The sequence below is a fragment of the Ranitomeya variabilis genome, chromosome 1, assembly GCF_051348905.1.
Source record: "Ranitomeya variabilis isolate aRanVar5 chromosome 1, aRanVar5.hap1, whole genome shotgun sequence".
NCBI classification, from domain to species: Eukaryota; Metazoa; Chordata; class Amphibia; order Anura; family Dendrobatidae; genus Ranitomeya; species Ranitomeya variabilis.
In genome coordinates this window covers 730,531,424-730,675,602 of record NC_135232.1, presented here as the reverse complement: position 1 = coordinate 730,675,602, position 144,179 = coordinate 730,531,424, and the positions used below count along the sequence as shown (strand labels likewise).

The window sequence follows — 144,179 nt, the reverse complement described above, 5'->3', positions numbered from 1 at the left end:
ATACCATTTTTATATGTTGCTTTGATTGCCTGTTATTGCAATGTTGTGACAACCCCAAAAAAACATTATTCTGTTTTGATTTTTATTCTTATTACGTCGTCTACAGATCAGATTAATTCTTTTTATATTTTGATAGCGCTGGCGATTCTGAACATTGCAATAACAAATTGTATATTTTTTGAATGGGGCAAAAGGGGATTGATTTGACCTTTTATTTTTTTAACATTTTTTAAAGCAATCTTTTTTTTTTACTTTGTACTGGCTGGCTACAATAGTCTCCTTAGGAGACTTGAAGCTGCGATATTCTGATCACTTGTGCTACACATGGGAATGCAGTCCTTCTCTGTATAGCAGAAATGATCATCTGCTATGAACGCCGACTTCTGGGCGGCGCTCATAACCATCCGTCAATGACAACCACAGGGGTCTTCTGCAGACCCTGGGTTGTCAGGCCAGCCCACCGGCGCCCCACAATCATGCGACAGGGGCGCCGATGGGATGAGCTAGTGACGCACAAAGATTAACAGGTGGCATTTCACATGATAACAGCCGTGGGTGGATTGCGATTCCAACGGCGGCTGTTAGGGGCACATGAAATCAACTGTCATGTGCCGGAAAAGATGGGGGCTCAGTGCCAGAGCCTGCAGCAAACAAGGGAAGGCGACCTATCAGGGGGTAAAAATGTGTTGAACAAAGTGCTACAGTACAAACACGCCTTCACACCTTTCTATTGTAGCTGCGATGTTCTGCAAGGCCGACCCCTTTCTATCACAGCTGTGATGCTTTGCATGTCCTGAAACCTTTCTATCATAGCTGTGATGCTTTGCGTGTCCTGAAGCCTTTCTATCATAGCTGCGATACTCTTCATGTCCTGATACCTTTCTATCAGAGCTGCAATGCTCTGCATGTCCTGACACTTTTCTATCATAGCTGTGATGTGCTGCATGTCCTGAAACCTTTCTATCATAGCTGCGATACTCTTCATGTCTTGATACATGTCTATCATAGCTGCAATGCCCTGCGTGTCCTGACACATTTCTATCATAGCTGTGATACTCTGCCTGTCCTGATACCTTGCTATCATAGCTGCAATGCTCTGCGTGCCCTGACACTTTTCTATCATAGCTGTGATGCTCTGCATGTCCTGAAACCTTTCTATCATAGCTGCGATGCTCTGCATGTCGATACCTTTCTATCATAGCTGCGATGCTCTGTATGTCCTGATACCTTTCTATCATAGCTGCGATACTCTTCATGTCCTGACACCTATCATAGCTGCAATGCTCTGCGTGTCCTGACACATTTCTATCATAGCTGTGATATTGTGCCTGTTCGGATACATTTCCATCATAGCTGCAATGCTTTTCATGTCCTGAAACCTTTATATCATAGCTGCGATACTCTTCATGTCCTGATACCTTCCTATTATAGCTGCGATGCTCTGAGTGCTCTGACACTTTTCTATCATAGCTGTGATGTTCTGCATGTCCTGAAACCTTTCTATCATAGCTGCGATGCTCTGCATGTCGATACCTTTCTATCATAGCTGCGATGCTCTGTATGTCCTGATACCTTTCTATCATAGCTGCGATACTCTTCATGTCCTGACACCTATCATAGCTGCAATGCTCTGCGTGTCCTGACACATTTCTATCATAGCTGTGATATTGTCCCTGTTCGGATACATTTCCATCATACCTTCCTATTATAGCTGCGATGCTCTGCGTGCCGACACTTTTCTATCATAGCTGTGATGTTCTGCATGTCCTGAAATCTTTCTATCATAGCTGCTATACTGTTCATGCGATGCTCTGTGTGTCCTTACACATTTCTATCATGGCTGTGATACTCTGAATGTCTTGATACCTTTCTATCATAGCTGCAATGATCTGCGTGTCCTGACACTTTTCTATCATAGCTGTGATGATCTGCATGTCCTGAAACATTTCTATCATAGCTGTGATGCTCTGCTTGTCCTGAAACCTTTCTATCATTGCTGAGCAACTTTTTGGAGGTTTCAATAAATTTTAAGGTATCAATACCATATACACATAGGAGGACTGGAGGGACGTCCACACATCTTCTGTAGCCGGATCAATGGGATTTTTCTCTTCTCAGCGCAGGAGGATTTTCTTCTCAAGGACTGACAGTTCTCATCCTTCTCCCCATTATCGAGCTGACGTGATGTCACTGCTGACCATACCCAAATCCATCTTGTTTGCTCTGTTCTGCTGGAATCAACACCAGTTAGTAATAAGACGAGAGCGACTGAACACAGCAATACCATCCTTCCCAGCCTCGTTCATATCATGTCGGAGTTTATAGTTTTTCTTTGTACCAAAAATAAACATTTACTGATGTAAAGTTATTACATACATTACTAATCCTGCAATATTCAATAGAGCTGCACTCACTATTCTGCTGGTGCAGTCATTGTGTACATACATTACATTACTGATCCTGAGTTACATCCTGTATTATACTCCAGAGCTGCACTCACTATTCTGCTGGTGCAGTCACTGTGTACATACATTACTGATCCTGACTTATATCCTGTATTATACTCCAGAGCTGCACTCACTATTTTGCTGGTGCAGTCACTGTGCACATACATTACATTACTGATCCTGACTTATATCCTGTATTATACTGCAGAGCTGCACTCACTATTTTGCTGGTGCAGTCACTGTGCACATACATTACATTACTGATCCTGACTTATATCCTGTATTATACTCCAGAGCTGCACTCACTATTCTGCTGGAGCAGTCACTGTGTACATACATTACATTACAGATCCTGTACTGATCCTGAGTTATATCCTGTATTATACCCCAGAGCTGCACTCACTATTCGGCTGGTGCAGTCACTGTGTACATACATTACTGAACCTGAGTAAAGTCCTGTATTACCCTCCAGAGCTGCACTCACTATTCTGCTGGTGGAGTCACTGTGTACATACATTACATTACTGACCCTGTACTGACCCGGAGTTACATCCTGTATTATTCTCCAGAGCTGCACTCACTATTCTGCTGGGGCAGTAACTGTGCACACACATTACAATACTGATCTTGTACTATTCTGCTGGAGGAGTCTGTCACAATAATGTAAATATGCCATACTCTGAGTATATTTCTAGAAGGTTACATGGCTTTACAGACGCACGCTGTGGGCTTTCTGATCCCCCCTCTTCACACTGCATAAAAAACTCTTCTTCTCACTACACACTCTGTGTAACTTGATACCAGTGTGCAGCAGCCCCCATTGAGTAGTTTATTGCCTTAAGCTGGCTAAAGGCATTTGTGGTAACGTGCTCTTTTGTTCATGTAAAAATGTAATAGTAGGGAATAACTTAACCTCAATTAGCGATAGAGATATAAAAGTAACATATTCCGAATGTCCACCGAGAGATCTATTAGGCTAGTTTCACACTAGCGTCGGGCTTGGCCCGTCGCCGTGCGTCGGGCCGAGGTCCCCGACGCTAGTGTTGTCCCCGCCGCACAACGGGGGCAGCGGATGCATTTTTCCCACGCATCCGCTGCCCCATTGTGAGGTGCGGGGAAGTGCGGGGAGGTGTGGGCGGAGTTCCGTCCGCGCATGCGCGGTCGGAAAAAGCGGACCGTCGGGAGCAAAAAACGTTACATGTAAGGTTTTTTTCTCCCGACGGTCCGCTACCACACGCCCAAGCGTCGCAAAACGGACGCAACGTTTGGCAATGCGTCGCAAATGCGTCGCTAATGTTAGTCTATGACGAAAAAACGCATCCAGCAAGAACTTTTGCTGGATGCGTATTTTCGGCAAAACGACGCATTTGCGACGTATTGCAGTTAATGCTAGTGTGAAACTAGCCTAACCCAGTGAAATCTCTAGGATCCAAACCCAATGAAATCCAAGAAACGGATTTCTCTGTAAGCAGGTCATGTATCCACTTCATGTTTATACTTAAATAACCCCCCATGTCATGCTGAGCATAATGATAATTTTGTCTTTCTTCTATGAGGTTCACCCTAAAAGATATGGGTAATAGCAGGATTTCATATCTTTCAAAAAGGGGAGTATTAAGCCACCCAGTGAGGTCAGCACAGGGGGGAGTGCCTTGGTTTTGGGCACAGGTATAAGGCCGGTTTCACACGTCAGTGGCTCCGGTACGTGAGGTGACAGTTTCCTCACGTACCGGAGACACTGACACACGTAGACCCATAAAAATCAATGCATCTGTGCAGATGTCATTGATTTTTTGCGGACCGTGTCTCCGTGTGCCAAACACGGAGACATGTCAGTGTTCGTGGGAGCGCACGTTTTACACGGACCCAATAGAGTCAATGGGTCCGCGTAAAACACGGACCTCACACGGACATTCTCCGTCTGGGGTCCGTGTGGCGTGCCGGAGACAGCGCTACAGTAAGCGCTGTCCCCCCCACATGGTGCTGAAGCCGGTATTCATATCTTCCCTGTAGCAGCGTTTGCTATAGAGAAAATATGAAGAATAGTGTTAAAAATAAAGATCCATGTGTCCGCCGCCCCCCCACCCCCTGTGCGCCCCCCCGCTGGTCAGAAAATACTTACCAGCTCCTTCCTGGTCTGGCCGCGCCTCCTACTGTATGCGGTCACGTGGGGCCGATCATTTACAATCATGAATAGTCGGCTCCGCCCCTATGGGAGGTGGAGCCACATATTCATGACTGTAAATGATCGGGCCCACGTGACCGCATGCAGGAGAAGCCGCGGCCAGACCAGGAAGGAGCGACAGCCGACGGGGGACCCGGGTAAGTATTTTCTGACCAGCGGGGGGGCGCACAGGGGGTGGGGGGGCGGCGGACACCTAAATCTTTATTTTTAACACTATTCTTCATATTTTCTCTGCAGCAAACGCTACTGCAGAGAGGATATGAATCGCAGCTTCAGCACCATGCAGAGTGGGTACCACACGCTCCGTGTGGTACCCACTCGCCATACGGGCGGCACACGTGTGCCTCACGTATGGCCTCCGTGAGTTCCCAGGCACACGGACACGGATAACTCCGGTACCGATTTATTCCGGTACCGGAATTATCTGGACGTGTGGGACAGCCCTAAGATAGTGGGAGGTCATTTTGCACTAGTCTTTGTCCAGGGAGCTAGCTGAGAGACGCTCTGTGATGCATTTTGATGTATCGCCCCTCCCCCACACCGCATGGTCTGCCATGGAATGAAATGACTTAAGCAAATGTGTTTTTTCTTCTTTTAATCCCTTTTTATTTTGTAATTGTCTGTACATACGATAATTGTCTCCTTTTATAATATCTTTTTATATACTTTTTTAAACACTGCCTAACCTCTTTTGGCTTAAAAGTTATAATATTTACTAGCGTTGTTTTCCTTGCTCTAAAACTTACACTAAAGCCTCTGAACTAAGCCATTGCTACTAATTGGGTTGGCTCCTGACCCGTTATTAAATAAGAAATATGAGCTGGTGGCAGCGTAAGTGTCCTGATCTTTCGGGTAAACTGACAGTGACAGACAGCGTTGATAATTATTGGTCCTGCCTTAGTGGGAGTAGTCATACCGCCCTCGCTGCAGTGTGCCCAATAGCCAGTACATAGCAAAGCAGCCTTTTTTGGCGAATAATTATCCTAGGTGCAGTTCGCTGTCTGACCTGAGGGTAAGGGGGGCACCAGAGAGATGCGAGTTCCAAACCGCAACTGGGATATAAATAAACCCCCTTCAGAAAGTAACTGGGGGCAACCAAACTACCACAGTTCATGACATATTGGTGAGAGCGGTGGGATAATTAAAAATATCTCCCATGTGATTCATGACAGAGTCATTGTGTGCATACATTACATTACTGATCCTGTACTGATCCTGAGTAACACCCTGTATTATACTCCAGAGCTGCACTCACTATTCTGCTGGTGCAGTCACTGTGTACATACATTACATTATTGATCCTGTACTGATCCTGAGTTACATCCTGTATTATACTCCAGAACTGCACTCACTATTCTGCTGGTGCAATCACTGTGTTACATGCATTACATTACTGATTCCGTACTGATCCTGAGATACATCCTGTACTATACTCCAGAGCTGCACTCACTATTCTGCTGGTGTAGTCACTGTGTACATGCATTACATTACTGATCTTGTACTGATCCTGAGTTACATCCTGTATTATACTCCAGAGCTGCACTCACTATTGTGCTGGTGCAGTCAGGGTGTACATACATTACTGATCCTGAGTTACATCCTGTATTATACTCCAGAGCGGCACTCACTATTTTGCTGATGCAGTCACTGTGTATGTACATTACTGATCCTGAGTTACATCCTGTACTATACCCCAGAGCTGCACTCACTATTCTGCTGGTGCAGTCACTGTGTACATACATTCCATTACTGATCCAGAGCTGCACTCACTATTCTGCTGGTGCAGTCACTGTGTACATACATTACATTACTGATCCTGAGTTACATCCTGTATTATACTCCAGAGCTGCACTCACTATTCTGCTTGTGCAGTCACTGTGTACATACATTACTGATCCTGAGTTACATCCTGTTTTACACTCCAGAGCTGCACTCACTATTCTTCTGGTGTTACTGTGTAAGTACATTACATTACTGATCATGAGTTACATCCTGTATTATACTGTAGGCGGTGACATAATAATGTGTGGGAGATGGGATGAGAATTGGGTCATATCCTTTATCTCTATGTAAGGGTTAATTCAAGCCATTGCACTCAGCAGTTCTCAGTGAACCGCAGCCTTACATGGATCTGACCTTACTTATGGCCCCTTGTGTTGCATTTACTGAGTGACTGCTGGCTGGTGGAGCGAGGTAGCATAGGTTCGTGGCATAGTTGGGTCATAATCAGGGAGGGAAGAGACAGAATAAAATCAATACTCAAAGAAAAAATTCAGAAGTAAGCAAAGATCAAAAACTTTAGGATGAAAAAAAAATTATAGCTCTCAAAATGTGGTGATGCAAAAACTATTTTTTGCAATAAAAAGCGTCTTTTAGTGTGTGATGGCTGCCAACCATAAAAATCCGCCCAAAAAACGCTATAAAAGTAAATCAAATCCCCCTTCATCACCCCCTTAGTTAGGGAAAAATAATACAATTTAAAAAAATATATTTATTTCCATTTTCCCATTAGGCTACTTTCACACTAGCGTCGGTACGGGGCCGTCGCGCTGCGTCGGCCCGACATACCGACGCATACTGTGCAAGCGCCGCACAACGGGGGCAGCGGATGCTGTTTTTCCACGCATCTGCTGCCCCATTGTGAGGTGCGGGGAGGTGGGGGCGGAGTTCCAGCCGCGCATGCGCGGTCGGAAATGGTGGACCGTCGGCACAAAAAAAGTTACATGTAACGTTTTTTGCTGCCGGCGGTCCGCCACAACACGACGCAACTGTCGCACGACGCTTGCGACGTGTGTCAATATGTCGCTAATGTTAGTCTATGGGGAAAAAACGCATCCTGCAGATGACTTTGCAGGATGCGTTTTTTCGCCAAAATGACGCATTGCGACGTATGCAAAAAAACGCTAGTGTGAAAGTAGCGCTAGGGTTAGGGCTAGGGTTAGGGTTGGGGTTAGGGCTAGGGTTAGGGCTGGGGTTAGGGTTGGGGTTAGGGTTTCAGTTAGAATTGGGGAGTTTTCACTGTTTAGGCACATCAGGGGCTCTCCAAACGCGACATGGCGTCCGATCTCAACGCGTTTGTTTGCGTTAAAAACGCATGCGTTTTTATAGAAAAAAACCAGAACACACACTGAAAAGTCACCCACCACCATCAAGATGATAAAGCGATCCAAACCCTAACCCTAACCCTACCCCTAAACTCACCCCTAACCGTTTAATGAACATTTTCTGACAGTCATAGTGCCACGTATTTCAGTGCCACGATATTTCAGTGCCACGATATTTCAGTGCCACGATATTTCAGTGCCACGTATTTCAGTGCCACGATATTTCAGTGCCACGATTTTTCAGTGCCACGTATTTCAGTGCCACGTATTTCAGTGCCACGTATTTCAGTGCCACGTATTTCAGTGCCACGATATTTCAGTGCCACGTATTTAAGTGCCACAATATTTCAGTGAAATACGTGGCACTGAAATATAGTGGCATTTAAGTGAAATACGTGGCACTTATATACGTGGCACTTATATACGAGGCACTTATATACGTGGCACTTATATACGTGGCACTTATATACGTGGCCACTGAAATATCGTGGCACTTATATACGTATATACGTATATAAACGTATTTCAGTGCCACGTATTTCAGTGCCACGTATTTCAGGTTAGGGTTAGGGGTAGGGTTAGGGTTTTTTGTTTTTTTCTCGTTTTCTTGTGTTTTTCTATAAAAATGCATGCGTCTAAAAAACGCATGCTTTTTACCGCGTTTACATGCGTTTTTTCACACAAGCGTTTTTTTAAAAACGCATGCAGATAAAAACGCAAGTGTGAAACCAGCCTTACCCTTGGGAAAATAAAAACGTGGGGGCTAAAATATAATTTTCGTGGAAAAAAAAATATTTTTTATTTTCACGGCTCTGCGTTATAAACTGTAGTGAAACACTTGTTGGTTCAAAGTTCTCACAACACATCTAGATAAGTTCCGTGGGGGGTCTAGTTTCCAATATGGGGTCACTTGTGGGGGGTTTCTCCTGTTTAGGTACATCAGGGGCTCTGCAAATGCAACATGACACCTGCAGACCAATCCATCTAAGTCTGCATTTCAAACGGCGCTCCTTCCCTTCCGAGCTCTGCCGTGCGCACAAACAGTGGTTCCCCCCCATATATGGGGTATCAGCGTACTCAGGACAAATTGGACAACAACTTTTATTGTCCAATTTCTCCTGTTACCCTTGGGAAAATAAAAACGTGGGGGCTAAAATATAATTTTCGTGGAAAAAATTTTTTTTTTTTATTTTCACGGCTCTGCGTGATAAACTGTAGTGAAACACTTGTTGGTTCAAAGTTCTCACAACACATCTATATAAGTTCCGTGGGGGGTCTAGTTTCCAATATGGGGTCACTTGTGGGGGGTTTCTACTGTTTAGGTACATCAGGGGCTCTGCAAATGCAACATGACACCTGCAGACCAATCCATCTAAGTCTGCATTTCAAACGGCGCTCCTTCCCTTCCGAGCTCTGCCGTGCGCCCAAACAGTGGTTCCCCCCAATGTATGGGGTATCAGCGTACTCAGGACAAATTGGACAATAACTTTTGTGGTCCAATTTCTCCTGTTACCCTTGGGGAAAAAAATTGCGGGCTAAAACATCATTTAGTGGAAAGAAAAAATGATTTTTTAATTTTCATAGCGCTACATTCTAAACTTTAGTGAAACAATTGGGGGTTAAAAGTGCTCACCACACATCTAGATAAGTTCCTTAGGGGGTCTTCTTTCCAAAATGGTGTCACTTGTGGGGGGTTTCAATGTTTAGGCACGTCAGGGGCTCTCCAAACATGACATGGGTTCCGATCTCAATTCCAGCCAATTTTGCATTGAAAAGTCAAATGGCGCTCCTTCCCTTCCGAGCTCTGCCATGTGCCCAAACAGTGGTTTATCCCCATATATGAAGTATCAGCGTACTCAGGACAAATTGCACAACAACTTTTGGGGTCCAATTTATCCTGCTACCCTTGGGAAAATAAAAAATTTGGGGCAAAAAGATCATTTTTTGTGAAAATTAATATTCTTTTTTTTTTACGGCTCTACATTATAAACTTCTGTGAAGCACTTGGAGGTTCAAAGTGCTCACCACACATCTAGATTAGTTCCTTAGAGGGTCTACTTTCCAAAATGGTGTCACTTGTGGGGGTTTCCACTGTTTAGGCACGTCAGGGGCTCTCCAAACACGACATGGGTTCTGATCTCAATTCCAGCCAATTTTGCATTGGAAAGTCAAATGGCGCTCCTTCCCTTCCGAGCTCTGCCATGTGCCCAATCAATGGTTTACCCCAACATGTGGGGTATCGGCGTACTCAGGACAAATTGTACAATGACTTTTTTGGTCCAATTTCTCCTGTTACCCTTGGTAAAATAAAACAAATTGGATCTGAAGTAAAAATTTTGTGAAAAAAAAGTTAAATGTTCAATTTTTTTTAAACATTCCAAAAATTCCTGTGAAGCACCTGAAGGGTTAATAAACTTTTTGAATGTGGTTTTGAGTACCTTGAGGGGTGCAGTTTTTAGAATGGTGTCACTTTTGGGCATTTTCTGTCATATAGACCCCTCAAAGTCACTTCAAGTGTGAGGTGGTCCGTAAAAAAAATGGTTTTGCAAATTTTGTTGCAAAAATGAGAAATCGCTGGTCAACTTTTAACCCTTATAACTCCCTAACAAAAAAAAGTTATGTTTCCAAAATTGTGCTGATGTAAAGCAGACATGTGGGAAATGTTGTTTATTAACTATATTATGTGATATAACTCTCTAATTTAAGGGCATAAAAACGAAAAATTTGAAAATTTCAAAATTTTCATAATTTTCGACAAATTTTTGTTTTTTTTCACAAATAAATGCAAGTCATATCGAAGAAGTTTTACCACTATCATAAAGTACAATATGTCACGAGAAAACAATCTCAGAATCACCAGGATCCGTTGAAGCGTTTCAGAGTTAGGACCTCATAAAGTGACAGTGGTCAGAATTGTAAAAATTGGCCGTGTCAGTTAGGTGAAAACAGGCTTCGGGGTGAAGGGGTTAATGGAGATGTGTTTGGCACAGGTGAGAGTGTATGGGAATCTGTTAGTGTGGACAGATTTCCGTGTGTCTAGGCTGGACACTACAGACAGGAGTCTGTGTAAAGAGACGGAGAAGCCTTTCTCTGTCTGTGGCTTCAGACAGAGCCTGAGTGCCGTCAGGCCTGAGAAGAGCAGAGATCTTCTATGAACTTTTATGTTATGTTGGCCTGATGTACGGACTGTTATCCTTTTTGTTGCTGCCTTGCTGGTTTATGGAGCAAATAAACCTGTGAACTTTTAAAGGAACGTGTCTCCTGCGTGTCAGCCGTTGCACCTGAGCGAGTGAATCCCTACAATATATATATGTCAGTGAGAGACATATATCCCTTCACTGGCTCCCCATTGCCCAGAGACTCCATTACAAAACCCTTACCGTGACGTACAAAGCCATCCACAACCTGTCTCCTCCTTACATCTGTGACCTCGTCTCCTGGTACTTACCTACACGCAACCTCCGATCCTCACAAGATCTCCTTCTCTACTCCCCTCTTATCTCCTCTTCCCACAATCGTATACAAGATTTCTCTCGCATATCACCCCTACTCTGGAACTCTCTACCACAACACATCAGACTCTCGCCTACAAACGAAATCTTCAAAAAGAACCTGAAGACCCACCTCTTCCGACAAGCCTACAACCTGCAGTAACCACCGATCAACCAAACCGCTGCATGACCAGCTCTATCCTCACCTACTGTATTCTCACCCATCCCTTGTAGATTGTGAGCCCTCGCGGGCAGGGTCCTCACTCCTCCTGTACCAGTTATGACTTGTATTGTTTAAGATTATTGTACTTGGTTTTATTATGTATACCCCTCCTCACATGTAAAGCGCCATGGAATAAATGGCGCCATAACAATAAATAATAATAATAATATATTTATATTTACTACAGAGCTAGATAGCAGAAAAGCCGGTAATTCAATTGCCGGCTTTTGCTTTCTCTTTATCAAACCCAACAGGATATGAGACATGGTTTACATACAGTACACCATTTCATATCACTTATTTTTTACATATTCCTCACTACTGTTAGAAGTGTCTGTGTGCAAAATTTGGAAGCTCTAGGTGTAAAAATAAATGGTTAAATCACAGAAAAAACTGGCGTGGTCTCCCGCGAAATTTTCTCCGCCAGAGTGGTAAAGCCAGTGACTGAGGGCAGATATTAATAGCCTAGAGAGGGACCATGGCTATTGTCCCCCCCCCCTCCCCGGCTAAAAACATCTACCCCCAGCCACCCCAGAAAAGGCACATCTGTAAGATGCGCCTATTCTAGCACTTAGCCTCTCTCTTCCCACTCCCGAGTAGCTATGGGATATGGGGTAATAAAGGGTTAATGTCACCTAGCTAATGTAAGGTGATATTAAGCCAGGTTAATAATGGAGAGATGTCAATAAGACACCTATCCATTATTAATCCAATAGTAATAAAGGGTTAAAAAACCACACAAATTATGAATAAAGTATTTTAATGAAATAAATACACATGGGATTTTAATATCTTTATTGTACGCTCAATCCAACTGATAACCCTCGATCTTCTGAAAAAAATTGAAAAATAAAAAAACACCAATATCCCATACCTGTCCCCCGTACAGTCTTGTCCCAAGCTGTAAATCCATCTGAAGGGGTTAAGTAATTTTACAACCAGGAGCCTGCAAATGCAGCTGCCCCGGCTGTAAAAACTGGGGAATGAATGGAATGCAGCTTCGGTGACTTGCGGTGATGCGCCCCCTGGTGGCATAAACTTATATGAACTCTAGCTTGGGAAATTTTCTGAATATTTTCTCACGCTACAGTTCATATAAGTTTATGCCACCAGGGCGCAGCACCGCAAGTCAACGAAGCTGCATCCCATTCATTCCCCAGTTTTTACGGCCAGGGACGGCTGCATTAGCAGGCTCCTGGTTGTAAAATTATTCAATCCCTTCAGATGGATTTACAGCTTGGGACATGACTGTATGGCGGACAGGTATGGGATATTGGTTTTTTTTATTTTTAAATTTTTTTCAGAAGATCGAGGGTCGTCAGTTGGATTGAGAGTACAATAAATATATTAAAGGGAACCTGTCACCCCAAAAATGGAAGTTGAGCTAAGCCCACCGGCATCAGGGGCTTATCTACAGCATTCTGGAATGCTGTAGATAAGCCCCCGATGTAATCTGAAAGATGAGAAAAAGAGGTTAGATTATACTCACCCAAGGGTGGTCCCGCTGCGGTGGGCGTCGCGGTCTGGTCTGGGGCCTCCCGTCTTCTTACGATCACATCATCTTCTTGTCTTTACGCCGCAGCTCTGGTGCAGGCGTACTTTTGTCTGCCCTGTGGAGGGCAGAGCAAAGTACTGCAGTGCGCAGGTGTTGGGCCTCTCTGACCTTTCCCGATGCCTGCGCACTGCAGTACTTTGCTCTGCCCTCAACAGGACAAAGTACGCCTGCACCGGAGCGTGAAGACAAGAAGAGGACGTCATCCTATGAAGATGGGAGGCCCCAGACCGGTCCGCGAAGCCCATCGGACCGGACCACAGTGGGAACGCCCCTTGGTGAGTATAATATAACCTCTTTTTCTCATCTTTCAGGAACCATCGGGGGCTTATCTACCACATTGCAGAATACTGTAGATAAGCCCCTGATGCTGGTGGGCTTAGCTCACCTTCCATTTCGGGGGGGGGGGGGGGGGGGGTGACAGGTTCCCTTTAAAACTCCATGTGTTTATTTCATTAAAATACTTTATTCATAATGCCTGTGTATTTATTTAACCCTTTATTACTATTGGATTAATAATGGATAGGTGTCTTATTGACTCCTCTCCATTATTAACCTGGCTTAATGCCAGTTTTTTTCCGAGATTTAACCCTTTATTTTAACACCTAGAGCTTCCAAATTTTGCACACAGACACTTCTAACATTAGTAGTGAGGGATACGAAAAATATAAGGGATATGAAATGGTTTACTGTATGTAAACCATGTCTCATGTCCTGTCGGGTTTGAATAGGAGTAATATCAGTGCAGTGCAGTAATATCATTCTCCTCTAGGGGGGAGTGATGTTACGTTTGGAGGCAATAAAGGAGATCTCTTTGCCAGGCATCACAAACATGCAACACACTTCACACTCCAGTCCACTGGGGGAGCTACTATCCTATTATTAGGGCACTCATCACAATTAGATAAAACTGGTGGTCTGGATAGGAAGTTAGGCAGAAGCGAGCTGGGCTTCACCCAGTGAGCTGCTATCTGAGCTCCGCTCAGGTAGTTGGTCCCTGACAGGGGTGGGATCCTGTCAGAGGCCTAGACAGAAGGCCATGGAGCTGCGCCTGCCCCACGTGCGGCAGTTCCCAAGAAAGAGACACGAACAGAGAACTGTATTGTAGAGGGTGAGAAACGGAGTCATAGCAAAAGGAGAGGGAACCAGAAGGAGTTCTGCCCTGCACATACAGGTCCTTCTCAAAAAATTAGCATATAGTGTTAAATTTCATTATTTACCATAATGTAATGATTACAATTAAACTTTCATATATTAGAGATTCATTATCCACCAACTGAAATTTGTCAGGTCTTTTATTGTTTTAATACTGATGATTTTGGCATACAACTCCTGATAACCCAAAAAACCTGTCTCAATAAATTAGCATATTTCACCCGTCCAATCAAATAAAAGTGTTTTTGAATAACAAACAAAAAAACCATCAAATAATAATGTTCAGTTATGCACTCAATACTTGGTCGGGAATCCTTTGGCAGAAATGACTGCTTCAATGCGGCGTGGCATGGAGGCAATCAGCCTGTGACACTGCTGAGATGTTATGGAGGCCCAGGATGCTTCAATAGCGGCCTTAAGCTCATCCAGAGTGTTGGGTCTTGCGTCTCTCAACTTTCTCTTCACAATATCCCACAGATTCTCTATGGGGTTCAGGTCAGGAGAGTTGGCAGGCCAATTGAGCACAGTAAAACCATGGTCAGTAAACCATTTACCAGTGGTTTTGGCACTGTGAGCAGGTGCCAGGTCGTGCTGAAAAATGAAATCTTCATCTCCATAAAGCATTTCAGCCGATGGAAGCATGAAGTGCTCCAAAATCTCCTGATAGCTAGCTGCATTGACCCTGCCCTTGATGAAACACAGTGGACCAACACCAGCAGCTGACATGGCACCCCACACCATCACTGACTGTGGGTACTTGACACTGGACTTCAGGCATTTTGGCATTTCCTTCTCCCCAGTCTTCCTCCAGACTCTGGCACCTTGATTTCCGAATGACATGCAAAATTTGCTTTCATCAGAAAAAAGTACTTGGGACCACTTAGCAACAGTCCAGTGCTGCTTCTCTGTAGCCCAGGTCAGGCGCTTCTGCCGCTGTTTATGGTTCAAAAGTGGCTTTACCTGGGGAATGCGGCACCTGTAGCCCATTTCCTGCACACGCCTGTGCACGGTGGCTCTGGATGTTTCCACACCAGACTCAGTCCACTGCTTCCTCAGGTTCCCCAAGGTCTGGAATCGGTCCTTCTCCACAATCTTCCTCAGGGTCCGGTCACCTCTTCTCGTTGTACAGCGTTTTCTGCCACATTGTTTCCTTCCAACAGACTTACCATTGAGGTGCCTTGATACAGCACTCTGGGAACAGCCTAATTGTTGAGAAATTTCTTTCTGGGTCTTACCCTCTTGCTTGAGGGTGTCAATGATGGCCTTCTTGACATCTGTCAGGTCGCTAGTCTTACCCATGATGGGGGTTTTGAGTAATGAACCAGGCAGGGAGTTTTTAAAAGTCTCAGGTATCTTTTGCATGTGTTTAGAGTTAATTAGTTGATTCAGAAGATTAGGGTAATAGGTCGTTTAGAGAACCTTTTCTTGATATGCTAATTTATTGAGACAGGTTTTTTGGGTTATCAGGAGTTGTATGCCAAAATCATCAGTATTAAAACAATAAAAGACCTGACAAATTTCAGTTGGTGGATAATGAATCTCTAATATATGAAAGTTTAATTGTAATCATTACATTATGGTAAATAATGAAATTTAACACTATATGCTAATTTTTTGAGAAGGACCTGTATAACATCTAGAACATCTACAACAGTTGTGAGGACCTTATGAGAAGCTCAGCAATAAGGTACTTGAACACCCAGGCGCTAGAGGAAGGCTACTGATTTCCACCTGGATAAGGGGACTCCGGATTTGCCTTCAGACCGGTCGGACCCTACCTGCCCTGTGATCTGGTGCTCTGGACTTTGGATGCTGAAGTCTTCAGTAAAGGTAAAGAGACTGCAACCTTGTGTCCTCGGTCTTCCCTGCGCCTCACACCATCCACCATCTACACACTGGGAAGCCCTGGGGTTACACTTCACCTGTGGGAAGGTATACCATCTAGCTGCCATAACATCACCCCAGCGGACCCCTCACAGCAGCGTCGGTCACCCTGACCAAATACCACAGGTGGCGTCACGAACATTATCCCTTTAAAGACCTTTCCCCTTTTTCAACGGACTTCCCGAGGGCCATGGACCGGGTCAGCCACCATGACATCCCCCTCAGAACTGAAGGACCCGGTACCGAGTTCCCCTAGCCCTTGGGGGCGCTCCAATAGCAAAAGCCAGCAATTGAATTACCGGCTTTTTTGCTATCTAGCTCTGTATGAAATATATATATATATATATATATATATATATGTGGGTCACTGATATATACATGTATATGTGTAGACATTTATTCTACCTATTCTATTCTATTCTGTCAGTGTGATTTTACTGTACACCGCACTGAATTACCGGCTTTTCTATAGAACACCGCTGCGTATTTCTCGCAAATCACACTGATGGTCCATGTGTAATCCGTATTTTTCTCGCCCCCATAGACTTGCATTGGCGGATTTTTGGAGGAATACGCTGACAAACGTAGCATGCTGCGAATTTCTACGCCCATAAAATACGGCCGAGAAATATACGGCAGATAGGAGCTGTCCCATAGAGAAACATTGGTCCGTGTACAATGCATTGGTTTTGTGCCTCTCCCTCGTCCATATTTCTCTCTAGTGTGACCCCGGCCTAAGTAGGGTGTGGTGGTTCCCCATTGGCCAGTGCAGGGAGCTGATTTTTCCACATACGCCCATACTACCAGAGTTGATTGCACTACAACTCCCAGCCACACCAGTGCCTCTAACAGGACCGAGTCTGCATCAGCCACAGCTTCTGGTGTTGACGACTCTCCCATCATAGAATGAATACAGCAGGACTTGGTGCCAGAGGAAGACATCGCTCGAGCAGGTCCAGGTGGAGATGTGACAGCCTGGTGGTCTCTGCTCTGCTGACAACGACCATCCCATCTACTGAGCTAATCACTCCCCACAAATTACTGCAGTGAAGCTGAATGTTTCCCGGTGCCCCCCGCATCCCCGAGACCCGCTTTCTGGGGTCATCCTGACAAATAAGCTGCAGACCTGGGGGGATCGGCATCATTTATTTATCTTGCAGGGGATTTGTCTGCAGTGATCTGTCATCTCTGGGAAAGACACGAGTCTGTCAATCATCGGATGCAGAATGACACCGAGCAGCGGTCCGCTCCCTGCAAACTTCTGCTAATTGGGCGGATTAGAGCCTGGGCCTCTGGGGGGACCATGAGCTGGAAATGAGGAGCCTGCGAGCAGGACCACCACTGGAGGCGTCGGGGCAACATTACATCATATTTTCAAGGTGCTCGGTGCACCTTGGTCAGAGGTTAGATGTAGACTGAGATGAGGCAGACCCATGTGGCTGCACAAGGCCCAGATACCCCAAAACAAGGTGATGGTGCCATAACTGGCATGTGAAGGACCCCACGGGGCAGAGTCGGGTGGCATCTCCAGCTGCAGCAGCCTTCTCATAGGAAACATTGTATCAGTCACTGACAGTGACCAGCACCGCTTTGCCAATTGCTGTTTCCTTTGGTTGTTCTTATCATTAATAAACTATTTTTCGTACTATATATTTTCTCTATTGTTTATTCATAATTTCTTGACCCCTCAGTTCGGTGTTTTCTGCTCTTTTGCAATGTATCTGAAACCTTGTCACCAGCTGCTGAGCTGCACCCAGGGTCCTTCACTATAAGGATGGGCTGTCCTGGTTATACAGCGACCATAGCAGACCCTATAGATACAGGGGTCTCTGTCAGTCGTCTATAAAGGGTTAACACCCTTAGGACATAGCCCCCCAAAGTAAATTAGCTGTGTGCTACAAAGAACTAGATATGAATATGCATGCAACCGAACGCCATATAGTAGGGAGGCTGTATGGTGGGCGTACGTATGGTGGGTGCACTTGGTGGTCCCTGTATTAACGCTTATTGACGCGACTGCAGAGCACTGAGCAGGACACTTGCGGTAGGGACTTATTACTTGTTTAGAAGGGGGAAAATGCAGGAGTTCTGCCACAAAAACTTCCACATGGTGCCGAGTAGCTTCTATATCAAATAATACCGCCACGCAGTGCCTGAACGCGCACTGGATCATTAGTCATCACACCCAATTCATAGAGCATAAGAATGAAGAAAGAGTACACATAGTATGGCGCCACCTGGTGTTCAAAGTGTATGTCATCCTGCACATCCCCCTAATGAGCCGAGTCCTGGTGGACACATGTGAACAATGGTCTCAGGACATTAACGTTTTCTTATTGCATCAATAATACCGCGAGAGCAAACAGATTTAAAGCAGAATTTGATGATAGGTCTCATTCTAAACAATGGGATGTATGAGCTCTCACCCAGAGGGAGGAAGAGACTGAATGCACTCATCTGTCCCCAAATCTCATGTAAAACTGAAAAGGGCAAGTGAAGGCGATTGCGACATTTTTTAACTATATATATATATGCTCAAATAGCAGGGACTGTTTCAATAAATGTCTTACCGCCAGATCTTACAGCATCTGATAGCTTTATGTGCGCACAATCTGTTATCAGACTAATAAAGTTATTTGGGCCACAATAAAGAGCCGTCAATAGCGGAGCCCATAACTGAAGACCAACTGTTCATTTACTATGGGACACTGTGGAAGGAGCGATCAGTGCACTATGAGACCACTGACATGGAATGGTAAAAAGTGGACAAAACAAGCAGAGCATCACAGCTATGATAGAAAAGGACCAGAACATGCAGAGCATCACAGCTGATAGAAAGGGGCCAGAACAAGCAGAGCATTGCAGCTACGATAGAAAAGGGCCAGAAACGCAGAGCATTGCAGCTATGATAGAAAGGGGCCAGAACATGCAGAGCATTGCAGCTATGATAGAAAAGGGCCAGAAACGCAGAGCATTGCAGCTATGATAAAAAGGGGCCAGAACACACAGAGGATTGCAGCTATGATAATAAGGGGCCAGAACACGCAGAGCATTGCAGCTATGATAATAAGGGGCCAGAACACACAGAGAATTGCAGCTATGATAATAAAGGGCCAGTACACGCAGAGCATTGCAGCTATGATAGAAAGGGGCCAGAACATGCAGAGCATTGCAGCTATGATAGAAAGGGGCCAGAACATGCAGAGCATTGCAGCTATAATAAGGGGCCAGAACCCACAGAGCACTGCAGCTATGATAGAAAGGGGCCAGAACATGCAGAGCATTGCAGCTATGATAATAAAGGGCCAGTACACGCAGAGCATTGCAGCTATGATAATAAGGGGCCAGAACATGCAGAGCATTGCAGCTATGATAGAAAGGTGCCAAGACACGCAGAGCATCACAGCTATGATAGAAAGATGCCAAGACATGCAGAGCAGCTATGATACAAAGGGGCCAGAAAACACAGAGCATCACATCTACGATAGAAGGGCACCAGAAAACGCAGAGCATCACATCTATGATAGAAGGGCTCCAGAAAACGCAGAGCATCACAGCTATGATAGAAAGGGGACAGAAAACACAGCGCATCACAGCCATGATAGAAAGGGACAGAACACACAGAGCATCACAGTTATTCTTGAAAGGGGTCAAGACACGCAGAGCATCGCAGCCATAATAGAAAGGTGTCAGGACACGCAGAGCATCACAGCTATGATATGAAAGGAGTCAAGACACACACAGCATCACAGCCATGATAGAAAGGGGTCAGAAATGCAGAACATAACAGCCACGATAGAAAGAGGACAGAACATGCAGAGCATCACAGCTACAACATAAAGGGGACAGAACACGAAGAACATCACAGCTACTATAGAAGGGGTCAGGAACGAAGAGAATCACAGCTATGATGGAAAGGGGACATACACACAGAGCATCACAGCTACGATAGAAAGAGGTCAGGACATGCAGAGCATCACAGCTATGACAGAAAGGGGACAGGACATGCAGAGCATCACAGCTATCCTTAAAAGGGTTCAGGACATGCAGAGCATTGCAGTCATAATAGAAAGGTGTCAGGACATGCAGAGCATTATAGCTACGATAGAATGGAGCCAGAACATGCATAGCATCACAGCTATGATAGAAAGCAGCCAAAATACGCAGAGCATCGCAACTACGATAAAAAGGTGACAGGACAAGCAGAGTATCGTAGCTAAGACTGTAAGGTGTCAGGACATGCATCATTCCCAACTTTCTTCAAAATTGTGGGCAATCTCCAGCCACCTCTCCTGTGATGGCTCTGGAATGTATTCCGCTTGTAAGCAATCCCACAATGCCCGGCAGGTCTCTCTGATGATCCCTGAGATTGTGGATATCCCAAGCCTGAACTGGAAATGTAGGGATGAAAACGATTCTCCAGTTTCAAGGAATCTGCTAACAAAAGGAACAGACAATAATTAATAAAAACTTCAAAAAACAACATTACAGTTATAAGTCTGATGAATGAGAATCATAAAAAAAAAAGAATAGCTTACCGAATAGTCACCATCAGACGCTCCGCTGGTGATATGGAGAAGCGCATCTGGGTGTCTCGTCTCCGTATTGATTCTTCAACATGGCCCAACAAAATTTCAAAATTTTCCGCTTTCATGCGCACATAGCTGAAGAATTTTTCAGGATTTTCCCTCAATTCAATATACAGTGTGAAATAAACGCCACGGGTCATGCGTTGGGCTGTGATATAATGGATCCACAGCCTTCTCTTCCGCCGCTGCCGCAGGATGCGCAGTCTTTCTCCCTCGTCTCGAACGATGACTGCCAACCTATTAGCCTCAAAAGTGAAATCCGCACATATCTTCACAATATTCGCCAGCACCCCTTCCATCTTTGCCACTTTCTCTACAACCTTTCAAAGATGTGGTGTAAATACACTGTATATATAGTTTTCCAGTAGTTTCCAGTAGCCAGTCACATTAAGATCCTCCTTTTTAAAAAAACTGATCCGTCAAAAAACGGTTACAACGGATGTAAAAACGGTCGCAACGGTCCTAACGGATCCGTTTTTTGACGTATCAGTGTAACTGATCCAGTGTAACTGACCAGCTAGGCCCCTGCTACACATAGAGACCAAACACAGCTATGCTACCTGACTCCTACTAGTCATTTTACATAACGCCACACCCTTCGGGTGCTATAACGAATTGAGACCCGGGAAGGCATTTGGCCAGTTCAAGAGATGTTGAAAATGTAACCGGTGTGTGGCTAGGACGTAGGATAAGTCCATATGTCCTTAAGAAATCCTAGCTATCTGAACAAAGCAGTTATACTACCTGGTTGGACACTAGCTAAGCTGGTGGAGGTGTGACTTTCTTTTTGGAAGTAGAGAAAGCTGCACCACCTACTGAGCCAGATGTCCTGTTACAGCTGCACATTTTGAGAGGATTGTAAGGTGCCATTAAATCCCCCCATCCTTCACAGAGGGGTTATTTTAGACTTGGCACTGTAAAGCACGGCAGTATCTTGGTCACGTAGACAGCACCGTTGTAAATACACTATATACAGTAGTGTTCAAAATACTATCAGTCCAATAGGACTAACCAGATTGATCAGTTTTTGGTACAAATTATATTCCCACATGTCACATAATTTACTAGTTGGTGCAGTAGATTCTAAGAAAACCACCAGACTCCGCATTCACAATCTGCAGGTTTCCGAGTCTGTGTATTAGGCATCTTTCACACTTCCGTCTTCCAAATCTGCACAGGATCCGTCAAGACGTTGAAATGACGGATCCTGTGCAGATTGTAGAAAACGTGTGCACTAGGCCCGTCTTTCTGATGGACAAGTCAAGGCTATGTGCACCTGTTGTGTATGCGTCTTCGCAGCGGTTTTCCGCTGAAAAAACGCATACACAACACAAACCAGGTTAAAAAAAAATCAAAAAAATCAAAAAAAAAAATCGCAGTATTCTCACCTACCGGCGTTCCCGCGCAAGATTTTGCAATGTATTACTTGGAACGCTAGCTGCCGGGAGCATCGGTGACGCTGCGCGGGACATCGGTAGGTGAGAATATTGCGATTTTTTTTATTTTGCACATTATATCTTGTTACTATTGATAAATAATAACAGTAAAAAGAGAAAGAGCGAGTGAGAGAGAGAGAATTTCCCTGATGGGAAATTCTTCCACGCATGCTCAGTTTGAAAAGGCGGGACCGGTCGCTGGATTCCTGCTTTTCAGTCAGCGATGCATCCTGCGCTGCCCGTCACTGGCTACAATGGAAGCCTATGGGCGCAGGATGCATCGCTGACAGATTTTCCGACATGCAGAAAAAACGTTGCTCTGAACATTTTCTCTGCCCGACGGACCATTTTTTTTTTTTTTATATACAGGATCCAGTGCACGACGGACGAAACGTGTGGCCATCCATCACAATCCGTCGCTAATACAAGTCTATGGGAAAATGCAGGATCCTACATTCTCAAAAATCGACGGATTGTGACGGGAGCTGAAAGACGGAAGTGTGAAAAAGGCCTTAGAATAATTAATTGAATGTCGGTGTGTTCACAATAATAGCAGTGAGGAGATCAATTAGTGCGGTCAATCATTCTGTGAAGATACAGGTGTGAATCAGGTGGCCCTTATCATAGGGTTAAGCCAGGACATGTTGTACTTGCATTTCTCCTGAAAGCCTGAGAAATGGGTCATTCCAGACATTGTACAGAAGAACAGCGTACTTTGGTTAAAAACTTGGAAAGGGTAAAACTTGTAAAGAAGTGCAGACAATGATCGGCTGTTCAGCTAAAGTCATCTCCAATGCTTTACAATGGAAAGCCAAACCAGAGAGACGTAGAAGAAAATGGAGACGACCATTCTAATGGATGGAAGAATAGCCAGAATGGCTAAGGCTCAGCCAATGATCGGCTCCAGGATGATCACAGACCGTCTCATGTAACCTGTGAGGCCTGGGACAGTTAGAAGATGCCTGTGTGACGCTAATCTCTTAGTAAAAAGTCCCTGCAAAGTCCCACTGTTATAAAAAAGACGTGTACTGAAGCAGATACAATCTGCCAAGGAACACATCAACTGGCCTGAAGAGAAATGGAGAAATATTTTATGGACTGATGGAAGTAAAATTGTTCTTTTTGGGTCCAAGGGCCGCAGACAGTTCATCAGACGACCCCCAGACTCTGCATTCAGCCACTGTACACTGCAGACAGTGAAGCATGGTGGTGCCAGCATCATCATATGGACATGTTTCTCTTACTATGGTGCCGGACCTATTTACCGCACACCAGGGACCATGGACCAGTTTGGATATATTACAATACTGGAAGAGGTCATGTTGCCTTATGCTGAGGAGTATATGCCCTCTAAATGGGGGTTTCATCAAAACTATGACCCTAAACACAGCAGTAAACAAGCAAAATCTGGGGTCCAGTCCAACAAAATTGGGGTTATGGAGCGGCCAGCCCAATCCCCGGACCTTAATCCGATGGGACACTTGTGGGGTGGCAGAAAAAATGCCATTTCTGAGGCAAAGCCAACAAATGCCAAAAAATTGTGGGATGTCGTCCAAGCGTCCTGGGCTGGAATAACAGGTGACGGGCCAGAAGTTGGTGACTCTGTGCAACATACATGTGACGTAGATCTAAAAAACTAACAACTAAATATTAGGTTAGTGATTCACAGGAATGAGAAATCCTCATAAAAAATACATATTGTGAGTTTGTGAAGACAAATGCAGACTCTGCGGGTTTTTTAGAACAGACAATGTTCATTTTTTATTTTCTGTAAATTACCAGTAGTTAAAAATTATCTACATTTCTCTTCATGTTTTGAATTGGCAAAGTGTGACAAGTCATGTTTTTGAATACACTTATTATATTGAACCCTTCTGTACTTACAACTGAGGTGTCTTCATTATTTGTATGTGTAATAACACAATAATACAATGCATATAAATTGTCAGAAAGGACACAACGAATCGCCCCTGCAACCGATGTATCACAGGCGGAAACAGAGCGGAGTCGTTGAGTTTGTGACGCTCCTGTTAATCTGGAGGATCTGTGTGACAGCGAATACAAATATTTCCGAGTAAATTAGTAAATCCTGTGAGCTGGGATGACTGGTGGCAGCAGCCGGGTGGATACTGTCAGCTCCAGGCTGCGTCCTGCCACTCATCCGTCATTTCACTTCTGCTTATTCCCATCAGTCAGACCATATCCTGCAGATCTGCCCGTCCGGCCCAGCCTTTTTGTACATCACTTGACGTTTTGTGCTTTGATTTTTTACTTTAAGATCTCTGCTTACTGTCAGTGAATGACAAGATTTAAGAAACACCGTTCTGCTAGTGTTAGCAGAGGGTTTGTTACAATGGCGTCCAATCTCGCCAACACACTTCAGCAGCACAAATCTTCCTTCACTCCTCATTGTCTGTTACCGTGTATCAGTGTAGGGAAATTACATCCACTTGTAGTTTAGGCTCTCTCAGAGGACTGTCCAGACATTGATACATTTGTAACAAACACTCAGCTGTGAAAAAATGCAGACAGACTAATGCTATTAATGTATTATAAGTCCGCAATAAGACAAAATTAATGGTCAGCAGTGAAGAGGTTAAGTCAGTCACTCTTCAGAGAACGTACTGTCACTTTAAATATTTAAATTCAGATTTTCCCAAATCCATTCTATGGATTCAGTAGATCCTGCGAGACTCGGGATCAATTCACCTATTGATCAGAGACCAGTTCTGGTAATCAGCATCTTAAGTAAATCCCTGCGAGAGGCACAAATAAGAAACTGGGCTAGTGCAGCTATACTGGAGGTCAGTGCTCGGTTTAGCGATATCGCATGGGGGGAAGATTTCATTAGATTTAATTAAAATGCAAAGCCGTCACCTGGGATAATGCCGCTACTGTGATACTATAACTTCCAGCATTCATGAGGAGAGTCGTAGTTTTTAAAATCTGAAGAGCCACAAATTTAGAGATTGCAATTTTCATCAGCTGCTATACCACTTCTTACCACAGGTGGCAGCAAATACTTTCCACATAGTTATGCAGCCACAGCGCCATCTGCTGGGAGAGCAATGAAGAGCAGATATGGTTGACACAAAAAAAAAAAAAAAAAGGCAAATAATGAAAGAATATTGCCAAAATGTCTACATTTGTTTAACGGAATATGCCAGCGCCAACACTAATGGAATATGGAGAGTATAAGAATAGCCTAAGGGTTATACACTGGGAATCACCGATTCTCAGGTTTGGGTGTATCCCACTTGTAGATCAGCGCCGCTCTCGGCAGCTTCCTCCGAGCTGTATAACCGACAGCCGTCACCATTATCTCCGCAGTGAATCGCTATCTCCAGTGAGCAGCGAGGGCGTGTAGGACGAGCGACAAGTGTGCAGGGAACAGATTAAAGATTTCCTGAGATGAGAAGGAGGAATGAGACCAAGAAACCAAATGCAAAACTCTGTCCGTAAGTCAATCGCCTCTGTCCAGTTGTTAAAAATTTCTACAAGATGGGAAAGGTTTTTTCCCTCAAAAAGACAAATGAAGACAATTCCCTTTAACTCACCAAAATGTTTAGAATTGAGAGTCCTCAGTGGTTGATACTTTTTAATGACTAAGGGTACTGTCACACAGTACCATTTTGATCGCTACGACGGTACGATTCGTGACGTTCTAGCGATATCCATACGATATCGCAGTGTCTGACACGCAGCAGCGATCAGGGACCCTGCTGAGAATCGTACGTCGTAGCAGATCGTATGGAACTTTCTTTCGTCGCTTGATCACCCGCTGACATCGCTGGATCGTTGTGTGTGACAGCGATCCAGCGATGTGTTCGCTTGTAACCAGGGTAAACATCGGGTAACTAAGCGCAGGGCCGCGCTTAGTAACCCGATGTTTACCCTGGTTACCAGCATAAACGTTAAAAAAACAAACAGTACATACTTACATTCCGGTGTCTGTCCTCCGGCGTCTCAGCTTCTCTGCACTGTGTGAGCGCCGGCCAGCCAGAAAGCGAGCACAGCGGTGACGTCACCGCTCTGCTTTCCGGCTATGGTGCTTACACAGTGGAGAGAAGCAGAACGCCGGGGGACAGACACCGGAATGTGAGTATGTACTGTTTGTTTTTTTAACGTTTACACTGGTAACCAGGGTAAACATCGGGTTACTAAGCACGGCCCTGCGCTTAGTTACCCGATGTTTACCCTGGTTACCCGGGGACTTCGGCATCGCTCCAGCGCCGTGATTGCAAAGTGTGACCGCAGTCTACGATGCTGGAGCGATAATCATACGACGCTGCAACGTCACGGATCGTGCCGTCGTAGCGACGAAAATTGCACTGTGTGACAGTACCCTAACTAAAAAGATGGTAACAAATTGCAAGCTTTCGAGACTACACAGGTCTCTTCATCAGGCATAGACTAAAAGAAATTCTGAAGAATCACATATTTATGCACAACATAGCACAGAAAAAAATCTCCCACAGTTACATTACGGAAGGCGAGCTGCCCAATCCTTCTCTCCCCTGACCTCAGCCATCCGGGTAAGTGGTAGAATCCCGCCGTACACCGATCTGATCCTCCCTCTCCCCTCCACTTTCCTCGTGCTGCTCCAGTTCCCTGGAATGCGCTAATCTGTATAATCTGATTCCCACCATCCTCCATTTTAAGAGCAGCCATCCATCACGCCCCCTAATCAGACTTTTCTCACACGTTTCCTGGAAACCTGTTTATTCCACATTCATCAGGATCCCCCGCTGTGGAATGTGGAATATGTTGGCGCTATATGAAGATTATACTGGTTGCGATACATTGGAGACGACCACAATGGGGATAAACTCTCAGGATGCCACAGCCCTATTCTTCATTACAAATTTACATCCCAACTAGGCCTGGGGACAATCCCTTTAATTAACCCTTTCCCACTGAGCCCATATCCTCAGCAGCTAGGTCAGCTGTAAATCGCATTTTACCCCTTACATAACAAAACCAGTAAAGACTATGGCATCCAACACTGTTCGAAGTATGGGGCCCCTGTGTCAGCCCATCAACCTGACTTAAGACTATAAGTAAGGTGTACTGGCAGCCGGGGCCCCAATAGTGGCTCTCAGGTTTGCAGTGTTCATCATGTAGTTGTATAGACTAATACAGGAGCCTCACATGGGAGCAGAGAAGAAACCAAAGGGCCACAAGGTCAAGTCACAAAGTGAGAGGTGGAGGGAAAAAAATCTTGCTTCTCGGGGAACCATAATCACTCTCCGGAGTTGGTCTTTTCTGTCACCGAGTGGCCCCTCGTTCCCTCTCGCCGCTCTTCCGGAAGTCAATCACAGCGAGACCCCACCTTACACCCCTGACCGTAGAGGATTAAATCTTTCTGTAAAATGTGGAATAAAATGATGGGAGGAATAGCTGAATAGTGACTTCAGTGTGGGAGGAAGTAGCTAACTTCTCTTCCAAAAGAAATCAATGACACGACGATGTCTGTAGACACGAGACAGGACGGCTGCGGATAATTCTAGATAATTATACTTTAATTGCCTCTAGTGCGATCATTACATCCCTCTGGTCAGTATCCGGACAATCATACAATCCTTCTCTACAGATATAGGATGGACCTGCCCTGTAAGAACGTGAGCTTTGTCTCCTGCCGGCTCCACGGCTGTACAGTTCATAAAACATAAGGCTTCTCCGGTGCGGACGGGACAGGTCGCCTCCTCAGGGGAGGGTCCATATAAATAGTTCACAGCGCAGGCGGAGCTCCCCCGTTACTTCTTTTCTTGGCTCGGCTCTGCGTCTAATAGTGCGGAGCGGATCCCCAGCTTCTTCAGCTCCTCCACCAGGTCTCCGCTCTGGTGCATCTGTAGGAGGATGTCGCAGCCCCCCACAAATTCTCCGTTCAGGAACACCTGCGGGATGGTGGGCCAGTTGGAGTAATTCTTCACCCCTGTGATAGAAAGAAGAGGTTCTTCTTACAAATTCCGTATTAAAAAGATCTGTAAATCCAAAATTCGTTGGCAATCTATTGTTCTCTGCCATCAACCACAGCTGGCAATGCCTCCCCGACCCCACAGCTCTACAATCTTACATCTCATAGCTCATATCCCCCTTTCCAGGAAGCAATGCACTCGATCCACGGTGGGCACAATAGCAACATGTGCGCCCCACCCGGATGGTCACTGGGGCAGCGTTATAGTACCAGCACCACACCTCTGCGAGATCAGCAGCACAAGAAGAGCTAAGGCTATGTGCACATGTTGTGGAATGGTGTGTGGATTTTCCAAAAAAATCCGCAGGTAAACCGCACTGCGGATTACCCGTGGTTTTTCCGTGGTTTTTGTGCGGATTCCACCTGCGGTTTTACACCTGCGGATTCTTATTGAGGAGCAGGTGTAAACCGCTGCGGAATCCGCACAAAGAATTGACCTGCTGCGGAATAAACAACGCTGCGATTCCGCGCTTTCTTTTTCCGCAGCATGTGCACTGCGGATTTCGTTTTCCATACGTTTACATGGTACTGTACAACGCATGGAAAACAGCTGCAGATCTGCAGAATCAAATCCGCAACGTGTGCACAGAGCCTAAAGGTACCGTCACATTAAGCGACGCTGCAGCGATATAGACAACGATGCCGATCGCTGCAGCGTCGCCGTTTCGTCGTTGTGTGGTCGCTGAAGAGCTGTCACACAGACAGCTCTCCAGCGACCAACGATGCCGAAGTCCCCGGGTAACCAGGGTAAACATCAGGCTACTAAGCGCAGGGCCGCGCTTAGTAACCCGATGTTTACCCTGGTTACCAGTGTAAATGTAAAGAAAAAAAAAAAAACACTACATACTTACATTCCGGTGTCTGTCGCGTCCCCCGGCGTCCGCTTCCCTGCACTGTGTAAGCGCCGGCCGTAAAGCAGAGCGGTGACGTTACCGCTGTGCTCTGCTTTACGGCCGGCCGGCGCTGACACAGCGCAGGGAAGCGGACGCCGGGGGACCCGACAGACACCGGAATGTAAGTATGTAGTGTTTGGGTTTTTTTTACATTTACAATGGTAACCAGGGTAAATATCGGGTTACTAAGCGCGGCCCTGCGCTTAGTAACACGATGTTTACCCTGGTTACCAGTGAAGACATCGCTGAATCCGCGTCACACACACCGATTCAGCGATGTCAGCGGGTGATCCAGCGACGAAATAAGGTGCTGGCCTTCTAGCTCCGACCAACGATGTCACAGCAGGATCCTGATCGCTGCTGCGTGTCAAACACAACGATATCGCTATCCAGGACGCTGCAACATCACGGATCGCTATCGTTATCGTTGTTAAGTTGTTCAGTGTGAAGGTACCTTAGCCAAGACCTGGAAGCAATGATTGATCCCATTCACTGACAGCAATCAGAGATCTGGAAAATCAGTCACTGAAACACTCAGTATAGAAACTTAATCATTTCATTGCATCTCAGCTGCTGAACCTAGAAGAACGCCAAGTCCGCTGGTGGTGGGAAAGGAGTGCTAAAATCTAAGGGAAACTCATTCTCAGCTACATGTATCAGCAGCGTCACAGGAAGCCCACCCTTAGAAACATTGGTGGTATGATTATCAGCTAGTACAAACCATTGAACACCTGTTTTTCTATAGGGAGATTTATAGGTTATGTCCCCTTTAAGGACAATCTGTGTTGTCACACTGTATCATGTAAACCCATTTAGTGTTACATGGAGACAAGTAGGAGAAGGTCAAGGGCAGAGACAAGGGGACACCTCCCAAAAAGAGGATCAGAGTCATGGAAATGTTACCACATATTAGCCATTCAGCAAGCACCTAATTAGTAACAGGATAGTTATAGCAATGAGCGCAAAACATGAAACAAATGAAAAACAACCCCTCCAAATACAGGCAAAAAGAGATGACTCTGCTCAGGACCCCCGTAAGGGAAAACACCTACAAATACGGGCACTGGAGAGGAGGACTCTGCTCAGGACCCCCGTATACAAGCCAGAAAATGGAAACAACCCCTAGAAATACACTATGCCGGGGCCCCACATACAGGCCAGAAAAGAGTAAAACAACCCCTACAAATATGGGCACCAGAGAGGAGGACTCTACTCAGGACCCCCGTATACAGGTCAGAAAATGCAAACAACCCCTAGAAATACGGGCAAAAGAGAGGAGGACTCTGCCGGGGCCCCATATACGGGCCAGAAAAGAGTAAAACCACCCCTACAAATATGGGCACAGGAGAGGAGGACTCTACTCAGGACCCCCGTATACAGGTCAGAAAATGCAAACAACCCCTAGAAATACGGGCAAAAGAGAGGAGGAGGACTCTGCCGGGGCCCCATATACGGGCCAGAAAAGAGTAAAACCACCCCTACAAATATGGGCACAGGAGAGGAGGACTCTACTCAGGACCCCCGTATACAGGTCAGAAAATGCAAACAACCCCTAGAAATACGGGCAAAAGAGAGGAGGAGGACTCTGCCGGGGCCCCATATACGGGCCAGAAAAGAGTAAAACCACCCCTACAAATATGGGCACAGGAGAGGAGGACTCTACTCAGGACCCCCGTATACAGGTCAGAAAATGCAAACAACCCCTAGAAATACGGGCAGAAGAATGGAGGACCTAGAAATACGGACACCAGAGAGAACTTTCCAGCGCTGACCACACGGGGATGACGTTTTAGCTTGGTCAGTGATTAAGTTGCACAATCACCATTATATGCAGATCTGGGAGATTAGGAGCCCTCAGCGCTGCACAGTCACGGACAACACTACATCTCATGGCTACTGCTCCCTGTTATACACAGACTAATGTGGGCAGACCCCGCTTATGTTGATGGGTCTGATGTGTATGGGGGGCTGGCCAATGGATATTAGCCCCACTTCTAATACTTCTGGACTGCTAACTCCAGGGATTCCTGTACATTAGCGAGTTGCTTTTCTGGAGATATGATTTTGACAACAATAAAGAAGGGAAATACCTGCAGGACGGACACAACAATCCTCATTATGGGCAGACCTGGGCTATAGGTGACCAGCAGGCCACGTGACCCGGCTACGGTCAGCCACAGAGGTGGAAACAGTGGCATCCTGCCCAAGTGGCCGCCCCCTGCACGACATCTTTATTTCATGGGTGGCTGCATCCTGGGGATAGAGAGGAAAGCAGTGATCGGGAGGCTGAGGGCTCCTCCATCACTGAGCCAGTGTCAGAGCTCAGCAGGCTCAATGTCACTAAACTGTGTGGGGTTCAGCGTACTGCAAAGAACAGAAGCAGCAGGGACCAGGGTTAGGGGAAGAGCTGGTTTGTGGGGGGACACGCGATGTTGTGTTGGGAGCCATTTCTGACTCTACAAGGGCTGAACAGGAGTGATACAATTTATAAGAAGTTAAATAACACAAGAGCATCAGCCCCTGGGAAGAACTGCACATAATGCGGGGGCCACAACGCATAACACAGGAGCCATACACATACAGGCCTCCTCCCACACACACACACACACACACACGCAGCACCCTTCAGCATCCCCTCCCCCCCCCCCCCACACATAGCACCCTTCAGCATCCCCTCCCCCCACACATAGCACCCCCCAGCATCCCCTCCCCCCACACACAGCACCCCCCAGCATCCCCTCCCCCCACACATAGCACCCCCCAGCATCCCCTCCTCCACACATAGCACCCCCCAGCATCCCCTCCCCCCACACATAGCACCCCCCAGCATCCCCTCCTCCACACATAGCACCCCCCAGCATCCCCTCCCCCCACACATAGCACCCCCCAGCATCCCCTCCTCCACACATAGCACCCCCCAGCATCCCCTCCCCCACACATAGTACCAACATCCCCTCCCCCACACATAGTACCCCCAACATCCCCTCCCCCACCACTCCCCTACACACAGCACCCCTCACCATCCCCTCCCCCCCCCACACACATAGCTCCCATCCCCTCCCCTCATACACACAGAGTCCCTCACACACCCTCCAGCTCTCACCCTGCCTCAGGTCCTGGTCCTCCAGCACGTTATAGGCCGCGTACTTGTCCACCCCGTGCATCCGCAGGATCTGCACCACCGCGTTACTGAAGCCGCACAGGGGCTGAGCCGGGGAGCCCTTCATGAACACCACCACCTTGTCCTTCTTCACCAGCCCCTCCAGGTGCTCCCGGGAGACGCTGCTGTCGCTGAGCAGGCGGCGGACCCCGGAGCTCCGGAGCGCAGCGGACACTCGGGACACGGACCAGCTCATGACTGACACCCCTACGTCACTCACACGCGACAACCTCTCACAGAAGCTTTCGGACCCAGTGAGGCTTCCATTACCACATTACCACGCCCACCGTATGAGTTTCAGTGAGCTAAACAATCTCGAGCGTTTATTGGACACAGCATGTGTCTGTTACCATAAGGAACCAATAAGTAACCGTGACGTCATGTGCAGGGCGGGTTCACAGAAGACGTCTTGTACGCGCGTCCTGCTGCCTGAATCAGTAGCAGTCTGGGTGCCATGATGGTGAGGTAGTACGGTGAGTGCATGTGTGCCGCCATCTTGGTGGAGGCCGTGTGATTTCTGGGTATTGCAGCCTCCTCTCCGGCCTCGCGTTCATTGTACTCGAGGCCTCGGGAGCTGCATAGAGCAACCTGTGAGGAGGCCGAGACACCCCCGCGGGAGAGGCCGGCGGTGCGCTATGCTCCTCACACAGCAGCGTCTGTGGCCACGGAGGTAATGACGAGCCGTGTTATTATCTATCCGCCGACAGACAGAGCAACGCAGCCAGATGTTATTTACAGGGCGAGGAGGCCTGATAAACACTGACCCTGCGACACCGTCACACGTGTGTGACCCCGCGGTGCTGAATGTGTGACCCTGACCCACCATCAAATGTGTGTGTGACCCTGCATCACCGAATACCCGTGTGACCCCGCGGTGCTGAATGTGTGTGTGACCCTGACCCGCCATCAAATGTGTGTGACCCTGCATCACCAAACACCCGTGTGACCCCGCGGTGCTGACTGTGTGTGTGTGACCCTGCATCACTGAATACCTGTGTGACCCCTGCGGTGCTGACTGTGTGTGACCCTGACCCACCATCAAATGTGTGTGACCCTGCATCACCGAATACCCGTGTGACCCTGCATCACCCGTGTGACCCCCGCGGTGCTGAATGTGTGTGTGACCCTGACCCACCATCAAATGTGTGTGTGTGTGTGACCCTGCGGTGCTGAATGTGTGTGACCCTGACCCACCATCAAATGTGTGTGACCCTGACCCTGCATCACCAAATACCCGTGTGACCCTGCGGTGCTAAATGTGTGACCCTGACCCACCATCAAATGTGTGTGTGTGTGTGTGTGTGACCCTGACCCTGCGGCACTGAATGTGTTACCCTGACCCTGTGGCACATGTCCTGTCTATACCACCAGTGTGTATAGAATACTGACCCTGTAATGCGTACTGCCCTGTACACTTCCACATGTGTATGTAATGCTGCAGCAGCCAGTCTATTACTGATGCCTGTATTACTGATGGGTTAAAATGAACCTGTCACCAGTTTACCATCCCAGCTAATGTCGCCCCCTTTCTGTGGTTTTTCATTTCACAAATGATTACATTGCCTCCTGCATCCCCTGTACAGGCCGCTCAGGTGGGCGTCCTCCTTGTGGTGTCTGTTCCTCCTCCTGCCCTGACTGATGTGGATGATGTGTGGTGCCAGCGCGTTAACTGTTCCCTACTGCGGAAAAGCAAAAACAGAGCAAAGGACATCAATGCGCATGTCTGCAGTAAGGTCGAGCAAAGTGCGGCCTGCGATGCTACTGCGCTGGCGCCTCACATCATCCACATCAGTCAGGGCCGGAGGATGGCTTTTACTGGCAGAGAGGAGGAAAAGGCACCACAAGGAGGACGCGGAGCGGAGCAGCCTGTACTGGGGACTCTGGAGGCAATGTAATTTGTGAAATGAAAAAGGGGGTGACGTTTATTGGGATGGAAAACTGGTGACAGGTTCCTTTTTTAAATACAGATGTACAATAACACTAACTGTAATGCTGATGTGTAATGTTAGATGTGATTACTGTGTTTGACTGCTGTCATTTTCTATTATAGGAATCCAGGGTGCCACTAATGCAAGAAAAAGAATAGTGAGCACAGCTCTGAAGGATAATGCACGATATAACTCGGGATCAGTAATGTGAACATTGACTGCACCAGTAGAACAGTGAGCGCAGCTCTGGGGTATAATACAGGATGTAACTCAGAACCAGTAATGTATGTACACAGTGACTGCACCAGCAGAATAGTGAGTGCAGCTCTGGAGTATAAGGGTGTTTGACGCTGCATAGAGCTGCAACGTCAAACACTCAGCGTCCAGATGTTATAGTGGAGGGGATTTCATGAAATCCCGTCTCCACTATGCACTAAAAGACGCATGCGGCACACCCACAGAGACAGACATGCGGCGCATCTTTTCAGAACGCAGTATGTCCTTACAATGCTGAAACAACGCAAGAACAACGAAGGTTACCTCAGGTGCAGATTTGGTCAGGATTTTACCTGCATCAAATCCTGATGCAATCCTGAACATGGACACATACCCTAATACAGGATGTAATTCAGGATCAGTAATGTATGTACCCAGTGACTGCACCAGCAGAATAGTGAGTGCAGCTCTGGAGGATAATACAGGATGTAACTCAGGATCAGTAATGTATGTATACAGTGAGTGCAGCTCTGGGGTAATCTTTTGTATGCAGCCTAAAATAAAGCAACTTTACATTTCCCATCTTGTTTCCTGTGACTGGGGGTTTGTTGTCTCTTGTGGTTGATCTTTCATGGTTTGGGAACAGATTGACTTTACAGCAGTGCCGCCCTCTGACTGCTCAGTGATAACTATTGGGCTGGTGTCACACGACTACTTGGATTACATTCAGTTGGGTGCTTCTCCTCTGGTTAACATTGGTGCCGTTTCTCCAGTGAATCTGTTGAGGGAGGATCTGAAGTGACCCTTCACGGTTGACTCAGTGGTTTTCAAATTGATCCACAGGGCTTTGCCGGCAACTGAAAATGACCAGATGGAGACGTGCCTCTGTTTGTGGGGCATCAAGCAGATCTCTAAGCCCTGTTTATTGTGTTGCACTTTTCATAATCTTAACTTCAACCAATCAACATAAGAACACGCTCACAGTTCTTAACCTATAAGAATGCAGGAACAGCTCGTACGTCAAGGTCTCGTAGAACAATACACCCCCAGTGTCATATCTTGTTGGGCTGGAATAATCAAGGTCTCCTAACAACTATGAACTTTAGCTTAGTTACAAAAATGTATCTCAAAACAGCAAGATGGAGTCGAAAAGCACAAAATGAAGCCTGCTTTAATTTTTTTCTTAGTTTAACCCTTCACAAAACTTGCCCTACTCATACTGCTGCACAGCTATATACCTGTCATGGTGGTGCTGCATGTTCCTACTACAGTAGAGGGCAGCTATAGCTTTACCCTCTTAGGCTGCGGTACAATGTTTCTGTGGCATCTTGAGGTGCAGGACAGAGGAGGCCCTAGTGGGGGTAGGTGGGATATGACTTTACAAGTCAGTGAGGAAATTGAGTGATTTGTCCACCCATTTCTTGCCATTATTTGATGGTAGGATGCTGCACCCATATGAAATGCTAGCTAATTGTTCAGCCTTGTAGTGTGACACTGCTGTGCTGTCACAGATCTGCAGTGCTAACAGCCTTTACTAACATTTATCCTCATGTGTGGATATATCCTTGCCCTGGTTATACTCCACAACTGGCCTGTGTGATATTTCCTGACCATTGATTTAGTTTTTTTTTTTTTTCTTCTGCCCCCTGCTGGCTGTAACCTGGATATTCAGCTGTTGTCTGTGCAGTTTTATGCATTGATCACCAGGTGGTGCTGTATGACTGCTATGCATGCATTATTGAAAAGGTCACTGACCTGATACACTATGATAGGTCAGGAGCGGGTACAGTGGGGGAGGTTGGAGCTGAGCCCACTGGGTACCTTTTTTTGGGTGAGCTGGAATACAGGTTGAGGCTAACAGTTTGCCACAATGTATCAGGATATAGATTTGTGATATTTGTACCATGCACAGGATTATAACAAAGCCTCAGCTGAGAGCATGACTAACGTAATATGCCTCATTCATTGACAGCAAGCAGTTGTCTTGAAATGCGAACATAATAGGAAAAAAAACTGGGAAATCTTCAGTGATGAGTCTCGTTAGACATATGGATGTGTCTGCATTATTCATGTGCCAGGATCCTGAGGGGAGGAAATCTGTCTGCCACACTCGTCACTTCATCCTCTAATCGTTTGGAGCTGGAGCGTATGGTCTTGTTCCTGTGTTTATATGGCAGCTGGCATCCTGCTCCATCAGCTTAAGTATCAGCAGTCACCCAGCTTTCCAAGAGTCCTGAATGGTAGACTGATGAGCTACAGCTCCTGCATCTTACTCCATCCGTGCTCTGTGTGCTGCTGCTCTCTGCCATTAATCTGAGTAACTTTAAAGAAATTTCCCCTAATCGGCGTATGCCAAAAAAAAAGCAATGTTCCTGGGCTCCAGCTTGGATGCATTGTCTGTTGGAGACAGGTGTAGTCTGAAATATATTTCTGATCTCTTTAGAGATTGCTTTACTCTGCAGCCTTTCATCTTCTGTCTGGCTGTGGTGAAGACGCACAAGCTTTGTAGGAATTCGCCACAGGAAGAGAGGGTCAAGAACTGCGAACAGCAGAAGCATCAGTGCAAAAGTAATGTCCAGTAAGTGCTGCATTAGTCTGAGGCTATGTGCACACGTTGCACATTTGCCTAAGGAATTTTTGGTGCAGATACTGCATCTCTTAGCAGAAAACACAGGTGCGGATTTGATACGTTTTTTGAGCGTATTTTGTGCAGATTTACTGCGTTTTCTTTTTACCCCTGCGGTTTTCTATAATGGAATGGGTACAAAAACGCTGCAGATCTGCAAAATAAGAAGTGACATGCTACTTCTTTTAATCTGCAGCGTTTCCGCACGGAATTATCTGCATTAGCACAGCATTTTTTTTTTCTCATTGATTTACATTGTACTGTAAACCACTTGCGGATCTGCGGCGTTTCTGCATGACAAAAAATGCTGCGGATCCGCAGGAAATCTGCAACGTGTGCACATACCCTGAGAGGGCCACAGTAAGGAGGCGGGCATCAATGACGAGGAGAAGGCCACAACAACGAGGAGGAGGCCCATCAACAATGAGAAGGCCACAACGATGAGGAGGGGCATCAGCAAGGGGGGGCCACAACAATGAGGAGGGGCATCAAAAAGGCCACAACAGTGTTGTCTGAGCATGCTTAAGTGCTAATAGCGCATTTTTGGTTCGAGTCCCCACGGCTGCATGTCTCGTGGCTATTCTACATCCGCGACACATGCGTGGAGTGCCTACCAAACCGGAAATCCCTGCATGTGTTGCAGCTGTCAGCCGCAGGGACTCAAACACGCCGAAGCCCCCCGGTCAGCACCCGCGCATGCTTGCTCATCACTAATAGTGGATATATTGGAATATAAAGGAAAGGAATTTGATACATACTGACTAAGTCAATATCTAACCCCAGTAAATAGAGATATATTTGTGTACAGATCGGATGCTGTTCGGTCTTACTTGGAGCGCCTCTTGGGTCGGTTTCAATGTGGAGCTTTCAATAAATTAGTATAGCGCCACTCCAGCAGATACTTTTATTTCACCACTGGAATCGGATGCCCTTTCCCTGCCCGTAGTAATATACTTACCGGCCGCCGTCTTCTGCTCTTCCCAGTGCCGCTCCCCCAGACGTCAGAGGGAACAATCACAGGCTCCTAGTATAAGGCTGAGGGTATGCTTCTGCCTCATAGACTTATATTGTGAAGTCACTTGCGGCTCCCCCAGCAAACACTGGAATGGTCCGGCACAAGGCGACGGAGGGGGCCGAGAACAGAAGAAGACAAGAGAATATTACTACGGGCACGTACGTACGTAGTGGTAGTGATACCACTCTGGGGGTGAAATACACAATCACAGAACGCCCGAGTGCTGCAGTACCGTATCGTCAGCGTGATGGGAAGGGATGGCTTACACCAGAAGACGTCTCCAGGATCTCTGCCATGGTTGTGTCCAGGGGCCATTGCAGGGCTATTACCACCACACTAGACACTGTGACACCAGACACATCATACAATTGTTATTTATAGAGAGCAACAGCTTAAAGGGCAGGAGACGCTCTAGAAGAAGCCAGGGGTGATGCAGTCCGTGCCATCCATAGGCTGCTCCGCGCTGTGCCCCTGGCCTCCAGCCCACCAGGGCACTGGACGTGGCAGCTCCCCTCCTGGCCATATGCCTTCTGGACCGTTCACCCAATGCAAACGCTCTGCCTCAATCACACATCGCTTTTAAAGGGGTGGTCCTTCTGTGGATAGATCACACAGAGATGACTATAGTGGGAAAATAAAAGGGACGTGGTAGAGTTCTAGGATGGCTGATTAAAGGGGTTGCCTTGTGTTATTAGGATCCTGGCACCTTCAGAGCGAAGCGTACAGGCTCTAAATCGAGAGTTCTCCAGTGTGTGCTCCTCCCTAGGTGACCGTACACGAAAACTCCCTCTGTTATTGAGACTGGAAGTATATTGAGGTGTTATTGCCAGGTTCCTTGTCTTTACAAACATTTTTCTATTTCATCCATATATGAAGATGAAAAAAATCCTTTAGGCTATGTGCACACGTCAGGAATCTTTGCAGAAATTTCCTGACAAAAAACTGACTTTTTCCGCAGGAAATCAGCACGCGGTTTTATCGCATTTTTATAGCAAAAAAAAAAACGCAAAAAATCCGGAACATGTGCACATAGCCTTAATGGGGGCTGCCAACCGATCCAAGCTGTCCTGCCTAGACTAGTCTGATGGTGCCCCAGGCTGGCTCTCCAGCGCTGCTGCAGGTGATTGACAGGGCTCTCACTCATCACTATTGGCACCAGACAGTGACCTGTCAGTCACCGGCAGCAGCGCTGAGAAGTGCCAGTCTGGGGGAGGGGGGCAGAAGAGTGTGGGGGGGACAGAGGGGTCTGGGGGGGACAGAGGGGTCTGGGGGGCAGAACAGTCTGGGGGGGACAGAGGGGTCTGGGGGGAGCAGAAGAGTCTGGGGAAGACGGGTCTGGGAGGGAGCAGAAGAGTCTGGGGGGGCAGAAGAGTCTGGGGGGGGACAGAGGGGTCTGGGGGGAGCAGAAGGGTCTGGGGGGGACAGAGGGGTCTGGGAGGGAGAAGAGTCTGGGGGGCAGAGGGGTCTGGGGGGGGCAGAAGAGTCTGGGGGGGACAGAGGGGTCTGGGGGGGGAGCAGAAGGGTCTGGGGAGGACAGAGGGGTCTGGGAGGGAGAAGAGTCTGGGGGGGGAGCAGAAGGGTCTGGGGAGGACAGAGGGGTCTGGGAGGGAGAAGAGTCTGGGGGGGCAGAGGGGTCTGGAAGGAGCAGAAGAGTCTGGGGGGACAGAAGAGTGTGGGGGGACAGAGGGGTCTGGGGGGCAGAGGAGTCTGGGGGGACAGAGGGGTCTGGGGGGCAGAGGGGTCTGGGGGGCAGAAGAGTCTGGGGGGGACAGAGGGGTCTGGGGGGCAGAGGGGTCTGGGGGGCAGAAGAGTCTGGGGGGGACAGAGGGGTCGGGGGGGAGCAGAGAAGTCTGGGAGGGAGCAGAGGAGTCTGGGGGGGCAGAGGGGTCTGGGGGGGAGCACAAGAGTCTGCGGAGTGAGAGGGGTCTGGGGGGCAGATGGGTCTGGAGGGGGGCAGAAGAGTCTGAGGGAGACAGAGGGGTCTGGGGGCAGAAGAGTCTGGGGGGACAGAGGGGTCTGGGGGGGACAGAGGGGTCTGGGGGGGAGCACAAGAGTCTGGGGGGGAGCACAAGAGTGCGGAGTGAGAGGGGTCTGGGGGGCAGAGGGGTCTGGAGGGGGGCAGAAGAGTCTGAGGGAGACAGAGGGGTCTGGGAGGGAGCAGAAGAGTCTGGGGGGGCAGAGGGGTCTGGGGGACAGGAGAGTCTGGGGGGGACAGAGGGGTCAAGGGGGGAGGAGAAGAGTCTCGGGGGGGACAGAGGGGTCTAGGGGGGAGCAGAGGAGTCTGGGGGGGAGCAGAGGAGTCTGGGGGGGGACAGAGGGGTCTGGGGGGGGACAGAGGGGTCTGGGAGGGAGCAGAAGAGTCTGGGGGGGCAGAGGGGTCTGGAAGGAGCAGAAGAGTCTGGGGGGACAGAGGGGTCGGGGGGACAGAAGAGTGTGGGGGGACAGAGGGGTCTGGGGGCAGAAGAGTCTGGAGGGACAGAGGGGTCTGGGGGGGAGCAGAGGAGTCGGGGGGGAGCAGAGGGGTCTGGGGGGGAGCAGAGGAGTCGGGGGGGGGAGCAGAGGAGTCGGGGGGGACAGAGGGGTCTGGAGGGGAGCAGAGGAGTCGGGGGGGACAGAGGGGTCTGGGGGGGAGCAGAAGAGTCTGGGGGGACAGAGGGGTCTGGGGGGGGAGCACAAGAGTCTGGGGGGAGCACAAGAGTCTGCGGAGTGAGAGGGGTCTGGGGGGCAGAGGGGTCTGGAGGGGGGCAGAAGAGTTTGCGGAGTGAGAGGGGTCTGGGGGGAGCAGAAGAGTGGGCGACAGGGGTCTGGGGAGGGGGGTCTGGGGGGCAGAGGCGTATGGAGGGGGACACGGGTGTGGAGGGGAGCAGAAGAGTCTGGGGGGACAGAGGAGTGTGGGGGAGGACAGAGGCGTATGGAGGGGAGCAGAATAGTCTGGGGGACAGAGGGGTCTGGCAGCAGCTTTCTTCCCTCTGATAACACGCCCAGCCTGCCTGCACAGAGGAGCCAGGAGATAACGCTCGGTGTGCACAGGGTACACGGCAGCAGATCCCCCATAAGCGGAGTCCAGCCGGCCCTGTAGGAGAGCAGCGGCACCAGTGATGTGCAGGACTGTGCCGGCAGCCGGTGCCCTCTGATCACGTGCCGCCCCTGCCCTCCGCCGCCGGCGCCGCTGTGCCTAATATAGCCGCCGCGCAGTCACCGCCTCCAGTCCGCGCTCAGTGTCAGGAGGACGGGAGGTTCCTGTCTGCGCCGCCGCTCAAATCCGGTCCCGCTGCCCCGAGCCCGGAGCCTCAAGGTATGTGACTCCAGCAGCTAGCGGCCAGAGACCCCCGGGGTGATCTAGGGGGTGCAGGGCTGGGGGCCGCTGTGTGCTGGGGTGCATTGGATACACGGAGCTGTTTGCTGGCTGCACTGTGTATGGGGCATTCCCATCTATTGCTGTAAGGGCTGCACTGTAGTACCGGGGCATTACTACTGGCTGTGGGGGGCTATATAGAGCAGACGTGCGGTACAGTGGGTGTATGGATGGTGGGGTGACACAATGGATGCAGTATGGAGCGTATACCCTGTATACATTACGTTGGCTATATGGGGTGATACTTGGGGCATGCTGGCTTTAATACTATGCATACACTTAAGTCCAAAAATATTTAGACCGTGACATGCGTTTTGGCATTTTAGCTGTTTATCAAAACATATTCCACACCCAGTCCTATAATCCATACGGGCTTAAAGTGCCGACTCTCCGCTTTAATTTGCTGGGATCCACATCCTAACTGAAAGGTTTAGGAATTCCAGCTCTTGTAGCTGCCTCTTTTTAAAGGGAATCTGTCACCAGTTTTATGGCATAGCAGCTACAAATATCGCCGACACGTACTTCTGGCTCATGTACCGGAACTACGTTTGCCAGCGCATGCGCACTTATGTTTTTTGGCTTTGCCCACAGTTGGGCTAAGCATACTGCGCAAGCGCACAAGGCTATGTTTCTGAGCAGGCGCGAGTTGGAACAAGAGGCGTTATCTATGAAGTATGACAGCGACCAACAGCCAATGGGCGTGATGTAGAGACCCAAAACCACGCCCATCGGACCGGACTGAGAAATTATCATACAGCACGGGACACATTAAAAAACATTTTTTTGAGTATACAAGAGGAGTCAGGGGGTTCTATAAAGATGTAGTGAATGCATAGCAGACGCTTAGTAAGGCGATATTTTTAGCTGCTATGCCATAAAACTGGTGACAGATTACCTTTAAAGGGAACAAAAGTAATTGGACAAGTATCTTAGAAGCTCTTCAATGGGCTGCATGGACTATCTCCTCATTAATCATCAAAAAGGTATGGAATTTGCATTTGGAAGCTGTTGCTATGAACCCACAACATGCAGTCAAAGGAGCTCTTAATGGAAGAGAAACAAACCAAAACAGACCATCATCATTCGGCTGGAAAAAAAAGACGAAATCCTTTGGAGACATAGCGAAAATGTTAGGAGCGGCCAAATCAACAGTTTGATACAGTCTCCAAAAAAAAATGCACTGGTGAGCTCGGGAACGTAAAAAGATCTGGACGATTATGGAAGACAACAGTGGTGGATGATCGCAGAATTCTTCCCATGGTGAAGAAAAATCCATTCATAAAATCCACCCATGTGAAGACTCCCCAGGAAGTTGGTGTCTCAGTATCTAAGTCTGCAATAAAGAGAAGATATCATGAGAGCAAACACAGGGGGTCACCACAAGGTGACATATTAGACATTACCAAAAAACATACAAAGAAGACACACAGTTCTGGAAAAGCAAAACTAAGATCAACCCGTCCTAGGATGATGGGAAGAAGGAAGGATGGAGAAGGCTTGGAACGCTCCTGATCCTTGGCACATCCTCTAACGCATGGTGGAGATGGTGTGATGGCGTGGGCATGCATGGCTTCCAGTGGCTCCAGGTCACTAGTGGTTATTGATGATGTGACTGAAGACAGAAGCCGGTGGATGAATCGTGTGTACGGGGCGATACATTCTGCTCAGATTCACTCAAATGCAGCAGGGTTGATGAACGACGCTTCACAGGACAGATGGACAATGACCCAAAATGTCACCTCACAAGGTTTCGGCCCATCAAGCCTCATTTCACAGGCTGAAGGCAGAAAGAGACAGAAACAAACAAGAATTGAAGTCACTGCAGTAAAGGTGACAAAGCCTCACACCGGTGGAGACCAGCGATGGTGACGACCACGGCCTTCAGACTTGATTCCGTCATTGCTGCAAAGCCTCACACGGGAGGAGACCAGCGATGGTGACGGCCATGGCCTTCAGACTTCAGACCATCATTGCTGCAAAGCCTCACACAGGAGGAGACCAGCGATGGTGACGGCCATGGCCTTCAGACTTCAGACCATAATTGTTTCAAAGCCTCCCACAGGAGGAGACCAGCGATGATGACCTACATTGTTTTCGGACTTCATACCATCATTGCTGCAAAGCCTCACACAGGAGGAAACCAGCGATAGTGACGGCCATGGCCTTCAGACTTCAGACCATCATTGCTGCAAAGCCTCACACGGGAGGAGACCGGCAATGGAGACGGCCATGGCCTTCAGACTTCAGGCCGTCATTGCTGCAAAGCCTCACACAGGAGGAGACCAGCGATGGTGACGGACATTGCCTTCAGACTTCAGGTCGTCATTGCTGCAAAGCCTCCCACCGGAGGAGACCAACGATGGTGCCGGCCATGGCCTCCAGACTTCAGGCCGTCATTGCTGCAAAGGATTCTCTGCAAAGTATTAAACATGGACATTTTAGTTAAGGAAAGTTAATTTGCCCAATTTCTTTTGAACCCCTGAAATGAGGCAGCTTTGTAAAAAATGGCTTTGTTCAACCCCTTTAATTAAACATGGAAGCCTCCACTTCAATTGTATCTCAGTTGTTTCGGTATCTGGCTAAATATTTTTGGACCGAAGTGTACATGTGGTGAGCAGTGCTGGGACGATAGCATGGGGTCTATAGTGTGGCTTCTATAGCGTGGGGTCTATAGCGTGGGGTATACAGTGTGGGGCACACAGTGCGGAGTACACAGTGTGGAGTATTGTATGGGATGTACAGGGGCCAATGTACTGAATACAGCAGTGCTGGGATGATAGCATGGGGTCTATAGTGTGGCTTCTATAGTGTGGGGTCTATAGCGTGGGGTATACAGTGTGGGGCACACAGTGCGGAGTACACAGTGTGGAGTATTGTATGGGATGTACGGGGGCCAATGTACTGAATACAGCAGTGCTGGGACGATAGCATGGGGTCTATAGTGTGGCTTCTATAGTGTGGGGTCTATAGCGTGGGGTATACAGTGTGGGGCACACAGTGCGGAGTACACAGTGTGGAGTATTGTATGGGATGTACAGGGGCCAATGTACTGAATACAGCAGTGCTGGGATGATAGCATGGGGTCTATAGTGTGGCTTCTATAGTGTGGGGTCTATAGCGTGGGGTATACAGTGTGGGGCACACAGTGCGGAGTACACAGTGTGGAGTACACAGTGTGGAGTATTGTATGGGATGTACGGGGGCCAATGTACTGAATACAGCAGTGCTGGGACGATAGCATGGGGTCTATAGTGTGGCTTCTATAGTGTGGGGTCTATAGCGTGGGGTATACAGTGTGGGGCATACAGTGCGGAGTACACAGTGTGGAGTATTGTATGGGATGTACAGGGGCCAATGTACTGAATACAGCAGTGGTCTATGGAGGTGTAATATAGGTGGGTGTGGGGTGCTGGGCTGTGGTGCAGGTGTATATAGGGTGTATGTGACATGGGGGGGCTGTATTTTAGGTATATGTAGGCTGGTCCTGAGCTGTATTACAGGTGTATTGGGCTGTTGTACACCTATATGTAGATTACTATTAGGGGGATATTCGGGGGGCCTTCGGGACTGTAGACTTGATATTTTCACCCTTATTGGACCTGTTGTCTTTATTGATAATGGAATGAGATGAAACTTTTATTTTTGTTCTATACGATGTTACAATTTGAAGTTGCTGCAGAACATCTTCATCCTGCTTTACATCTGTGTCTGTGACGCTCCCTGGTGTCAGCACCTGAGTCTCTGTGTGAATATTTCAGTACATTTTAATAATTAATTGTGTTGTGTCTGGTGTCACTTTGCAGAGGGTGAAGGGTCCCTGCTGTGTCTGTGCAGTATGGGGGCTCAGTAACTGTACAGAGGTTCCTTGCAGTGTCCATGCAGTTTGGGGGCTCACTATTTCTACAGAGAATCCCTGCCGTGTCCGTGCAGTATGGGGGCTCACTATTTGTACAGAGGGTCCCTGCCGTGTCTGTGGGGTGTAGGGGCTCAGTAATTGTACAGAGGGTCCCTGCCGTGTCTGTGGGGTGTAGGGGCTCAGTAATTGTACAGAGGGTCCCTGCTGTGTCTGTGGGGTGTAGGGGCTCAGTAATTGTACAGAGGGTCCCTGCCGTGTCTGTGGGGTGTAGGGGCTCAGTAACTGTACCGAGGGTCCCTGCCGTGTCTGTGGGGTGTAGGGGCTCAGTAATTGTACAGAGGGTCCCTGCTGTGTCTGTGGGGTGTAGGGGCTCAGTAACTGTACAGAGGGTGCCTGCTGTGTCTGTGGGGTGTAGGGGCTCACTATTTCTACAGAGGGTCCCTGCCGTGTCTGTGGGGTGTAGGGGCTCAGTAACTGTACAGAAGGTCCCTGCTGTGTCTGTGGGGTGTAGGGGTTCAGTAATTGTACAGAGGGTCCCTGCCGTGTCTGTGGGGTGTAGGGGCTCAGTAACTGTACAGATGGTCCCTGCCGTGTCTGTGGGGTGTAGGGGCTCAGTAACTGTATAGAGGGTCCCTGCTGTGTCTGTGGGGTGTAGGGGCTCACTAATTGTACAGAGGGTCCCTGCCGTGTCTGTGGGGTGTAGGGGCTCAGTAATTGTACAGAGGGTCCCTGCCGTGTCTGTGGGGTGTAGGGGCTCAGTAACTGTACAGAGGGTCCCTGCCATGTTTGTGGGGTATGAGGCCTCAGTAACTGTACAGAGGGTCCCTGCCATGTTTGTGGGGTATGGGGCCTCAGTAACTGTACAAGGGGGTCCCTGCCATGTTTGTGGAGTATGGGTGCTCACTATTTGTACAGAGGGTCTCAGGCGCCCAATGTTTGTGCAGTTGTATTGGGCCGTGTGTAATTATAGCCTGCTGCAGCGACTTTGTGGCCTCCTGATGATGTGCAGGAATCCAGGGGTCTCCTCACCCCCCTCCACTATACAGAGAGGGATGTCTATTTTGCCCAGAGCATGGTAGACAGCATTCCTGCAGTCCTGTCAGCTGGGAGTTGTGCTCCTGTTGTTTTATGAGTTGTAGGCGGAGTGTATCTGCAGATCAAAATTCATACAGTATCTGCGAAAACAGGAGCAAGACAGAACCTGGTCCCTGCAGCCTAGAACCTTAGATAAATCAGTATCTTCAGCATTCTGCAAAGCCATGCTGAGACTTGTAGTACCACCGGATATATCGGTGATAATGCTGCCAGTGCCAGCTTTTGCACAACACCCAATGAGACACAATTCGGGTGACTCAGTGCGATGGTGTGACGTGGTGGCTGTACTGAGTCACGTAAGCCGCCATGATTAGATGTTCATCCCTGGGAGACCCCGGGGCATTTATAATTGGTATATGCTGAATGGAGCCATCAATGTGCAGACAGTTTGGCGGAGCTTCGCCTTTGGAGCGTTGCCCCTTGTGTTCTATGGGGAAGCGGATTGATCTGAACTCATTAATTTATCTCCAGAGAACTGGATGAGACCAGGGGACAGTGTACCCAGAAAGCTGCTACTTTGTAGGAACGTTCTGACCTTGATGTCTCAAGTTATCTGAAGACGTCTGTAGAGTGTTGTGGGTATCTACCCCTGTGACAGATACTTCAGCGGCATCCTTGGTATATCCGGATCCCTCACACTAGCGCTTGTACTGCTACAGTCCTGACCCTGCTGTGACTGTTGATAACCCCTCCTGTGACATATAAATCTGCTGTAATAATCAGTACCCCCATGTGACCATCCATAATATGTTGTGACAGTCCAAACCCACCAGACAGCTACATGGTTGGAGCTCATCTGTTAGGTCACGTGCTTGACAGCAGAATTTTGAAGGCAGCTCTGGAGGACAATGGAATGAAGGTTTTTTTTATTATTTCTAAATGACTTTCCGTAATGCTACATTACTGCAGAATATTCTGATATGAAGCAATGATGAGCGTTTATGTAATTAATCAACATCTCAAAATTCCCCGGTTTGGATGATTTTGCACCCACCGCCCCTCCTCCGGGGGTCCTGCTATTGGGATAAGATGCTCCTTTCATCCATTCTGCATATTAATTGCCACAGAAACCGAAATTACTAACAAGAAACACGAGTTCTGAGAAACAAAGATCTTTTCATCTGTGTCAGCGACTGACGCCGGGGATTGGACCGCTGGTAATACTGGGGGGGTGTTGGGGGGACGAACTCTCTCCTTGCCAAATTGTATCCACCGCATGGAAATGTTAATGATCTGTAAATAAGTGAGATTAGAGGAATGTGACTTATGTAAGAAAGTCCGTGAATGGTTAATGTTTAACCCTTTACATGTCTAGTGGTAAATGTAACATGGATCCATCATGGTGGTCAGGCGATGGATACAGGGTATATGCTGTAGATGAGGAATGTCCTCCTCCGGGGGTGAATGTGTCCTTATAATGAGAAAATGTGACTGAAAGACAAGTCTGATAGATTTACATCCGAAGTGATGAAGAATGAGGGTGAGACACTGAGCAAACTGGTTCAGCAAAGCCGAGACAGACAAGTGAGGATCACAGATAATAATGTATCCAATGCCAAATATACAGTAATAATAAATGGCAATGCATCACCCCCGGGGACGGTGGCCATGCTGTTATAGGGCCATACACACCAGAAAGCTGAGTTCTCTCCTGACTGCATGGGTGTACTCCTCTTGGCCTGTATGGGGAGAGGTCTTCTGGGCTCCTCTGTCCCCCCCACTCCATTCCTCCAGACTCCCCCCCACACACACACACACACTCCTCCAGTCTCCTTTGTCCTCCTTCTTCCACATTCTCTTCCCCCTCTGTTACTCCAGTCTCCTCTAACTTCTGGGCTCCTATGCACCCCATCCACCGTCACTCCTCCAAACTCTGCCCCCCCTCACCTTGCTCCTCTATAGTCTTCTCTGCCCCCCCCCCCACCTTGCTCCTCTAGTCTTCTCTGTCCCCCTCACCCTTTCCCGCTCCTCTGGACTCCTGTTCCCCCCCGCCCCCGCTCTTCTCCGGACTCCTGTCCACTCGTGCTCCTCCGGACTACTGACCCCCCCCCCTCCCACTCACCTCCAGACTCCCATTCCCCGTGCTCTTCCAGACTCCTGCCCCCCCCCCTCCCCCGCGCTCCTCCAAACTCATGTCCTCCCCTTGCTCTTCCAGCCTCCTGTCCCTCCTGCTCCTCCGGACTCCTGTCTCCCCCCCCCCCCCCCCCTCCTCCTCGAGACTCCTATTCCCCCCCTGCTTCTCTGGACTCCTATCCTCCCCGCTTCTCTGGACTCTTGTCCCCCCCTGCCCCTCTGGACTTCTGTCCCCCCCCCCCCTGCTGCTCCGGACTCCTGTCACCCCTGCTCCTCCAGACTCCTGTGCCCCCCCCCCTTCCCCTGCTCCTCACTCCTGTCTCCCCTCTGTGTCTGTTCCCAACTTGTCCTGCAGGAAGCCTCCATACACATAAATCAGCAGGATTAGCCAACTTTATTGCAAACGGGGTCCTAAAAATTCCATCGTATCAGCATTTGCTGAACAGCTGAATATTACTTTATTGCTCCCTGTTATCAGCTATTTGACTCTGGAGAAGCCGCGATTATTGTCACCTGTCCTACAATCTACTGCTCCTGTTCATCAGCCATCACCTATGCACACACTATGTATGCCATCACTCTCCGTCCATAAAGGAGCGAAAAGTTGCATTTACCTCCAAATAACATCCAATCTCTTGCCGCAGTAAATGGTGAGCCCCCTTTGGCTGTATATTATGTAGGTTCCCTGTATTTTTGTGTTTTCTCCATATGTGTGACCTAAGATCCTGGTCCATTATTCTGGAAGCACTGCGTGTTTTACCTGTTTCCGCCTGTCACCCCAATCATCATGTAAAGGCACAGCGGCGAGAGCTGCGCACCGGCACCATCTGCATTCCGCCTCTTGCATCTGTCCTGATTGCAGGTGTATTAATAATTTATTGTGCATTTAATTAGTCATGTAAGGAGCAGCTGTCACCGCTTAGATCCGTCACAGCAGAGCGCGCCGCGTCCACGAGTCCCATCATTTCTCAGCCATTGTTTGCACGCTATAATTATCATCTATTCGGCTTCAATTGGCCGTAAACTCTGAGGTCCTTTATGAAGCTGATGACTCGTGGCCGTGTGATAAGCCCAGAGCAATCCGTCCTCACACTGCTGTATGTGCGGCATCTGGAGGCTGCAGGAGCCCGGCCCCGATGATGCATGCGGAATACTGGTGTATGTGACCCGCCACCGGAATCGGTGCAGGTGTTACCTCTGCACTCGCATTCCTCCCGTAGCTGCATCCACAAGCTTCCGTTGTTTTTGTGGCCCCATTGATTTTCAATGGGGGCTGTGTCCGTAAGCTGTGAAAAATATCGAACAGGCTCGATATTTTTTCACGGCCATAAATACGACCCTCACGGCCTTACAGCATATGGCGCTCCGTGTAATTATTGCGGCCCCATAGAAATCTATTGGGGCCGCAAAAACAGGACGCAAAACCACGGCAAGTGTAAAAGAAGCCTTACTGTAAAAGTTGCCAGACTAATAAAAATCCCAAACTGTCTCCCTTATCTGTCTATGCTACTTCACCCCCACGGTTCCAGCTACGAGGATATGCCTCCTCCTCAAAATCTCAAAACGTGGAGTTTCTGCTCTGAAAAGTCTGCGAGACAACTCCGTGCACATAAAAACTTTGGGAAGTTTTTGAGTTTTTCTTTTTCTGAATTAGTTTTCAAGACTGCTGGAAACTCCTTCCTTTTGCCTGTTGATTGGACAGTGCGTAGTTTAGAGAGGTCTCTGATCAGGATTCTCTTTACGACCTCATTCACATATCAAAATAATTTGGTTCGTTGTTCTTGTATGTGAGAAAATTGGATAAGACCATGATCAAACTGTGGTCCGAGTGTCATGTCATGCTGCTGCAATGCAGGTAGGTGCAGGCTTCACTAGATTGCAGTAGAGAGAAAGCAGGTCTGCACCTAAACAGCTGACCTGCAGTGCAGCACTGAGGCTACCACAGGTGGCAGCAGAATAGTCAAACAAGCTGGGTCAAATCCTAGACTGCAACGCAGTGCCAAAGGAATAAGCAAACTCACGGTCAGAGACAAGCCAGGGGGCCATAACGGTCAGGAGCGGATAAGCCAGAAGACAAAGGACAGAAACAGGTCAGGATACAAGCCAAGTCAAAACCAGGGAGTCTGCACACTAAAGGGAAACACTGAGTCAAGACGGGAACAGGGGGAAACGGAGACACGGGCCCAGACAGCAAACACAGCAGGACCAACCAGAGCCAGCTACAGCAGCACCAGGCAAAAACCACAACTGACATCCCCTGCAGGAAGCAGTGGTGACAAACAGCCATCCCGAACCCAGACAGAGGCCGAGAAAGGCCAACTCCCGACACGACCAGACCGGGAAAAAGGGAAAACAGGACACAAAACCTGGTCCGGATCATGACATCATCCGTTTTCATGTACGTGGAAAACAAAGAATGTTTCTTCACCGTCTCCTATGTGAAAATCAGTCAGCAGTCGGATGTCATCCAGGTGTGGTCTGATTTTTCTCGGACCCATAGATTACCAATTTTGATTCGACCCTCGGATACAAATCTTACATCGTCAAGCTTTTCTGCGGACCACTCAGTCAGTGAAAAATCTTGGCCACGAGAATGGCCCCATAGACTATCACAGGTACAAGTCCCAACACTGAAAACCGCAGATAGCGCTCGTACGTGAAAGTCGGACATCATAATGGGGTCTACAGAAGTGAGAACATTTTTACCAAAACGGAAGAATGCTCAAAAGTGTATTTTTATTCAAGCAATTTGGAGAAAGTTCACTCCAAAGATGTCCATGTCAACACAGCCTTAGGCCAGTCTCACACGTTCAGATAATTCCTGGTACCGGAGTTATCCGTGTGCTCACGTGGCACATCAGTGTGGCACACGTGCGGCAGCCTTGTGCCGCCCGTGTGCCGACTGAGGACAACACGGACCGTGCAGGAGACAGCGCTAGAGTTAAGCGCTGTCATCTGCTTTTGGTGCTGAAGCCGGCATTCATTCCTTCTCCCCAGCAGCGTTCGCTGGAGAGAAGGAATGAAAAATCAAGGTTGTTTTTTTTTTTTGTTAAGAATAAAGTTCGGGGTCACCTCCCACCCCCTGTGCCCCCCCCCCCCCCCCCGTTTGCATTAAAATACTCACCCAGCTCCCGCGATGTCTCCTCTCAGCGCCGGCAGCTTGTCCTGCGTGAGCGGTCACGTGGTACCACTCATTACAGGGATGAATATGCGGCTCCACCCCTAAAACCTGAAGTGAAAAAACTGCACTTAAAAAAAAAAAAATATAGAATAGAACATGATGAACAGGAAAGTGATTTTTCAATAGAAATGGACAGGGAGAGTCTTCCCAGGGCTTTTTCAAACCCACTAATAAAAAAAAACAAAAAAACACAGTGTCCATTTTGAGATTAAAAGTTTTCAGTGTGACCTGTGCACAATTATTTTTGACAGCTGCGGTATCAATATGTTGTACTGTCCCTTTAAATCCAGCACGGAGCGTGCTGGCAGCCGGGGATGTTTTTGTCTGGGGCTGTGACGTTCCGCCTTTTACTGTGGCTGTTAGTAGGCGGTTTGGTATTTCATCCGCTGCTATTATCTTCGATGCCCAAAATGCCACAGGAACGCCCTGCTCCCGGGGGGTTTATTGGCCGCAGCTATTGTTCAGCGCTGCAACAAAAGAAAAATTGTTTATAAAATATTTCTGCTTTGACTGTTTATTTATTTTTTGCAATGAATTTTAGTTATTTTACGAGGGACTGAAATACTCACAGCGGTCACGTGTCGCGTGTCTTCATTCAGGAGTTAATGAAATTCTCCGTCTTGTTTTTCAAGATTTTTTGTCCCCCCTCCTCCCCCGCCCCGGCCCCTCCTTCTCTATATTCTCATTTTTCGAACACATTATATAGGGGATGAGCGCACATGAGGCGTAATCCGGGTGTACAGGATGGCCGTGTACACAGGGTGTGGGCACAGGGCCACGTTGCTGTGTTTGCAGGTGTCAGCCGCAGATGCAAATTGTGCAGATGATTTGTATTTTGCACGTTGGGGGAGGGGAGCGGCAGATCTGTAACGCTCATTATTTAGGATTTCTTTTTATTAATCCTTAATTAAACATTTATGCCGTTGTGTTGCTGTAACATCTTCAGATTTTTGCCTCTGTTTCTGTGATAAAACGTTTCTCCGCTTCGCTCTGATGAAATAACACAGGAAGTGGTCGGCTCATAGGAAGACGCGGAGTCGGCAGCACATGCTCTGCAGCGCACGCTCTACAGCGCAGCACGTGATATCTGTGGCTTGTAGGGGAAAGGTAAAGCATCTCTGCTCGAAAACAACAGTAATGTCCTCTGTACATGGGCCAATGTCAGTAATAGGAAACTGTCACTAAGTCTTAAAGATTTATTTCATGTCTTTGGTGGCTGCGACCCCGGAGTTATGGGATGTCTGTCTGAGATCGCCAACATTACACTGATGGGACCGAGAGTCATGTGACATCAGTACAGCACCATAATAATAATACAGAGCCGTCAGTGTCTACTGTGCAATGGGCGGTTATATCGTCTGCAGATCCCTGCTCATCCTCATGCTGCGAGGAAAGACAGCACTGGTATGTAGTCACACTCAGCGGTGCAAAGCTCTCCACACCTTCACATAAAGTACATAACTGATGCTGAGTTACCTCCTGTATTATACCTTAGAGCTGCAATCACTATTCTGCTGGTGCAGTCACTGTGTACATACATTACTGATCCTGAGTTACATCCTGTATTATACTCCAGAGCTGCACTCACTATTCTGCTGGTGCAGTCACTATGTACATACATTACTGATCCTGTACTGATCCTGAGTTACATCCTGTATTCTACTCCAGAGCTGCAATCACAATTCTGCTGGTGCAGTCACTGTGTACATACATTACTGATCCTGAGTAAGGCCGGTTTCACACGTCAGTGGCTCCGGTACGTGAGGTGGCAGTTTCCTCACATACCGGAGCCACTGACACACGTAGACACATTGAAATCAATGCATCTGTGCAGATGTCATTGATTTTTTGCGGACCGTGTCTCCGTGTGCCAAACACGGAGACATGTCAGTGTTCATGGGAGCGCACGTATTACACGGACCCATTAAAGTCAGTGGGTCCGTGTAAAACACGTACCACACACGGACGTTGTCCGTGTGCAGTCCATGTGCCGTGCAGGAGACAGCGCTACAGTAAGCGCTGTCCCCCCCACATGGTGCTGAAGCCGCCATTCATATCTTCTCTGCAACAGCGTTTGCTGTAGAGAAGATATGAATAATCCTATTTTTTTGTTGTTTCTCGTGTTTAACATAAAGATCCATGTCCCCACCCCCCTCCCACCCCCTGTGCGGCCACCCGCTGTTATTAAAATACTTACCCGGCTCCCTGTCAGTGTCCTGTCCTGGCCGCAGCTTCTACTGTATGCAGTCACGTGGGGCCGTCCATTACAGAAATGAATATGCGGCTCCACCCCTATGGGAGGTGGAGCCGCATATTCATGACTGTAATCGGCGGCCCCACGTGACCGCTCATACAGTAGAAGCTGCGGCCAGGACAGGACACTGCGAGGGAGCCGGGTAAGTATTTTAATAACAGCGGGCGTCCGCACAGGGGGTGGGAGGGGGGTGGGGACATGGATCTTTATGTTAAACACGAGAAACAAAAAAAAAAAAAAGGATTATACATATCTTCTTTACAGCAAACGCTGCTGCAGAGAAGATATGAATGGCGGCTTCAGCACCACGTGGGGGGGACAGCGCTTATCTCTAGTGCTGTCTCCTGCACGGTGCGTGTGGTACCCAGGCGGCACACGTGTGCCACACTGATGTGCCGCAGAAACGCACAGACACGGATAATTCCGGTACCAATTTTTCCGGTACCGGAATTATCTGGACGTGTGGGACAGGCCTAAAGATTATTTTATGAGAACAGATCGGCAGCGTTAGGCTATGTCTCCACATTAAGGCTACGCGGCGTTATCGCCGGAGCGGCGAAGCCGCTCGGCGCTAAGCCCCGCCCCCTTAATGGGACGCGATGGTGCCGGATGTGTACAGTACACATCCGGGATCATCGCACCCCTCGCCATAGGGCCCTGTGATATGCCTTGCGGGGACGCTGCGTCCCCGCAAGGTGTACGGACATGCTGCGTTCTGAAAAGACGCGCAGCATGTCCGGAGTCGCAGGGCCTCCGCGTGCGGGTTTCCACGCATAGTGGAGACGGGATTTCATAAAATCCCCTCCACTATGCTGGAACATCTGGACGCTGCTTGTTTGACGCTGCAGCGTCAAACAAGCAGCGTTTACGTACCGTGGAAACATACCCTAAAACAACCAGTGATTGGCTTTTCAACGACAAACCGATAGGTAAATATTTCCCTCTCTGCTCACTGTGTGATTCCTGCTTGCTCAGAACAATGTGCTCCCGAGAACAATGATCTTTTGTGTTGCACTCAAGTTCATCCAATGGACTAGTAAAATGCTTGTTCATCGGGTAAAATGATCGGCAGCCTGTTTACACTGCAAGATTATTGTAAAATGAATGATCCTAGAAGTGTTCATTCACAATGGTCTTTCTGTGGATGTAATATCCCAGAGCTGCACTCACTGTTCTGCTCCTATAAAGCTGACCGGTAATTAGTCTTTCCTATGACTGATGACTTATGACATTATCTGATGTACAGAAGATCCTTAAGGCCGGCGTCACACTCAGCGTAGGGAAATACGGTCTGTATTTTACAGGCGTAATACGCAGAAATGATCCCAAAACAGTGATCCGTATGTCATCCGTAGGCAGGGTGTGGCAGCGTATTTTGCGCATGTAAACCTCCGTATGTAATCCGTATGGCATCCGTACGGCGAGATTTTCTCGCCGGCTTGCAAAATGGACATAAAATGGATCCATGGGCTCAAATATTCGTGAAAATATATATACAGTCTATATACTGTGTGTGTGTATATATACACTCACCGGCCACTTTATTAGGTACACCTGTCCAACTTCTTGTTAACACTTAATTTCTAATCAGCCAATCACATGGCGGCAACTCAGTGCATTTAGGCATGTAGACATGGTCAAGACAATCTCCTGCAGTTCAAACCGAGCATCAGTATGGGGAAGAAAGGTGATTTGAGTGCCTTTGAACGTGGCATGGTTGTTGGTGCCAGAAGGGCTGGTCTGAGTATTTCAGAAACTGCTGATCTACTGGGATTTTCACGCACAACCATCTCTAGGGTTTACAGAGAATGGTCCGAAAAAGAAAAAAAATCCAGTGAGCGGCAGTTCTGTGGGCGGAAATGCCTTGTTGATGCCAGAGGTCAGAGGAGAATGGGCAGACTGGTTCGAGCTGATAGAAAGGCAACAGTGACTCAAATCGCCACCCGTTACAACCAAGGTAGGCCTAAGAGCATATCTGAACGCACAGTGCATCGAACTTTGAGGCAGATGGGCTACAGCAGCAGAAGACCACACCGGGTACCACTCCTTTCAGCTAAGAACAGGAAACTGAGGCTACAATTTGTACAAGCTCATCGAAATTGGACAGTAGAAGATTGGAAAAACGTTGCTTGGTCTGATGAGTCTCGATTTCTGCTGCGACATTCGGATGGTAGGGTCAGAATTTGGCGTAAACAACATGAAAGCATGGATCCATCCTGCCTTGTATGGAGCATCTTTGGGATGTGCAGCCGACAAATCTGCGGCAACTGTGTGATGCCATCATGTCAATATGGACCAAAATCTCTGAGGAATGCTTCCAGCACCTTGTTGAATCTATGCCACGAAGAATTGAGGCAGTTCTGAAGGCAAAAGGGGGTCCAACCCGTTACTAGCATGGTGTACCTAATAAAGTGGCCGGTGAGTGTATATACATATATATATATATATATATATATATATATATATATATTTATATTTCATACAGCGCAAGATAGCAGAAAAGCCGGTAATTCAATTGCCGGCTTTTGCGATCTCCTTCCCAAACCCGACAGGATATGAGACATGGTTTACACACAGTAAACCATTTCATATCCCTTTTTTTTTTTTTTTTTTGCATATTCCTCACTACTAATGTTAGTAGAGTCTGTGTGCAAAATTTGGGGGCTCTAGGTGTTAAAATAAACGGTTAAATCGTGGAAAAAACTGGCGTGGGCTCCGGCACAATTTTTTCCGCCAGAGTGGGAAAGCCAGTGACTGAGGGCAGATACTAATAGCCTAGAGAGGGACCATGGTTATTGCCCACCTCCCCCCGGCTAAAAACATCTGCCCCCAGCCACCCCAGAAAAGGCACATCTGTAAGATGCGCCTATTCTGGCACTTAGCCTCTCTCTTCCCACTCCCGAGTAGCTGTGGGATATGGGGTAATAAAGGGTTAATGTCACCTTGCTATTGTAAGGTGACATTAACCCCTTCGCGCCATGCGCCGTACTAGTACTGCGCTGCCGGCACTGCATTTGTGCCAGCCGCAGTACTAGTACGGCGCACCGATCACCGCGGTCTCGCGCTGAGCGCCGCGGTGATCGGGTGCGGGTGTCAGCTGTATATGACAGCTGACACCCCGCAGCAATGCCCACGATCGGCGCTAGCGCCGATCGCGGGCATTTAACCCCTCTGATGCCGCTGTCAGTAGTGACAGCGGCATAGAGGGGGATCGCGCACGGACAGGGGCTCCCTGCGCTCTCCCACCGGAGCAACGCGATGAGATCGCGTTGCTCCGGTGATCCGGTAGGAGTCCCCGGATCCAAGATGGCCGCGGGACTCCTTCCGGGTCATAAAATGCCCTGGCTTGCCGGCGCCTGCAAGAGCTGCTGAGAGCAAGCGCCGGAAAGCCTCCTGAACTTGCCTGTCAGATCGCTGATCTGACAGAGTGCTATGCACACTGTCAGATCAACGATCTGATGTAATACAGTGATGTCCCACCCTGGGACAATAGTAGAAAGTTAAAAAAAATATATAGAATGTATAAAAAAAAAAATAAAAAAAAAATCCCCAAATAAGGGAAAAAAAAAAACATTTCCCAGTAAATCCACTTATTTATGTAAATTTTAAAAAACAATAAAAGTAGACATATTTGGTATCGCCGCGTCCGTAACGACCCGCTCTATAAAACTATCCCACTAGTTAACCCCTTCAGTGAACACCGCAAAAAAAAAAAAAAAAAAACAAGGCAAAAAACGCTTTATTATCATACAGGCGAACAAAAAGTGGAATAACACGCGATCAAAAAGACGCATATAAATAACCATGGTACCGCTGAAAACGTCATCTTGTCCCGCAAAAAAAAAGCCGCCAATCAGCAGAAAAATAAAAAAGTTATAGCTCTCAGAATAAAGCGATGCAAAAACAATTCTTTTTTTATATAAAATAGTTTTTATTGTGTAAAAGCGCCAAAACATAAAAAAATTATATAAATGAGGTATCGCTGTAATCGTACTGACCTGAAGAATAAAGCTGCTTTATCAATTTTACCACACGTGGAACGCTATAAACGCCCCCCCCTAAAAGTATTTCAGGAATTGCTGGTTTTTGTTCATTCCGCCTCCCAAAAATCGGAATAAAAAGCGATCAAAAAATGTCATGTGCCCGAAAATGTTACCAATAAAAACGTCAACTTGTCCCACAAAAAACAAGATCTCACATGACTCTGTGGGCAAAAATATGGATAAACTATAGCTCTCAAAATGTGATGATGCAAAAACTATTTTTTCCAATAAAAAGGATCTTTTAGTGTGTGACGGCTGCCAATCATAAAAATCCACCAAAAAAACCGCTATAAAAGTAAATCAAACCCCCCTTCATCACCCCCTTAGTTAGGGAAAAATAATAAAATTTAAAAAAATGTATTTATTTCCATTTTCCCGTTGGGGTTAGGGTTGGGGCTAGGGTTAGGGTTGGGGTTAGGGCTAGGGTTAGGGCTGGGGTTAGGGCTAGGGTTAGGGTTGGGGTTAGGGTTTCAGTTAGAATTGGGGGGTTTCCACTGTTTAGGCACATCAGGGGCTCTCCAAACGCAACATGGCGTCCGATCTCAATTCCAGCCAATTCTGCTTTGAACAAGTAAAACAGTGCTCCTTCCCTTCTGAGCTCTGCCGTGTGCCAAACAGTGGTTCCCCCCCATATACGGGGTATCAGCGTACTCAGCACAAATTGGACAACAACTTTTGTGGTCCAATTTCTCCTGTTACCCTTGGGAAAAAAAAATGTGGGGGCTAAAATATCATTTTCGTGGAAAAAGTTTTTTTTTTATTTTCACGGCTCTGCGTTATAAACTGTAGTGAAACACTTGTTGGTTCAAAGTTCTCACAACACATCTAGATAAGTTCCTTGGGGGGTCTAGTTTCCAATATGGGGTCATTTGTGGGGGGTTTCTACTGTTTAGGTACATCAGGGACTCTGCAAATGCAACATGACGCCTGCAGACCAATCCATCTAAGTCTGCATTTCAAACGGCGCTCCTTCCCTTCCGAGCTCTGCCGTGTGCCCATATACGGGGTATCAGCGTACTCAGCACAAATTGGACAACAACTTTTGTGGTCCAATTTCTCCTGTTACCCTTGGGAAAAAAAATTGCGGGCTAAAACATCATTTTGTGGTAAGAAAAAATGATTTTTTAATTTTCACGGCGCTACATTCTAAACTTTAGTGAAACAATTGGGGGTTAAAAGTGCTCACCACACATCTAGATAAGTTCCTTAGGGGGTCTTCTTTCCAAAATGGGGTCACTTGCGTTGGGTTTCTACTGTTTAGGCATGTCAGGGGCTCTCCAAACGCGACATGGGTTCCGATCTCAATTCCAGCCAATTTTGCATTGAAAAGTCAAACGGCGCTCCTTCCCTTCCGAGCTCTGCCATGCGCTCAAACAGTGGTTTATCTCCATATATGAAGTATCAACGTACTCAGGACAAATTGCACAACAACTTTTGGGGTCCAATTTATCCTGTTACCCTTGGGAAAATAAAAAATTTGGGGCGAAAAGATCATTTTTTGTGAAAATTAATATGAAATTTTTTTTACGGCTCTACATTGTAAACTTCTGTGAAGCACTTGAAGGTTCAAAGTGCTCACCACACATCTAGATAAGTTCCTTAGGGGGTCTACTTTCCAAAATGGTGTCACTTGTGGGGGTTTCCACTGTTTAGGCACGTCAGGGGCTCTCCAGTCGGGACATGGGTTCCGATCTCAATTCCAGCAAATCTTGCATTGAAAAGTCAAATGGCGCTCCTTCCCTTCCGAGCTCTGCCATGTGCCCAAACATTGGCTTACCCCAACATGTGGGGTATCGGCGTACTCCGGACAAATTGTACAACGACTTTTGTGGTCCAGTTTCTCCTGTTACCCTTGGTAAGATAAAACAAATTGGAACTGAAGTAAACATTTTGTAAAAAAAAAAGTTAAATGTTCAATTTTTTTTAAACATTCCAAAAATTCCTGTGAAGCACCTGAAGGGTTAATAACATTTTTGAATGTGGTTTTAAGTACCTTGAGGGGTGCAGTTTTTAGAATGGTGTCACTTTTGGGTATTTTCTGTCATATAGACCCCTCAAAGTCACTTCAAGTGTGAGGTGGTCCGTAAAAAAAAAATAGTTTTGCAAATTTTGTTGCAAAAATGAGAAATCGCTGGTCAACTTTTAACCCTTATAACTCCCTAACAAAAAAAATTATGTTTCCAAAATTGTGCTGATGTAAAGCAGAAGTGTGGGAAATGTTGTTTATTAACTATATTATATGATATAACTCTCTAATTTAAGGGCATAAAAACGAAAAATTTGAAAATTGTTAAATTTTCATAATTTTCGACAAATTTGTTTTTTCACAAATAAATGCAAGTCATATCGAAGAAGTTTTACCACTATCATGAAGTACAATATGTCACGAGAAAACAATGTCAGAATCACCAGGATCCGTTGAAGCGTTTCAGAGTTATGACCTCATAAAGTGACAGTGGTCAGAATTGTAAAAATTGGCCCTGTCACTTAGGTGAAAACAGGCTTCGGGGTGAAGGGGTTAAGCCAGGTTAATAATGGAGAGGTGTCAATAAGATACCTATCCATTACTAATCCAATAGTAGTAAGTGGTTAATAAAACACACACACATTAGGAAAAATTTATTTTATTGAAATAAAGACACATGGTGTTGTAATAGTTTATAATACTCTCAATCCCAATGACGACCCTCGTTCTGTATAAAAGGAAAAATAAAAAAGCAACAATATCCCATACCTTTCTGGCGCTCAGTCACGTCCCATGCTGTAAATCCATCTGAAGGGGTTAAATTTTTTTTACATTTTTTTTGCTGGTATAAACTCATATGAACTCTAGCGTGAGAAAATATTCAGAAAAATTCCCACGCTAGAGTTCATATGAGTTTATACCAGCAGAGGGCGCAGCACCGCAAGTCTACGATGCTAGTTCCCCTGCTTTCAATTCATTCCCCAGATTTTACAGCCAGGGGCACAGCTGCATTAGCAGAGCTCCTGGCAGTAAAATTTTTTAACCCCTTCAGATGGATTTACAGCGTGGGACGTGACTGAGTGCCGGAAAGGTATGGGATATTGTTGCTTTTTTATTTTTCCTTTTTTACAGAAAGAGGGTCGTCATTTGGATTAAGAGTATAATAAACTATTACAACACCCTGTGTCTTTATTTCAGTGAAATACATTTTTTCTAATGTGTGTGTGTGTTTTATTAAACATTTACTACTATTGGATTAATAATGGATAGGTGTCTTATTGATACCTCTCCATTATTAACCAGGCTTAATGTCTCCTTACAATAGCAAGGTGACATTAATCCTTTATTACCCCATATCCCACCGCTACACGGGAATGGGAAGAGAGTGGCTAAGTGCCAGAATAGGCGCATCTTCCAGATGTGCCTTTTCTGGGGTGGCAGGGGGCAGATGTTTTTAGCCAGGGGGGCCCACCTGACCGGACATGAACTCATTAGCTTGGGAAAGTTTCTGAACATTTTCCCACGCTGTCAAGTTCACCTCAAGTCAGTGGAGAATATGTGCAAGTAAATAAAACCATGGATCATGAAGAGCAAGATACCATAAGGATTCAGCTCCCAATGTGCTTAATGAAATAGGTGAAAAAAATGTGATTACAAAGTACAAGGGCATGAGTAAAAAAGCAATGTACCTTTAGGGGTTAACAGGTCCTGTACCCATGTGCACCCCTATTTCTCTATCATGTATCTAGTTTGTATTTGTAGCTTTTTGTATGTCTGATGTGTATGGAATTGTGTTTACGTCTTGTATCCACCGTGTATCTGTTATGTGTCTTGTTAGTTTCTTCTGCATTATGTATCTGTTTCTCACCGGTTTCTCTTGTGTTTTTTGTTTGTGCACCTTGTGTATTTTTCATCCATTTGTGTCTTGTGTATGGGTCTCTGTAGAAGGGCCGACCGCAACCAATAAGCGACCAGCAGTTACATACATGCAAGGTGCCAGGTAGACCTCCCTGCTGTGTGCATAGAATAACATTGCTCTCGGCAGCACGTGCTGGTTACACTAATCGACGCGTTGTCAAGAAGATTATTTTAAAGCAATCCATCGGCTGATAATCAAGAAACGATGTTGATTATTTTCGGCCTGTTTACATTGGATTAACACGTATCTATTTTGCGTCTGTTCTGTATTGTATATGTGTTGTGTGTGTTTGGTGTCTGCATTGTGTGTTGTCTGTCTGCGATGTGTGTGTTGTGTCTGCAGTGTGTGTTGTCTGTCTGCGATGTGTGTGTTCTGTGTCTGGTGTTTGTGTTGTGTGTCTGCGATGTGTGTGTTGTGTGTCTGCAGTGTGTGTTGTGGGTCTGCCGTGTGTGTTGTGTGTCTCTGTCTGCGATGTGTGTGTTGTCTGTCTGCAATGTGTGTGTTGTGTCTGCAGTGTGTGTTGTCTGTGTGTTGTGTGTCTGTGGTGTTTGTGTTCTGTGTCTGCGATTTGTGTGTTGTCTGTCTGCGATGTGTGTGTTGTGTGTCTGTGGTGTTTGTGTTGTGTGTCTGCGATGTGTGTGTTGTGTGTCTGCGATGTGTGTCTGCGGTGTGTGTTGTGTGTCTGATGTGTTGTGTTTCTGCAGTGTGTGTCTGTCTGATGTGTGTGTTGTTTGTCTGTGGTGTGTGTTTTCTCTGTCTGCAATGTGTGTGTTGTGTGTCTTCGGTGTGTGTGTGTGTCTGTGTTGTGTGTCTGCGGTGTGTGTTTGCGGTGTGTGTTGTGTGTTTGCGGTGTATGTTGTGTTTGCGGTGTGTGTTGTGTGTGTTGTGTGCTTGCGGTGTGTGTTGTCTGTCTGCGGTGTGTGTGTGTTGTCTGTCTGAGATGTGTATGTGTTGTGTGCCTGCAATGTGTGTTCTTTATCTTCAGGGTGTGTTGTGTGTATATTTTTTGTCTTTTGTGCTTGTGTTTCTATCTTTGTTGTGTTGCCCAGATGTTGCCCAGCATCGTTCCCCCCCCCAGGGACGGCGTTAACCAGTCTCACAAGCCCTAGTTGTCTGGTCTTGCCCACATCATAGAAAAAGCCGCTGTAATCCCCCTGATTATGATAAAGCCCTAATTGATTCTGTCATAAGAAATGGCGCAAATCCTGGGAGGAAGAGGAGGAGGACATGTGCGATAAATGGAGGAAGTGTCTCCGGGCTGATGACACAATGTAACAATCTCTGAGGTACATTGTTACATGCACGGTAATGATATTGAGCTCGCCGCCCGCCCCCCGGTCACCCATGGATTTTAGCATTTGGCTTATGCTAGAAACAGATGGGGACCAGGTTATGCTGGGGGTCTGTGGAGGTAGGGGAAGTATATGTGCAGACTGCTGGAGTGAGGGGCTCCCCAGACTGTTGGGGGGAGGTCCTGGTTGTGGAGTGGCTGGGGGGGGGGAGTCCAGACTGTCAGGGGTCCTGATTGTGGAGGGTCCCAGGTTTAGGATTATATTGTAATTGTATTGGAGCTTCTCCTATAGACAATGAGCTTGTGTTCAAATTTAAAGGGCCGGCTCCCCCTTTGTACTTTGGGTTCTCACTGTGGTCAATGCTTGGGGTCAGTGCATGGGACCCTGTATCTCCGATAGAGCTCATACTTCAGAAATCAATGATACGTCTGCAGCGAGGGGCACGATGGGGGCTACTCCGCGGCTCTGTTTTTCCACTGACTCTGCCTGTAGCCACCATCTGGGGCCTGCTGAGAATTTGGCCTCAGTGCTTGTCGCACTATCTGGTGGCACATGTGACAGGCTGCTCCGGGTGTGACGACACATGTCCTCTGATAGCCTGCAGCTGCTGCGGAACATCATGACAACCAGGCCGGATCCTGCTGAGCGAGTTTGATAGTGTGATCCTGCATGGCTGTGATTGACAGGTGATCCCCTGACAGCTGAGATTACTCCTCCTGGCAGCTGTCCGGCCACGTGCCTCTGTTGGACTCATTGTCCTTTATGGCTATGGGCACACAGGATTTTTTTTTTTTGAGTTGGTCAAAAACGAGAAATGTTCTAGTAGAAGCCTCATTCGGGGCTTTTTTGCTTTCTGGAGAAGTTCTTTGTTTCCTGCCTGGTTTGGAGAGGAGTCACTATAAAGAAGTGAGGACATGGACTTTTATTCCCAGCAGGCATTTTTCAAAAGCAAAAGTGTAAAAAAAAAAAAACGATTAAAAGACTGAAAAGACTCATGTAGCCTGAAATGAGGAGGCCGTGCTGCCATTCAGGGTACTGGGAAAGATGGGTCATGAAAGTGTTTCCCAGGACTTTAATATCTTTAAGCGACACTCATTAGAATAGGTGATCAATATCAGATTGGTGGGTGTACTATGCACACCCACTACACAAGGTCTGGACCCCATCGATCCCAGGACCCTCGTCGCTCTGGTATTAACCACAATCTGGATCTTAGAAAATTCTTTTAAATTTTTTTTCCTGGTTTAAAGATATTTATACAAAAAATAACCTACTGGGGAATCCTGGGAAAAGGAAGTGAGAGGGGGTCTCCGTTCAGAAGACAACAAGATCGTCCCTCGCTTGGGAGGACCCCACACATCCCATACATGACATGGCCCATTGCATTAAATAAGGGCTGTGTAATGCTTCACTTTAACTGCGGGGGCGCTGCAGAGGAAACGTACTACTGAGTTCAGGTCCCCTAAAGACTTGATTGCTGGGGGTCCCAACTTGAGATCTTACAATGATAGGTGGGCATCCCCTGTAAGTGGGCAGATTTCCTATTTTTTATGACATTTTATACCTTTTCATGCTTTTTTTTGCCCTTTTCACTGTTCTTATGGGCATTTGCTTTCTGGATATAATAAGATTTCCTCCTCTGCGGCTAATGAAGCCCAGATGTATTTATAACGGCCTGTGACCAACGAGAGGAAACCGCTGCTGCGCGGCACGACTGAGTCACAGGAAGCTGCGCTGGCAGGGAGGGATTCCCTCTATCTCCGAGCACAGGGTGTTGGGTGACGTGTGGGCCTGAGGATGAGGGGTCACTATAGGACATGCAGTTGGTGCAGCTGCAGAGGGGCCCAAGAAAGTCAGGGGCCACACCCTGCTCCAAAGCAGGGGGAATTGTGCATTGTGATGAATTATTGGACTACAAGGGGCCCATATACTTGGTCTTGCACAGGGGCCCTCGTCTGTCTGTGTCTTCCAGTGGGTCATGTCATATATGTCTGTATGCTGACATGCTAACCAATGCAAAACGTGGGGGGATGCGAAGGCGTCTACCCGAAATGTGACGCACTAGTCACGTACCAGCCCCATAAAAGGAGTGTAGACATTTACAATTATTTTCATTGCTCCGTTGTATTTAAAAAAACAAAACGATTTTTGTAAAAAGTACACATCTCCTGTTTTGTGTTTGCAGTTCCAGTGAAGACCTTTATGTTTCCTTGGTTACAGACTACAGTTCCAAAGTAGTCAGATCCTGGGGTTCCACGCTTCTTGCTTTGCTCCTCTCTAGACACATGGGGGTATACGTCTACATGGGGATATTAATAGTCTGTAACCATGAAGACAAATTAATCTGCACAAGAGCTGCGGACACATTACCTTAATAAAGGGTTGAGATCTTCCCCTTTAGCGCCTCGTTGTATGAGCGAAAGCTGCATTTGTTTTAGCTTAGATGCATCAAAACAATAGTACATTGGTTGCAAAAGTATTCACACCCCACGGAAGGGAACCTGTCCACAACCTTTTCTGCTAATCAATATGCAACAATTGCAGAGTCTCTTCTTATTGATGTCACCTCTGCTCCCAGCTGAAATCTTGTGACCGCTGCGTGCGTCCTCGTCTTTTGGCCAGTGCCTGCGTGTGACTGGGTGTACGGCAGAGCAAGAAGGGACAACAGGCCAAGGGATGATTCCACAGATTTATTATCAAGAACGCTGGAACAACACATGCAGGTAGATCTACAGAGTCCACAATTAGTCCAACGGAACAGGTTCAGGGGCACCTCCCGATAATCCTTGTGCCAGCTAACAAAACAATAGTCCACACGAGTCCAAGGGATCCCAAAACAATCCCACGAACGACGAGATATGTCCTCAGCTCAAGTCTCGCCCCGTTCGCTTCCGCAGTCACAGATGGACATGGGGTCTTGCCTCAGCTAAGAATCCCCACTCCTTCTCCTTCCAGCATCAACTCACATCTGATCTCAAAAATAAGAATGGATTGTCTGAGCTCCTGGGATCCGCCCATGAAGGGGGTAGGGGTCACACCTTCTATTCAATGGTTGGGTCCATCAGAAGATTCTAGACTAGTGGGCTCCACTTAGTCTAAGTAGTATGTACATTTGACTAGCCACCTGCTGTGAGGAAGAATGGCTATTCTGCACTAGTGGTGTTTACAAAGCTAAATTACATTATAGCTTAGGGCTGCAAGTATTGGGGGAAGGAGACATTGTTACAGGTGACTCCCAGCACAAGAAAATACATAAACTACAGCTAATAGAAACCAGAGAACAGTTACATACATCAAATGGCATATTATTCAAATACAGGACAGGGCAAAAGTACATATCATGACAATCCCTTCCCCTCCCAATTTGTGTACATACTAGGGACCTCTACAGGTCGCTGGTTAAGTACACACAGGCAGAGCGTAACTTACATGTGGCTTCATGCAGCCACGAATTGGCATCGTAGCTCTCCCACATCATTGCCCAGGAGAACATCTGCAGGCAGACCACCCATCACCCCAACCACACATCGCCTGACCCCCAAACCAAAGTTCAGATCCACAGTGGCTGTGGGAATAGTCCTCCATTGTCCACCAGCCAGTTTAATGACAATCCCAAGTCCTCTATGAATTGCCTCAGGCCGAACCACTCGGGGATCAGCCACTGTGAGGAAAGCCCCTGAGTCACAAAATCCAATAAGTCTCTGTCCATCCAGCACAACCTCCTGCAAGTGCTTACCTCGATGAGCAGAAGTCGTCATAGCTGCAGGTCGCACACCATAAACTCCTAGTGGTGCAGCATGGGTGGGTGAGGCACTAGGCCAGTCCTCACGTAGTGGTGACACGTCTTCCTCCATGGCACTTGGCTGTACGTAATTAATAATACGACTGGGTACAGGATCAATCCTCATTTGAACAGCTGGGCAGGAGGCTTGCAGATGCCCCGGCTGCCCACATCGATAGCATCTGTGCTGGGTCTCACTCCATCCAAGGCGTCCTCTTGGGCGAGGGGTAAGGGAACCTGGAGGCCGGCTCCCACCTGAAGGTGCTGTAGGGGTTTGAGGACGACTCCTCCATGGTCTGGCTGGGCATGAGGCCTGCAGATGCCCCGGATGCCCACAACCATAACACCTGCACTCTGCTGCTTCCTCTCCTCGTCGTATTCCAGAAAATGCAGTAGAAGCAACTGGAGGCACATTTACACGGGTATCAGCATGAGGTGGTGGCTTAGAGGAATGGGGAACAATGGGGACAGAAGAACTGGGGGCCACCCATGTTGTGGAGCTGGTAGGCCTCTCTCCATCCTCCAACAGAACCCTCCACTGAGGCTTGATGGTGAGAGCCTCATCAGCGAGAGATGCAGCTTCTTCCACTGTCGCTGGTCTCCTCTCACGCACCCATTCCCGGATCTCAGCAGGGCACTTGAAGTAAAACTGCTCTTTTAGGATAACCTGGAGGAAGGTCTCCCAGGTTAAGGCCTCCTCTGCCTCCAGCCAGCGATGACATATTTGTTTGAGTCTATGAGCATATATCTTAAAAGACACTTCCCCATCACAAGCTAAAGTACGGAACGGAGTCCTGTAAGTGTCTGGCGTCACAGCATAATGTTCTAGAATAGTCTGTTTAATCTCCGCATACTCACGGTTCCCCCGAGGGTCCATAGCTCTATAGGCTTCGGCAGCTCCACCCTCTAAGAGCCCCACAAGATGTCGGACTCGCTCCCTGTCCGGGACTTCCATTAATCGACACTGATGCTCAAAGTCCTGGAAGAAGCCCTCAATGTCGCCTGCAGCCTCATTAAACGGCTTGAAGTCTTTGCGGGACACTCTGGGGAGTTCCCTCATAGTGGGTGCTGGGGTTACAGTCTGTCTGGAGCTTCTAGCTGCTTCCAAAGCGATCTGCCTCTCCAGCAATGCCATCTCCTGAGCTCTCTGAATGGCCTCCCTCTCCCTCTCCTGAGCTCTGTGAATGGCCTCTCTCTTATCGTCTATGGTGGCCTCCTCTCCCAGCAATGCCAACTCCTCCTCGTACCACACAACCCACTGACTTTTTTGGGTATTTACCTCCGGCTGCAGTCTTTCCTCCATTTGCTGTGGGGATCCTTCCTCAGCGTAATCTTGCAGGCGAACTCCTTCCAAAGCCTCAATTAGCTGCTCCTTGGAGAGTCCTTTAAAACGGACTCCTACTTCACGGGCCTTTGATTGTAGGCTCCCCAAAGTCCAGTACTCTGCGGTGCTGGTTCCCGATGTTGGCCCATTGTCCTCCATTCCTTCTGCTCTGATCCCGCTGCTTGCCACCAGTTTGTGACGGGGTGTACGGCAGAGCAAGAAGGGACAACAGGCCAAGGGATGATTCCACAGATTTATTATCAAGAACGCTGGAACAACACATGCAGGTAGATCTACAGAGTCCACAATTAGTCCAACGGAACAGGTTCGGGGGCACCTCCCGATAATCCTTGTGCCAGCTAACAAAACAATAGTCCACACGAGTCCAAGGGATCCCAAAACAATCCCACGAACGACGAGATATGTCCTCAGCTCAAGTCTCGCCCCGTTCGCTTCCGCAGTCTCAGATGGACATGGGGTCTTGCCTCAGCTAAGAATCCCCACTCCTTCTCCTTCCAGCATCAACTCACATCTGATCTCAAAAATAAGAATGGATTGTCTGAGCTCCTGGGATCCGCCCATGAAGGGGGGTAGGGGTCACACCTTCTATTCAATGGTTGGGTCCATCAGAAGATTCTAGACTAGTGGGCTCCACTTAGTCTTAAGGTACCTTCACACGAAGCGACGCTGCAGCGATAGCGACAACGATGCCGATCGCTGCAGCGTCGCTGTTTGATCGCTGGGGAGCTGTCACACAGACCGCTCTCCAGCGACCAACGATGCCGAGGTCCCCGGGTAACCAGGGTAAACATCGGGTTGCTAAGCGCAGGGCCGCGCTTAGTAACCCGATGTTTACCCTGGTTACCAGCGTAAAAGTAAAAAAAACAAACAGTACATACTCACCTGCGCGTCCCCCAGCGTCTGCTTCGTGACACTGACTGAGCTCCGGCCCTAACAGCACAGCGGTGACGTCACCGCTGTGCTTTCACTTTCACTTTAGGGTCGGCGCTCAGTAAGTGTCAGGTAGCAGACGCTGGGGGACGCGCAGGTGAGTATGTACTGTTTGTTTTTTTTACTTTTACGCTGGTAACCAGGGTAAACATCGGGTTACTAAGCACGGCCCTGCGCTTGGTAACCCGATGTTTACCCTGGTTACCAGTGTAAAACATCGCTGGTATCGTTGCTTTTGCTTTCAAACACAACGATACACGGCGATCGGACGACCAAATAAAGTTCTGGACTTTATTCGGCGACCAGCGACATCACAGCAGGATCCTGATCGCTGCTGCGTGTCAAACTAAACGATATCGCTAGCGAGGACGCTGCAACGTCACGGATCGCTAGCGATATCGTTACAAAGTCGTTTCGTGTGAAGGTACCTTAAGTAGTACGTACATTTGACTAGCCACCTGCTGTGAGGAAGAATGGCTATTCTGCACTAGTGGTGTTTACATTCTAGCTTAGGGCTGCAAGTATTGGGGGAAGGAGACATTGTTACAGGTAAACTCCCAGCAAAAGAAAATACATAAACTACAGCTAATAGAAACCAGAGAACAGTTACATACATCAAATGGCATATTATTCAAATACAGGACAGGGCAAAAGTACATATCATGACACTGCGCCCTTGTCTTTTGGCCTGTGCGTGCGCCCTTGTCTTTTGGCCTGTGCGTGCGCCCTTGTCTTTTGGCCTGTGCGTGCGCCCTCGTCTTTTGGCCAGTGCATGCGCCCTCATCTTTTGGCCTGTGCGTGCGCCCTCGTCTTTTGGCCGGTGCGTGCGCTCTCCTCTTTTGGCCTGTGCGTGCGCCCTCGTCTTTTGGCCAGTGCATGCGCCCTCATCTTTTGGCCTGTGCGTGCGCCCTCGTCTTTTGGCCGGTGCGTGCGCTCTCCTCTTTTGGCCGGTGCGTGCGCCCTCGTCTTTTGGCCGGTGCATGCGCTCTCGTCTTTTGGCTGGTGCGTGCGCCCTCGCCTTTTGCCCGGTGCATGCGCTCTCGTCTTTTGGCCGGTGCATGCACCCTCGCCTTTTGGCCGGGGCGTGCGCTCTCGTCTTTTGGCCTGTGCGTGCGCCCTCGTCTTTTGGCCGGTGCATGCGCTCTCGTCTTTTGGCCGGTGTGTGCACCCTCGCCTTTTGGCCAGTGCGTGCGCTCTCCTCTTTTGGCCGGTTTGTGAGCCCTCATCTTTTGGCCGGTGCGTGCGCTCTCCTCTTTTGGCCGGTGTGTGCGCCCTCGTCTTTTGGCCGGTGGGTGCGCCCTCGTCTTTTGGCCGGTGGGTGCGCCCTCGTCTTTTGGCCGGTGGGTGTGCTCTCATCTTTAGGCCGATGCGTGCGCCCTCGTCTTTAGGCCAATGCGTGCGCCCTCGTCTTTGGGCCGCTTCGTGCGCCCTCGTCTTTAAGCCAATGCGTGCTCTCTCCTCTTTTGGCCGGTGCGTGCGCTCTCTTTTGGCCGGTGCGTGCGCTCTCCTCTTTTGGCCGATTCGGGCGCCCTCGCCTTTTGGCCAGTGCGTGCGCTCTTGTCTTGGTCGTCTTTGGCCGGTACTTGCACAGTGCGCTGACATGCTGCCCAGGTCTACGTTCTCGTTCTGTCATTACTGGGTCATTGTTGCACTGCAGATTGTTGCTTGGCCATTGTTGCTCTGCATGGCAAAAATGTTGCATGCAGGATCCCTTTAAGGGAATAATAATTTTGTTTTTATAGCACCAACATATCCCACAGGAAAGGAACAGAGGGGTCACTGTACCCCCTCTGCTGGGGTGGATGACATTGCACTGTCCACAGCACAGAAGAGGTTAAACCTTTCTTCCCTTAGTTTCCATTGCAAAGTCGCTGTAAACACAAAACAGCGGAACAAGATCCTAACTGTCTGGAGCCACAGTTCTGTTTGTATTTGATACATTGTAGCAACAATAAGAGCAGTTGCAGAAGTTTACACGTCCTGTAAGGAAAGTGCTTTGTGGCTCCGGGTCCTTCGCTCTGAATGTTCTGACTCGAAGAACAAGTATTTTAATATCTTCCATGTTTCTTTTACAAGTTTAATTGAACCTCCAAGAAATCCCTGAGCAAGATGGAAAAAGTGAGAAATAAAGTCACGAGAAGGCACATCTGGGGGGCCCGAGCTGCAGGGCGGCGCCGCTGTCCGGGGGGCATCTGCCGAGGTTCCACGCACATCCCAGTGCCAGGAACAGGCATTGGTGCCCCCCACTGGCCCCGGGGATGACCTTCATATTCTTAGAGGACACGGCGAGGTGCAGCGACAGAACAAGGATTCCTGGGGAATGTTTTGTTAAATCCAGAGCGAGGCGTAACAAAAACGTTAATTTCCAAACTGGCAGTGTCCCCGTCCCTCCCCGCCATGGTCGCACTCCAGAAGAGATTTTCCTTGTTTTTGGATCCCGAGTGAGCGCAGAGTAATTCTGGGGGGTAAAAAAAATCTTCAAAGGGACATTTTTAACCTCTTCTGTGCCTGGATGAATATCTGCAGTGCTTTAATAAAATGCCATCTACGATTCCTAAAGGGGTATTAATAGTTTGGACATTTTTTTTATTGCCCCAATGTATCTAAAATACAAAAAAGCCATTTTTCGAACAGTCTTGATTAAAAAAAATACTCCAACCCTTTCTTGTATACAGCTCCGATACCAACCTGTGTGTCTCCTTGGTGACAGACTACAACCAATCGTGGAGTTGTCTGATCCCTCATTGTATTTCTCCACCACATCTCACTTCTAAATTCTAGGTAGTTTATCAGGTTGCACATAACTGTAGGATCAGACTTTAACTATAAAGACCCATAGGTCTGCATTGGAGCTGCATACACAAAACGGTAGAATATTTTCCATTGAGACCCTTTGCAAAGGTGCTTTAGTTTGTATATTCGATGCATTTGAGCAACATTAAAGTGTGCACATGCCCTGTGAATGTGTAATCTTGGCACAAACCAACACAGTTTCCTATTTGAAAAGGCCTTTTCCATCACCTTCCCGTAGTCTGGAATATCTGATAATCTAGAAACCAGCGTATCCCATTAATGACTCTGTAAAAGATTTTCCTGTAAATGTGCTCACCGTTCCCTGAACCAAATAAAAGGGGTGGAATAATGGAAATAAACACAGTTGGGTTGTTCCTCGGGGGCGGTCCTTTTGAATATTCCGCAATTTGGGATTCATAATGTCTTTGTCTTGCAGCTTCTCTCATGCGATGACTCAGCTGCCACATGATGAGTTTGAGACGTCCCTGGAAATGGCAGAAGCCTGGATGAAGGAGATCCACAAGCGGCTGAAAGAGAATGACAACACCCAGGGTCCACGGTCAGCGCTGGAGTCCAGGCTCAGGGAGACAGAGGTGAGGACGGAGTCACCATCTCCTGATCAGCGTTATATTCTGTCTGTTACTGTGTTTCGCCACAGGTGGCTTCTGGCGCTCATGTCCGCTGCAACAATAGCACAAGGATATGACCCATAGGACTTGTAATGGCAGCCATATTGGTTGTCACTCAACTTTTCTAGGTATAAGTATGACATCAAGCTCAATATAAATCTTACTATATTGACAGGAGGAGCAGCAGAGGGGCCCCTCCATGATTTGTGCCCTTTGCATCCTCATCGATTAAGTCGTCAGTATCTGAAACATAGTGGAGTTTCCTCACATTGCAGGTTGCCCTGTGCAGGACTCACCGGGGCATAGACATTCAGGAACCAAGGGTCAGAAATCCCAGTGTCCAATGATCAATGTTTACATGGCAGCCGGGTGTCCGCAGACTGCCAGGATAGACTGATCCGTTGTCTGTCATGTCGTGTATGTCTGGCTGAAGTTCTGCTGCCCATTGAGTATGAACATCTGGACAGTCCACACTTCACTTTGCACTGACATTCTAAAACGTCAGTGCAGAGTAAGCAGCTTGCAGGAGCAAAACTCGTGTTTCTCGGCAGCACATCGTGTAATCAAGAGGGGCTGTCGAGATCAATGATATTTGTATTCCTGATCATTCTGTGCACAGTCAGGCTGTCTGAATGGGAGATAAAAAAAACTGCTGATTCACAGTCATTTAATGGATCTCACACTACCAATGCAGCTAAGCGAGAGACAATGATCATACAGTTGCCCTACTTGAGCGCAGATGAAGTGTACAGCATGGGGAAGGAACAGAACAGCATCTTAAAGCCCTCTTGCTCATTCCTAATAGATGTCTGATAGCTTTCACTACGGAGTCCCCCCATACACAGGAACGCTTGGCTACCTGAAGGTCAGAAATGCAAGGTCCTGAATCCTTCTGCTCCCTGACATCATGTGTTGTGGGAGAGTCAGTAGGCCCCCATACACATTAGACTGCCAGCCGACCCCGCCAGGTAGATCCGACATTATATAATGTGTAAGTTTACCAACTTTTGCCGTTTTCAGTCCTGGTCGTCTCTACTGAACTTGGTGAAGCATGAAAGGACCATTGTGTGATGAAGGTCGCCCGACAAATCGAAGCTTACGTGTATCTTACACCAGAAGGGTTCTCCTGGCGCGGGGAGGTGCACACCTCCGAGATGCGCCTGACTCATTAGTGGCGTGCGCCTTTTTATTTATTGGAATCATCTTCGGATTGGAGTACAAAATGCGCCAGTCTGAATGAATCCGGCCCAAAGAGTCTAAGACACATAAATATTGCGCCTGTCATGAAACAGTTATCAGGCACAAATTACAAAGTGTGGCGCATTTACCTGCCCATTATATGGAGTTATGTATTACTGCAGTTTATTATTCTGCTACTTATTGAATGTGTTACTGTCCTATAATAAAAGATCGCAGTGTCACTACACTATATAATGAGCGTGTACCCGAACTCACGTGCTGAGGACTCGCAGGTTGCACAGACGTCTGTCTGGATCCACAAACTGTTCAACCTCAAACATAGGAAAAGTCCAGAAATGCAGAGAAGATCCCAGACGAAGAATAATAACAAAGTAGCAAAACAATCCACGTCCTGGCCGACACGTTTCAGCAGGTTCAGCCTTTCATGCCAGCGGCAAGTTTCTGTCCCTCTCTGCAGCCTCCTGATGGTGCGATATGGGATCAGACCACCCTCCCCCACACACCGGGATCTCTCCTGATCAGTTGTGTCTGAGGGGGAGAAACGGTTAAAAGCAAATATATAAAATGTGTATTTACACACTAACGAGACAAATCAAGATGGTGCCCAAAGGGCGTAAGCCCCAGAGCTCATGATAGGGGCCCGTTCACACCGCACGTTCACTGATCAGATCATTCAGCAGAATGTTGTAACTCTGGAAGTCGATATGTTGGGTCTTATGGGATCGTCTCTGCATTGTTGGGTTTTTCTATGTTTGAGGTTGACAGTGAATCTGAGCAGACACATCATACACATCCATTATAGACTTTGGTGCTGCTCATATGTCCATGTAATTTTTCGGATCGAGTGGTCTCTAAAAAATTGTACAAGAAAATCACACACAGCACATAGAAGGTGTCAGCGTGCAGTCAGTGTGCCGTCAGCGTGCAGTCAGTGTGCCATCAGTGTGCAGGCCGTGTGCTGTCAGCGTGCAATTCATGTGCCATCAGCGTGGGGTCTGCGAGCCGTCAGTGTGCCATCAGTGTGCAGGCTGTGTGCCGTCAGCGTGCAATTCATGTGCCATCAGCGTGGGGTCTGCGTGCCGTCAGTGTGCAGTCCGTGTGCCATCAGTGTGCAGGCTGTGTGCCGTCAGTGTGCAGGCCGTATGCCGTCAGCGTGCAATTCATGTGCCATCAGTGTGCAGGCCGTGTGCCGTCAGCGTGCAATTCATGTGCCATCAGCGTGGGGTCTGCGTGCCGTCAGTGTGCAGTCCGTGTGCCGTCAGTGTGCAGGCTGTGTGCCGTCAGTGTGCAGGCCGTATGCAGTCAGCGTGCAATTCATGTGCCATCAGCGTGGGGTCTGCGTGCCGTCAGTGTGCAGTCCTTGTGCCGTCAGTGTGCAGTCCGTGTGCCATCAGTGTGCAGGCCGTGTGCCATCAGCGCGCAGTCCGTGTGCCGTCAGCGTGCAGTCCGTGTGCCATCAGTGTGGGGTCTGCATGCCATCAGTGTGTAGTCCTTGTGCCATCAGCTTGGAGTCCGCGTGCCGTCAGTGTGCAGGCCGTATGCTGTCAGCGTGCAATTCATGTGCCATCAGCGTGGGGTCTGCGTGCCATCAGTGTGCAGTCTTTGTGCCGTTAGTGTGCAGGCCGTGTGCCGTTAGCGTGCAGTCCTTGTGCCGTCAGCGTGCAGTCCGTGTGCCATCAGCGTGCAGTCCGTGTGCCGTCAGCGTGCAGTCCGTGTGCCATCAGTGTGCTGTCAGCTTGCAGACCGTGTGCCGTCAGTGTGCGGTCCACGTGCAGTCAGCGTGGGGTCTGCATGCCATCAATGTGCAAGCCGTGTGCCGTCAGTGTGCAGTTCGCGTGCCATCAACATGGAGTCTGTGGGCCAGCAGTGTGCAAGCCATGAGCCATCCAAGTGCCGTCAGCGTGCAGTCCTTGTGCATTTGGGATTTTTTTTTTTTTATATTCCCCCATAAACTGAATGTGTGAGTCTCATCTGAAACTCGGAAGAAGGTAGCGCACGCTGCCAGTTTGGACAGTCGGAAATTAAAAATCGGACAGCGCTACTTTGTCTGCAGGAGCCTGAATCTTATGGGGTTAGCTCGGCAGCACTGGACTTTTTCTAAATTTGGGATACATTATGAAATGATACATTGTATTAAATGATAAATCATTACAGTTTTACATTCTATTATCATAGTAATGTGGCATTATACAACACGAGATTATAGGGTGTAACCATTTATATAGTAATATATTACCTTATAAAACCTCTGTATTATACTACATTATTTGAAATTGCATTAGTTCACATCATCAGTTATATTTGTATTACACTAGATAATATTATATTACATTCTGAAACTTCCCAGTGCCGCATCATTACATCATATTTTCTTATATTGTATCATCTGTATGTTATATATTTATATGTTACATTGTATCATATTAGATCCTATTACAATGGCTCTGAGTAACTTGTTGCTTTCTGGGTAGAAAATCTGCTCCTTGGAAGGAGACGGGAAGCTGCTGGTGGAGAAAGTCCTGATGAAGGCCGAGGTTCTGCTGGGAGAGAGCAGCGAGGAGGAGAAGCACGAGGTCCAGCTGAAATTGGCCAAAATCAAGGGCTCGTTGGAGGAAACCACAACATACATGATCCACTGTCACAGGTGAGACTTGTGGACCCCTTATACTTTGCTTTCTGTTTCTCGGCACTTTCAGGACCTCTGCTTGCTGTCAGTGAATAAGAACATCCTGATTGGAGCATTGGATCTGTCATTATCAGCGTTTTGCTTCATTCATAGCCGAATTGAATGGGTCTGGCTGCACTGGAACGAGTACCTGAGGGCTCGGGACGAGTTTACGCTCTGGGTTCACAATGTCTCCCTGACCCTGGAGCCAGACGTGGAGCTGCAGCTCGGCCTGAAGGAGAAACGCTGGCAGTACGAGCAAGCCCTGGTGGTCATGAAGGACGTCCTGAACCAGTCACGGCTGGTGGACCGGCTGCTGGAGGAGGCCTCCTCCCTGTACAACCGGATCGGGGACCCCAGCGTGGAGGAAAGCGTCCAGAGCGCCATGATGGCCGAGTACATACAGATAAAGAAGAAGGCCCAGGTCTGGTTAAACTTTGTTTAATTCTCCAGTCACATCCAAAGCTGCATCCATAATTTTCCTGGTTGTCAGAGAGCAGTGAACTATCGGAGCTGAGACCACATCTAATGTCGCGTCTCTGAGCGTTGCTCAGCTAATGAAGCGTGGCCGCAATGTGACCGGAGCTCTGGTTGCAACTGGAGGATAAAGCGTGATTTAGCATAGAGGAGTTTTGCACTTTCACAGAAGTTCTCCCCAGAAAGGCGTGTAAGCGAGCACAGAGAGAACTCGCACTCCCAACATCCAGAGACAGCTCTCCGCTGGCTGCACAGGGACATCAGAACTGCAGCCAATCAGTGTCTCCTGTATATACGTCCGCACAGCTGCTAGGCTCAGTGATTGGCTGCAGCGGTGATGTGCGCTGTAGTCATGATGTTCCCACTGTAGCCAGTACGCAGAGACCGGAACAGCGGCGGAGACCTGACACCGGATGGGGGAGGCCAAGATCTGTCTGAGACAGTTGTTTTAAATGCTGGCTTTGTTGGGGAGCGATATGCCTGTATCTACGTCCGCACAGCTGCTAAGCTCAGTGATTGGCTGCAGCGGTGATGTGCGCTGTAGTCATGATGTTCCCACTGTAGCCAGTACAGAGGAGCGGTGGAGACCTGACACCGGACGGGGGAGTCCAAGATCTGTCTGAGATAGTTGTTTTACATGCTGGCTTTGTTGGGGAGCGATATGCCAAAGAGATGATATGGAGATCTGGTCAATAATGGATGATTATCTGACAGACTATGGGTGATCATCTGGTGATCTATAGATCCTGATCTTCTCACTAATAATAATGATGACCTGATGTCCTGGTGATGTGGAGGAACCTGAGAAAGGGGAAATAGACATGAAAATATGATAATCTCCAGGCAGTGATCTGGTGACCTATAGGTAGCGATCTGGTGACCTATAGGTAGTGATCTTGTGACCTATACTTAGTGATCTGGTGACATATAATTAGTGATCTTGTGAACTGTAGCTGATTACAGGGTGAACTATAGGTAGTGATGTGGTGAACTATAAGATAGTGATGTGGTGGCCTATAATTAGTGATCTGGGGACCTATAATTAGTGATCTGGTGACCTGTAGCTGATTACATGATGACCTAATTTTTGACACTCGGTCAGTGAACATGAGATCTCTGATGGATGTGCGGCCATGCCTCGGATACAGGAGATCTGGTGACCTCTCCTCCATCACCAGCGTCTGCCGCTTCTCCCTCTGCACCTGATTACAGCTCTGCAGAAGCTTCTGCCCCGCTTCAGCCGCTGCTTGTCTTTGGCCCGGGTCCATCTCCTCTCTTGCTGTTTGCTCAGTTTCATGTCTGTTTGCATTTAGTTTACTGGGTGTATGAGAAACTTGTGCGCATTGTCCCACCGCAATCCACCGAACCGCAGGCGATAAGGCTGAGCCAAGTTTAACCCTTTCCACCATCTCATCTTGTGTTACACGCAGATATCGGGTTTCTGTGATTTCAGGAGCGGGTTGAACGTCTGGAGAAGATCTGGAAGCATCACGAGGCATATGAGGGCGACGTCAGTGGCTTCAAAACCTGGCTGAACAGTGTCATCGAGAAGCTGAAAGTTTATGTAGCAGCTGCATCCAACAGTACGGAAAACAGGCTGGACATCCTGCAGGTAAAAGTAATTGTACGGGTGTAGAAAAATGTCTGATCGAGACAGAGAAACAGTGCTGGGAAAAAGCACACTGAAGTAAGACCACGCCAACCTATAAGTGATAGTAGTTTATATTCATCAAATAACAAAATGCAAAGTGAACAAAAGAGAACTATAGATCCCATCAGTATCTGGTGACCGTCCGTCACCTCCATCATCAGTATCTGTTGACATCCTTCCACCTCCATCATCAGTATCTGGTGACATCCTGTCACCTCCATCATCAGTATCTGGTGACATCCTGTCACCTCCATCATCAGTGTCTGGTAACCACCTGTCACCTCCATAATCAGTATTTGGTGACCACCTGTCACCTCCATAATCAGTATTTGGTGACCACCTGTCACCTCCATCATCAGTATCTGGTGACCGCCCGTCACCTCCATCATCAGTATCTGGTGACCACCTATCACCTCCATCATCAGTATCTGGTGACCGCTTGTCACCTCCATCATCAGTATCTGGTGACCGCCCATCACCTCCATCATCAGTATCTGGTGATCGCCCATCACCTCCATCATCAGTATCTGGTGAACGCCCATCGCCTCCATCATCAATATCTGGTGACCGCTTGTCACCTCCATCATCCATATCTGGTGACCGCTTGTCACCTCCATCATCCATATCTGGTAACCACCTGTCACCTCCATCATCAGTATCTGGTGACCGCTTGTCACCTCCATCATCAGTATCTGGTGACCACCTATCACCTCCATCATCAGTATCTGGTGACATCCTGTCAGCTCTATCATCAGTATCTGGTGACAGCCTGTCACCTCCATCATCAGTATCTGGTGACCGCTTGTCACCTCCATCATCAGTATCTGGTGACCGCCTGTCACCTCCATCATCAGTATCTGGTGACTGCTCGTTATCTCTATCATCAGTATCTTTTGACCACCTGTCACCTCCATCATCAGTATCTGGTGACATCCTGTCACCTCCATCATCAGTATCTGATTGCTGCCCGTCACCTCCACCATCCGCACCTGGTGACCGCCCATCACCTCCACCATCAGTATCAGAGGGTCACCAGATACTGATGGGATGTAGTTAGATATGAGATTTCCTGTGTTGTTATCGCTGACACTTGGAATGTCAGATCCGCAGTAACAGGTTGTATAACGACAGGTATGTCAGATATGACAGCTTATATGTCACACCCGGCTTGTCGCCTCTGCTCACTCCCTGCCATTGTGAAACATTCCTGAGCTCCAATAATTTACATTTCACGTTTCTGTTTTAGTTTTAAAGTGACAGTGACTTAAATATATTCTGTTGAAATGTCCTGACTATTTTGCCTATATGTGCACTCATTTTTGTTTGAAAATAAAAAGGAGGACACAATTTTGGGGAATACAATTTCTTTGTATTCTCTTCATATATTTTTCTCCATCCCTTTCCTAAGATCTGGAAAAACGACAAGGAAATAAGATCATGTGGCTGAGTCACAAATAAAACAAGTCTCTACCTATCCTACAATGGGCAGGGGCAGGAATTAACATAGCCCCACCCGTGAGGATCTCTGTGCAGTCACTAATATATTTGTGCTAACGATCCATATTGTGCCATCTACTTCAGGGTCTTATGTCTTCTCTATTGCAGGAGATCAGTAATGATGTGGAAAGCGGTAATAAACAGTTAGAAGCCCTGGAGGAGAAGTCGGCGGAGGTGATTAAGAATACATCACCCCTGGGAGCTGAGAAGATCTGCAGGGAGCTGGAGGAATTGTGCAAAACCTTGAAAGAGTTAAAACAGATGAACGATGAAGAGGAAGAGACGCTTCTGAGGACTCACAACATGGACAACACCTTCCTCCTCCTCGCCCAACAACTGGAGGCCAACATCAATGAGTTTCGTAAGGCCACACAGAGGCTGGAGGAAAGTCTGGAGTCCGGGGAGCGAGTGAAGAGCGAGGATGAATTAATAGCCCTATGGAAAACGCTGAAAGTGAGAAGAAGTGTTTATATCATTTACTAAACAAATAGTCCTGCAGCTCACAGGTCGTAATATATACTAAAAAGACCCTTCTCCACATGTATAGGCCACCAAGTCTGCACTAGCCGCAGAAGAAGCCAAAGCGGAGAGGGTGAAAGTGCAACTAAAAGATCTCTTCAAATTCTCCAAGGATGTCCAACCACTGTCCGATGGCGTCATCTCAGCCATGCGCGACTATCAGAGGTATGTACACACGTCACCCCATAATAGCATAATAAATACCGCCCTCTATGTACAAGAATATAACTGCTATAATACTGCTCCTATATATGAATATAACTACTATAATACTGCTCCCTACGTACAAGAATATAACTACTACAATACTGCCCCTATGTACAAGAATATAACTACTATAATACTGCCCCTATGTACAAGAATATAACTACTATAATACTGCTCCCTATGTACAGGAATATAACTACTATAATACTGCCCCTATGTACAAGAATATAACTACTACAATACTGCCCCTATGTACAAGAATATAACTACTATAATACTGCCCCTACGTACAAGAATATAACTACTATAATACTGCTCCCTATGTACAAAAATATAACTACTATAATACTGCCCCTATGTACAAGAATATAACTACTATAATACTGCTCCCTATGTACAAAAATATAACTACTATAATACTGCCCCTATATACAAGAATATAACTACTATAATACTGCCCCTATGTACAAGAATATAACTACTATAATACTGCCCCCTACGTACAAGAATATAACTACTATAATACTGTCCCATACACACAAGAATATAACTACTATAAGGCTATGTGCGCACATTGCGGATTTGCTTGTGTAAAATTGTGCTCAGTTTCTGCCTCTCTTGGCAGAAAACGCAGTTGAAAATTTTCATGCGGATTTTCTTGCGTTTTTGTAAATCCATAGAGCTAAATATAGATTTACTATTTAAAAAAGAATTGTGATGTAATTTCCTTGTTCAACCTCTTCAGCCAGATACCCTCATTAATATAAAACAAAAAATCAACTGTCAGAAATCTGCATGAAATACAATATCTGTTTATTTAAAAAAAAAAAATTGCGTTGGCTCCCACATAATTTTAATAACCAGCAGAGGGAAAGCCGACGGCTGAGGACAGATGTTAATATTCTGTGAAGGAGCCAATAGCCATAAAGGTTCCCAGGCTATTAATATCAGCTCACAGCTGTTTGTTTAGCCTTTACTGGCTTGTTTACAGGGGTCCCCCTATAAAATCGAACCCACAAAGGCTAGACAGACAGCCCCACAAGATGCTCCATATTAAAATATGCCCCATATAATGCTGTACAAATGTTTATTATGACCCCATAAGATGCTCCATAGAGACATTTGCCCCATATAATGCTGCACAAATGTTGATTTTGGCCCCATAAGATGCTCCATACAGACATTTGCCCCCATATAATGCTGCACAAATGCCGATTATGGCCCCATAAGATGCTCCATAGAGATAATTTGCCCCATACAATGCTGCACAAATGCTGATTATGGCCCCATAAGATGCTCCATACAGACATTTGCCCCCATATAATGCTGCACAAATGCCGATTATGGCCCCATAAGATGCTCCATAGAGATATTTGCCCCATATAATGCTGCACAAATGTTGATTATGGCCCCATAAGATGCTCCATAGAGACATTTGCCCCCATATAATGCTGCACAAATGGTGATTATGGCCCCATAAGATGCTCCATACAGACATTTGCCCCCATATAATGCTGCACAAATGCTGATTATGGCCCCATAAGATGCTCCATACAGACATTTGCCCCCATATAATGCTGCACAAATGCTGATTATGGCCCCATAAGATGCTCCATACAGACATTTGCCCTGTATAATGCTACACAAATGCTGATTATGGCCCCATAAGATGCTCCATAGAGACATTTGCCCCATACAGTGCTGCACAAATGTTGATTATGGCCCCATAAGATGCTCCATAGAGATATTTGCCCCATATAATGCTGCACAAATGCTGATTATGGTCCGATAAGATGCTCCATAAACTATTATTCCCCATATGCTGTTGCTGCGATAAAAAAAACAAAAAACAGTCACATACTCACCTCTCGTCGCTCAGGCCTCCGGCACTTGCTATAGTCACCTTTCCACGTTCCACCGCCAGGCGCCGCTCTGTCTTCCGCGTCCTCTGCACCGACATTCAGGCAGAGGGCGGCGCGCACACTAATCGCGTTATCGCGCCCTCTTACCTGAGCGTCACTTCAGAGGATGCGGAAGACAGCGCCCGGCACTAGAACGGAGGACAGGTGAATATCGCGCTATGCCCCCATTATACTCACCTGCTCCTGGCGCGGTCCCTGCACGTCCCTGGTTCCCCGGCACCGGCAGCTTCTTCCAGCAGTGGTCTCATGGTACCGCTCATTACAGTAATGAATATGTGGCTCCACCCCTATGGGAGTGGAGTCGGGTCCATATTCATTACTGTAATGAGCGGTACCATGTGACCGCTCAATAAAGGAAGAAGCTGTCAGCGCCCGGAGAACCAGGGATGTGCAGGGACCACGTCAGGAGCAGGTAAGTATGATTAGACAGCTGCCGCTCCCCCTCCCCTGCTGACTGAGTATAAGCTGAGAGGGGCAATTTCAGCCTAAAAAAATGGGCTGAAATTCTCAGCTTATACTCAAGTATATACGGTAACTTTTGTCACGTTATTTTCAGGGGTACCATCATTTCTGTCCAGGCCTATTTCATGAGTTTTTTTTTTTTATTATTCTGTGGAAGCATGGTTGAAAAGCAATGTCTGACTTTCATTTGTTCATTTTCATAAATTTTTTATTTATTATCACTTTTGTCAGATTCAAGTTATTTCTGTGACCATTGTGGATTTTTCTGTCATTTAAACGAGGGGTATCAACAATTTTGACCACATGTATAATACTGCTTATTATGTACAAGAACATAACTACTATAATACTGCCCCCTATGTACAAGAATATACAGTGGGGAAAAAAAGTATTTAGTCAGCCACCAATTGTGCAAGTTCTCCCACTTAAAAAGATGAGAGAGGCCTGTAATTGATATCATAGGTAGACCACAACTATGAGAGTAAAAATGAGAAAACAAATCCAGAAAATCACCTTGTCTGATTTGGCAAGATTTACTTTGCAAAGGATGGTGAGAAATAAGTATTTGGTCACCTAAAAACATGCAAGATTTCTGGCTCTCACAGACCTGTAACCTCTTCTTTAAGAGGCTCCTCCGTTCTCCACTCATTACCTGTAGTAATGGCACCTGTTTGAACTTGTTATCAGTATAAAAGACACCTGTCCACAACCTCAAACAGTCTGACTCCAAACTCCACTATGGTGAAGACCAAAGAGCTGTCGAAGGACATCAGAAACAAAATTGTAGCCCTGCACCAGGCTGAGAAGACTGAATCTGCAATAGGCAAGCAGCTTGGAGTGAAGAAATCAACAGTGGGAGCAATAATTAGAAAATGGAAGACATTCAAGACCACTGATAATCTCCCTCGATCTGAGGCTCCACGCAAGATCTCACCTCGTGGGGTCAAAATGATCACAAGAACGGTGAGCAAAAATCCCAGAACCACACAGGGGGACCTAGTGAATGAACAACCGAAAGAATAAACCTACCCCTTAAAAACATTAATCTTTATTAATAATCCAGTATAATATAAATAATTATCAAAAATTCTAGATAAAAAACATCCCAAATAGGGGACCAACAATCCAGGGATCAGAGACACCACCTAACTATATCTCATTTGTGTACCAAAATAACACAATAGAAAAAATAAGCAAAACGTGAAAAATAACACTAAAAAACCAAAAAACATGAAAAAAACATAAAAAATGAAAATATTGGATATAGTATACCTATGTTGACCCTAATATGCCCTAAGGTCTGATAACCTTCCTTGCAGCGGAGGTTGGCACCCTAGAATGTCGATATGGCGCCCCCGCTCAACGGCGGCTGTCCCTTATTTCCCTAGATGGCCCCTACAAATCTAATGACCACAGACGAACACCACAGATTTTGGAATCCGGTATCTTGATTCCTGCTTGTGGCTCTATGACCTATTATGGTGGAAAAATCTAAAGTCCCCTGATGAACCCCCTGAATGAATAGAACGGGGGAGAAACGCGTCGGGACAGCGTGTACATGAGCCGATGGACTGACAATCCCTCATGGCCATCATATCTGAGGAACAAGGAGCTAAGTGGAAAACTGGCATTAAATTTAGCGTTATGATGCGATTTATGGCATACTAAAGCACTAGATCTGTTCAAGCGAGTTATGCATATAATATATATATATCCCCGGTATCTTTAAATGGGGCAACTGGGAATGTGGATCTGAACTGCATATATACAAGCCAATACATTGGGTGATAACTAGTCTATTCAGAACTGTGTTGTTTTTTTTTTATTAATAAACTTTAGCTAGAAACAATAGTAGATTTTTGGGGGGTATATTCTCCTGATGTTAAGTGACTAATATTTTTTCCTCTAATATCTATATGAGGATCTACTAAAGTTTATGCCTTGATATAGGACAAGTCTGCATATTAGAGGGCTGCTGGATAGATATACAGTTAGGTCCATATATATTTGGACAGAGACAACATTTTTCCAATTTTGGTTATAAACATTACCACAATGAATTTTAAACAAAACAATTCAGATGCAGTTGAAGTTCAGACTTTCAGCTTTCATTTGAGGGTATCCACATTAAAATTGGATGAAGAGTTTAGGAGTTTCAACTCCTTAACATGTGCCACCCTGTTTTTAAAGGGACCAAAAGTAATTGGACAGATTCAATAATTTTAAATAAAATGTTCATTTCTAGTACTTTGTTGAAAACCCTCTGTTGGCAATGACTGCCTGAAGTCTTGAACTCATGGACATCACCAGACGCTGTGTTTCCTCCTTTTTGATGCTCTGCCAGGCCTTCACTGCGGTGGTTTTCAGTTGATGTTTGTTTGTGGGCCTTTCTGTCTGAAGTTTAGTCTTTAACAAGTGAAATGCTGCTCAATTGGGTTGAGATCAGGTGACTGACTTGGCAATTCGAGAATATTCCACTTCTTTGATTTAATAAACTCCTGGGTTGCTTTGGCTTTATGTTTTGGGTCATTGTCCATCTGTAGTATGAAATGACGACTAATCAGTTTGGCTGCATTTGGCTGGATCTGAGCACACAGTATGTCTCGGAATACCTCAGAATTCATTTGGCTGCTTCTGTCCTGTGTCACATCATCAATAAACACTAGTGACCCAGTGCCACTGGCAGCCATGCATGCCCAAGCCATCACACTGCCTCCGCCGTGTTTTACAGATGATGTGGTATGCTTTGGGTCATGAGCTGTACCACTCCTTCGCCATACTTTTCTCTTTCCATCATTCTGGTAGAGGTTGATCTTGGTTTCATCTGTCCAAAGAATGTTCTTCCAGAACTGTGCTGGCTTTTTTAGATGTTTTTTAGCAAAGTCCAGCCTAGCCTTTTTCTTCTTGATGCTTATGAGTGGCTTGCACCGTGCAGTGAACCTTCTGTATTTACTTTCATGCAGTCTTCTCTTTATGGTAGATTTGGATATTGATGCGCCTACCTCCTGGAGAGTGTTGTTCACTTGGTTGGCTGTTGTGAATGGATTTCTCCTCACCATGGAGATTATTCTGCGATCATCCACCACTGTTGTCTTCCGTGGGCGCCCAGGTCTTTTTGCATTGAGTTCACCAGTGGTTTCTTTCTTTCTCAGGATGTACCAAACTACAGATTTTACCACTCCTAATATTGTAGCAATTTCTCGGATGGGTTTTTTCTGTTTTCGCAGCTTAAGGATGGCTTGTTTCACCTGCATGGAGTACTCCTTTGGCCGCATGTTTACTTCACGGCAAAACCTTCCAAATGCAAACACCACACCTCAAATCAACTCCAGGCCCTTTATCTGCTTAATTGAGAATGACATAACGAAGGGATTGCCCACACCTGCCCATGAAATAGCCTTGGAGTCAATTGTCCAATTACTTTTGGTCCCTTTAAAAATAGGGTGGCACATGTTAAGGAGTTGAAACTCCTAAACCCTTCATCCGATTTTAATGTGGATACCCTCAAATGAAAGCTGAAAGTCTGAACTTCAACTGCATCTGAATTGTTTTGTTTAAAATTCATTGTGGTAATGTCTGTAACCAAAATTAGAAAAATGTTGTCTCTGTCCAAATATATATGGACCTAACTGTAGGTGTTGCTAGCATATGTAAAACAACGTGCAGTTCTAAGTCTTTATTTGATTATTGTATATCCACTATATAATTAACTTTAGTTTGAATATCAGGTGCTGCGTCTAGCGTATTTTGATGGTACTATGGATCTAATTTGATCCATATATTTGTGGTGTTCGTCTGTGGTCATTAGATTTGTAGGGGCCATCTAGGGAAATAAGGGACAGCCGCCGTTGAGCGGGGGCGCCATATCGACATTCTAGGGTGCCAACCTCCGCTGCAAGGAAGGTTATCAGACCTTAGGGCATATTAGGGTCAACATAGGTATACTATATCCAATATTTTCATTTTTTATGTTTTTTTCATGTTTTTTGGTTTTTTAGTGTTATTTTTCACATTTTGCTTATTTTTTCTATTGTGTTATTTTGGTACACAAATGAGATATAGTTAGGTGGTGTCTCTGATCCCTGGATTGTTGGTCCCCTATTTGGGATGTTTTTTATCTAGAATTTTTGATAATTATTTATATTATACTGGATTATTAATAAAGATTAATGTTTTTAAAGGGTAGGTTTATTCTTTCGGTTGATGGTTTGCTGTAGACTCCCCTGTTTAAATTGTCTAGACAGTTGTACTGGACCTAGTGAATGACCTGGATAGAGCTGGGACCACCTTAACAAAGGCTACCATCAGTAACACAATATGCCGCCAGGGACTCAAATCCTGCAGTGCCAAACGTGTCCCCCTACTTAAGCCAGTACATGTCCGGGCCCATCTGAAGTTTGCTAGAGAGCATTTGGATTATCCAGAAGAGTATTGGGAGAATGTCATATGGTCTGATGAAACCAAAGTAGAACTGTTTGGTAGAAACAAAACTCATCGTGTCTGGAGGAGACAAAATGCTGAGTTGCATCCAAAGAACACCATGCCTACTGAGCAGCATGGGGGTGGCAACATCATGGTTTGAGGCTGTTTCTTTGCAAAGCGACCAGGAGGACTGATCTGTGTACACGAAAGAATGAATGGGGCCGTGTATCGTGAGATTTTGAGTGCAAACCCCCTTCCATCAGCTAGGGCATTGAAGATGAAACGTGGATGGGTCTTTCAGCAATGATAATGATCCCAAGCACACCGCCAGGGCAACGAAGGAGTGGCTTGGTGAGAAGCATATGAAGGTCCTGGAGTGGCCTAACCAGTCTCCAGATCTCAACCCCATAGAAAACCTTTGGAGGGAGTTGAAAGTCCGTGTTGCCCAACGACAGGCCCAAAACGCCACTGCTCTAGAGGAGATCTGCATGGAGGAATGGGCCAACATACCAACAACAGTGTGTGCCAACCTTGTGAAGACTTACAGAAAACGTTTGACCTCTGTCATTGCCAACAAAGGATATATAACAAAATATTGAGATGAACTTTTGTTAATTTGATAAATAAATCTTGCCAAATCAGACAAGGTGATTTTCTGGATTTGTTTTCTCAATTTTGACTCTCGTAGTTGTGGTCTACCTGCGAATATAACTACTATAATCCGGCCCTTTGTACAAGAATATAACTACTATAATACTGCCCCTTTGTACAAGAATATAACTACTATAATACTGCCCCTTTGTACAAGAATATAACTACTATAATACTGCCCCTATGTACAAGAATATACTGTAACGACTAGACTAGACTAGACTACTGCCTCTATGAATTCAGTGACCCTTCTGGTGTGTACAGGGGACAATGTGTGATAATTGTTCTATTCTTTCTTGCACTTTGTGATGAATCTTTTCTCCAGGGCAAAGAGTAAAGCCTTTAAGCTGAGCACTGACACTGAGTCGGAGCTGAAGCAGCTTTTCCAGAACCCTCTACGTGAATTTCTCTACTGGAAACCAATCGCCGAGAGCGTCCTCGACGCAACTGCAGTCCCTGTGAATGATGGCGCCATGAATCGCGATGCCCTGGACAATATCGAGGTGCGACATTAGGGCCCCGTTAACTTGGATGAGTTGTGTATATAACATACTGGTGCTTTTCACAAAATTAAAATATCAAAAAGTTAATTTATTTAAGTTCTTCAATACAACAAGTGAAATTCATATTATATAGAGTCATTACACACTGTTATCTATTTCACGTGTTTATTTCTGTTAATGTTGATGATTATGGCTTACAGCCAATAAAAACCCAAAAGCCATTATCTCAGTAAATTAGAATAATTAACAAAAACACCTGCAAAGGCTTCCTAAGTGTTTAAAAAGGTCCCTTAGTCTGTGTCAGTAGCTCCACAATCATGGGGAAGACTGTTGACTTGACAGATGTCCAGAAGGCAGTCATTGATACACTCCACAAGGAGGGTAAGCCACAAAAGGTCATTGCTAAAGAAGCTGGCTGTTCACAGAGTGCTGTATCCAAGCATATTAATGGAAGCTGAGTGGAAGGAAAAAGTGTGGTAGAAAAAGGTGCACAAGCAACCGGGATAACCGCAGCCTTGAAAGGATTGAAAAGAAAAGGATATTCAAAAATTTGGGGGAGATTCACACGGAGTGGACTGCTGCTGGAGTCATTGCTTCAAGAGCCACCACACACAGACTATCCAGGACATGGGCTACAAGTGTCACATTCCTTGTGTCAAGCCACTGATGACCAATAGACATCGCCAGAAGCGTCTTACCTGGGCCAAGGAGAAAAAGAACTGGACTGTTGCTCAGTGGTCCAAGGTGTTGTTTTCAGATGAAAGTAAATTTTGTATTTCATTTGTAAATCAAGGTCCCAGAGTCTGGAGGAACAGTGGAGAGGCCACAATCCAAGCTGCTTGAGGGCTAGTGTGAAGTTTCCACAATCAGTGGTGGTTTGGGGATCCATGTCATCTGCTGGTGTAGGTCCACTGTGTTTTATCAAGACCAAAGTCAGCACAGCCATCTACCAGGAAATTTTAGAGCACTTCATGCTTCCCTCTGCCGACAAGCTTTTTGAAAATGGAAATTTCATTCTCCAGCAGGACTTGGCTCCTGTCCACACTGCCAAAAGTACCAATACCTGGTTTACAAACAACAGTATCACTGAGCTTGATTGGCAGCAAACTCACCTGACCTTAACCCCATAGAGAATCTATGGAGTATTATGGAGAGGAAGATGAGACACCAGACCCAACAATGCAGACGAGCTGAAGGCTGCTATCAAAGCAACCTGCGCTTCCATAACACCTCAGCAGTGCCACAGGCTGATCGCCTCCATGCCACAGCACATTGATGCAGTAATTGATGCCAAAGAAGCCCCGACCAAGTACTGAGTGGATTTACTGAACATACATTTCAGTAGGCCAACACTTTTGATTTTTAAATCAATTTTCAATCTGGTGTTATAAAGTATTCTAATTTACTGAGATAATGACTTTTGGGTTTTCATTGGCTGTAAGCCATAATCATCAACATTAACAGAAATAAACACGTGAAATAGATTACTCTGTTTGTAATGACTTTATATAGTAAATGAGTTTCACTTTTTGTATTGAAGAACTGAAATAAGTTACCATATTTTTCGGATTATAAGATGCACTTTTATGATCCCCAAAATTAGGGGGATAATGGTGGTGCGTCTTATAAACCGAACACTGTTCTTACCAATGCTGGAGGTGTTGCAGTGGTGGGGCGGCGGTCCTGCAGTGTGCGGTTCTGGTATGGTGGTGAGCGGTGGTCCTGTGGTGGTGGTTCAGCGGCAAGCAGTGGCCCTGCGGCGGCATATGGCGGCCACCGTTCTTCTTCCGGCGTTCGGGTTCACACTCGGTGCAGACGGAGGAAAGCCGAGATCTCCATCCGCGTCTGCCTCTATGCAATGTCTCCAGGAAAATGGCCACGGATGCAGCTCTCGGCTTGGCCTCGATGATGTTACCGCTGGTCAATTATGCTGCGCTCGCAGCAGCTCATTCACCAGGGGTTTTCAGCCTGGATGGTCGCATCTTGGCACCGTGCAGGTTGAAAACTGTTTCCCCCCCCAGATATGGATTACGGCGTCGTACAGAACGACGGACAGGTATGGTATATTGTTGTTTTTTTATTTTTGGTTTATTACAGGAGAATGAGGGCTTCGGTGGAATTAAGCGTTTAAATGAAAATGGAAAACTGTGTTTAGTCTTATTTCAAATAAAGGACTTTATTCTGGCTGTGTCATTTTTTTACCATATAACTATAGGATTAGTAATGGATAGCTGTCTTATAGATGCCTCTCCATTACTAAGCCGTGGGTTTGATGTCACCTGACAATACATAGGTGACATCAACCCGACAAATATGAACACACCACTTGCCACCGCTACAGTGCAAGCGGGAAAGCATAGCAGAGCGCCAGAATTGGCACATCTAATAAATGTGCCTTTTCTGGGCAGCTGCGGTCTGCTGTTTTTAGGCTGGGGGGAGCCAAAATCCATGGCCCCTTACCAGCCTGAGAATACCAGCCCCCAGCTGTCAGCGTTAGCAAGGCTGGTTGTCAAAAATGGGGGGTACCCATTGCCATTTTTTTTAAATTATTTAAATAAAAATAAGGCGTGGGGACTCATCTATTCTTGATAACCAACCTTGCTGAAGCTGACAGCTGAGAGTTCCAGCCTCCAGCTGTGAGTTTTTCATGGTTGGTTATAGAAAATACGGGGGAACCCACGCCGGGTTTTTCATTAATTTATTTAGTTATATCGCAGGCCGCGGGCGAGGAATACCCCGATCATCTGCTCCTGCTGTCACTGTTATTTGCTGCAGCAGGTGTAGGTTGATGGGAGTAATAGTCCAAAAAGCCCCCACCTGCTGTCATTGTTTTGACTTTAATATAACTCTCATCATTCTTCCCTGCTCGCGCAGATTACCGGCAGAGCAGGGGAGAATGATGAGAGCCATCTTCAGCACCCGGCGCCGGGGAATAGCACTTATTGTAGCGCTTCTTCCCCGGCGCTGATGCGTGTCACACGGATGACATTCATATGTGTGTTCTCCGTGTTCACACGTGCTGGACATTTTGCCACCTGTGCTGACGGTAAAAACCGGATATGTCTACAGTACAGACCAAAAGTTTGGACACACCTTCTTATTTAAAGATTTTTCTGTATTTTCATGACTATGAAAAATGTAAATTCACACTGAAGGCATCAAAACTATGAATTACACATGTGGAATTATATACTTAACAAAATGTGTGAAACAACTGAAATGATGTCTTATATTCTCTTGATGAGCTTCAAGAGGTAGTCACCGGAAATGGTCTTCCAACAACCTTGAAGGAGTTCCCAGAGACGCTTAGCACTTGTTGGCCCTTTTTCCTTCACTCTGCGGTCCAGCTCACCCCAAGCCATCTTGAATGGGTTCAGGTCTGGTGACTGGAGGCCAGGTCATCTGGCGTAGCACCCCATCACTCTCCTTCTTGGTCAAATAGCCCTTACACAGCCTGGATGGAACGCAAACCGGATGGAATAGCATGCTGCTGCAAGATGCTGTGGTAGCCATGCTGGTTCAGTATGCCTTCAATTTTGAATAAATCCCCAACAGTGTCACCAGCAAAGCACCCCCACACCATCACACCTCCTCCTCCATGCTTCACGGTGGGAACCAGGCATGTAGAGTCCATCCGTTCACCTTTTCTGCGTCGCACAAAGACACTGTGGTTGGAACCAAAGATCTCAAATTTGGACTCATCAGACCAAAGGACAGATTTCCACTGATCTAATGTCCATTCCTTGTGTTCTTTAGCCCAAACAAGTCTCTTCTGCTTGTTGCCTGTCCTTAGCAATGGTTTCCTAGCAGCTATTTTACCATGAAGGCCTGCTGCACAAAGTCTCCTCTTAACAGTTGTTGTAGAGATGTGTCTGCTGCTAGAACTCTGTCTGGCATTGACCTGGTCTCTAATCTCAGCTGCTGTTAACCTGCAATTTCTGAGGCTGGTGACTCGGATAAACTTATCCTCAGAAGCAGAGGTGACTCTTTGTCTTCCTTTCCTGGGGCGGTCCTCATGTGAGCCAGTTTCTTTGTAGCGCTTGATGGTTTTTGCCACTGCACTTGGGGAAACTTTAAAAGTTTTCCCAATTTTTTGTACTGACTGACCTTCATTTCTTAAAGTAATGATGGCCACTCGTTTTTCTTTACTTAGCTGCTTTTTTCTTGCCATAATACAAATTCTAACAGTCTATTCAGTAGGACTATCAGCTGTGTATCCACCAGACTTCTGCACAACACAACTGATGGTCCCAACCCCATTTATAAGGCAATAAATCCCACTGATTAAACCTGACAGGGCACACCTGTGAAGTGAAAACCATTCCCGGTGACTACCTCTTGAAGCTCATCAAGAGAATGCCAAGAGTGTGCAAAGCAGTCATCAAAGCAAAAGGTGGCTACTTTGAAGAACCTAGAATATAAGACATAATTTCAGTTGTTTCACACTTTTTTGTTAAGTATATAATTCCACACGTGTTAATTCATAGTTTTGATGCCTTCAGTGTGAATTTACAATGTTCATAGTCATGAAAATACAGAAAAATCTTTAAATGAGAAGGTGTGTCCAAACTTTTGGTCTGTACTGTATGTGTGAGGCACATGGACATACGGTCCATGGAAACACACTGACATGTGCACAGACCCATTTATGTGAATGGGTCTACGTGTGTCAGTGTCTCCGGTTCATGTGAAAACTGCCACCACATGTACCGGAGATACTGACGGACGTGTGAAAAGAGGCCTAAAGCTGAGGAGGGAGAAAAGAGCGATTCTCCTCCTCCTCTGCAGGGATGGATAGTGATTGGTGGTTGGAATTGTTTCTGAGCTTCCTCCACTAATCATATATCTTTTCCTGCACACTATTTATGTTACTACTAAGGTACTCACAAGTCCGAGATCCTTTTAGGAAAGGTGAGCAAACAACCCCCATCATCAATGGGTATATTCTGAAGGATGATGGGGTTCTAGCCATATTTAGTGTAAATATGCACTGTAATGTAGTGTCCAAAGTGTTTATTGCAAATGTGCCTACCACCTCCCTCATCTTTCAGAATCATCCATGTATACAGTAAGTGGGTGTATTCCTGAGGATGAGGAGGGTGGTAGTCACAATATAAGGTAATGTAATTCACAGATCCCCCATAACAGATAATGTTTTTGTATTTTAGTAAAGGTTTTTGCACACTATTTGGCTCAAAATATATATATTTTTTTCCTCTCTAAAATCTAGATGCATCTTATAATCAGGTGCGTCTTATAAAGCTACAAATACGGTTAGTTTTTGATGATACTCTAATTTCGTGAGAATCACTTGTATTCACAGGTCAGTGGTCTCAATCCTGTGGGGTAAAGCTGTTGATTCTTATTTTGCCCTTATATTTACTAGGATGGCATGCTGGGAGTTGTAGTTCCCCAGCAGCTGTTGAGCCTAAGGTTGCTATTTTTTCAGGCTGTTACCTGCTCACATAATTTTCTTTTCTGTAGAAGTTACTTGGAGAAAGTTGCACAATTCAAGATAAGTTGGCTGCTCTAGAAAAAAAGAAGGAGCGCGTACATCTTGTCCTGGGTGACCAGAAAACCCAGACTCTTCTGCAGGATATTGCCGCAGCAGAACAGAACAGAGAAGCACTTCACCGGGATCTACTGGAGAGGAAGAAAAGTTTACAGGTAATTTCCAAACTTTGTGTGTTGTGTCTGTGCAGGGTAACACTGACCCCTGGTGGTCCTGCGTGGAATTACCAGCATAAATACTTGCTACATTTTGGTAAATATTTATAGCGAATTGGTCCTTCTGTAACATTGTTTGCCTATTAGGTGTTTTATCTAATAAATGTAATTATTTTCCGTATTTACCATCAAATGTGATTCTCCTCTCTGTTACAGAGCTTGACTGAGCTAAGAAAAGAGTTTGATTCTGCATTGAAAACTTTACATCATAAGATATCCTCCATCCGAAAAAAAAGCCTGAAAGAAAATGAGCCGCAGCCTGATATTATTGGGAAGGAGGCGCAGGTTCAGAGACTGCAGGCGAGTTTTTGTGTTCAAAGGACTGCTGGGAAACTTTCCATAGAAATCAATATATCAGCGCCCCCTGTTGTGAGACCATGATATTGCTATAATATAGGAATAACTCGCTACGGGGGATTACACTGTCTAGATATAAATTCGGATTAGTAAATCTGCCTTGTGCTGTCCAGACAGTGGAAAGTTTCCATTTTAATTAATTGATCTATCGCTCTTTTTTTTGCAGATGTTACTAGAAGAATTAATGATCCTACATACCCTCATCCAAGAGTTAATATCCATGACCAAGTCCCACTCGCCCCACGCGCTCAGAGCCGAGCAGCTGAACTCGGATTACCTAAGGTTACAGAGATCTCTGGAGGTAATCTCTGCTGATCCCATCTCTCACATGGAGAGCATAGAAGGGATCTCCCACCGTCATAGATCTGTATAAATGTAATCTTCTCATCATTGTCACTTTCCTATCAGAACAAGATACGGAGCAGTAAAGAGAATATTAGTAACCACCGGCTGTTCAGTCATAATCTCCGCGCTCTCCAGCACTGGATCATGGTCACTCGCCAGAAGCTGGAATTATACCAAAACGGTGGCAAGAATTGGGGCGAGCGGGATACTGAGGTGGGGGTGATGCTAAAATACTGCAAGGTAGAAAATGGGTATTTCTTTGTTGATGAGAGACATTTAATATGTTTAGCCAACACATAATATCCTGTACCGATCCTGAGTTCTACATTCTTTATTATCCTCCACAGCTCCACTCACTATTCTGCTGGTGCAGTCACTGTGTACATACATTACTGATCCTGCGTTACATCCTATATTATACCCAAGAGCTGCACTCACTATTCTGCTGGTGCAGTCACTGTGTACATACATTACATTACTGATCCTGAGTTCCATCCTGTATTATACTCCAGAGCTGCACTCACTATTCTGCTGGTGCAGTCACTGTGTACATACATTACATTACTGATCCTGAGTTACAGCCTGTATTATAGTCCAGAGCTACACTCACTATTCTGCTGGTGCAGTCACTGTGTACATACATTACATTACTGATCCTGAGTTCTACATTCTTTATTATCCTCCAGAGCTGCACTCACTATTCTGCTGGTGCAGTCACTGTGCACATTCATTACTAATCCTGAGTTACATCCTATATTATACCCAAGAGCTACACTCACTATTCTGCTGGTGCAGTCACTGTGTATATTTATTCCATGGCACTTTACATGTGAGGAGGGGTATACATAATAAAACCAAGTACAATAATCTTAAACAATACAAGTCACAACTGGTACAGGAGGAGAGAGGACCCTGCCCGCGAGGGCTCACAATCTACAAGGGATGGGTGAGGATACAGTAGGTGAGGATAGAGCTGGTCGTGCAGCGGTTTGGTGGATCGGTGATTACTGCAGGTTGTAGGCTTGTCGGAAGAGGTGGGTCTTCAGGCTCTTTTTGAAGGTTTCGATGGTAGGCGAGAGTCTGATGTATTGTGGTAGAGGGTTCCAGAGTATGGGGGATGCGCAGGAAGAGAAGATAATAGGGGAGTAGAGAAGGAGATCTTGTGAGGATCGGAGGTTGCGTGTAGGAAAGTACCGGGAGATGAGGTCACAGATGTAAGGAGGAGACAGGTTGTGGATGGCTTTGTATGTCATGGTTAGGCTTTTGTACTGGAGTTTCTGGGTAATGGGGAGCCAGTGAAGGGATTGACAGAGGGGAGAGGCCGGGGAATAGCGGGGGGACAGGTGGATTAGTCGGGCAGCACAGTTTAGAATAGATTGGAGGGGTGCGAGAGTGTTAGAGGGGAGGCCACAGAGCAGGAGGTTGCAGTAGTCGAGGCGGGAGATGATGAGGGCATGGACTAGGGTTTTTGGTTGAGGAATTTACGGATCTGGGAAATATTTTTGAGTTGGAGGCGGCAGGAAGTGGAAAGGGTTTGGATATGCGGTTTGAAGGAGAGATCAGCATCAAGGATTACCCCGAGACAGCGAGCTTGTGGGACTGGGGAGAGTGGGCAGCCATTTACTGTAATGGATAGGTTCGTTGGGGGGGGTCGTGTGAGATGGGGGAAAGACAATGAATTCTGTTTTGTCCATGTTAAGTTTTAGAAATCTATCAGAGAAGAAGGATGAAATAGCAGACAGACATTGAGGGATTCTGGTTAGTAGGGAGGTGATATCTGGTCCAGAGATGTAGATCTGTGTGTCATCAGCATAGAGGTGATACTGAAAACCGTGAGATTCTATGAGCTGTCCCAGGCTGAAGGTGTAAATGGAGAAGAGCAGGGGACCTAGGACTGAACCTTGCAGGACTCCGACAGATAGGGGACGAGGTGAGGAGCTGGTGTGCGAGAGGGAGACGCTGAATGTCCTGTCTGGTATGACGAGATCCAGGATAGGGCCAAGTCTGTGATGACAAGAGATGAGAGGGTCTGTAGTAATAGGGAATGCAGAGGACATGTCCAGGAGGAGGAGGACAGAGTAGTGTCGTTTGGCTTTGGCGGTTAGTAGGTCATTGGTGACTTTAGCCAGGTCAGTTTCAGTTGAAAAGTGCGGTCAGAAGCCAGATTGTATTATACTCCAGAGCTGCACTCACTATTCTGCTGCTGGTGTCACTGTGAACATACATTATCTAACCTGTATTATACTCCAGAGCTGAAATTCCCATATTCTCTTCTTGAGTAGTATTTACTATTATTGTCTGTGCATCAAGCTCTTGTACAGTCATTTGTTTAGAGTAAAACTAATCGCCTTGTTGCATTATTGGAGTTCATCCAGCAGAATTATGACTGCAGCTGTGAAGGATTCTTTGCATTGTTTGTGTCTCTTGTTATACCCTTTGGATCTTATTGCTGGTGCTGTACTGATCGCGTCTCCTCTGCGTTCTCATTTCCAGTCGCTAAATGCTGAATTGTCAGAAAAGGAAATCCTGCGCCATCTGGTGGAGACTCAAGGACTGACGGTGATGGACTCCTCCTCGCCAGAGGGCGCCGCGCTCATCCAGCAGGAAATCAAGCAACTGATTGACTCCTGGGAATCTTTACAGCGGCTGTACGAGCAGATGACCAGGTGAGAAGTCCTGGCCCTGACTCTCTGCCTTACAGAAGGGACCCCGCGGTAAAGGGGGCACACTGGGGGCTGCAGACGCCTTCTCCTTTGTAACTCTGAGCATCCTGAGGCTTCACTGCTGATTTAGAACTACAACTCCCAGTTTTGCCCTGGTAGATGTAGTCCTCAGCTTGCAGCCCCCTGCCGTACTCTGTGTCCTGTTTGTAACTTTTATGTGATTGTCACATTTTACAGCGTCGAGGACAAAGAACGGCAAAAATCAAGACCCAAATCTGTGCAGAGACCCCCGGCGGTCACAGGATGTCAGACACCCAGGTAAATAGTGTATTGTGGCCAGAGTAGAGCGGAGGCGCTAGTCTCATATTCCTGCAATGGTGGGGGTCCATTGGGGTAGGTGACGACTTGCTGAGGCTGGAATACCCCTTTAACCCCTCTCTGACCTTAGGTGTACTATCCCGTCGAGATGACCTGGACCTATCTGACCCTCGACGGGATAGTACGTCCAGAGCGATCGGCCGCACTCACGGGGGGATCGCGGCCGGGTGTCAGCTGACTATCGCAGCTGACATCCGGCACTATGTGCCAGGAGTGGTCACGGACCGCCCCCGGCACATTAACCCCCGGCACACTGCGATCAAACATGATCGCAGTGTACCGGCGGTATAGGGAAGCATCGTGCAGGGAGGGGGCTCCCTGCGTGCTTCCCTGAGACCCTCAGAGCAACGCGGTGTGATCGCATTTCTCCGAGCGTCTCTTACCTCCTATCCCTGCAGGCCCCGGATCCAAAATGGCCGCGGGGCTGCATCCGGGTCCTGCAGGGACTACTTCCGGGTGCAGAGCAGGCGCTGGTAAGCCTGCAGCGCTGTCAGTCAGATCGCTGATCTGACAGAGTGCTGTACAAACTGTGAGATCGGCGATCTGTAATGTCCCCCCCGGGACAAAGTAAAAAAGTAAAAAAAAAAAATTCCACATGTGTTAAAAAAAAAAAAAAAAATTCCTAAATAAAGAAAAAAAAAAAAAAATTATTCCCATAAATACATTTCTTTATCTAAATAAAAAAACAAAACAATAAAAGTACACATATTTAGTATCGCCGCGTCCGTAATGACCCAACCTATAAAACTGTCTCACTAGTTAACCCCTTCAGTGAACACCGTAAGAAAAAAAATAAAAACGAGGCAAAAAACAACGCTTTATTATCATACCGCCGAACAAAAAGTGGAATAACACGTGATCAAAAAGACAGATATAAATAACAATGGTACCGCTGAAAACGTCATCTTGTCCCGTAAAAAACGAGCCACCATACAGCATCATAAGCAAAAAAATAAAAAAGTTATAGGCCTCAGAATAAAGCGATGCCAAAATAATTATTTTTTCGATAAAATAGCTTTTATCGTATAAAAGCGCTAAAACATAAAAAAATGATATAAATGAGATATCGCTGTAATCGTTCTGACCCGAAGAATAAAACTGCTTTATCAATTTTACCAAACGTGGAATGGTATAAACGCCTCCCCCAAAAGAAATTCATGAATAGCTGGTTTTTGGTCATTCTGTGCCTCACAAAAATCAGAATAAAAAGCCATCAAAAACTGTCATGTGTGCGAAAATGTTTCCAATAAAAACGTCAACTCGTCCTGCAAAAAACAAGACCTCACATGACTCTGTGGACCAAAATATGGAAAAATTATAGGTCTCAAAATGTGGAGACGCAAAAACTTTTTTGCTATAAAAAGCGTCTTTTAGTGTGTGACAGCTGCCAATCATAAAAATCCGCTGTAAAAAAACACTATAAAAGTAAATCAAACCCCCCTTCATCACCCCCTTAGTTAGGGAAAAATAATAAAATTAAAAAAATGTATTTATTCCCATTTTCCCATTAGGGTTAGGGTTAGGGCTAGGGTTAGGGTTGGGGCTAAAGTTAGGGTTAGGGTTGGGGCTAAAGTTAGGGTTAGGGTTGGAGCTAAAGTTAGGGTTAGGGTTTGGATTACATTTACGGATGGGAATAGGGTTGGGATTAGAGTTAGGGGTGTGTCAGGGTTAGGGGTGTGGTTAGGGTTACCGTTGATTAGGGTTAGGGGTGTGTTTGGATTAGGGTTTCAGGTAGAATTGGGGAGTTTCCACTGTTCAGGCACATCAGGGGCTCTCCAAATGCGACATGGCGTCCGATCTCAATTCCAGCCAATTCTGCGTTGAAAAAGTAAAACAGTGCTCCTTCCCTTCCGAGCTCTCCCAAACGGGTTTACCCCAGCATATGGAGTATCAGCATACTCGGGACAAATTGGACAACTTTTGTGGTCCAAGTTCTCTTGTTATCCTTGGGAAAATTAAAATTTGGGGGGGGCTAAAAATCATTTTTGTGGGGAAAAAAGATTTTTTATTTTCACGGCTCTGCGTTGTAAACTGTAGTGAAACACTTGGGGGTTCAAAGTTCTCACAAAACATCTAGATAAGTTCCTTGGGAGGTCTAGTTTCCAATATGGGGTCACTTGTGGGGGGTTTCTACTGTTTGGGTACATCAGGGGCTCTGCAAATGCAACGTGACGCCTGCAGACCAATCCATCTCACTCAGGACAAATTGGACAACAACTATTGGGGTCCAATTTCTCCTGTTACCCTTGTGAAAATACAAAACTGCGTTATAAACTGTAGTGAAACACTTGGGGGTTCAAAGCTCAAAACACATCTAGATAAGTTCCTTAGGGGGTCTACTTTCCAAAATGGTGTCACTTGTGGGGGGTTTTAATGTTTAGGCACATCAGGGGCTCTCCAAACGCGACATGGTGTCCCATCTCAATTCCAGTCAATTTTGCATTGAAAAGTAAAATAGCGCTCCGTCCCTTCCGAGCTCTGCTATGTGCCCAAACAGTGGTTTACCCCCCACATGTGGGGTATCGTCGTACTCAGGACAAATTGCACAACAACTTTTGTGGTCTAATTTCTTCTCTTACCATTGCGAAAATCAAAAATTGGGGGCGAAAAATCATTTTTGTGAAAAAATATGATTTTTTATTTTTACGGCTCTGCATTATAAACTTCTGTGAAGCACTTGTTGGGTCAAAGTGCTCACCATACATCTAGATAAGTTCCTTAAGGGGTCTACTTTCCAAAATGGTGTCACTTGTGGGGGGTTTCAGTGTTTACGCACATCAGGGGCTCTCCAAACGCAACATGACGTCCCATCTCAATTCCAGTCAATTTTGCATTGAAAAGTAAAATGGCGCTCCTTTCCTTCTGAGCTCTGCCATGCGCCCAAACAGTGGTTTACCCCCACATATGGGGTATCAGCGTACTCAGGACAAATTGTACAACAACTTTTGGGGTCCATTTTCTCCTGTTACCCTTGGTAAAATAAAACAAATTGGAGCTGAAATAAATTTTGTGTGAAAAAAGTTAAATGTTCATTTTTATTTAAACATTCCAAAAATTCCTGTGAAACACCTGAAGGGTTAATAAACTTCTTGAATGTGGTTTTGAGCACCTTGAGGGGTGCAGTTTTTAGAATGGTGTCACGCTTGGGTATTTTCTATCATATAGACCCCTCAAAATGATTTCAAATGAGATGTGGTCCCTAAAAAAAAAAATGGTGTTGTAAAAATGAGAAATTTCTGGTCAACTTTTAACCCTTATAACTCCCTAACAAAAAAAAATTTTGGTTCCAAAATTGTGCTGATGTAAAGTAGACATGTGGGAAATGTTAATTAATCAGGAGAAAAAATGAGTATATAATATACCAAAGTTTAAATCCAACAATTACTTTTATTAAATAACTAATTTTATAACATGCTCATTAGATACATAGGTCACAATTACAATTTATGTGAATCACACCAAAGTGTTAAAAAATAACACAAGGAGGAGCATATCAGACCCAGATAATTCAGTAGTTTTTTGGGGGATCAGTCTGATATTTATTACTACATAGCAGTATGTCCAAATAGACTGAATACATCTCAGACTGCAACTACTAAGATTCCATCCCTACTTACTTATTACTTATTGGGCGGCACTTATACCATCTGTTTAAGGATAGCCCAAGTATTCCCCCAAATACATAAAGGATCAGCAATATTTACCCATAGTAAGGTCCCAGGTCCGGCTCCTGACCTGTGTTATGAACCCCAACGCGCGTTTCGCGTGTGTCGTAGTGTCGCTTCCTCAGGGGGCCCTTTGGTGTGATTCACATAAATTGTAATTGTGACCTATGTATCTAATGAGCATGTTATAAAATTTGTTATTTAATAAAAGTAATTGTTGGATTTAAACTTTGGTATATTATATACTCATTTTTTTCTCCTGATTAATTGATATATATATGAGTTTTTGTACCTACATGGGTCCATAATAATCTCTGGTGCCTTTTAGTATAATGTGGGAAATGTTACTTGTTAATATTTTGCGTGACATATCTCTGTGATTTAAGGGCATAAAAATTCAAAGTTGGAAAATTGCGAAATTTTCAAAATTTTCACCAAATTTCCGTTTTTTTTCACAAATAAACACAAGTTATATCGAAGAAATTTTACCACTATCATGAAGTACAATATCTCACGAGAAAACAATGTCAGAATCGCTAAGATCTGTTGAAGCGTTCAGAGTTATAACCTCATAAAGGGACAGTGGTCAGAATTGTAAAAATTGGCCCGGTCATTAACGTGGAAACCACCCTTGGGGGTAAAGGGGTTAAGGCTGATGTGAGCGCTGCCAGCTCCTTGCCTTTTTTTTTGTAAGTTTTGCATTTGCAACAGATCCCAATAGTCAAATCTGACAACCTAATTGCTCGTGGCCTTCTGTCTGACAACTCTATATAAAGACTGTGTTTTCTAGGCTGTTTATTCTTACCAACCATGTTGCTAAATGAATTGGCTGACTACAGAGAGCAGTAGTTGCATCCTGGCATAGACTCCTCCATCTCTGTGTTATTTTATGTATCTAGAAGTTTCCCCGACGTAATAGATTTTGTAATCTCTCAGCCTCGTCTCACTTGTGGACACAGATGGCATCCAGCAGAAAGACGGGACCATTACCTCCAAAAAGACAACTATGAGGTCCGTGCTTCCTATGCACACATTTGGTTGTAATACCTCTTTAAGGACTTGTCCAGGATTATAAAATCATGGTTACTTTAAAAAAAATAAAAAAACAGCGCCCCCTCTGTCTACAGTTTGTTTGTGGTATTGCAGCTCTGCACAATTCACTTAAAAAAAAGTAGGTGAGCTGCAGAACCACAGCCTGCAGAGAGGAATGGCGATGTTTGTGGAAGAAGACAGACACGTTTTGTCTAATCCTGGACAATCCCTTTAAATAGTCCTGTCATTATTTAATATATTCTCCTTCCTCTTTATGTAAATGTATACACTCACATTTATTAATATCCATTATTGATTACTTTCTGTGTCAGTATCAGCCAAGACGGGCAAGTCGTCCATATAAATTCTCCAGACGCCTTCAGTACCAGTGGCTCTCTGAGAAATGAAGGATTTCGGAAAATTTGGGGCTCGTCCGGGTAAAGCAATTTTGATATTTTCTGTAGCTCCATAACAGAGCCGAACAGACATTAATCGCTTACTTCCTGTACCAGTATCAGCCAAGATAGGCAAGTAATCCATATGGATTCACCAGATGACGTCAGCGACTCTCCGAGAAAGGAAGAATTTCTACAAATCGGGGGCATGTCCGGGTAAAATATATATTTTTTCAGTGACCCTCATATGATGCCCTCACATACATTTATTAATGTCCATTATTAATCATTTCTTGCAGCAGCCAAGACGAGCAAGTAATCCATATGGAATCACCAGATGGCATCAGTGGCTCTCCGAGAAAGGAAGGATTTAGACAAGTTTGGGGCTCGTCCGGGTAAAGCAATTTTGATATTTTCTGTAGCTCCATAACATAGCTGAACATACATTAATCGATTACTTCCTGTACCAGTATCAGCCAAGATAGGCAAGTCATCCATACGAATTCTCTAGATGACGTCAGCGGCTCTCCGAGAACGGAAGGATTTCTACAGATCGGGGGCTCGTCCAGGTACAATATATACATTTTCCGTGACCCTCATGTGGTGCCCTCACAGACATTTATTAATACTCATTATTAATTACTTCTCAGGCAAGACGAGCAAGTCATCCATATGGATTCACCTGATGATGTCAGCGGCTCTCCGAGAACTGAAAGATTTCTACAGATCGGGGGCTCGTCCAGGTACAATATATACATTTTCCGTGACCCTCATGTGTTGCCCTCACAGACATTTATTAATACCCATTATTAATTAAGTACAACCTATACACAAAAAGGAAACCTTTATGCCAAGTATATAAGAAATATACTAATCTTATACACACATTTAATTAAAACATAAAAAAATATTTCTAGGGGTAAATACAAATGCAAAAATTACTGCAATCAAGGAGAGTACATTCTATTCATTCAAAATAATTCCATGTTTTTATAATTAGCCACTAATAATGTCTAATCAGTATGAGTGCAGTTATAAGACAACATCTCACCACATATATTCTAAAAAGGTAAGACTAGGTCAGAAAACCTTAGTAAAATAAATAAGTATTAGTACTGAATTTACGTTTAGAGAAAGATCTTGAGAATATAAAGAGTATAATCACAGCGGGAATCTCCTGTCAGACAGCTACACACATACGAGGATGTATATATTAAACCTAGATAATTTTATAGCATATAGTATAGAGCTGGTGATTAAAGTGCATACAGTGCAAATATCTACATATGCTGCAAGTTGGACTATGTATAGGTGAAAAACCACCTTCTAGTAATATATTCTAAGTAGATTAGCAACATAGAGGCATCACATATGGCCTGAATTAGATACTAATAGCAGATGGATAATATTTAAAAGGTTTATATTAAATAGACAGTCATGCAGAAAGTTATCACAAAGTGCTTTAATTACATAAGGTGCTGAAACTTATTCCTGCTGCTGACTGAACTAGGCATAGATAAGAAACCTTATCTTTAATATAATTTAGAAGCACACCAAATAGCTTAGCAGCACCACAGCATTGGAAATCCAGGCATATTGACAGCAGAGTATGATTGCAAAATAAATGAATGAATAAAGCAAATGTACATAACCGTAAGGTGCAGCAATGGTCCCCGACGCGCGTTTCGCGTCTGCTTCTTCGTGGGGGTTCTTTCTTCTTAGACACTAAAGAACACCCCAGGAAGAATATTTCTTAATAAAGATTTGTATGTTTCTCTGACGCCCACGACGGCACCACGGAGAGAGGGGATCCGCCCACCAAGGACAGGAAACCTACAGATAAAAAGGCGGTACCTCTCTCCTGCATCAGTTGGTTTCCTGTCCTTGATGGGAGACCTACAGATCCACCTCCGTCAGAGGAAAAGTTTCTTCGTGGGAGTCCGGGGCCAATCAGCCGATCCAGGCAGCGGGGGCCCCCCTGCCTCGGTTAGATGTGGTGACCCGAAGCGCCACCGCTAGGGGCTGGTAGGCCTTTTTAGGGTGCGCGGAGCCACCTCTCTAAGAAGACTCACCAGCAGCAGCCGTGTCCAAGGGTCCGCCCTATGGATAGGAGCAATGTGGCTCCCTGGCGTCAGTCTGCAGCCTGAGCTCCCGGGGGGGTACCATGGAGTCAGCGTGTAGTAAGAGCGCCGCCATTTTGCCCCATCTGCGCCCGCGCGGGAACAAACGAGTTTTCAAGCGTCAGGGGCTTGCGCGCGCACAAGCGCTGCGATCCCCGCCTAGAGCGCCTGCGCGGCCGCTGGAGAAATGCGCAGGCGTGGGATTTCGTGCTCGGGCGATCTGCGCAGGCGCGGGATTCCAGGCGCAAGGCGAACTGCGCATGCGCAAGAAAAAAAAAAATGGCGCCTTCCACCGCTATTTTAAGCGGGGCATCTAGGGGCAAAAGCGCTTCCAAAATGGAGTCTGGCCAGTGCTCACCAGTGAGCGATGTGGAGCAGGTATCTCCCCTGCCCAGGGCATCTCCACAACCAACACCGCAGCAGCAGAAGCAGCGACGGACCCAGAAAGGGCACCAAGGCTCTACCGGAGGGCGTTCTGGATCACTGCGCAGCAAAGAATCCAGCATAGCGTCCGGCTCTAAAGCAAACACGGATCGTGCCCAACCGGTATTTATGGGTCCAGAAGGTGGTGGTGAGTCTTTTACCATAGGGGAAGAAAAGCGCAAGTAAAACTAAACATATCATATGTGCCCTATGCAAAGAAGACCTTCCATCTTCATGGGACAAAAGACTTTGCAGTATTTGTATTCAGCAGACAGTGTCAGAAGGCCTTCCCGGGTTTGCAGCAGATCTCAAAAACCTGATTAAAGTCCAGGTAGAGGAAACCTTTAAATCCCTCAAAGGGGGAAAAAAGAGAAGGAAGACTAAGCACAGATCTCCATCTCCTGAATCGGGTAATTCAGGGGAAGATATGGATTCAGACTCATCTAATTCTTCCTCCTCATCCTCATCAACATCTTCATCTTCTTCGGGGGGCCGTAGTTGCTTTCCTATAGAAGAAACTGATAGTCTTGTTAAAGCCGTTAGGAACACTATGGGGCTGGCAGATCCTCACCCCAAAAGATCCGTCCAGGACATAATGTTCGGAGGGCTTGACCAGAAAAAGAGAAGGGCCTTCCCCCTCAATGAAAAAATCCAATCTTTGATTAAAAAAGAGTGGAAAAAGCCTGTGAGGAAGTCGCTACTCACTCCAAAAAAGAAATATCCGTTCGATGACCAATCCTGTTCTTTCTGGGATAAGGCACCTAAACTGGATGTGGCAATTGCTAAGGCATCCAAAAAATATGCCATTCCATTTGAGGACATGGGGGTCTTATAAGACCCAATGGACAAGAAAGCAGATGGTTTCCTCAGAGGTTCATGGGAAGCGGCTGGTGGAGGCCTTAAACCAGCAGTTGCTGCAGCTTGTACATCCCGCTCCCTGATGGTATGGCTAGACCAATTGGAAAGCCAACTCAAAAACAGGTCTTCCCGAGACTCAATTCTAAAAATGTTGCCCGTTATGCGTGGAGCTGCCGCCTTCTTGGCTGACGCCTCGGCGGACTCAATCAAACTATCCGCTAGGTCAGCAGTGTTTTCTAATGCCGCAAGGCGGGCTCTCTGGCTAAAATGTTGGCCAGGAGACCTCCAGACCAAGTCCAAATTATGTACAATCCCCTGTGAAGGAGAGTTTCTATTCGGGCCGACTCTAGATGATATACTAGAAAAAGCGGGGGATATAAAGAAATCTTTTCCCTCCCTGGGCTTCCCTTCATACAGAAGGCCCTTTCGGAGCAAGAGGTTCTTCCGAAGGAAGCCGGGAAAAAACCAGGATAGGTGGGAGGACAAGCGAAACAAAAACAAGGGTTTCATCTTCAACAAAAACCCTAACGACAATAAAAAACCCACACAATGAATGCTTGCCCCAGGTGGGGAGAAGGCTTGCCCTCTTTGCCTCAGCCTGGGAAAAAATTACCAACAGTCCTTGGGTATTGAACATAATAAGATCCGGACTAAAGTTGAAATTTCAAAAACCCCCTCACCCCTCGTTCAGGATGACTTCTCTAAGATCTTCAGAGGAAGAGCAACTAGCATTAGAAAAAGAAGTCATGGGACTGGTAGACAAAGGGGTTCTCATGGAAGTTCCCCTACAAGAAAGAAGTCAAGGGTGCTACTCCCCTCTGTTCCTGAGGAAGAAGCCGGACGGTTCATTCAGGACTATCGTGAATCTGAAAGAGTTAAACAAATTCCTAGAAATTCAGCCGTTCAAGATGGAGACAATAAAAACCTCGATAAAGATGTTGTTTCCACTGTGTTTCATGGTAGTCCTGGATCTAAGAGACGCCTACTACCACGTCCCTATTCACAAAGATCATCAGAAATTCCTCAGAATAGCGGTCTATATAAGGGGGTGGTATACCATTTTCAATTCTTAGCCCTACCCTTCGGGTTGGCTATAGCTCCGCGGGTCTTCACAAAAATAGTTGCGGAGGTAATGGCTCACCTGAGGGAGAAAGATACCCTGATAGTACCATACCTCGACGATTTTTTGATAATAGGTTCCTCTCCACAACACTGCGAGGAACAGCTGAAAACAATCAGACATTCTCTGGAAGAACTGGGTTGGTTAATAAACCTAAAGAAATCCAGATTGTTACCATGCCAGATCCAGGAGTACCTGGGTCTCACGCTGGACTCTATAAAACAAGAAAGTCACCTTTCAGGGGAAAAAATCCAAAACATCATAAATCTGGTATCCAGAAGGCGAGACAACCCCTCCATATCACTGCGCCAAGCGATGTCCCTCCTGGGATCCATGACGGCCTGCATCCCGGCAGTCCAATGGGCTCAATTACACTCAAGGGAACTTCAATGGCAAATCTTGTCAGAGGAAGTCTCTCTAAAAGGGAATTTAGAAGGTCAGCTCGTTTTACCTCTAAACACAATTCGGTCTCTAGGCTGGTGGACATCGCTGGGCAATCTTTCTCAAGGGCTCCCGTGGGTAACTCCAGTATCTCGGGTAGTAACAACAGACGCGAGTCCCAGCGGGTGGGGGGCTCACCTGAACGACCTGTTAGCTCAGGGGAATAGGGCTCCATATCTGAAAAAAGCGTCCTCCAATATGAAAGAACTATTGGCAGTCAAATTTGAACTCTTAGAGTTCCTGGGGCCCCTTCGGTCTCACCATGTCAGAATTATGTCGGACAACAAACTGGTGATAGCATATCTGAATCACTAAGGGGGTACCCGTTCTCGGAGTCTGATGGAGATAACCAGCTCAATCTTCCACATAGCCAAAAGCAACTTTCAATCTCTATCGGGCCTGCACATAAAGGGGGTAGACAATTTCAGAGCAGACTACCTAAGTCGCTCCCGCTTGAGGCAGGGGGAATGGGAGCTAAATCAGTCGGTGTTCGATCAAATCTCGGTAAAATGGGGCACACCAAACATAGACCTCTTCGCAAACCATCTGAACAAAAAAGTGAACACCTTTTGCTCAATAACTCCGGGGGGGAACCCTGTTTCCCTGAATGCGTTCCTGATACCCTGGAACCATCCTCTAGCGTATGCGTTTCCCCCTATTGCTCTGATTCCAGCGGTGCTGAGGAAGATTCGGGAGGACGGGGCTCACATGATCTTGATTGCCCCTTTCTGGCCGAAAAGGCCTTGGTTTTCCTGGATGATGAGAATGTCCATCGCCGATCCATGGGTTCTGCCGGATCTCCCGAACCTTCTCTCCCAAGGCCCAGTGCATCATCCTCAGGTGGCAAGTTTGCACTTGACAGCTTGGCGTTTGAAAGGGAGCTACTAGAAAACAGGGGGTTTTCTCCTGGGCTAGTATCTACACTGTTACAAAGTAGGAAGCCCGTTACAACCAGACAATACGGGAAAGTTTGGAAAAAATTTCTTTCATCTTCAGGCTCCAAAATTGGGGAGGGCGTCCCCCTTAATGCCATTCTGGAGTTCCTACAGAATGGATTAGAGTTGGGTCTGGCCACAAACACCTTAAAAGTTCATGTAGCGGCCCTAGGAGCTCTATTCAACTATGATTTAGCAGGAAATCGATGGATATCTAGATTCATCAAGGCAGCCGGTAGATCAAGGCCTCTACCCGTAAAATCTACCCCTCAGTGGGATTTAAATTTAGTTCTTAGGGCGTTATCTAAACCTCCCTTTGAACCTTTAGCGGATGCTTCAGTCAAAATCTTATCCCTAAAAACTTCCCTGCTAGTTGCACTCACTTCCGCACGTAGGGTCAGTGATATCCAAGCCCTATCCACTAACCCCCCTTTCACGCAAATCCTAGATGATAGGGTCATCCTAAAAACTGACCCTGCGTATCTCCCAAAAGTGGCATCCCGTTTTCATAGGACACAGGAAATATCTCTGCCCTCCTTCTGTCCTAACCCCAAAAACAAAGAGGAAGAGGCGTTACATACTTTAGATGTAAGGAGATGTCTGATACGTTACATAGAAGCCACTAGGGAGAGTAGGGAGGATTCCTCTCTCTTTGTGTGTTTCCAGGGTCCCCGGAAGGGGAAGAAAGCATCTAAAGGCACCCTGGCAAGATAATAATAAATATAATAATAATAATTTTATTTATATAGCGCCAACATATTCCGCAGCGCTTTACAACTTATAGAGGGGACTTATACAGGCAACAGACATTACAGCATAACAGAAATCACAGTTCAAAACAGATACCAGGAGGAATGAGGGCCCTGCTGCTCGCAAGCTTACAATCTATGAGGAAAAGGGGAGACACAAGAGGTGGATGGTAACAATTGCTTTAGTTATTTGGACCAGCCATAGTGTAAGGTGGATTACAGAAGCCATCAGCCTGTCATACTCAGCGAGTGGCGTACCCGTTCCGGGAAATATCAAGGCGCACTCAACGAGAGCAGTGGCAACCTCTTGGGCGGAGAAGGCCGGAGCTTCTATTGAGCAGATATGTAAAGCTGCTACCTGGTCTTCACCGTCCACCTTCTATAGGCACTATAGATTGGACCTTACTTCCTCTTCAGACCTTACCTTCGGTAAAAGGGTTCTGGAAGCGGTGGTCCCTCCCTAATGTACAAATCTCTGCAAATCTCTCCGTGGTGCCGTCGTGGGCGTCAGAGAAAAATATAGTTCTTACCGATAACGGTATTTCTCTGAGCCCACGACGGCACCCGTACATTCCCTCCCTTCACTTCATGGGTGTGCACATTAATATAGTGCCTTATGTTAATAGTATAATAGTCACGCGGTATCTCATGATAAGTATTTAGATAATGTTAAAAACAAGTCTCTGTTCATAGTCTCCCATCGTTCTCTAGTAAACAACTGATGCAGGAGAGAGGTACCGCCTTTTTATCTGTAGGTTTCCTGTCCTTGGTGGGCGGATCCCCTCTCTCCGTGGTGCCGTCGTGGGCTCAGAGAAATACCGTTATCGGTAAGAACTATATTTTTCTTATATATTTGGCATAAAGGCTTCCTTTTTGTGTATAGGTTGTACTTATTTAATGGAAGTGCCATTAATCTAGGCCGACACATTGATTTTATTTCCATTATTAATTAATTCTTGCATCAGCCAAGACAAACAAGTCATCCATATGGATTCACCAGATGATGTCATCACCAGCGGCTCTAAAAGAAAAGAAGGAAGTCGACAAATTTGGGGTCCATCCAGGTAAAAAAAAAATATATTTTCATTGACAATTATAAGATTCCCTCAGGCAGTTGCTGGTATCTATTATTTTGATTATTTATTTTTTCTGTGCTATTTTCAGCCAAGACGGGCAGATCATCCGTAAGGATTCTTTAGATGAGATCAGTACCAAACTTTCTACGAAGAAGGAAGGATTTCGACAAGTTGGGGACTCGTCCCGGTATGAAAAAAATCTGATATTTTAATGACAGTCATATATGCTTTCACAGCCTTTATTACTATCCATTATTTGATTTCTTCAGTATCGGCCAAGACGGGCAAGTCAAACATGTAAACTCACTAGATGACATCCGTACCGGTGGCTTTCGGAGAAAAGAAGGATTTCAACAAATTGGTGACTCTCCCGGGTAAAAAAAAAAATCTTGATATTTTGTCTGGGCTTCATAACAAAGCCTCACAGACATTTACTAATTATGGATTTCTTTGGAAAGTATCATCCAAGACGGACAAGTCACCCATATGGATTCACCAGGTGATATCCACACCAGAGGTTCTTCAAGAGAGGAAATAACTCGAGAAATTCGGGGCACATCCAGGTAAAACAAATATTTATATTTTTATTAACTATCATAGGATCCCCTCCAACAGTTACTAATATTTATTATTTGATTTTGATTTATTTGTTTCCTGTACCATTTTCAGCCAAGATGGGCAAATCATCCATAAGGATTCTTTAGATGACATCAGTATCTATAGCTCTATAAAGGAAGGATTTCGACAAACTGGAGGTTCATCTGGGTAAAAATAAATTATATTTATATGACCATCATCAAATACCCTCACAAAAATGTATTAATATTAATATATATTTTTTTCTGTACATAGTATAAGCCAAGACGGGCAGGCCATCCAAAGCGATTCTCCAAATGACGTCAATACCAGTGCCACTCCGAAAGAAGAAGGAATTAGACAAATTGGGGGATCGTACAGGTAAAACTATTTTGACATTTTCACTTAGATTCATATCATTGTCCCATGAACATTAATTTATATCCATTGATTTCTTCCTGTACCAGAATCAGCCAAGACGGGCAGGTCATCAATAGAGATTCTCCAAATGACGTCAATACCAGTGCCAATCCGAGAAAGGGAGGAATTGGACAAATTCGGGGATCGTACGGGTAAAACAATTTTGACATTTTTACTTAGATTCATATCATAGTCCCATGGACATTAATTTATATCCTCCCTTGGACATTAATTTATATCCATTGATTACTTCCTGTACCAGTATCAGCCAAGACGGGCAGGTCATCCATAGAGATTCTCCAAATGACATCAATACCAGTGCCACTCCGAGAAAGGAAGGAATTGGACAAATTGGAGGATCGTACGGGTAAAACAATTTTGACATTTTTACTTAGATTCATATCATAGTCCCATGGACATTAATGTATATCCATTGATTACTTCCTGTACCAGTTTCGGCCAAGAGAAGCAGGTCATCCATAAGGATTCTCTATATGACATCAGTATAGATGGCTCGCCAAGAAAGGGAGGATTTCGACAGATTGGCTTATCCAGGTAAAAAAAAATCTTGATATGTTCTATGGGCTTCATAGCATACCCTAACATTTACTAATTATGGATTTCTTTCTAATGGGAAGTATCAGCCAAGACGGGCAAGTCATCCACATGAATTTACCAGATGACATCAGTACTAATACCTCTCCGAGAAAGGAAGGATTTCAACAATGTGGGGGCTCGTCCAGGTAAACAAAAAACATTTTCAGTGAAAATCACAAGATGCCGTCACAGACCTTTATTAGTATTCATTATTCATGACTTCCAGTATCAGCCAAGACAGGCAAGACCCCTATACGAATTCTGTAGATGACGTCAGTACCAGTGGCTCTCCGAGAAAGGAAGGATTTCAACTAATTGGGGGCTCGTCTGGGTAAGAAAAAAATATTGATATTTTCAATAGGATCATCAATTTTACAATATTTGGTTTAAAGTAACATTTGGTTTTATCAACAGGACACAAACTGATACATTTTTCTCTTTGTAGCAGCAGCTATAATGTCATGATGAACAGTAATACAGATCCCGCCGGGCGACCCCGCTATAATAAAGCACCCCGACATAAGGAACAACACGCGCACAGGTGACCACATGTGACCACAATCTGCCCCTGTTATACAGGACGAAATAATAACATAATGGTTCTCACCCGTCCCGAATCCCAAAGCCCAGGAGATGTATTGTGGGGTTGCTCTACAGGAGCGACGCTACTGCTCATGTAATCGCCTCCCTGCACAGATGTTAAGGCCACGTTCACACGGTCAGTATTTGGTCAGTATTTATAAGCCAAAACCAGATGAGGAACAATCAGAGGAAAAGTATAATAGAAACACATCACCACTTCTGTATCATCACCCACTCCTGGTTTTGGCTTATAAATACTGATGTGAAATACTGACCAAATACTGAACGTGTGAACGTGGCCTCGATTGGATATTTGGAGAAAGGCTCCTGAAGTGTCACCATTTACCTGTTGTCTCTCCAGCTGTTTGGAAAGTTACAGCTCTCAGCAGGCTGTGAAGGCGTTGTAGTTCCCCACAGTTACTTATGTGATATAATAGATGCGAGACTGTAATAACTTTATATTATATCATCTACACCAGTAACAATGTGGTTAGTATCAGCTCGGAGGAGAAGACAGACGGAGATCGGCCGCCAGAGATTCAGGAGAACAATGTAACATACAGGTGAATATGACATAGTATTAATAATATACTAGATAATGACGTAATATAATATCACTTAGTATTTACAGGTAATGTAACATGTTATAACATGGAATGTGATATTATACAGAGGCATATAAAGTAATGTAACATGTTATGATATGTGATATACAGTAATGTGGATCATCGCAGACACGTGATATAATGTAACATATGATACAGGGATATAATGAAACACACTGTTATAGAATTACATGTTGGGTAATGTCAGAAAATATAATAAATGGAATATAATATTCTATAAAACCACAGCGTCCAACAGATCAGTACAGATCTACCCAAGCAAGCAAAAGAAATGATGACATAAGGAGATGTATGTCTTGTCCATGAGATGTAGAAGATCAGGAATCTGAAAGGCTGGAATATGAAGATGAGACCCACATATAAATACAAGAAGACAATGTGCGACCTCAGCACTGACACCGGAGGACGATCCCACCACCCAGAACCATTGTAAGGGCAGAGACAGACTGCCGTATAACTCGTGCGAGGGTCACATTGCAGTGCACGGACTGGCCGGCACCTCTCCTGACCTGAGCAAGGCAGCATGATGTATTTCTATGCAGCTGTCAGCTCAGGTCAGGAGAGCCGACAGCCAGTACGAGGTTTACGATGTGATTCTCGCACGAGAAATCCGGCAGTGTCTCTGCCCTAAGAACTAGTAACTGACGAGAAGCCAGAGAAGAGACTGAACAAGGGGCCGGGAAATGGAAATTGGGCAATTTGGAATCGTTTAACAAGATCCAGATGATAATATCCAGGACGCCATCATGCATCAGTGATAGGAATGAGAGAGGTTCCCGGCCGCTCGTTCAGTCTCTTCTTTGGTTTCTCGTCAGTTACCAGTTCTTACAATGGTTCTGTGTGGAGGGATCATCCTCCGGTGTCCGCGCTGACGTCCCACATTGTCTTCCTGTATTTATATCCGGGTCTCATGTTATTCCGGCAGCTGCAGATTCCTGATCTTCCACTATCACCGCTCACATCTCATGGGCGAAACTATTATTTCTTTCCTTTATCATTTAGTCACCTATTTCTATTGCTTACATGACACAACATGTATTTCTATTATAGTGTATTACATCATATTAGATATCCAATAAAGGGGGAAAAACACTTAAAAAATTCTAATGAAAAAAAGAATTCTATTTTGCAAGGAGGGGCGACGAAAGGTTCCTTTATTGTGACGACGCGTTTCACTGCCGAACAGTCGTCTTTATCAAATGAAAGGAAAAAAAAAACTACAGAAACGAGTTAAGAATCTTCTTCTTCCCTCCTTGCAGTATATGATTCTTTTTTCATCAGCGCAGCATTCAAGTGTTTTTTACCTGAGCTTTCTCCCAAGCCATGAGGCGGCGGCAAGTGGAATTGTACAGCAGGGGCAGCTCACATCCTCTCGGTGAGCAATACCAATGTAATAAATACATTACACAGGGTTACTCTATTGTGCGCGCCTTCCCACAGCTCGTACTACATACACGTCATATTGGATAACATTTGGTGTCACATTATATCACGTGTCTGTTATTCATCACTTTACTATATATCATAATAGGCCCCTATATTCTATTATCTGTCATTGTTATACACCACAGTATAATAAATCGCTTTTACTGTATACTATATATCATAATAGGCCCCTATATTCTATTACCTGTCATTGTTATACACCACAGAATAATAAATCGCTTTACTGTATATTATATATCATAATAGGCCCCTATATTCTATTACCTGTCATTGTTATACACCACAGAATAATAAATCGCTTTTACTGTATACTATATATCATAATAGGCCCCTATATTCTATTACCTGTCATTGTTATACACCACAGAATAATAAATCGCTTTACTGTATATTATATATCATAATAGGCCCCTATATTGAATTACCTGTCATTGTTATACACCACAGTATAATAAATCGCTTTACTGTATATTATATATCATAATATGCCCCTATATTCTATTACCTGTCATTGTTATACACCACAGTATAATAAATCGCTTTTACTGTATACTATATATCATAATAGGCCCCTATATTCTATTACCTGTCATTGTTATACACCACAGAATAATAAATTGCTTTACTGTATATTATATATCATAATAGGCCCCTATATTCTATTACCTGTCATTGTTATACACCACAGTATAATAAATCGCTTTACTGTATATTATATATCATAATATGCCCCTATATTCTATTACCTGTCATTGTTATACACCACAGTATAATAAATCGCTTTACTGTATATTATATATCATAATAGGCCCCTATATTCTATTACCTGTCATTGTTATACACCACAGTATAATAAATCGCTTTTACTGTATACTATATATCATAATAGGCCCCTATATTCTATTACCTGTCATTGTTATACACCACAGAATAATAAATCGCTTTACTGTATATTATATATCATAATAGGCCCCTATATTCTATTACCTGTCATTGTTATACACCACAGAATAATAAATCGCTTTTACTGTATACTATATATCATAATAGGCCCCTATATTCTATTACCTGTCATTGTTATACACCACAGAATAATAAATCGCTTTACTGTATATTATATATCATAATAGGCCCCTATATTGAATTACCTGTCATTGTTATACACCACAGTATAATAAATCGCTTTACTGTATATTATATATCATAATAGGCCCCTATAGTCTATTACCTGTCATTGTTATACACCACAGTATAATAAATCGCTTTACTGTATATTATATATCATAATAGGCCCCTATAGTCTATTACCTGTCATTGTTATACACCACAGTATAATAAATCGCTTTACTGTATATTATATATCATAATATGCCCCTATATTCTATTACCTGTCATTGTTATACACCACAGTATAATAAATCGCTTTACTGTATATTATATATCATAATAGGCCCCTATAGTCTATTACCTGTCATTGTTATACACCACAGTATAATAAATCGCTTTACTGTATATTATATATCATAATATGCCCCTATATTCTATTACCTGTCATTGTTATACACCACAGTATAATAAATCGCTTTACTGTATATTATATATCATAATAGGCCCCTATATTCTATTACCTGTCATTTTTATACACCACAGTATAATAAATCGCTTTACTGTATATTATATATCATAATATGCCCCTATATTCTATTACCTGTCATTGTTATACACCACAGTATAATAAATCGCTTTACTGTATATTATATATCATAATAGGCCCCTATATTCTATTACCTGTCATTTTTATACACCACAGTATAATAAATCGCTTTTACTGTATACTATATATCATAATAGGCCCCTATATTCTATTATCTGTCATTGTTATACACCACAGTATAATAAATCGCTTTACTGTATATTATATATCATAATAGGCCCCTATATTCTATTATCTGTCATTGTTATACACCACAGTATAATAAATCGCTTTACTGTATATTATATATCATAATAGGCCCCTATAGTCTATTACCTGTCATTGTTATACACCACAGTATAATATGTTACATGTAACAGGTCAGATTCCAGAATAACAATGATACAATGTAAGTATATAATGCTGCCCAGTAATGTCATTGATGGCGATATGTGACCATGTAATGCGGCAGGATCTGGTGTGATATCATATATCGTGTGACATAATAAGACGTAATATAATGTTCAGTAACAGTATTGAGCGTTATACAGTGATATATGATATATTCTATCTTTGTGTCATGCAGTATAATGACGTGTTAGATACTATGGTGACGGGGAATAGAATAGTGTGTACCCTGTAATATCCTATCCCTGGTGTATAATATGTACTATATGTGACCTCATATAACCCCGCATTGTAATGTGTTGTCCTATGACCCGATCCTCTGTCCGGCAGGGTCTCTGGTAATGGATCTAATTCTCCGAGGAGATCAAACAAACAAAGAGACAAGAGGACGTCGGGGGCGTCCAGGTGAGTGTCGGCATGTGGGGTCACCGGTCATTCATGGTCATGTAATGACCCCACAGTGATCTCCGGTGATTCTCCGCACTCGGGGCGACTTCTGTATCTGCCCATTGAATGTTCTTGTGTCTTTCAGCTATGAATTCAGAGTAATCGACACAGAAGATAACAAATCTGAAGCTCCGGGAAGGTAATTCAGCCGAAATTCTGTATGATCAGGGTGACGTAGACTGGATGCAAGCTATTACTCCCCGTTATCTGCCATTCAAGCTGGGTAAAAGCTCTTGACTGTAAAGTTCTCCGATGGGATGAATGGGATGAAGTAATAGACTTCCTTGCCCCATTATCACTGGTGTATGTCCGATCCTTTGGGGGTGCTGCTATAGGGGTGGATGTGCCAAAATGTGGGAATGTAAAGGATAAAAGGGAAGTCGTGTGATAGAGGGGAATTGTGTGTAAATTGTCACATGGGGCTGGTGCCGGATGAATTCTTGAATTAGGGAAGGTCGGAGGTCATGGATCCCCGGCTGTGGTACAACACAAGGTGTGCAGCTGTGCGCTCAGTGTCCGTCTGCTGCTGTAAAGCGTCCACATTATGTGTTCTAAAGCCTCAATCTCTGTATCGTCAGTGGTGATGAAGAGGTTAATGAATTCGGTGGTCAAGGACACTTGAGGTGGTCTTCAAGGATAAACGGTGACTCGGGCAGGTATGTTGTGTGTGATCTCAATATCAGGGGTATCCGTAGTGACTCCCAGTTATTTCCAGATGAAGATCGTGTTGTTCTGAGCTCCCAGAGATTACTGTAATGTAAGTCTGTGGCAGATGGGAACGAGACCCTCGTATTTTACTCTTCAGGGTTTCACGTCCGACCCAAGGAACGAGTCTGTCCCACCCACCACTAACATCTCACAGGAGCCCAGCAGCGGCCGGAGGTCTGGCATTCAGGTAACTGTACTGGTGCTTTACACTGGTCTATACTGGCTTATCCTTGTCTATATTGGTTTACACTGGTCTGTATTGGTTTATACTGGCTTATCCTGGTCTATACTGGCTTATTATGGTCTATATTGGTTTAAACTGGTCTATATTAGTTTATACTGGTCTATATTGGTTTATACTGTTCTATATAGGTTTACACTGGTCTACATAGTATACTGGTCTATATTGGTTTACTCTGGTCTATACTGGTGTACACTGGTCTACATAATGCAGTACAATAGTCTATATTGGTTTATACTGGTCTATATTGGTTTATACAGGTCCATCTTGGTCTATATTTGTTTATATTGGTTTTATACTGTTTATACTGGTGTACATTCTTTGGTTCCAGTATCTGATGGTTCTTTCCTCTCCCCAGGACCAGCCATCACCAGGATGAGGAGCGGCAGCGCAGGTCTGGACCACAGATTAGTCCGGGTCATCTGCAGATCACTTCTAGGTGAGTGAGGAACATAGATTGGTGGCAAATTCACACTTGGCAGATTTCTTATAGAAGTGCCTGTCACTGTCCAATATGTCTGAGTGAGATCTGCAGAATTCCAGCCCCGACTACAGGAACGGCCACATTCACGACATTTCTGCAACTAATGTGAAATATCCCTTACATTACTCCATACATGATGAGTGATGGTGTCTTCTGTGCTGGAAAGTTTTATTGCAGAAGAAAATATGAAAAAGAAAGCAAAATCTCCCAATAATCCTGCCACATCCAGGAGGAATCAGAAGTTCGTGTCCCTGGCAGAGTCTGTGGACCTTGTGGATTCTCCCAGCACAGACGGAACTGGAAGGAAGGTAAAGATTCGTACAGTGTATGTAATGGATCCACGAGGATAATGCAGTACAAGACGCTGAGGGTACAGGACGATGACACTGGGGTACAAGAGACTGGGCTACAGGATGATGACGTTGGGATACTAGATGCTGGGCTACAGGACGATGATGCTGGGGATACTAGATGCTGGGCTACAGGACAATGACGCTGGGATACTAGATGCTGGGCTACAGGACGATGATGCTGGGGATACTAGATGCTGGGCTACAGGACGATGATACTGGGATACTAGATGCTTGGCTACAGGATGATGATGCTGGGATACTAGATGCTGGTCTACAGGACGATGACGCTGGGATACAAGAGGCTGGGCTACAGGACGATGATGCTGGGATACAGGACGATGATGCTGGGATACTAGATGCGGGGCTACAGGACGATGATGCTGGGATACTAGATGCTGGGCTACAGGACGATGATACTAGATGCTGGGCTACAGGACGATGATGCTGGGGATACTAGATGCTGGGCTACAGGACGATGATGCTGGGCTACTAGATGCTTGGCTACAGGACAATGACGCTGGGATACTAGATGCTGGGCTACAGGACGATGATGCTAGGATACTAAATGCTGGGCTACAGGACGATGATGCTGGGATTCAAGATGCTGGGATACTAGATGCTGGGCTACAGGACGATGATGCTGGGATACTAGATGCTGGGCTACAGGACGATGATGCTGGGATACTAGATGCTGGGCTACAGGACGATGATGCTGGGATACTAGATGCTGGGCTACAGGACGATGACGCTGGGATGCTAGATGCTGGGCTCCAGGATGATGACACTAGGACACAAGATGCTGGGCTACAGGACAATGACACTGGGGTACAAGAGACTGGGCTACAGGACGATGACGCTGGGATACTAGATGCTGGGCTACAGGACGATGATGCTGGGATACTAGATGCTGGGCTACAACACGATGACGCTAGGCTGCAGGATGGTGACCCTGGAGGTGCAAACAATGACCATGGGATAAAAGAGGGTGGGCTACATCACAATGATGCTGGGATACAAGAGGCTAGGCTACAGGACAAGGACACTGGGATACAAGAGGCTGGGATACAGGATAATGATGCTATGGTACAGGACAATGACACTTCGATACAAGAGGCTGGGCTACAGGACGGTGATGCTGAGGATACAGGACAATGACCCTGGGATACAAGATGGTAGGATACAGAAAAATGAAGCTGGGATAAAAGAGGCTGGGCTACAGGACCCTTGGCAACAGGATAATGACCCTGGGGTAAGGGACGATGACGCTGGGATACAGGACGATGACGCTGGGGTACAGCACTCTGGGCTACAAGACGATTAAGCTGGGGTACAGTACCCTGGGTAAAAGGATGATGACCCTGGGGTACAGGATGATGAAACTGTGTTGCAGGACGATGTCGCTGGGATACAGGACAATGATAATAGGGTACAAGAGGGAGGCTGGAGGTTCATGACAATGACGTTGGGGTACAAGAGGTTGGATTACAACACGATGATGCTGTGATACAAGATGCTAGGGCACAGGACAATGACCCTGGGATATGAGACACTGGGATATGGGACAATGATAATAGGGTACAAGAGGTTAGGCTACAGGAAATGACGCTGGGATATAAGACACTGGGGTACAGGACAATTGTAATGGGGTACTAGAAGCTGGAGTACAGGATGATGACGCTGGGGTACAAGAGGTTGGGCTACAGGACGATTAAGCTGGGGTGTTAGACGATGATTATCACATATCTGCTAAATGTAGTTCACAAATAGAATACATTACTAGAGTATGCACTGAGGGAAGACGAGAAAAGAGGAAAGAAGAAAAAAAAGATGACAAAGATCTAAAAATGTTTGTAAATATAAATGATATAAAATAGAACTTTTTCACGTTCAGTTACGTGTTACTATATGGGAGTATTTTCTTTTTGATTAATAAAAAGTATTACTGATCCTAACCGAGAAGGACCCCAATCTATATTTTGAAGTTGGGAAGAGGAGAGGTAAATCCAGAGTGGGGTCGGCAATCTGTTACTCGAGATCCAGTCGGGGCCGCAGGTTGCCCTTTGAGGACAGAGTTACCATCGATATCTATAGAGAGATGCATGTCCTAAACTGTTATCCGCAGACTATGTTCCCGAGCGACGTCCCTCTGGTTATAGGGTCAGGATATGTGTTGTGTCCCCGTGTAATAGAATTGTTGCTGTAATTGCCGTCCGGCTGTAATCTATGTCCGAGAGTCACAGACCACGGATCCACCTACACGCGGAGCGTCACTCATTTATTAATCACTGTCAGAGGTCGCCCATGGGGAGGATGAGGCTCCATCAGATCCGATTGTATCAGCGTCAGATCTTCTGAATGACCTTATGTATAAGGCGGACATATTGTCTGGCCGCACTGCTGTCTGTGTATAGCTGAAGTGTTGGTGACGAGATGTATAAGGCTATGTGCACACGTCAGGATTTTGTCAGGCTTTTTCATCAGGTTTTGTAGCCAAAACCAGGAGTGGGTGATAAATGCAGAAGTGGTGCATATGTTTCTATTATACTTTTCCTCTAATTGATCCACTCCTGGTTTTGGCTACAAATCCTGAGGAAAAAACCTGACAAAATCCTGACGTGTGCACATAGCCTTAGGGTACTGTCACACAGTACCATTTTGATCGCTACGACGGCACGATTCGTGACGTTGCAGCGTCGTATGATTATCGCTCCAGCGTCGTAGACTGCGGTCACACGTTGCAATCACGGCGCTGGAGCGATGCCGAAGTCCCCGGGTAACCAGGGTAAACATCGGGTTACTAAGCGCAGGGCCGCGCTTAGTAACCCGATGTTTACCCTGGTTACCAGCGTAAACGTAAAAAAAACAAACAGTACATACTTACATTCCGGTGTCTGTCCCCCGGCGCTGTGCTTCTCTGCACTGTGTAAGCACCATAGCCGCAAAGCAGAGCGGTGACGTCACCGCTGCGCTCGCTTTCCGGCCGGCAGGCGCTCACAGTGCAGAGAAGCTGAGACGCCGGAGGACAGACACCGGAATGTGAGTATGTACTGTTTGGTTTTTTTACGTTTACGCTGGTAACCAGGGTAAACATCGGGTTACTAAGCGCGGCCCTGCGCTTAGTTACCCGATGTTTACCCTGGTTACAAGCGAACACATCGCTGGATCGCTGTCACACACAACGATCCAGCGATGTCAGCGGGTGATCAAGCGACGAAAGAAAGTTCCATACGATCTGCTACGACGTACGATTCTCAGCAGGATCCCTGATCGCTGCTGCGTGTCAGACACTGCGATATCGTAACGATATCGCTAGAACGACGGAATCATACCGTCGTAGCGATCAAAATGGCACTGTGTGATGGTACCCTTAGAGTGCAATGTGTCCTTGTTACTCGGCAGGACGTTGTGTCCTCGGGAGGCCCAGAGATAAGACACGTCTGAGCCTCTTATCACGGTATCCGTGATGCACCGTGTGCAGATGGGTTCAGTATCTGTGACCCCCCGGACATATTACAGGGACCCCCAGTCGGGATTTACCTCTCCCTTTCCCAATCTCAAAAGACCGTCTGGGTCCTTCTTTGTCAGGACCAGTAATAGGTTTTCTTTAATTCTATTCTCTTTTATAATAATGTGTAACTGAAGTTATATTTTGTATCTTTTATATTTAATCACATTTTTAGATCTTTCTAGCCTTTTTTAATTTTTTTTTCCTCATTTTTTCCTTCTCTTCCTTTATTATATGTTACAAGACAATGACACTTGTTGTCCCAGGTTCCTACTTTTCCCCTATTTCTTCTTTTTCTCCTCCAGGCCAGAGACGATCACAAGAAGCTACTTTTGGAGTTTGAGCTCTGGCTGCAGGCGGAAAGCACAAAACTGAATCGGATCTGTGCAGCTCCTGTGTCCGACAGCAATGGGATAAAAATGCGGCAGAGCCAACTACAGGTATAATATACACTACACACATTGCGTTACTGATCCTGAGTTCCATCCTGTATTATACTCCAGAGCTGCACTCACTATTCTGCTGGTGCAGTCACTGTGTACATGCAATACATTACTGATCCTGTACTGATCCTGGGTTACATCCTGTATTATACTCCAGAGCTGCACTCACTATTCTGCTGGTGCAGTCACTGTGTACATACATTACATTACTGATCCTGTACTGATCCTGGGTTACATCCTGTATTATACTCCAGAGCTGCACTCACTATTCTGCTGGTGCAGTCACTGTGTACATACATTACATTACTGATCCTGAGTTCCATCCTGTATTATACTCCAGAGCTGCACTCACTATTCTGCTGGTGCAGTCACTGTGTACATGCAATACATTACTGATCCTGTACTGATCCTGGGTTACATCCTGTATTATACTCCAGAGCTGCACTCACTATTCTGCTGGTGCAGTCACTGTGTACATACATTACATTACTGATCCTGTACTGATCCTGGGTTACATCCTGTATTATACTCCAGAGCTGCACTCACTATTCTGCTGGTGCAGTCACTGTGTACATACATTACATTACTGATCCTGCGTTACATCCTGTATTATACCCCAGAGCTGCACTCACTTTATAAATAATATACTTTGTCATTTCTCTTTCTATAGAATTTACAGTTTCGGGTCCCTCAAGGCCAAAACCTCTTTGAGTCTCTACTGCGCAGCAGATCGTCGATGGCAGTGACAGAGGAGCTGAAGATGGAGGAGCTGCGCTACCAGTGGATGTTGTACAAGTCCAAGCTCCGAGATTCTGGGAAACACACGGTGAGAGATCTGCAGATTTTCATTGTGAAATATGAATTTATTGTTTGTCTTAATGGGAAAGTTCACACTTAGAATTTTCCGATGTTCTTTATGCTGATTGAAGTATTTGTATATAATCTTCACAGATCATGAAAGTAACGGATGAGCCCAGAGGAATAACCAAGGTAAGAAGGGTAAGAACCCCCGGGGTATATGAAAAGTAAGAGCCTATGCATCACTAGAGATCACTTGTGATGAAACGTGAAGGATCCACTCATCACCCCGCCTAATGTCAATATTACGTCAGTGGGATCACGGGGTAAGGTCTCCCCACTTGCACCAACGTGACGGTGCGCACCCCGTTTTGACATGTAAGGTCAGCTTTGCACAATTTTACACAGACTCCCCTGTCCACATGGGCCTAGGGAGATATGGGGAGTGAGAGGATGCTGCCCACACAGTCACTGAGGTGGCACCACACTCGCCCACAACCCTGACAGGCTGAGAGGCCTCTCTCACTAGCACCAGTAAAACAGAACTTTATCAGGCCGGTAGGACTGCCAACAGTTCCTCGTTCAATATACGTCTGAGCCACCTATCCATCACTAAAGATCAGCGGTGACATCACGGAGAATGCCTCCTATCCATCACTAGAGATCAGCGGTGACATCACTGAGAATGCCCCCTATCCATCACTAGAGATCAGCGGTGACATCACTGAGAATGCCTCCTATCCATCAGTAGAGGTCAGAGGTGACATCACTGAGAATGCCTCCTATCCATCACTAGAGATCAGAGGTGACATCACTGAGAATACCTCCTATCCATCACTAGAGATCAGAGGTGACATCACTGAGAATGCCTCCTATCCATCACTAGAGATCAGAGGTGACATCACTGAGAATGCCTCCTATCCATCACTAGAGATCAGAGGTGACATCACTGAGAATACCTCCTATCCATCACTAGAGATCAGAGGTGACATCACTGAGAATGCCTCCTATCCATCACTAGAGATCAGCAGTGACATCACTGAGAATGCCTCCTATCCATCACTAGAGATCAGTGGTGACATCACTGAGAATGCCTCCTATCCATCACTAGAGATCAGAGGTGACATCACTGAGAATGCCTCCTATCCATCACTAGAGATCAGCAGTGACATCACTGAGAATGCCTCCTATCCATCACTAGAGATCAGCGGTGACATCACTGAGAATGCCTCCTATCCATCACTAGAGATCAGCGGTGACATCACTGAGAATGCCTCCTATCCATCACTAGAGATCAGCGGTGACATCACTGAGAATGCCTCCTATCCATCACTAGAGATCGGCAGTGACATCACTGAGAATGCCGCCTATCCATCACTAGAGATCAGCGGTGACATCACTGAGAATGCCTCCTATCCATCACTAGAGATCAGCGGTGACATCACTGAGAATGCCTCCTATCCATCACTAGAGATCAGCGGTGACATCACTGAGAATGCCTCCTATCCATCACTAGAGATCAGAAGTGACATCACTGAGAATGCCTCCTATCCATCACTAGAGATCAGAGGTGACATCACTGAGAATGCCTCCTATCCATCACTAAATGTCAGCGGTGACATCACTGAGAATGCCTCCTATCCATCACTAGAGATCAGCGGTGACATCACTGAGAATGCCTCCTATCCATCACTAGAGATCAGCGGTGACATCACTGAGAATGCCTCCTATCCATCACTAGAGATCAGCGGTGACATCACTGAGAATGCCTCCTATCCATCACTAGAGATCAGCGGTGACATCACTGAGAATGCCTCCTATCCATCACCAGAGATCAGCGGTGACATCACTGAGAATGCCTCCTATCCATCACTAGAGATCAGCGGTGACATCACTGAGAATGCCTCCTATCCATCCCTAGAGATCAGCAGTGACATCACTGAGAATGCCTCCTATCCATCCCTAGAGATCAGCGGTGACATCACTGAGAATGCCTCCTATCCATCCCTAGAGATCAGCGGTGACATCACTGAGAATGCCTCCTATCCATCACTAGAGATCAGAGGTGACATCACTGAGAATGCCTCCTATCCATCACTAGAGATCAGCGGTGACATCACTGAGAATGCCTCCTATCCATCACTAGAGATCAGCGGTGACATCACTGAGAATGCCTCCTATCCATCACTAGAGATCAGAGGTGACATCACGGAGAATGCCTCCTATCCATCACTAGAGATCAGCGGTGACATCACTGAGAATGCCTCCTATCCATCACTAGAGATCAGCGGTGACATCACTGAGAATGCCTCCTATCCATCACTAGAGATCAGCGGTGACATCACTGAGAATGCCTCCTATCCATCACTAGTGATCAGCGGTGACATCACTGAGAATGCCTCCTATCCATCACTAGAGATCAGCAGTGACATCACTGAGAATGCCTCCTATCCATCACTAGAGATCAGAGGTGACATCACCGAGAATGCCTCCTATCCATCACTAGAGATCAGCGGTGACATCACTGAGAATGCCTCCTATCCATCACTAGAGATCAGCGGTGACATCACTGAGAATGCCTCCTATCCATCACTAGAGATCAGCGGTGACATCACTGAGAATGCCTCCTGTCCATCACTAGAGATCAGCGGTGACATCACTGAGAATGCCTCCTATCCATCACTAGAGATCAGAGGTGACATCACTGAGAATGCCTCCTATCCATCACTAGAGATCAGCGGTGACATCACTGAGAATGCCTCCTATCCATCACTAGAGATCAGAGGTGACATCACTGAGAATGCCTCCTATCCATCACTAGAGATCAGCGGTGACATCACTGAGAATGCCTCCTATCCATCACTAGTGATCAGCGGTGACATCACTGAGTGCCTCCTATCCATCACTAGAGATCAGAGCTGACATCACTGAGAATGCCTCCTATCTATCACTAGAGATCAGCGGTGACATCACTAGAGATCAGCGGTGACATCACTGAGAATGCCTCCTATCCATCACTAGAGATCAGCAGTGACATCACTGAGAATGCCTCCTATCCATCACTAGAGATCAGAGGTGACATCACTGAGAATGCCTCCTATCCATCACTAGAGATCAGCGGTGACATCACTGAGAATGCCTCCTATCCATCACTAGTGATCAGCGGTGACATCACTGAGAATGCCTCCTATCCATCACTAGAGATCAGAGCTGACATCACTGAGAATGCCTCCTATCTATCACTAGAGATCAGCGGTGACATCACTAGAGATCAGCGGTGACATCACTGAGAATGCCTCCTATCCATCACTAGAGATCAGCAGTGACATCACTGATAATGCCTCCTATCCATCACTAGAGATCAGAGGTGACATCACTGAGAATGCCTCCTATCCATCACTAGAGATCAGCGGTGACATCACTGAGAATGCCTCCTATCCATCACTAGAGATCAGCGGTGACATCACTGAGAATGCCCCCTATCCATCACTAGAGATCAGCGGTGACATCACTGAGAGTGCCTCCTATCCATCACTAGAGATCAGAGGTGACATCACTGAGAATGCCTCCTATCCATCACTAGAGATCAGCGGTGACATCACTGAGAATGCCTCCTATCCATCACTAGAGATCAGAGGTGACATCACTGAGAATGCCTCCTATCCATCACTAGAGATCAGCGGTGACATCACTGAGAATGCCTCCTATCCATCACTAGAGATCAGAGGTGACATCACTGAGTGCCTCCTATCCATCACTAGTGATCAGCGGTGACATCACTGAGTGCCTCCTATCCATCACTAGAGATCAGAGCTGACATCACTGAGAATGCCTCCTATCTATCACTAGAGATCAGCGGTGACATCACTGAGAATGCCTCCTATCCATCACTAGAGATCAGCGGTGACATCACTGAGAATGCCTCCTATCCATCACTAGAGATCAGAGGTGACATCACGGAGAATGCCTCCTATCCATCACTAGAGATCAGAGGTAACATCACTGAGAATGCCTCCTATCCATCACTAGAGATCAGCGGTGACATCACTGAGAATGCCTCCTATCCATCACTAGAGATCAGAGGTGACATCACGGAGAATGCCTCCTATCCATCACTAGAGATCAGCGGTGACATCACTGAGAATGCCTCCTATCCATCACTAGAGATCAGAGGTGACATCACTGAGAATGCCTCCTATCCATCACTAGAGATCAGCGGTGACATCACTGAGAATGCCTCCTATCCATCACTAGAGATCAGCGGTGACATCACTGAGAATGCCTCCTATCCATCACTAGAGATCAGAGGTGACATCACTGAGAATGCCTCCTATCCATCACTAGAGATCAGCAGTGACATCACTGAGAATGCCTCCTATCCATCACTAGAGATCAGCGGTGACATCACTGAGAATGCCTCCTATCCATCACTAGTGATCAGCGGTGACATCACTGAGTGCCTCCTATCCATCACTAGAGATCAGAGCTGACATCACTGAGAATGCCTCCTATCTATCACTAGAGATCAGCGGTGACATCACTAGAGATCAGCGGTGACATCACTGAGAATGCCTCCTATCCATCACTAGAGATCAGAGGTGACATCACTGAGAATGCCTCCTATCCATCACTAGAGATCAGCGGTGACATCACTGAGAATGCCCCCTATCCATCACTAGAGATCAGCGGTGACATCACTGAGAATGCCTCCTATCCATCACTAGAGATCAGCGGTGACATCACTGAGAATGCCTCCTATCCATCACTAGAGATCAGCGGTGACATCACTGAGAATGCCCCCTATCCATCACTAGAGATCAGCGGTGACATCACTGAGAATGCCTCCTATCCATCACTAGAGATCAGCGGTGACATCACTGAGAATGCCTCCTACCCATCACTAGAGATCAGCGGTGACATCACTGAGAATGCCTCCTATCCATCACTAGAGATCAGCGGTGACATCACTGAGAATGCCGCTTATCCAGTACCTGATATGTACCCTGTTCTTTTTTGCAGGTGCCCGGGGGTCTCTGCTCCTTCCTGCATCGGGTGTGCTGTGCCGCTCTACCTCTGCAGCTGCTCCTGCTCCTCCTCCTCCTTCTGGCATTTCTTCTCCCTCTTCTGCATGGAGCCAAGACCTGCGCCCTGTCCAACAATTTTGCTCGGTCCTTTAACCTGATGTTGAAGTATGACGGGCCCCCTCCCACTTAGGGCCCCAGCTCCTAAGGGTCCAGTATATACTGTAATCACTATATTATGGCAGCTGCACCTCCGTCTTGTACATAGCTTTTTTTTAGCAAATCCTGACCAGCCGGGTTCACCCTAGCACTGCCAGCGATGACGGGGTTAACGTTCCCTGTATATAGCTGCGCTTGTATATATAATATAATGGCGCAGTAGCGAGGTCTATATTTTATACATTGTATTTATGGTTTATACAGCCGATAACGTGCTTTTTTTATGTAAATGTATATTTCTGAATATTGTCTTTTTTTTCTGCTGTTGACAATCACAAACGACTGTGGGAAAATCCAACATGAAAGGGGGTCCAGGATCAGAGCAACATGGCCGCTTCCTTCCAGACACTGCGCCAACGTCCACGTTTTATTTTTTTTTAATTTGATGTTTTAATAAGATATTTTACATTTTAGATGAAGTTTCCCTTTAAGATTTTTGTAAGGACCACCCCTGCTTATTCTGTTACATTATAGCTCCACCTTCTTATGCAAATGAGCAAAGATTTTTCTATGAAATGTTTTTGTACGCAGGTATTTTTACGGCCAGTTTGCCCTTTTATATTTGTCCATGAGACATAATACAGATATGTAGATGATACATTGTTACTTTTCGTATGTTTTTAGCAGAAATTTGTAATTTTATATTAATGCTACCTGTTACCCAGAAGCCTTGTCGTAGGTCATTGCTTTCAGCCAGATACTAAAAACGATGAGAGATGTAATCGTAGCAAAACAAAATATAGCAATATATGTGTCAGTGTATGTCCAAAGTAATGTATGAAGGGGGCTGGCTGCTCAATTCAACAACCAAGCCAGCCTCCTTCAAAGTCATGGTTGGTGAACAAGTAGAGACATGGTCTGGCTTACCTATGAAATGAGCAGTCAGCCAGCCCTTTCTATGTCATGGTTGCAATACTGATGGAAAAGCAGATTGGCTTAGTTATTAAAATAGTCAGCCAGCCCCCTCTTCCTCTGCTATAGTCGATGTACAGATGTGGCTTTACTTTTGAATTGAGCTATCAGGCAGCTCCCTTCTATGTCACGGTTGATGCATTGATGGAGAAGATGGCTGGCTTGGTGTCTTAACATAAGCAGTCAGCCAGCCCCCTTCACACACTGCAATTGACTTCTCCGATCCACAGCTATAAGGTCCGGGTGCCAGTTCCCCGCAGGTTGTGTTCTGGTTTGTGTCCACCTGCATTTTCCTGTGTCATCATGGACTTACTGACCAGTTCTTCCAGTAATAAGTAATGGAAGGAGGTTGCCCATTAACATGAGCAGCCAGCCAGACTTTATCACACATATCACATATCATACTGTTCTTCACTGATCTTTGGCGTTAAGGTCCAGTCCTGGGTGTCAGCAGGTCCATTTTTGGTTTGTGTCAGGACATGAACAAAGCTAGCTGTATGTGAAAGGAGGCTGGCTGACTGCTCGCTTCATAATGAAGCCCAATTGCTCCTCTGTGATGGCCATGCATGGACAGAGGAGGGGGCTGTCTAACTCATTGAAATAAGCTGTCTGCCAGCCCCCTTCTCTGCAATGGTTAATGCGCAGATGGAGAAGGGGGATGGCTGACTAATCGCTTCATAATGAAGCCCAATCGCTCGTCTGTGATGGCCATGCATGGACAGAGGAGGGGGCTGGCTAACTCATTGAAATAAGCTGTCTGCCAGCCCCCTTCTCTGCAATGGTGAATGCGCAGATGGAGAAGGGGGATGGCTGACTAATTGCTTCATAATGAAGCCCAATCGCTCCTCTGTGATGGCCATGCATGGACAGAGGAGGGGGCTGGCTAACTCATTGAAATAAGCTGTCTGCCAGCCCCCTTCTCTGCAGTGGTTAATGCGCAGATGGAGAAGGAGGCTGGCTGACTGCTCGCTTCATAATGAAGCCCAATCGCTCCTCTGTGATGGCCATGTATGAACAGAGAAGGGGCTGGCTAACTCATTGAAATTAGCTGTCTGCCAGCCCCCTTCTCTGAAATGGTTGATGCGCAGATGGAGATGGGGCTGGCTGACTAATCGCTTTGTAATTAAGCCCAATCGCTCGTCTGTGATGGCCATGCATGGACAGAGGAGGGGGCTGGCTAAGCTATTGAAATCAGCTGTCAGACAGCCCCTTCTCACGGAGCCTTTTCAGAAAGATCAGGGCACCTTTCAGACCTGAAATACATTACTGAAGTCTCTTATTTTAGGACGTTTCACTACTTTAAGTGGACTGCCCCCGTTACTGTAATTAATCTTCCCCCGCAGTAGTAATAAGGCTGGAGGATAACCCCCATCAGAGCAGCCATATTGCTGCCCGCCAGCTTTCCTTGAGTGTTTCGAGTTCCTTTCACCTCTGATGTAGCAGAAGTCTCTTTGTTACTTTTTGTTTTTTCTGATGAAACATTTCAAGCCACATAATCCGCCCACGGAAATTAAGCTGCGGATTAATGCGCCGGTTATTGCGGCGTTAGCGTATTTAATGGCCGGCGGTAGAAATAATTCCAGAGTAGTTTGGGGACAGCGGAGAAGTGAGATAAAAGTTTGCTCACTTGTAAGACAAGTAACTGCTGCCGGGATGGTGAATAGTTTGACTTTATTATTTTAGGTAACACGAGTAACTACCTAGGAAAAAAAAAATTCTGCATTCACGACGTGTCCTGGAAATTTAATTCCAGCTGGCGGCTTATTCCCTGAGCTCCGCATGTTCTCCTAAAATGACCGAAAAAAGAAACGTGACATCTTGTCTTAAAACTTTGCAGTACCATTTTCCACCACTACTCTTGGCACAAATTTTTCATAAGTGACTAGGCAACAGCGCCCCCACTCATAATCCATCTATTTCCATCATAGACCTGATCCTTGGAATTCAATATCTTTGTATTGAACAGTCTCACTGAAAGATCAGACAGGTATGTGTAACCAGTAGTAAGGAGGCTACAGCATATCTGTGTGCGGTAGTATTATGCGCGACCCCTTGAAATGGTGGATGTCATCGGGCCGCATAGATGAGTTCAGTGTTTCCTGTCACTGATACTTGAGGTCGGGGAAGAAATGAAAAGTTAATTCAGGAAATTGCATTTAATACATTGGTTTCTGTACAGACGTCAGTTTCAGGTCAGGGTATAAGGCGCGGCGGTCACTGGGATGTGAGGGGTTAAACTGGAGATGTTTCCAGGTAGAGACAGTCCAGAGTGTAAAAGAGACGGCTAAGGAGGGAGTTGGGATGTAGTTATGAGACAGTTTGGAATGTGAAGGAGATTGAGACAGTTCTAGATCTGAGGAGGATGGAGACGTCTGATAGACAGTTCTAGATCTGAGGAGGATGGAGACGTCTGAAAGAGACAGGTCTAAATCTGAGAAGGATTGAGACTAGTGATGAGCGAATATACTCGTTACTCGAGATTTCCCGAGCACGCTCGGGGGTCCTCCGAGTATTTTTTAGTGCTCGGAGATTTAGTTTTCCTTGCAGCAGCTGAATGATTTACATCTGTTAGCCAGCATAAGTACATGTGGGGATTCCCTAGCAACCAGGCAACCCCCACATGTACTTATGCTGGCTAACAGATGTAAATCATTCAGCTGCGGCAAGAAAAACTAAATCTCCGAGCACTAAAAAATACTCAGAGATCACCCGAGCGTGCTCGAGAAATCTCGAGTAATGAGTATATTCGCTCATCACTAATTGAGACGTGGCGATGGAGGATGACGATGTCTGATAGAGACAGTTCTAGATCTGAGGAGGATGGAGACGTTTGAAAATGACAGTTCTAGACCTGAGAAGGATGCATGTGTCTGATAGACAGCTGTAGATCTGAGGAGGATGGAGACGTCTGAAAGAGTTCTAGATCTGAGTAGGATGCATGCGTCTGATAGACAGCTGTAGATCTGAGTAGGATGGAGACGTTTGAAAGAGACAGTTCTAGATCTGAGAAGGATGGAGACATCTGATAGACAGTTGTGGGTCTGAAAGTTGGAGACCTGGTAGGACATGATAAAGACAGTTATGAGGAATTGAGAATGAGTGTTCAGCACATAAGAGAATTTTAAGTACAGAAAGTTCTGTAGTTTGGAGACTAAACCAAATGCATGAAATGGAAAAGCTCTCAGCTGGAGGCTTCATTCCGGCACTGTGGTTTGGATGTGATATAAGATGTCAGCGGAACATTCTCTACAGTTTATATTTCTTCTTAGGCCCCTTTCACACATCAGTATTTTGACGTCAGTCACAATCCGTTGCCTCGTGATGAATATCAGATAAACTTCCTTTTTAAATACTGCTACAATGTATTACGTTTGTAACTTGCAGTACCACTTTTCACCACTGTCATTAGTATTCTGTGCTGTGTATAAATATGTGATTCTTCACATAGTCTGTGTAGTCTCGAAAGCTTGCAATTTGTTACCATCTTTTCAGTTAGCCATTAAAAGGTATCAACCACTGAGGACTCTCAATTCTAAATATTTTTCTATCCACTGGCTAACACGGTACCAAGATATATATCTTTCCTGTGTGATTAGCAAACACTTTCTATTGACACCCATGAAACAGCGCCCCCTTCTCTAGTCTGAAACGAAAATATGTGATAGTAAAATGTAAATACCAAAATGTAAAACTCAATCAAAGTGAAGGAACGCAAGTCCAAAGGCGGGAGGGGGGGGAATGTGTGAAAAAACAACCCAAGAGGGTAAGAGTTTTCCTAAATACACTGATCTCTACACCCCAAAATACACAAAACCTGAATATTGTGGTATTTAGGATTACGTCGCAATGTTGCCATCACCCACAAGTTATCTCATCTGTGTTCTCAGCCCTCAATAGCTCCTCCACCCTGTATCACACAACCCTCCGGACACACAAGTCTATGAAGTAGAGTGTAAGCTCTGTGCAGCAGCAGCTCATGTTCCACGCTCTTCTCTATTCTCGTCTATTTTCATTGTAAATTGACTTTATACGTGGAGAAGGTATAAATAAAGATACCTGAAAATATTATATCTGGTCTTAGGTCTTTATTTCCTCCCATTTTGGCAGTCTGATCACTGCATGGTCATATATTAAATTTTTCTACCCAACCTCAAAGGGGCCCCCAAGTAGCACAGCGCCACTCATTATGTAATGGCCATGAGTGGTACTGCAGGTTCTTCCATAATACAAGGTAAAACTAGGAAACATGCAGTACCATTCATGGCCACTACACAATGTGCTGCACTGTTACTAATGTGAAGGCTGGATGTCAACCTATATGGCCACTACCACAGCTCACATAGGAGTTACCACCCTTTCCGATAGAAGAATCCCAAATGCTAGACTTCCATAATAATTAAGCTACAGATGTCGATTCTAGGAAAGCCGGACTGTAGATGCCGATAATAGGAAAGCCGGACTGTAGATGCCGATAATAGGAAAGCCGGGCTGTAGATGCCGATCCTAGGAAAGCCGGGCTGTAGATGCCAATAATAGGAAAGCCGGGCTGTAGATGCCGATAATAGGAAAGCCGGGCTGTAGATGCCGATAATAGGAAAGCCGGGCTGTAGATGCCGATCCTAGGAAAGCCGGGCTGTGGATGCCGATCCTAGGAAAGCCGGGCTGTGGATGCCGATCCTAGGAAAGTCGGGCTGTACATGCCGATAATAGGAAAGCCGGGCTGTGGATGCCGATCCTAGGAAAGCCGGGCTGTACATGCCGATAATAGGAAAGCCGGGCTGTAGATGCCGATCCTAGGAAAGCCGGGCTGTACATGCCGATAATAGGAAAGCCGGGCTGTAGATGCCGATAATAGGAAAGCCGGGCTGTAGATGCCGATAATAGGAAAGCCGGGCTGTGGATGCCGATCCTAGGAAAGCCGGGCTGTGGATGCCGATCCTAGGAAAGCCGGGCTGTAGATGCCGATAATAGGAAAGCCGGGCTGTGGATGCCGATCCTAGGAAAGTCGGGCTGTACATGCCGATAATAGGAAAGCCGGACTGTAGATGCCGATAATAGGAAAGCCGGGCTGTACATGCCGATAATAGGAAAGCCGGGCTGTGGATGCCGATCCTAGGAAAGCCGGGCTGTACATGCCGATAATAGGAAAGCCGGGCTGTAGATGCCGATCCTAGGAAAGCCGGGCTGTACATGCCGATAATAGGAAAGCCGGGCTGTGGATGCCGATCCTAGGAAAGCCGGGCTGTACATGCCGATAATAGGAAAGCCGGACTGTAGATGCCGATCCTAGGAAAGCCGGGCTGTACATGCCGATAATAGGAAAGCCGGACTGTAGATGCCGATAATAGGAAAGCCGGGCTGTAGATGCCGATAATAGGAAAGCCGGGCTGTGGATGCCGATCCTAGGAAAGCCGGGCTGTACATGCCGATAATAGGAAAGCCGGGCTGTAGATGCCGATAATAGGATAGCCGGGCTGTAGATGCCGATAATAGGATAGCCGGGCTGTACATGCCGATAATAGGATAGCCGGGCTGTAGATGCCGATAATAGGAAAGCCGGGCTGTAGATGCCGATAATAGGAAAGCCGGGCTGTGGATGCCGATCCTAGGAAAGTCGGGCTGTACATGCCGATAATAGGAAAGCCGGGCTGTAGATGCCGATCCTAGGAAAGCCGGGCTGTACATGCCGATAATAGGAAAGCCGGGCTGTACATGCCGATAATAGGAAAGCCGGGCTGTGGATGCCGATCCTAGGAAAGCCGGGCTGTACATGCCGATAATAGGAAAGCCGGACTGTAGATGCCGATCCTAGGAAAGCCGGACTGTAGATGCCGATAATAGGAAAGCCGGGCTGTAGATGCCGATCCTAGGAAAGCCGGACTGTAGATGCCGATCCTAGGAAAGCCGGACTGTAGATGCCGATAATAGGAAAGCCGGGCTGTAGATGCCGATAATAGGAAAGCCGGGCTGTAGATGCCGATAATAGGAAAGCCGGGCTGTGGATGCCGATAATAGGAAAGCCGGGCTGTAGATGCCGATCCTAGGAAAGCCGGGCTGTAGATGCCGATCCTAGGAAAGCCGGGCTGTGGATGCCGATCCTAGGAAAGCCGGGCTGTACATGCCGATAATAGGAAAGCCGGGCTGTAGATGCCGATAAAAGGAAAGCCGGGCTGTAGATGCCGATAATAGGAAAGCCGGGCTGTAGATGCCGATAAAAGGAAAGCCGGGCTGTAGATGTCGATCCTGGGAAAGCTGGGCTGTACATGCCGATAATAGGAAAGCAGGGCTGTAGATGCCGATAATAGGAAAGCCGGGCTGTACATGCCGATAATAGGAAAGCCGGGCTGTAGATGCCGATAATAGGAAAGCCGGGCTGTAGATGCCGATAATAGGAAAGCCGGGCTGTAGATGCCGATAATAGGAAAGCCGAACTGTAGATGCCGATAATAGGAAAGCCGGGCTGTAGATGCCGATAATAGGAAAGCCGGGCTGTAGATGCCGGTCCTAGGAAAGCTGGGCTGTGGATGCCGATAATAGGAAAGCCGGGCTGTAGATGCCGATAATAGGACAGCCGGGCTGTAGATGTCGATAATAGGAAAGCCGGGCTGTAGATGCCGGTCCTAGGAAAGCCGGGCTGTGGATGCCGGTCCTAGGAAAGCCGGGCTGTAGATGCCGATAATAGGAAAGCCGGGCTGTGGATGCCGATAATAGGAAAGCCGGGCTGTAGATGCCGATCCTAGGAAAGCCGGGCTGTAGATGCCGATAATAGGAAAGCCGGACTGTAGATGCCGATAATAGGAAAGCCGGACTGTAGATGCCGATAATAGGAAAGCCGGGCTGTAGATGCCGATCCTAGGAAAGCCGGGCTGTAGATGCCGATAATAGGAAAGCCGGGCTGTAGATGCCGATAATAGGAAAGCCGGGCTGTAGATGCCGATAAAAGGAAAGCCGGGCTGTAGATGTCGATCCTGGGAAAGCTGGGCTGTACATGCCGATAATAGGAAAGCAGGGCTGTAGATGCCGATAATAGGAAAGCCGGGCTGTACATGCCGATAATAGGAAAGCCGGGCTGTAGATGCCGATAATAGGAAAGCCGGGCTGTAGATGCCGATAATAGGAAAGCCGGGCTGTAGATGCCGATAATAGGAAAGCCGGGCTGTAGATGGCGATAATAGGAAAGCCGAACTGTAGATGCCGATAATAGGAAAGCCGGGCTGTAGATGCCGATAATAGGAAAGCCGGGCTGTAGATGCCGGTCCTAGGAAAGCTGGGCTGTGGATGCCGATAATAGGAAAGCCGGGCTGTAGATGCCGATAATAGGACAGCCGGGCTGTAGATGTCGATAATAGGAAAGCCGGGCTGTAGATGCCGGTCCTAGGAAAGCCGGGCTGTGGATGCCGGTCCTAGGAAAGCCGGGCTGTAGATGCCGATAATAGGAAAGCCGGGCTGTGGATGCCGATAATAGGAAAGCCGGGCTGTAGATGCCGATCCTAGGAAAGCCGGGCTGTAGATGCCGATAATAGGAAAGCCGGACTGTAGATGCCGATAATAGGAAAGCCGGACTGTAGATGCCGATAATAGGAAAGCCGGGCTGTAGATGCCGATCCTAGGAAAGCCGGGCTGTAGATGCCGATAATAGGAAAGCCGGGCTGTAGATGCCGATAATAGGAAAGCCGGACTGTAGATGCCGATATTAGGAAAGCCGGGCTGTAGATGCCGATAATAGGAAAGCCGGGCTGTAGATGCCGATAATAGGAAAGCCGGGCTGTAGATGCCGGTCCTAGGAAAGCCGGGCTGTAGATGCCGACCCTAGGAAAGCCGGGCTGTAGATGCCGATAATAGGACAGCCGGGCTGTAGATGCCGACCCTAGGAAAGCCGGGCTGTGGATGCCGATCCTAGGAAAGTCGGGCTGTAGATGCCGATAATAGGAAAGCCGGGCTGTAGATGCCGATAATAGGAAAGCCGGGCTGTAGATGCCGATAATAGGACAGCCGGGCTGTAGATGCCGATAATAGGAAAGCCGGGCTGTAGATGCCGATAATAGGAAAGCCGGGCTGTAGATGCCGATAATAGGACAGCCGGGCTGTAGATGCTGGTCCTAGGAAAGCCGGGCTGTAGATGCCGACCCTAGGAAAGCCGGACTGTAGATGCCGATAATAGGAAAGCCGGGCTGTAGATGCCGATAATAGGAAAGCCGGACTGTAGATGCCGGTCCTAGGAAAGCCGGGCTGTGGATGCCGATAATAGGAAAGCCGGGCTGTGGATGCCGTTCCTAGGAAAGCCGGGCTGTAGATGCCGATAATAGGAAAGCCGGGCTGTAGATGCCAATCCTGGGAAAGCCGGGCTGTAGATGCCGATAATAGGAAAGCCGGGCTGTAGATGCCGATAATAGGAAAGCCGGGCTCTAGGTGCCGATCCTAGGAAAGCCGGGCTGTAGATGCCGATAATAGGAAAGCCGGGCTCTAGGTGCTGATAATAGGAAAGCCGGGCTGTAGATGCCGATAATAGGAAAGCCGGGCTGTAGATGCCGATAATAGGAAAGCCGGGCTGTAGATGCCGATAATAGGAAAGCCGGGCTGTAGATGCCGATAATAGGAAAGCCGGGCTGTAGATGCCGATAATAGGACAGCCGGGCTGTAGATGCCGATCCTAGGAAAGCTGGGCTGTAGATGCCGATCCTAGGACAGCCGGGCTGTAGATGCCGGTCCTAGGAAAGCCGGGCTGTAGATGCCGACCCTAGGAAAGCCGGGCTGTAGATGCCGATAATAGGAAAGCCGGGCTGTAGATGCCGATAATAGGAAAGCCGGGCTGTAGATGCCGATAATAGGAAAGCCGGACTGTGGATGCCGGTCCTAGGAAAGCCGGGCTGTGGATGCTGATAATAGGAAAGCCGGGCTGTGGATGCCGTTCCTAGGAAAGCCGGGCTGTAGATGCCGATAATAGGAAAGCCGGGCTGTAGATGCCAATCCTGGGAAAGCCGGGCTGTAGATGCCGATAATAGGAAAGCCGGGCTGTAGATGCCGATCCTAGGAAAGCCGGGCTCTAGGTGCCGATCCTAGGAAAGCCGGGCTGTAGATGCCGATAATAGGAAAGCCGGGCTCTAGGTGCCGATAATAGGAAAGCCGGGCTGTAGATGCCGATAATAGGAAAGCCAGGCTGTAGGTGCCAATCTGTCAGGGAGAGACTAGGTGGGCAAGAGCTAATAACCCGGGTTCCTGCAATTTCCCTCAGACTAGGGAAATCCTGACTGACCCTCTACCTGGATTTTACACTGATGGTGTGCATGTCCAGGCCTCGAACCTCACCCTGCCTCCTGTTTCACCCTAGGCTGAAAACCTCCGCCCACCACCCAGTGAATGCAATACACCAATATCCACAGTTAGCACAGACAAGGATAAAGGAAAATATACACCACGCCGCAGTCACTCAGGAATACACTATAAATGTGCAGGGCCAAATAAATACAAATATAGGAAGGAGTAAATAAGACAAAGGGAAATACACCACCAGCAACGAATCTCCAACCACCAGCTCTCCTCACCAGACCGAGATAACAATGCACAAGACAGAAGCTATAATCGGCGACGCCCAAAGATCCGGAGAACTATTTAAAGGCAGTGGGCGTGGCCCAGCTTCCAATCCAAGGATTAGGTAAATTAACCCCGGAACAGCTAGATAAAATCTAGCAGATGCCAATGAGCAAATAGTGGTCAAAAGCGGAATTACCGCTGTCTGTCGGACGACCTGGTCTGAACAGCGTCCGACATGACACAATCCTAGGAAAGCTGGGTGACAAACACTATAAAAGCTTTGATGATGACCATATTGGTTGTCGTTCTCTCATCTTGACAGAAGAGTCTTCACTCCGAGATCTAGTATAATCATTTTATCTTCGCTAATTGTTGGGATAACCTCTGCTTGCTGGCAGTGAATTGGAATCGTTTTTAACAGTCTCTAATCCTTCTCACAGCTGAGGGTTTGCTACCATTGTATCCAGCCTAGACAATCCTCTGGGAGCCAAACAGCTGGGACTACAAGCTGATACTTTGTTGCACTCTGCCTGCGATGCTACATTGTATCAGGCAAGAGAGGCTCGCTGAGGATTGTCTAGACTGGATACAATTGTAGCAAACCCCCAGCTGTGAATAACATCAGGTCTGTACAAGTTTGCAGCTTTCGGATGTAAACATGGATATTTCAATTCATTGACAGCAAGAACTGAAAAGGTGAAATTGCTATTGATCATTGGCTCCTGATGGGAATACGAGCGATAAATCCCGGCCCGCGCCGTCCATTATGGCCTCTCCATAGATCATCCGGGCCGAGAATGAAATTCTACACGACGGTTCCCTAAATCAGGTCTCCGGCTCCCAACATTGCAGGTAAATTAGGAACACCCCGAACCCCCGGGGGCAGACTTGCATTTTCGCCTAGTAAATCTGGCAGCGAGGCCTCGTACATCACGGCGGCCATTATATCTCACAGCCTCCACAAATACTTTTCCATATTGTACATTAGGTAACGGTGTAAGATTGATGGCCGCACCCCGGCGATGGCCTCCGCATGTGCGCTGGGGGAAGGGACGTCTGTGCGGTTATTACGCTCCCCGGCGGATTATCATCATTATTACGCCACGTTCAGTATTCGGTCAGTATTTCACATCAGTATAATAGAAGCCCTGTATCTATTCTAACTCTCTGTGCCTGGGAAAGCTGGGTGACCGCCTACATTCCCATATCTGCCCAGCCAGCCAGTGGTGGACGATGGCGGCCGCACTCATTCCCACCATCCATGCGTTTTGAACCTGTCGCATACTTTGGCGCATTGACCCCGAGTCTTTATAATCTGTGACATTCCAGCTCCCAGACACAGCGATAAACCCTCCTTCCCTGCGCTGCGTCCACCGCGGCTTCATCCGGTTTTACTCCGCCGTTCGCAGAATTACGGCGGATTGGCCCCTAATCCCCTCCATGGAACGATCCTAGCAGATGTTATCGGGCAGCGGACCTCTGCATATAGCCCCCCCCCCCCGGGGGGGCATCAGTCTATAAATCGCCAGCCGTCTCCGCGCACATCTGTAACGCATTACTTCTCCATTCTCTGCGCCGTCGGCTTCCCTAGAAAAGCAAACAGCAGCGCCGCTAATCTCCGCGTCGTACGCAGCCTGACGGACATATCTGTACGGAATAAATACAGGTCCTTCTCAAAAAATTAGCATATAGTGTAAAATTTCATTATTTACCATAATGTAATGATTACAATTAAACTTTCATATATTATAGATTCATTATCCACCAACTGAAATTTGTCAGGTCTTTTATTGTTTTAATACTGATGATTTTGGCATACAACTCCTGATAACCCAAAAAACCTGTCTCAATAAATTAGCATATTTCACCCGTCCAATCAAATAAAAGTGTTTTTTAATAACAAACAAAAAAACCATCAAATAATAATGTTCAGTTATGCACTCAATACTTGGTCGGGAATCCTTTGGCAGAAATGACTGCTTCAATGCGGCGTGGCATGGAGGCAATCAGCCTGTGACACTGCTGAGATGTTATGGAGGCCCAGGATGCTTCAATAGCGGCCTTAAGCTCATCCAGAGTGTTGGGTCTTGCGTCTCTCAACTTTCTCTTCACAATATCCCACAGATTCTCTATGGGGTTCAGGTCAGGAGAGTTGGCAGGCCAATTGAGCACAGTAATACCATGGTCAGTAAACCATTTACCAGTGGTTTTGGCACTGTGAGCAGGTGCCAGGTCGTGCTGAAAAATGAAATCTTCATCTCCATAAAGCATTTCAGCCGATGGAAGCATGAAGTGCTCCAAAATCTCCTGATAGCTAGCTGCATTGACCCTGCCCTTGATGAAACACAGTGGACCAACACCAGCAGCTGACATGGCACCCCACACCATCACTGACTGTGGGTACTTGACACTGGACTTCAGGCATTTTGGCATTTCCTTCTCCCCAGTCTTCCTCCAGACTCTGGCACCTTGATTTCCGAATGACATGCAAAATTTGCTTTCATCAGAAAAAAGTACTTGGGACCACTTAGCAACAGTCCAGTGCTGCTTCTCTGTAGCCCAGGTCAGGCGCTTCTGCCGCTGTTTATGGTTCAAAAGTGGCTTTACCTGGGGAATGCTGAAATGCTTTATGGAGATGAAGATTTCATTTTTCAGCACGACCTGGCACCTGCTCACAGTGCCAAAACCACTGGTAAATGGTTTACTGACCATGGTATTACTGTGCTCAATTGGCCTGCCAACTCTCCTGACCTGAACCCCATAGAGAATCTGTGGGATATTGTGAAGAGAAAGTTGAGAGACGCAAGACCCAACACTCTGGATGAGCTTAAGGCCGCTATTGAAGCATCCTGGGCCTCCATAACATCTCAGCAGTGTCACAGGCTGATTGCCTCCATGCCACGCCGCATTGAAGCAGTCATTTCTGCCAAAGGATTCCCGACCAAGTATTGAGTGCATAACTGAACATTATTATTTGATGGTTTTTTTGTTTGTTATTAAAAAACACTTTTATTTGATTGGACGGGTGAAATATGCTAATTTATTGAGACAGGTTTTTTGGGTTATCAGGAGTTGTATGCCAAAATCATCAGTATTAAAACAATAAAAGACCTGACAAATTTCAGTTGGTGGATAATGAATCTATAATATATGAAAGTTTAATTGTAATCATTACATTATGGTAAATAATGAAATTTTACACTATATGCTAATTTTTTGAGAAGGACCTGTATACAGCCGCGCCGTCACACGTCTGTAATCTGCCGAAAACCGCGAGATGAAAACCGCCGCCGCCGTCCGCGGGTGATGTTCCTTATTATGTCCTGTCAGTGTGACTGACGGCTTATGGCGGGCACACGGGGCCTTGCGCCAATCTTGTATTAACCCCTTTATATCACGTATTACTCGAGAAGTGATCTGGAAAATGCTTCTTAGTTATATCTGAGCCTGGGAAAGTTGGGTGACTACCAGTACGACAAAGCTGCCCAGATGTGCAGTAACGTATCATCCCATACAGTCACAAAGCTACATAACTAGATCGATTTACTGGGAAAGCTGGGTGACAACTTACGTAAATGCAGTAACGGAGGCCATATTAGGCTACGTTCACACTTGCGTTGTGCGCCGCAGCGTCGGCGCCGCAGCGCACAACGCAAACAAAAACGCAGCAAAACGCATGCACAATGCTGCGTTTTGCGCCGCATGCGTCCTTTTTTTGATTGATTTTGGACGCAGCAAAAATGCAACTTGCTGCGTCCTCTGCACCCGGACGCGGGCGCCGCAGGGACGCATGTGGCGCAAAACGCAAGTGCGACGCATGTCCATGCGCCCCCATGTTAAATATAGGGGCGCATGACGCATGCGGCGACGCTGCGGCGCCCGACGCTGCGGCGCCGACCGCAAATGTGAACGTAGACTAACTTGTCACTCAGCTTTCCTAGATTTCTGAATGGCAAAGAGGCTCAGATATAGTGTTACTAAGATCCAGTATTCCCACATCACTAAGTAACCAGGCCAATGTGACATTTAGAAATGCAATAATTGTGGCCATATTAGTTGTCACCCAGCTTTTCCAAACTCCTGAGTGGCAAAGCTATCTAGATACGCTGTAACACAATAATCCCATGCTCTCATATAACTAAATACTAGGCAGATTTGCTGGGAAAGGAGGTATCTACTTAGCATATGCAATATCAGTGGCCATATTAGTGGTCATCCAGCTTTTCTAAACTCCTGAGGGGCAACTACCTAGATATGCAATAACACAATGATCCCCTGCTCTCATGTAGCTAAATACTAGGCTGCGTTGGTGGTGAA

The 144,179-nt window shown here is 46.3% G+C and overlaps 2 protein-coding genes and 1 non-coding gene across 10 annotated transcripts; 2 read left to right on the top strand and 1 right to left on the bottom strand.

Moving 5' to 3' along the window:
- Positions 1-27,567: 27,567 nt before the first annotated feature.
- GLRX5 (glutaredoxin 5) lies at positions 27,568-32,365 on the bottom strand. Its single transcript, XM_077268692.1, has 2 exons — positions 32,040-32,365; positions 27,568-28,001 (listed from the first exon to the last, which is right to left on the bottom strand). Exons 1-2 carry the CDS (start codon positions 32,290-32,292, stop codon positions 27,823-27,825), a joined length of 432 nt encoding a protein of 143 aa, XP_077124807.1. The 5' UTR covers positions 32,293-32,365; the 3' UTR covers positions 27,568-27,822.
- A 254-nt stretch (positions 32,366-32,619) lies between these two features.
- LOC143797467 (small Cajal body-specific RNA 13) lies at positions 32,620-32,872 on the top strand. The gene has a single exon (XR_013220491.1).
- An 8,189-nt stretch (positions 32,873-41,061) lies between these two features.
- Positions 41,062-129,526, top strand: SYNE3 (spectrin repeat containing nuclear envelope family member 3). Of its 8 annotated transcripts, none has more exons than XM_077268721.1 (43): positions 41,062-41,176; positions 72,200-72,356; positions 76,064-76,236; positions 76,372-76,681; positions 78,188-78,346; positions 79,991-80,335; positions 80,430-80,566; positions 88,391-88,568; positions 94,053-94,235; positions 94,452-94,595; positions 94,819-94,953; positions 95,061-95,210; positions 97,491-97,663; positions 97,898-97,978; positions 102,640-102,714; positions 103,068-103,172; positions 103,248-103,346; positions 103,430-103,525; positions 103,601-103,699; positions 103,781-103,873; positions 110,742-110,840; positions 110,941-111,039; positions 111,122-111,226; positions 111,311-111,415; positions 111,522-111,617; positions 111,705-111,809; positions 111,896-112,000; positions 112,111-112,215; positions 112,302-112,403; positions 112,487-112,591; positions 112,672-112,776; positions 112,894-112,986; positions 113,507-113,590; positions 117,531-117,605; positions 117,733-117,786; positions 118,226-118,303; positions 118,453-118,542; positions 118,955-119,035; positions 119,247-119,388; positions 123,244-123,378; positions 124,052-124,207; positions 124,333-124,371; positions 129,199-129,526. In XM_077268721.1, exons 2-43 carry the CDS (start codon positions 72,213-72,215, stop codon positions 129,391-129,393), a joined length of 5,232 nt encoding a protein of 1,743 aa, XP_077124836.1. In that variant the 5' UTR covers positions 41,062-41,176; positions 72,200-72,212; the 3' UTR covers positions 129,394-129,526. The 8 variants fall into 8 exon arrangements, with proteins under 8 accessions (XP_077124836.1, XP_077124819.1, XP_077124844.1 ...); XM_077268704.1 differs by having other exon boundaries at positions 112,891-112,986; XM_077268713.1 differs by lacking the exon at positions 41,062-41,176 and adding an exon at positions 62,861-62,927 and having other exon boundaries at positions 112,891-112,986.
- The last annotated feature ends 14,653 nt before the right edge of the window (positions 129,527-144,179 follow it).

Coding starts and splice junctions, on each gene's coding strand:
- GLRX5 (XM_077268692.1), bottom strand. CDS start 32,292: ATGAGCTGGTCCGTGTCCCGAGTGTCCGCTGCGCTCCGGAGCTCCGGG. Junction 28,002..32,039: donor GGACCAGGACCTGAGGCAGG/GTGAGAGCTGGA, acceptor TTTCTATCACAG/GGGTGAAGAATTACTCCAAC.
- SYNE3 (XM_077268704.1), top strand. CDS start 72,213: ATGACTCAGCTGCCACATGATGAGTTTGAGACGTCCCTGGAAATGGCA. Junction 111,618..111,704: donor CAAACTGGAGGTTCATCTGG/GTAAAAATAAAT, acceptor TTCTGTACATAG/TATAAGCCAAGACGGGCAGG. Junction 118,543..118,954: donor GCCGGAGGTCTGGCATTCAG/GTAACTGTACTG, acceptor TCCTCTCCCCAG/GACCAGCCATCACCAGGATG.